Source organism: Haematobia irritans, chromosome 1 (genome assembly GCF_050003625.1).
Source record: "Haematobia irritans isolate KBUSLIRL chromosome 1, ASM5000362v1, whole genome shotgun sequence".
NCBI classification, from domain to species: domain Eukaryota; kingdom Metazoa; phylum Arthropoda; class Insecta; order Diptera; family Muscidae; genus Haematobia; species Haematobia irritans.
Window position 1 is genome coordinate 65,328,013 of NC_134397.1, and position 144,179 is coordinate 65,472,191.

Genomic DNA, 144,179 nt, shown 5'->3' on the forward strand with positions numbered 1-144,179 from the left:
GCTGCAACAATTAACTTCTTAGTAAATTTTTTCCTCTGAGTGTATTATAATCATGGTCTACCTTTAAACAACCGATTTGTTTCAAAAACATCTCTGTTCTAGTAATTTCTTTATAAATTCTATGAGTGTTTTTTTCTCTCGTAGTTTCTTAATATTGTTAATTGATTTAATTAATTATAGTTAATTATATTACATACATTTTGTTGATCTGTATGCAATATGTGTCTCAAGTGTATATAGGGGTTTGTCTACATGCTATCACCACTATTTTGTTTTATTTTATTTATATAGTATATGCTACTGGTTTTGTTTTGTTTTGTGTTTTTCTATTTTATTTAATGAAGACATTTCTTATTGTTTCTTATAGTAAAAATCTATAGTTAATTATAGTTATGGATCGGGAGATATATTGGTTTAGAATAATTTTTGTTGTTGTCTTTTTATGTAGATTGGGTTTTAATGAGGGCTAAAGAAACGAAAATGAAATCCAAATTATTAAAAAAAGAAATTAAAAAGTTCCAAGTCAGCACACCCAAAAAAAAAATGTGTTATTCATAAGAGCAAACTTGTTTGCTAAAACAGCAGTGTTTGTCCCCCTGAGAAAGGAAAATCAATCAATGTAGTATGTTAAGCATGTAAGCATCTGTTAGTTGAAATAGCAAACAATTTTTTTCTGCTGGAATAGCAAACATATACTGCTGATTTATCAGACATATTAAAACGTTCGATCTTGGAGTATTTATTGATAATACACTCATAGCAAAAATCATGCACGGCGTGCTAATTTCAAACCGATTCGTTCATGAAAGTGAATCAACAGACATGTGGTGTCAAACAGAGAACAGGCGGTGTCAATCTAACAACGATAAAATGACACCATGCGTTGTCAAATCAACAACCAGCGTTCATGATCTGAAAACGTTATGGTTACGAATTTATAAACAAAATTAAAAAAAGATTTCCGCTACCGAGACTCGAACCTGTGTTTTCTGCACATTGCACCACCGAGGAGTTGTCATAATAACGACTAACGATTATTTTAAGACTTTTCATGGCCAAAGAAAAACGAATACCGTTCATGAAATCGTGAACGCCCGTGTACGAAATTGTGAACATTCCATTTTGATTTTTTGTGAACGTTTCCGTCTCATTTTGTCAACGTTCGTTCACGACTGTGGAACGTAGTTTTTTCTATTAGTGTATCAGTCAAAGTCCAAAGATCTATATTTAAACAAGGAGTTTCCCAAGTCCGGTTAATATCTCTCTTAACTTCTATTTATTCAACTTTCGCCGTACGCTGGAGGTGTGAAGAATGCAGCCTCAGCTCCTATTATCTGGAATTGATATTGACATGGTGGATGAGTTTCACATCTGTAATCAACGATCAAATTGCGTTTCGCTTATACTGTCATATATATTTTTAACCCTTCACCACTACTGTGGTACAGGGTATAATAAGTGTGTACATCTGTATGTAACGCTAAGAAGGACCGGTCTTAGACCCATCTTTTAGTATACCGATCGTCTTCTTCTGAGTCGATTTAGCGATGTCCGTCTATCTGTTCATGCATTTTTGTGTGCAAAGTACTGATCGCAACTTATGTCCGGTCGTCCTCAAATTTTTCTTCTTTCGGTTCAAAGACGATCCCTATTGATTTTGGAAAAAATCGGTTCAGATTTAGATATAGCTGCCATATATATTTATAACCGATATGGTAATAAATGACGTATTTATCAACCGATCTGCTTCTAATTTCGTATATTCGAATGTATTGAGAGCCTCGTAAATTTTGCAGAATATCAGTCAAATCGGTTCAGATTCAGATATAGCTCCCATATATAGCTTTCGCCCGATATACACTCCTACACACAAAAAATATTAATTAATTTGATTGTCAATACAATTAAAATTATGTTTAAATTTGAGCTAACAACGTAATTTGTAAATACAATAACGATTTTAGTCACTTTAGCAACCAATTTTGTTATATCAACAAACATTTTGTTATATCAATAAAAATTTTGTTGAACTTAAAAATTTTCTGTAACAACAATTGTTGTTGGCTCAAAAATTATAATATTATTTTCTGTGTATGGCCACAGAGGCCAATGTTTTGTTCCGATTTAATTTTGCACAGGGAGTATAATTAAGATTATAAATATGCATACCGAATTTGGTTGAAATCGGTTCAGATTGAGGTATAGCTCCCATATATATGTTAGCTTTCGCCCGATATACACTCCTATGTCCCCAGAGTCCAAAGGTTTACTCCGAGTTGTGTGCAATTTTGCACAGGAAGTATTAATAACATTATAAATATTCATACTGAATTTGAAATCGCTTCAGATTTAGATATAGCTTCCATATATAGTTTTAGATATAGCTCCCGTATATATCTGTCGTCCGATTTATAGTCACATGACCACCGTAGGTCAAAATTTCACTCCGATTTACTTAAAATTGTGCAGAAATAATGGAATTAAAATTTTTACTATGCATGCCAAATTTAGTCGAAATCGGTTCAGATATAGATATAGCTGTCATATATATATTTCGTCCGATATGCACTTACGAGTATATGGCCCCAGAAGTCAAAATTTCACTCCGATTTACTTGAAGTTTTGCACGGAGTGTTGAACTAACTTTCTTGATAGGTATGCCCAATTTGGTCAAAATCGGTTCATATTAAATATAACTCCCACATGTATATCTTCCGCCCGATTTACATTACTATGATCATGGAGACCAAAGTTTCATTTCGAAAATTTTGAAATTTTGCACTGAGAGTGCAATTTAAATTTTAGCAAATGTATTCCAAATTTTATCAATATCGACTCAGAATTAGACAAGGCCCCCATATCTATGTTCTTCTGATTTTAGCAAATATAACCATGATTCCAACATTTTCCTTTTAAAATCGTCACTGCTAAGTCGAAAACTCGGAAAAATAATTAAAATTTACCTATACTCTAATTCGTATGTATCAAAACGATAAATCGTAAATGCAGGCTTGAGAAATTTTATGCAATTTAAATATTTACAATATTTTTTTGTTTTTACTAATAATATGATCCGTCCCGGTCATCAACATTAAAAATTTTTCATGATATGAATTTTTATTTAAATATTTGTATATGGGTATATAAACCTTTATATAGGTCCCAACAAATTTGAAAGTATTAAGATGGTATCAAAAATTTTGGTATACATAGTGGTGAAGGGTATAATATAGTCGGCCCCGCCCGACTTTATACTTTCCTTACTTATTTTACTATTTAATCTATCTTGCCGCAAAAGTTCTTCCTTCTCTTAGATAGAATCTTCTTATCCAAGGTCTGCAACTCCCTAAAGGAAGTATTTAACATCCAATCCAAAGAGCAATTTAGGCTTCGTCGTTGCCGTTCCGGTAATATCGATATATTGGTTTGACAGTTTATTCCGAAAAACTTGCAGCAGTCTGATCAATCAAAGCATTGTCCATTGCTAGCCACTACTTGTTCCCACCTCTCTGGCATCATACGGATACCGCGACGAAAATAAACTCAATTGACTCAATTCACGAATCGACCCAATTTTTGACTTCCTCATAAGCATGAAAATGCTGCTCTGTCAGGTCTTACGATATCGATCGGAACAAGAGGTAATCAGAAAGAGCAATGTCTGTGCTAAGTGGCGGCTGAGGGTGGTCGAGCGTTTTCGTTCTGAAAAATCGTCTTGTCGTGTCTTTCCAAATAGTATGGCCGTTAATCACAGAATGCTCGGCTCAAACAAGTTCGATACGAAGGTTAGGTTAGGTGGCAGCCCGATGTATCAGGCTCACTTAGACTATTCAGTCCATTGTGATACCACATTGGTGAACTTCTCTCTTATCACTGAGTGCTGCCCGATTCCATGTTAAGCTCAATGACAAGGGACCTCCTTTTTATAGCCGAGTCCGAACGGCGTTCCACATTGCAGTGAAACCACTTAGAGATGCTTTGAAACGCTCAGAAATGTCACCAGCATTAATCCACCGCTGAAAAACTTTTTGGTGTTCGGTCGAAGCAGGAATCGAACCCACGACCTTGTGTATGCAAGGCGGGCATGCTAACTATTGCACTACGGTGCTCATAGTACACCACACCCAGCTGGTTCCACCAAATACTCAGTCTAATCTTATTTCATTGGATAGTCGGCTTTGACATCGATGTTGACGTATGATCGGGGTAACCATATGATTTTTGGGATTGCCGTAGGCTTTTGATGTTATGCAAAAAACCCTTTCCTTTGTTGCCTTTAGAGCAGCTATTCTCAAACTTCCTCTTGTTTAGACTCCGAGCAAATGACACATACTGAAAATTAAAGTCATGGCATGCGATTATGACATGGATACAGTTGCAGTATTGTCTGATGCGTACATCCCGAACTACGCCGCATTACGCACCCAATGTTTGTCCTGAAAGAAACAACAAAAAAAAACTGCGCATGTCTACGGTTTTGTTTCCGAAAATAGAATTTAATTATGTGCTGGATTGTTGGTCGGGAAGGTTTTGAAGTGTTGTGAAATTGACTGAGAAACTTTTAACTCGCAACTGCTCTGTCAATAATTCGACCTTCTGAAAGAAGGAATCGATAAGAAACGTCCTGATTTGCTACATCAGGACCACATCATTGCACACACATCGCTATTGACTCGCCAGAAGTTCTGGAAGTTCTGGAATCGATAAGAAACGTCCTGATTTGCTACATCAGGACCACGCCATTGCACACACATCGCTATTGACTCGCTAGAAGTTCTGGAAGTTTGGTTGGGTGTTTTTATTTGTCCACCTTATAGTACAGACCTGCGATCAAGCGATTGCTTTGAGTCCCTGCCGAACAGTTTTTCTGGTGAAAAAGAGGCTTGTGATAATCGATTCTCTCGATTTTCTGCCAATATAAACGTCGGATAGAAGCAGAAGACGCTTAACGACAAATTATCGAACAAAACGGTTTACCTACATTGGACGATTCTAACTATAGTAATTCGAGCCTTCAATTTCATGCCTCTAAAGCTTTTCATTTGTGTTGCAAGTTCCGAAGGTTGATAATCTTATGCGCTTTACAGAGTACCAGTTATTCCGGACGACAGTGCTCGTGTCGAACATATCCCATATATTGTGCATATTATAAGTTAATTCCGATAATCGATACTGCTGCATGTTTATGGGATCGATAACACATTTACCGATTATTTAGTCATCGCCGACAAGTCGTATCATTCCGACACACTGTAAGATTCTTTACGAACACCGACATTCCGTCCGGAATAACTGATAGTCTGTAAAGCGCATTACTGAGGGAGCATGGCTCCAGTAAACAATTCATGAGGTACTTCCAGATGGCTAATCATGCAAACAGAAAGTTACTACGAGCCTTCTATGCCCTCAGATCGGTCAGCTCTCTAAGGCATCAGTTGGATGTCCTAAATGCAATAAAGGCTGGAATGGCCAAATGGCCCAGGTAATGCGTTTAATGTGGAAGCTAAAACAAAACGGAGAGAATGATGCTAGATTCATTGCCGACATCTTCAATATTTGCCTCAGGACCGTTGAAATTCTGGACATATGGGACAACTGGGGGGACTTGTATCAGAGAATTACTCGTTTGTTCCCTGTGACGATGATGTTTGACTCTATTTTACTGCCTCATTTTACGTAGGATCTGTACTAAGGTCTTCTTTACCGTTGTCCCCAATACAATCAAAATTTGTGGTCAGTCCAAGGTTCCGAGAATTAGTTGCCTATTTTGTTTTGTGTAGGAATGCATTCGCTGGTAGAGTCGTTAGGAGCACTGTACATTTTTAATACACCAGCACCTGATCAAAGACAGTAAAATAAACCACCCACATCATGCTAGAGGGTACTGAAAGAACATGACCCCATCAGGTTTGATATCAGAAGAGATCGAAAATCAATCGATCGACTCCAAAAGCTGGGCGCACGGAACATCGAAGGACCCATAAGCCTATCATTCTTCTTGTTTGACTCTATTTTACTGTCTCATTTTACGTAGGATCTGTACTAAGGTCTTCTTTACCGTTGTCGCCAAGACAATCAAAATTTGTGGTTAGTCCAACGTTCCGAGAATTAGTTGCCTATTTTTGCTGGGAAGATAGCGCACGGAACAGCGAAGGACCCATAAGCCTATCATTCTTCTTGTTAAATCCTGTCGAGAGGATATTAGATGACCATATAAGAAATCAACTGAGGATGAAACTATCGACAGACTGATGCTTACTTAAAGGGGAAATCTGTGGAGTCTGTTCTGCACTCAGTAGTACATCTCTTAGAGAAATCTACAGCATAACGGTGTCTTTATACGAGATTGATGGCTTAGTACTGGCATTAGAGGAGAATGGTGTGGAAGATTTTATTATACAGTGGATTGAGGTAATGTAAGGTTGAACTTGTAAACTCCATAATGAAGGTTAAGATCCCAATGAGATTGCCACGAAGCGGTGTAATATCACCTTTGGTATTGCTATTGATAGTAAACGAGGATTTATTTTGACTGAGCAACAAAGACATAAAGATAGTAGCGTACACGGATGACATCGTAATATTGGTATCGGAAAAAATCGGCTTTATTTGGACTGAGCAACAAATACATAAAGCTAGTAGCGTACGCGGATGACATCGTAATATTGGTATCGGAAAAAATCCTGGATACGATCTCAGATGTGTTGAGTACGGCTGTACAGTATCATTCAAACTGGACCAGAGGATGTGAATTGGGTGTGAACCCTTGAAAAACAGAGCTAGAAAAAATTGACAAGAAAAAGAAATGTCATTGGATACAAGCTCTTGAATTTCAGTGGACAAAGTTCAGTCTCTCGAAATTAGCATGATACTTGGCAGTACTCTCGGACTCTAAACTGGACTGGATGCAAAATTAAATGAAAATCACTGTTTGCAGATATACATAACTTCTGGCTGAGCGTTATAGAGACTAGGGTTGCCAGATGATGGTTGCCGAAATCCGGGACATTGCGCCGTACATGCAGGGATTTGTCAGGACAAGCCAAAACAGTCAAAATTTTCGAAAATAGTTGCCCATATTTTATCACTTGGTAAATTTGCATATACGCAGCCGGTGATGGTCAAGCCTAGCAATGTGTGACATAGGATTTGTCCCACTCGGATTCAGACGTATTTATCATCGTTATATTTTATATTTTCTGCAAAGAGAATCTTACACCATAGCCTTTATGAATTATATTTCCCAATTGACTGTCTAAATAAACCAGGGACCGTAACGGTTATAAGTGCTATCAAAAAAAGTTATTTTTTAAACGTTATTTTGTGAAACTCTTTTTTGGAGTTTTATTTTTTCTTCGGAAAATAAAACTCATTTTTGAAAGTAGGCCTTGCTATGTTCGCCTTCTGCTTGAAAAATGTCGATGCCACGCTTAATCTAAGTCAGTCAGAATGGGAAAATGTGGAAGACATATTAGCCCTCTTGGAGCATGTATACGTCACCACACAAATGATTCAAGAGTAATTATCTTATAGCGATTTCTTTAAAATATGGCCTCAAATTAAGCTTGACATTCAGTCGAAGCCCGCCAGCTCAGAATTTCTGACATTAGAACGGCGTGAAAAAGTGCTGCTAAAAAAATCAAACAGTCCTTGCTGCCTTATATTTGGATCCGCGTCTTCAGAGCATCATAACGAAGGAGCCATAACAATTAATGTGTGCACACAAAAACAAAACTGATTCAATTTATTGATCCAATTAATTTTTTAATTGAAATGTCTTCAATCACAGAAATGATAGTATCAATTAAAAAATTAATTGACAGTCAATTAAATAATTAATTGATCCAATTAAAAAATTAATTGATACTACTAATTTGTGTGATTGATTTTTATTTCAATTAAAAAATTTGTTGAATCAATTACATTTTTAATTGAATATTTTTTAAAACTCAATTAAGATTTTAATTGGAGAAATTTTCGTGAATTTTTTTTTTGTGTGCTAGAACATATCTTACAGAAGTGATGATTTTGCAGTTTGAGAATCAAGTAAGCTGTAAACATATTCAATAATTCATTTTCTAAAAATGCTATTTATTTATTTTTTTTTGCAGATAAATAATAGCCAATGCGATGATCGACCGGATGTTTGCGATACATCGCAATCGAATACATCGCTTTTTGGTCAATTTTTGAACACCCTAAATGTTGACAGGGAACAAGAAAGCGAAGAAACTGATAATGAGGAAGAAAAAAAGCTTTCTATGCAATCGATAACTTTTCGCCAAGATCCTTGTCGATTGATAAACCTCTTTTTGAGTTCTGGAAAGCAAAACAAAGGAAATTATCCGTATTTGTATATATTGGCAAAAACTGCGTGGAAAGAGCAGTCTCTGCTCTTAAATTGGTACTGAGCCGCCCTGCGTTCAAATCTTTCCGTTGAAAATTTGGAAAAAATTATGTTCGTTAAATTAAACAAATAAATTAATACATACTTTATGTGAGATAGACTCAATAAAACAAGAAACTGTAACCCGCCTTTAGGCGGTCTTCATTTAATAAGGAAGCTTTTAGTAAAACACACCTTAAGACAACAAAAATGGATAAAATAAAAAGAAAACTTTGTTAAAACTGTTCAAGAGGCTTTGCAGCATATACTGAATTTTACCGTATATACATTTTTATACCCTCCACCATAGGATGGGGGTAATATACCCCCATATACTTTGTCATTCCGTTTGTAACACATCGAAATATTGCTCTAAGACCCCATAAAGTATTTATATACTGGGTCGTGGTGAAATTCTGAGTCGATCTGAGCATGTCCGTCCGTCTGTTGAAATCACGCTAATTTCCGAACGAAACAAGCTATCGACTTGAAACTTGGCACAAGTAGTTGTTATTGATGTAGGTCGGATGATATTGCAAATGGGCCATATCTGTCCACTTTTACGTATAGCCCCCATATAAACGGACCCCAAATTTGTCTTGCAGACCCTGTAACGTAAGCAAATTTCATCCAATCCGGCTGAAATGTGGTATATGGTGTTAGTATATGGTCTCTAACAACCATGCAAAAATTGGTCCACATCGGTCCATATTTATATATAGCCCCATACAAACCAATCCCCAGATATGGCTTGCGGAGCCTCTATGAGAAGAAAATTTCATCCCATCCGGCTGAAATTTGGTACATGGTGTTAATTTATGGTCTCTAACAACTATGTAAAAGTTGGTCCACATCGGTCAATAATTATATAGCCCCCATATAAACCGATCCCCAGATTTGGCTTGCGGAGCCTCTAAGAGAAGAAAATTTCATCCGATCCGGCTGAAATTTGGCACATGGTGTTAGTATATGGTCTCTAATGACCATGCAAAAATTGGTCCACATCGGTGCATAATTATATATATACGCAGCCGGTGATGGTCAAGCCTAGCAATGTGTGACATAGGATTTGTCCCATTCGGATTCAGACGTATTTATCATCGTTATATTTTATATTTTCTGCAAAGAGAATCTTACACCATAGCCTTTATGAATTCTATTTCCCAATTGACTGTCAAAATAAACCAGGGACCGTAACGGTTATAAGTGGTATCAAAAAAAGTTATTTTTTAAACGTTATTTTGTGAAACTCCTTTTTGGAGTTTTATTTTTTCTTCGGAAAATAAAACTCAAAAAAAGGAAGTAGGCCTTGCTATGTTGGCCTTCTGCTTGCAAAATGTCGATGCCGCGCTTAATCTAAGTCAGTCAGAATGGGAAAGTGTGTATATGTCGCCACACAAATGCTTCAAGAGTAATTATTTTATAGCGATTTCTTTAAAATATGGCCTCAAATGAAGCTTGACATTTAGTCGAAGCCCGTGCATATTTATATATAGCCCCCATATAAACCGATCGCCAGATTTGACCTCCGGAGCCTCTTGGAAGACCAAAATTCATCTGATTCAGTTGATATTTGGTACGTGGTGTTAATATATGGCCTCAAACACCCATGCAAAAATTGGTCGAAATCGGTCCATAATTATATATAGCCCCCATATAAACCGATCAACAGATTTGAACTCCGGAGCCCCTTGGAAGAGCAAAATTCATCCGATTCGGTTGAAATTTGGTACGTGATATTAGTATATGGTATCCAACAACCATGCAGGAATTGGTTCATATCAGTCCATAATTATATATAACCCCCATATAAACCGATTCCCAGTTTTGACCTCCGGTGCCTTTTGGAGAAGCAAAATTCATCCGATCTGGTTGAAATTTGGTACGTGGTGGTAGTATATGATATTTACCAACCATGCCAAAAGTGGTCCATAATCATAAATAGCCCCCATATATAAACCGATCCCGAGATTTGGTTTTGAAGCCTCTTGGAGGGGCAAATTTCATCCGAGTCAGTTGAAATTTGGTACATTGTGCTAGCATATGCCCGTTAACAACCATGCCTAACTAGGTCCATATCGGTCTATACTTATATATATAACCCTCACATAAATCGATCCCAAATCACAAAAATTGGTCCATATAAAGTTCATAATTGTATATAGCCCCCATATAAACGACCCCCATATTTCAATTCTGGCTCCCTACGTACCGTGCAATGGTCCATTCGATTCGTATTTGTAGACTTACCTACACATACCTTTTTTGTCTAATATATACCATGTATGGACTAACTCACAATTTAGAAAACGATTTAAGATACCACAACCCAAGTAATTCGATTGTGGATGACAGTCTTACGTAGAAGTTTCTACGCTATCCATGGTGGAGGGTACATACGATTCGGCCTGGCCGAACTTGCGGCCTATATACTTGTTCTTGTTTAGTTTTCTTGCTTTCGTGTCGTTAACATTGAAAATTTAATCAGATGGCAAACAAATTGGGGCATTAGAGGGTTAAGACGGAAAAATTAAAACTCCTGAAAAAGTTTTTTTCCAAAGAAAAAAATAAAACTCCAAAAAAGAATATTATTTTCTGAAGGAAAAAATAAAACTCATAAAATGAGTTTTATTTATAACCTTTTATTTTTACGTTGAAAAATAATCGTTAACTTTAGAGTTGGGAGCGTTTTTTAATACCACCATAGATTCTAAAGAGATATGAATCTATTGGTATATGACAGTATAGGTCTCCGTTGACTCTAGCATGAAGAGTTTTTGAGTTTAAATTTTCTGGACAACAGTTATTTACGGTCCCTGAAATAAACTGATTTTGACTAGGGTTCATATTTTAATTTATGAACATCAGGAAGGTACCAAATGTGCGGGGGGTACCTCAAATAGCATCGAAAAAGTACAAAAGTGTTAACTTTATCAAACATGTCGTGTATTAATTTCACAAAAAATTCGGTAAATATCGTATTAAGAACATCACGATAGTAGAGTTGATCCACGAAGTGGTGGATATGGGAACATTGGCGATAAATCGATTTTCGACTCAAAAATAGATTTTTTTGAAATTTGAAAATTTTAATTTCTAAAAAATTATGAAGTAAAGTTTTAAAAAGAGTCAATTAGGGAGTATTTGGTGTTAAGAACATCAAGATTGTAGAATTTATTCCCATTCCCCTGGTAGTGGATATGCGAACATTGGAAATAAGTCGATTTTCGGCTCAAAAATGGATTTTTTTAAATTTGAAATTTTTGATTTCTACAAAAGTTTAAAGTAAAGTTTTAAAAAGAGTCCAGAGAGAATAAAAATACAAGAGAACGAAAAGCGCTCTTCTACAAAAACAACAAATGTCAATCGTACAGATGTCGCACAATGTCTGTAGCTTTGGTATTACCGACGTTGGGGTCGAAGCGCTGTTTTGATAAAATAAAGGCATCGGCAGTTATAATTTCAAATTGTCTGCCAAAAAATTTAATAGAATGAAAAGATTTATATAAAAGAACATTTGTTATTACAAAGTTGGTTCTGAATCCTATTTTCCTTACGTTCCGTAAAGCCGGCAGAGAACTAAACTGCGTGACGCCGACGCAAACTGTATGATATTTAAGATAAGCGCCGATAAAAACTGCATGATAGAGAAATGTTCCTCATGACTGCCACCTACTGAAGCAGTTTCGCTTCACAGTTTCGTCCTCTTGTCTTTTTATTCTCTCTGAAGAGTCAATTTGGGAGTATGTCAGATGTCGGTATTTTATAATAAAAGACAAAAATATTTCCGAAATTTTGAAAATATGAATATTAAGCAAAATTAATTTGTTTTATATAAGAAAATATTGATATTTGTTGTTATAATAATTTTTTTAATTTTATTTATTAAAAATTAGTCTCAAATTGTAATAATACAAAACTAAAGTAGAAACTAAACATAAAAAATAAAATAAAAGAATAATTGTCATTAATTTGAAAAGGAAAAAAACTCTTATAAGTAGACAGCATTTAAAATGCCGACAATTTGTTTATGATTAAAAAATATTAAGCAAAAATATATGGATGTTTCCATGTTTTTTGTTGTTTTGTTTTTGTCGATGATGTTAAATAAAATCTTAGGAAATACTAAACGAAATTGCAAAAAATCAAAACAATAATAATTAATTAAACTTTTTGTTTGCGTTAATGTGGAAAATGCAATGCACAAATAGATAATAGAGGCGAGATAAAAAAAACATAAAGTGAGACAATAGACAATTGCGGAAATCAACATATAAGAAAAATTACAGTTTTTTTGTTAACTTTTTTTGCTTGTTTTCTTTTAAAGAGAGGTAGTGAGGAGAAGAACCAAGGAATTGGTTTTAAACTAAACTCAAAAATAGAAAAGAGAAATAGAGAGTAAATTAAATTAGGTTAGAAGATTAGAGTACAATTATTATTTTAAGATTTAAGAATTCTTTAAATACAATGGTGTTTGACGCCTTTTTGCTTTGTTGTTTTTGGGGTTTGTTTGTTCTTGTTATTAATTAATAATATAATAATAATATAAGTATGTATATATAATATATATAACTATAAATATAATTTAAAGTAATTATTATTATTTTTTTTTGTTTTATTACTTTCTCGATTTGATTTCTTTTTCTCGTTTTAATGTTAATAATAATTATTATTAATTATAAATGATTTAGTAGGGTTGGTTTTGTTTCTCATTTTGTTTTCGTATATATATAAAGTACTTTTTCATTCGCTTTCGGTTACAATTTCTAATGTGTATATAATATTGTTTTCTTTCGTTTCTATATTTTCATTTCATAATAGGTTTCTTTCAATAATATCTATAATGTATATATATAAATATTTATATAACTTATTTTGTTTGTCTATTTCTTTGCTGTTATGGGAGTTCCTTTAGTTGTGTTTTTTGTTTTTGTTTTCGTTTTACTTAAAGTAATCAATAATATGAATGAATATATTTATACTGAAATAATAAAAACAAAGAATTTTTCATGTTGTTTTTCTCTTCTTCTCTTTGTTTTAAGAAATCATTTTTAACAGAAATCAGTGGTGCTGCTTTAATCAGTTACCCTTAGTGGCTTCCTTGGCAGCCATAATGAGTGGAGTCAAACTGGCCAAGGGGCGGGCCAATTTTAAGAATGGATGCTGTAAATAAACAATAAAATTGGTGAATAATATGGTAATATATTATGAAAAAATTGATTACAATCTCTCTTTAAAATGTATCATAGGTCATAGGAACAAATTGGCGATTAACTAACTTAGTCACATTATTTTATTCAGTCTATGGGCGGCAGATATATATATTTTGTTCCAAAAAAAATTTACAAATTTTTAGAACCATTTACACGCAAACCATATATTTCAAATCAAAAAATTTATTGCAAAGTATTACCCTGTGTTAAATTTCAATAAAATAGGTAAATACATGAAGGTATTGTTAAAAGTTTGTTCTAAAGGCATTATGCTGACATAAGGTCTAAGGCAGTCAGCCGTTGTCGTAGAGAACTCAAGGTTCTCACTGAACAGCAGGGTGCTGAGTACTGGGGCACTGTGGGATAATAGGAAATGAGGAAGCGGATGTGCTGGCTAAGGAGAGCGCTCGTGCACACAAACAAAAAATTTCTGATTCAATCACGAAATTAATTGATTCAATTAATTTTTTTAATTGAAATGTCTTCAATCATGAAAATAATAGTATCAATCACAGTTTTAATTGGTCATAGAAAAAATTCTTGATTAAAAAATTAATAGATTTCATTAGCAAATTTCAATTAATTTTTTAATTGATTCAAATTTAATTGTTGTTGTTTGCAAAACTCAATTAATTTTTTAATTAAAAATGGTAACTATTTTCAATTACTTCCTGAATTGCTTAGACTTTTTATTATGATTAACAATTGATTGTTTGAAATACATTTTTAATAAAAAATTAAAAAAAAAATCATCACTTTTTTAACTGACTTAGTCTTCCGAATTTGGTTAAAAAGTTAATTGTATCAATTAATTTTTTAATTAAAAGTTTTAAAATTTTCAATCATTGACTTAATTAACTGAATGTTTCAAACTTGATTAAAAAGTTAATTGAATTAATTAATTGAAAAAAATTTCAACTTCAATTAGCATTTTCAATTGGAAATATTTTGGTGATATTTTTTCTGTGTGGAAATTAATTGATTCAATTAATTTTTTTAATTGAAATGCCTTCAATCATGAAAATAATAGTATCAATCACAGTTTTATTTGGCCATAGAAAAAATTCTTGATTAAAAATTTAATTGGTTTCTTTAGCAAATTTCAATTAATTTTTAATTGATCAATTAAAAATTTAATTGATGTTGTTTGCAAAACTCAATTAATTTTTTAATTAAAAATGGTAACTATTTTCAATTACTTCCTGAATTTCCTTAGAGTTTTTATTATGATTAACAATTGATTGTTTGAAATACATTTTTAATTAAAAATTTAAAAAAAAATTCATCACTTTTTAACTGACTTAGTCTTCCGAATTTGATTAAAAAGTTAATTGTATCAATTAATTTTTTAATTAAAAGTTTTGAAATTTTCAAACATTGACTTAATGTTAATGTTTCTATCTTGATTAAAAAATTAATTGTATCAATAAATTTATTAATTGAAAAAATTGTCAACTTCAATTAGCATTTTCAAAAGGAAATATTTTGGTGATATTTTTTCTGTGTGGAAATTAATCGATCCAATTAAGTTTTAATTGAAATGTGTTCAATCATGAAAATGATAGTATCAATCACAGTTTTAGTTGGGCATAGGAAAAATTCTTGATTAAAAAATTAATAGATTTCATTAGCAAATTTCAATTAATTTTTTAATTGATTCAATTAAAAATTTAAGTGATGTTTGCAAAACTCAATTAATTTTTTAATTAAAAATGGTAACTATTTTCAATTACTTTCTGAATTGCTAAGAGTTTTTATTATGATTAACAATTGATTGTTTGAAATACATTTTTAATTAAAAATTTAAAAAAAAATTCATCACTTTTTAACTGACTTAGTCTTCCGAATTTGATTAAAAAGTTAATTGTATCAATTAATTTTTTAATTAAAAGCTTTAAAATTTTCAATCATTGACTTAATTAATTTAATGTTTCTATCTTGATTAAAAAGTTAATTGTATCAATAAATTTATTAATTGAAAAAATTTTCAACTTCAATTAACTTTTTAATTGCAAATATTTGGTGATATTTTTTTTGTGTGGAAATTAATTGAAACAATTAATTTTTTAATTGATATGTCTTCAATCATGAAAATGATAGTATCAATCACAGTTTTAATTGGGCATAGAAAAAATTCTTGATTAAAAAATTAATAGATTTCATTAGCAAATTTCAATTAATTTTTTAATTGATTCAACTAAAAATTTAATTGATGTTGTTTGCAAAACTCAATTAATTTTTTTAATTAAAAAAGGTAACTATTTTCCATTACATACAATTTTTTTCTGATTCAATCACGAAATTGATTAATCCAATTAATTTTTTAATTGAAATGTCTTCAATCACAGAAATGATAGTATCAATTAAAAAATTAATTGATCCAATTAAAAAAGTAATTGATACTATTAATTTTTGTGATTGACTTTTGTTTCAATAAAAAAAAATTTTGATTCAATTAAATTTTCAATTGAATATTTTTCAAAACTCAATTAAAATTTTAATTGGAAATTTTTTCGTGACATTTTTTTCTGTATACTTTCTGAATTGGCTTAGAGTTTTTATTAGGATTAACCAGGGCTGTGGAGCCGGAGTCGGAGTCGGAGTCTGAAGATTTTGTTGGAGTCGGAGTCGGAGTCGTAAAAATTTTGCTCTACTCCGACTCCGGCTAAACCAAATTTTTTAAAACACTTCACATTTTTGTAACTAAGCAAGTTTTTGCGCATATTAGTTTCCATTGCGTTATTCATTCGATCAATGTACAGCATGATTGTAAATGAAAATCAACTTCCAATTACGGCTATCTTTTTATATTTCTTAGAATGTTAGACTAGCAGATGGGCTGGATCGATCCATTTTAATGCCCATATCAATTTATTTGAAATATTTCGAACAATCGATATTATTTTTATTTTAAGGCCATGAATGTGGAATATTGACAGAAAATTTTGTCAAAATGTTGTTTCTATAAAAAAGTTTGGTCAAAATGTTATTTCTATAGCAAATTTTATCAAAATTTTATTTCTATAAAAAATTTATTCAAAATTTTATTACTATAGAAATATTTCTTTACTATAGAAAATTTAGTCAAAATTTTATTCCTATAGAAAATTTCGCAAAATTTTGTTTGTTACACAAAAATGTTTTCAAAATTTTATTTCTATAAAAATTTAGGTCAAAATGTTATTTCTATAGAAAATTTTGCCAAAATTTTATGGTAATAGATTTTTTATTAGAAAATTTGGTCAAAATTTTATTTCTATAGAAAATTTTGTCAAAATTTTATTTCTATAGAAAATTTAGTCAAAATTTTGTTTCTGTAGAATATTTTGCAGAATTTTATTTACTACACAAAAATTTTTCTAAAATTGTATTTTTATTGATAATTTTTTAAAAAATTTTATTTCTATAAGAAAAAATTGTCAAATCTTATTTCTATAGCAAATTTTCTCAATTTTTTTTTCTTACTGATGCTCACTGATACTCACTCCTATAAAAAATGTATTCAAAATTTTATTACTATAGAAATATTTCTTTTTATATAAAATTTAATCAAAATTTTGTTTCTATAGAATTTTTTGCAAAATTTTATTATATATAGAAATATATATAGAAAATTTTGCAAAATGTTGTTTGCTACTCAATCTTTTTTAATTTTGCCAAATTTTATTTTTATAAAAATTTTATTCAAAATTTTATTTCTATATATTTGGTCAAAATTTTATTTCTATAGAAAATTTAGTCAAAATTTTGTTGCTGTAGAAAATTTTGCAAAATTTTATTTCTATATAAAATTTTGCAAAATTTTATTTCTATATAAAATTTTGCAAAATTTTATTTCTATATAAAATTTTGCAAAATATTATTTACTAGACAAAATTTTTTCCAAAATTGTATTCAGTGAGCATACAATTTTGGAACAATTGCTGCTAAAGGTGAGTATTAAGTTCGAGTTTAGCCGCTAAAATCGCTAAAGTGAAAACTAAATCAGTAAGAAAAATACATGAAATTATACGTATTTGTTGCAAATTTTATTAGAACTTGATGGGGAATAGCCCAGAGCAAATTTTCACAAAGTTTGTATTCCTTAAAATGGATTATTAAAGAAAAGTAATCGTGAAAAAATGACGTTTTTAGCGGCTAAACTCGAACTTAATACCCACCTTAAGTCGAAAACTTGTAGAAATGACTAAAATTTTCAATTTTTTCAATGAATGAATCATAAATGCATTTTTGCGAAATTGTCAAAACAATTATAAATATTTCCCAAATATTGCCCGAGTTTTGTAGAAGTCTGATTTGAGATTGTATCAAAATGTAGATCTAAATACAAGGTTGTGCAGAGTATATTATAATCGGCCCGCCCGACTTTAGACTTTCCTTGCATTTTTATTTTTCGTTAAATTTGTGTTATGGGAGGTAACACAATTTTAACGTTAGATTTAAATTTTAAGTACATAGATTTTGTAGAAGTATATACAATTTTGTCTAAATCGATTCAGATTCAAATTCATGCATATGGAAATATAAAGCTTTATATAGCTCGCAACAAATTTAAAGGATTTGAGATAGTATCAATAATTTTTGTCCACAAATACATATACTGTTGGTATCTTCTCATATTATGATGGGTATTTATATCATTATTTTATTTATTCAACATTGGCCTAAATTTGAAATATAGAGTTCAATTGGCATCTAATGTGAAATTAAGACCTTTTTTTGCACACATAAATAAATTCGATACTTTATATCGATCCACTTACGGTACCCCAACAATAGAACTACAAATTAGTGGTATTAAAATGAGATTTAGTTATATTACCCGGAGTCGACTCCGGAATCGGAGTCGAGCTGATGAAACATGCTGGAGTCGGAGTCGGAGTCGAGCAAAATTGGCTCGACTCCACAGCCCTGGGATTAACAATTGATTGTTTGAAATACATTTTTAATTAAAATTTAAAAAAAAAGTCATCACCTTTTTTAACTGACTTAGTCTTCCGAATTTGATTAAAAAGTTAATTGTATCAATTAATTTTTTAATTAAAAGTTTTACAATTTTCAATCATTGACTTAATTAACTGAATGTTTCAAACTTGATTAAAAAGTTAATTGTATTAATTAATTGAAAAAAATTTCAACTTCAATTAACTTTTTAATTGGAAATATTTTGGTGATATTTTTTCTGGGTGGAAATTATTTGATCCAATTAATTTTTTAATTAAAAGTTTTAAAATTTTCAATCATTGACTTAATTAACTGAATGTTTCAAACTTGATTAAAAAGTTAATTGTATTAATTAATTGAAAAAATTTTCAATTAGCATTTTCAATTGGAAATATTTTGGTGATATTTTTTCTGTGTGGAAATTAATTGATTCAATTAATTTTTTTAATTGAAATGTCTTCAATCATGAAAATAATAGTGTCAATCACAGTTTTAATTGGTCATAGAAAAAATTCTTGATTAAAAATTTAATTGGTTTCTTTAGCAAATTTCAATTAATTTTTTAATTGATTCAATTAAAAATTTAATTGATGTTGTTTGCAAAACTCAATTAATTTTTTAATTAAAAATGGTAACTATTTTCCAATACTTTCTGAATTGGCTTAGAGTTTTTATTAGGATTAACAATTGATTGTTTGAAATACAGTTTTAATTAAAAATTAAAAAAGTCATCACCTTTTTTAACTGGCTTAGTCTTCCGAATTTGATTAAAAAGTTAATTGTATCAATTAATTTTTTAATTAAAAGTTTTAAAATTTTCAATCATTGACTTAATTAACTGAATGTTTCAAACTTGATTAAAAAGTTAATTGTATTAATTAATTGAAAAAAATTTCAACTTCAATTAACTTTTTAATTGGAAATATTTTGGTGATATTTTTTCTGTGTGAAACGAATAATATCCCCACAGACGTTTTTCCTCCACTATCTTCTTATCATTGCAGACTCGTACCACTTCCAGTGGCAGTGTCCAGCATAATCCTCAGGTGGTGATTCTGAGTAGATTGACATATATTTTATGGTTTCTAAAATCAATATTTGTCGTAGGCCCATTTTTTGCAGATCAAATGTATTATACCAATATGCGATTTAGGATGTACAAAATATTTACACGACTAGATTTGTTATAGAATAATGTGAAACTTACCTTCAGCAACTCCATTGCACTTGCTCGCCGATCAACTTCTACTTCTAGGCATTGATCGAGAAAGTCTTGAAATACTGTTGAGAGTTTTTCTTTTTCTTTAATTTCAGGTTTGCCATTAGTAGCAATGAGGTACAAGGCTTTCAACGGATTTTCATTAAGATAAGGTGGTTCACCCTCAACCATTTCAATGGCCATAATACCTAGAGACCATAAATCCACCTAGAATATTGGAAGAGAAGGTAATCGCATTAGAAAATTGTAATTTTGGATATTTCAAAATATGGCAACAATAGGAGACAAATAAACAGGGGGTATTAAGAAAACAAGAGAACGAAACTGTCAAGCGAAACTGCGTCAGGAGGTGGCGTCATGAGGAAAATTCCTCTAATATCATGCAGTTTTTGTCGACGCTTCTCTCAAATATCATACAGTTTGCGTCGGCGTCACCCAGTTCAGTTCTCTGCCGGCTTTATGAAACGTAAGGAAAATATGATTTAGAACCTACTTTGTAATAATAAATGTCCTTTTATATAAATCTTTTCATTCTATTAAATTTTTTGGCAGACAATTTGAAATTATAACTGCCGATGCCTTTATAAACAAATTATCATAACAGAGCTTCGACCGCAACGTCGGTAATACCAAATCTGTAGGCATTGTGCGACATCTATACGGTTGACAATTGTTGTTTTTGTAGAAGAGAAGTTTTTGTCCTCTTGCTTTTCTTAATACTCTCTGAAATAAAATCACACTCTACTCACCTTGGGTCCATATTGTTTCCTCGTCACAACTTCGGGGGCCATCCAATATGGTGTACCCACCATTGTAGTACGTTTCGATTGTTCCGGTGATATTTGCGCACAAAAGCCGAAATCAGTCAATTTAACAGAACCATCCAAACCCAATAGAATATTATCACTTTTAATGTCACGATGTATAACCTGATTCGAGTGTAAAAACTCCAGAGCTTGCAACACTTCACGGCATACGGCAGCAATTTGTCCCTCATCCATACAAGTTTCGGTCACAACATCGGTTAGTGATCCACCTGGTAGGTATTCCATAACAACCCACAACTCTTCCGAGACCAAATAACTGTCTAGATAATTTACCACATTGGGATGTTTATTTTCTCGCATCACAAGTATCTCATTTATGATCAGTTCTTTTTTGGGCTGTTGCGATAGATTCATTTGTTTGATGGCCACTTCCATGCCGGTGGAAGATTCAATGGCTGTGTATACAGTACCCGATGCTCCTTGGCCGATCTTTTCCATTTTCGTGTATTTACGATTAGGATCACCCACCGAGACAATGGTACGTAGTTTTTCCAATATTTCCTCATCGGACATTTTCTTCTTTTTCGCAGCTCCAGATCGTTGTTGTGTAGTTGTTGTTGTTGTAGTAGTGGGAGCCGCTGTTGCTGTGGAAATTGGCGATGCCACTGCTGCCGATCCAGCTGTTAGATTATTTGTATCATTTGCATACAAATCTGTTTTGGGAATTGGCGTTGAAGCCGGAGCAATAATGGTATCATGATACAAGGCATCCGGTGTAGCCGGTGTTATGGTTGTTATTGTCGATACCGGTACAGCGGCAGCAGCAGCAGCAACCGCCGCAACACCATCATTAACATCCATTACCATTATTGGATGTTGTTGTTGGTGCAGTGATGTGGCCGCCGTAGGTGTGGGTAGAGGCGGTGATGGTATTGTCACCGAATCAATATACGACGACGATGAGGAAGGACAATATATGGGTGGTAATGTGGACATATCATCATGATACGATGGGAACGATGAAAAGGAGGAAGCAGAAGAATCATGATTAGTTGTTGTCGTTGTGGCATTGCAATCGATAAATTGTATTTGATTACTACTAGTACTAGGTGTAGCACCCACAGTCGTCGTAGTTGTGATAGTAGTACAAGTCATTAGTAGAAGATTAGTAGTAGTAGTGGTAGCAGTCGAGGGGTCAGTTTCTAAAGCTGTGTTTAGATCAGCCTCAAATCCTGCTGCTTCTTATAACAATATTAATGAAATGTGTAGAAGTAGTAGTAGCAGTAAAGTTAGCATTGGCAGGATATTTTGTTTAGTTTTTTTTTTTTTTTTAGTTTTGATTGAGTTTGGTTTATTTGTTTGCATTGGTTAGCATTAATTAATTAAAAAAATTAGTAATAAATAATAACAAAAAAAATATTTATTTATGTTAGAAAAGTAAGTATTAGCTTTATATATGAAAGTTAATTATTGTTTGTAGTTTTAAGTGTTCGAATAAAATGAAATTTATGTATATGTGGTAGACCAACACACAAAAGATGCAATTTATTGTATCCCATTTTATATGATGGACTCAGGGAAAGCATTTCCACGAGTCTATGAGGTTCCTTTTACAGTGCCATTATGGGTATATTTTTCAGTATTTTAAACACATTAACGATTAGCGTTTATACCATACTTGGCCCATTTGAGGTTAAAAATCATTTGAATCATTTATTGTCCATATATTTTATATACCCACCACCATAGAATGGGGATGGGGGTATAATAAGTTTGTCATTCCGTTTGTAACACATTGAAATAGCGGTTTCCCTCGATATCTCTCTTGATCAGGGAGAAATTCTAAGACAATATAACCATGTCCGTTGTAACAGTTTTTAACACGTTCGCTGCCGCAGTATGTTAAAAAAAATTACCAGTGTGCCAAATGTGTTTTTTTGTTTAAAAGTGTATGTGACCCCGAGAACCTTGGGGTAGTTTGTGGTCGGAATTATTTCGCCGTCGACTCTGACATTCAACTGTCTGCGTACTTCCGCCGTCCATGTAGTGAATAGTGTTGCTGAGGATTTCGTGGGAGATATCCTCAAATTTCTTGCAGTGAAATAACTGGTAAGGTCAATGGGCCGGATGCCATATTGTACAATCGTCCGCATATGATACAATCTCGACGCCGTCAGGAGGGGAACAGTGCCGGATATATCACCCCACCCTGGGGAACTCCCTGTTAAACTCTACGGGGGTTTGACTTCCTGTCCCTAAATTCCACATACGACTGGCGTCCGCACAGATAATTCAGAACCCAACGCTTGGTTCCTGCCGGTAGGGACGTATTCTCGATGTCCTCGAATAGTGTGGCCATGTCCGTCTTTCTGTCTGTCGGTTGTAATCACGCTACAGCTTTCAATAATGGCGCTATTGTCCTGTAATTTGGCACAGATACGATTTTGTTTGAAGACAGGTCAAGTTCGAAGATAGCCTATATCGGTCCAGGTTTTGATATAGTCCCCATATAAACCGACTTGGGGGCTTGGGCTTCTAGAAACCGTATTTTCTATCCGATTTGTCTGACAGATCTCCCAATTTTACTTCTTGGGCTTCTAGAAACCGTATTTTCAATCCTGAAATTTGAAATCTAGAGGTATTTTATGACCACAAATAGGGGTGCCAAAAATTGGTATATCCGTGCATGTTTTGTTATAGCAGCCCCCACATAGACCGGTCTCCCGATCTTACTTCTTGGGCTTCGAGAAACTATACTTTCTATCCGCTTTACCTGAAATTTGAAATCTCGAGGTATTTTATGACCACAAATAGGGGTGCCGAAAATGTGTGTATCGGTCCATGTTTTGTTATAGCCCCCACATAGACCAATCTCCCGATTTTACTTCTTGGGCTTCGAGAAACCATAGTTTCTATCCCCTTTCCCTGAAATTGGAAATCTAGAGGTATTTTATGACCACAAATAGGGGTGCAGAATATGGTGTGTATCGATATATGGTTTGTTATATCACGAATATAGACCGATCTCCCGATATTACTTCGTAGTTTTTATCCAATTTGCCTAAAATTTGAAATCTACAGATTTGGTAGGACCATAAATAGGTTTTTAGAAATTGGGGTGTATCTGTCCATGTTTTGGTATATCCCCCACATATACCGATCTCCCGAGTTTACTTGTTGGGCTTCTAGAAACCCTAGTTTTTATCCAATTTCAATGAAATTTGAAATCTAGAGGTTCCTTAGGACCATAAATAGGTGTTCCGAATATATTGTGCATCTGTGTACAGATTTTAATATATCCCCCTTATAAAACCGCCATCCAATTTGGGGTCTATATTATGTAAGTTTTTCAGAACCACAATTAGGTGTGTTTAATTTGGTGTGTATCGACCTCCATATAGACCGAATTCACTTCTTGATGGTATAGGAGGCGCACTGATCATAAAAATTGCTTGAAACTGAGAGTAAAATTTCCAGATTTTACTTCATCCAATCAGTTGAATAATGGTTGTAAAAATCTACAGATTTTAGATTTCAAATAAAGACGTTACTTAATCATTTTCTTGCACACTTACACGAGATGTTATGATTCCTTTAAAACTCAAACAAAAATGCTTGTTATAAATCCAGAATCTGATCTAGTCTTCATCTGTAGAATCTTTAAATTTATCTTCGGGAAGCGTACTGGTTGAACTGAACCCTCTGAAATTCTATATATTATCAAGTAACCCGCTACTACGAAGAGTTTTCAAAGGAAACTATTACATTTGATTCATGGTGGTGGGTATTTAATATTCGGCCCGGCCGAACACTGCTGTTTATTCTTTTTTTTTTAATTTGCATCTAATGTGTGTCTCACTTCTCCCATACCCAGATAGTATAACACAAAAGAAAGACCAAACAAAATTATCTACTAATATCCAATATAGAATATCCATTGACTTACTCGCATTATTTTTATTTTTATCCAGTGTTGAGCCTGCCGCTACCGCATGTGTTGGTGTCTTGAATTGAGGTTGAGCCACATTATTGTGTTGCGGCGTGGTTGGTGTGGTCGCAGGAGCCGCCGTGGGCGGTGGTAAAATGGGCGTAACTGCAGGTTGTGGAACATCTTCAATGGGTCGTGTATAAATCGATTTCGTACGTTCTGGCCGTGAGGCAATAGGTGGCGGTGGTGGTTGTGGTGTACCCAGTATATCATCTTCATTTGCCGATGAATGTTGAGAGGATGATGAGGCGGTATTACCACCAAAATTATATGAATGCGATTGACTAATTGTAGCATGTTGTTGAGGTGATTGATGATGTAGGCCCGCCGTATGAACAGATTGTTGTTGTTGATGATGGTGTGACTGTTGTTGCGCCTGTTGCTGATGCTGATGATGATGATGGTGAACAGGTGTATGATGATTACCAATTAAACCGCTCGAAGAAACTAGACCACCAGAACTATTTAAACCACCGGCACTACTGGAATTCGAACCACCGCTGCCACCTCCTCCTCCACCAATATTCAGACTTCCGATATTGACACCAATTAAATTGCCACCGCTATTGGAGCCATGAAGTTCACTATCAGTTGGTGTACTGCTGGGACTACTGCTGCTTACTCGACTCAAAGAAGACCCTGTGGCAAAAAACAAAAGCAATATTTATTATATGCTATATATCCTGAGTTAGAAATCACTTACCCGAATGTGTTGTTATGGCATTTGTCATGTATTTAGAACTAGGCCTCTGTTTGGTGGTATTATCGAACCACTTGAGCACATCCAATACAGCTTGAGGATTTTTTTTCTGTTCTTGTTTGCTTATATTTGAGTTCATAAGCAAACGTGCCCAGGCTTCCGGCATACCCTAAAATTAAATGAATCACAAACAGTAGCAATGAGTATTGGTTAATGTTCGTTTATCGAGGCGAGCAGGTCTTTTTGCATTCATTTGTTTTGGTTAACGAACGAAAAAAAAAAACAAAACTCTATAAACAATGGTAAGAAATGATCGTTGTAAGAGAGCGTCGTAGTTGGTGACAACGTCGCCGTTTAACGACTCTCGGAAAAAGCATAAAAATCACTACATATTGCCCTAAAATGTGTATATGAAAACGCATATTTCGGTCTTATGTCTAATTGGCTACTTTCTATTGCCATATATGGATTTGAGGGGAAATGAATAAATATTACAATGCACAGTGGTTAAATTATGAGATGATAACTAATACTCAACAAATGTATAAAATCTTCAAATGCTAGAATCATTTTTAAACATGGAATGGAACATCATAGAATTTATCTGCTGTTAATATAAATCCTTAGGGTTTCACATATAATTCTAATTCAGATCACAGAAAAGGATTCTAGAAAATTTAAATTTTAAAAGTTTTTCACTGTACATGAAAAAAAGTTCGACGTAATTAATGCATCTAATTTATTTATAATTAATATTACTTCAATCACGGAACTAATAATATCAATAACTGACATCAATTAAAAACATAATTGACCAAAATAAAAAATATTATTAACTCAATATATGTAGATTATATTAATTGTACCAATTAATTTTTTATTTAAAGATTTATTTTCAAATTCAATAAAGATATTATGGGAAAAATATTGGCGATATTTTGTCCGATGAAAATACAATAAATTTTAATGATCGGCTTCTTCTTCATCAATTTTTCTAAGAAAATTCGTCTATCGCCAAATTTTTATAAGAAAAATCGCCTATCAGCAAATTTTCTAAGAAAATTCGACTATCAACAAATTTTCTAAGAAAATTCGACTATCACTAAATTTTTCTACAAATTTTCTAAGAAACTTCGCCTATCAAGAAAATTGGCCTATTAGAAAATTCTGATAGGTGATCACCAATTTTCCAAGAAAATTCGCCTATCACCAAATTTTCTAAGAAAATTCGTCTATCACCAATTTTTTTAAAGAAAATTCGCCTATCACCAATTTTTCTAAGAAAATTCGTCTATCAACAAATTTTTATAAGAAAATTCGCCTATCAACAAATTTTCTAAGAAAATTCGACTATCAACAAATTTTCTAAGAAAATTCGACTATCACTAAATTTTTCTACAAATTTTCTAAGAAACTTCGCCTATCAAGAAAATTCGTCTATCACCAAATTTTCCAAGAAAATTCACCTATCATCTAAGAAAATTCGTCTATCACCAATTTTTCTAAGAAAATTCGCCTATCACTAAAGTTTCTAAGAAAATTCGCCTATCATTAAAGTTTCTAAGAAAATTCGCCTATCAACAAATTTTCTAAGAAAATTCGCCTATCAACAAATTTTCTAAGAAAATTCGCCTATCAACAAATTTTCTAATAAAAATTCGCCTATCACCAAATTTTCTAAGAAAATTCGCCTATCAACAAATTTTCTAAGAAAATTCGCCTATCAACAAATTTTATAAGAAAATTCGCCTATTACCAAATTTTATAAGAAAATTCGCCTATCAACAAATTTTTATAAGAAAATTCGGCTATCACCAAATTTTCTAAGAAAATTCGCCTATCACCAAATTTGCTAAGAAAATTCGCCTATTAACAAATTTTCTAAGAAAATTCGCCTATCACCAAATTTTCTAAGAAAATTCACCTATCAATAAATTTTCTAAGAAAATTCACCTATCAACAAATTTTTATAAGAAAATTTGCCTATCAACAAATTTTCTAAGAAAATTCGCCTATCAACAAATTTTTTAAGAAAATTCACCTATCACCAAATTTTCTAATAAAAATTCGCCTATCAACAAATTTTCTAATAAAAATTCGCCTATCAACAAATTTTCTAATAAAAATTCGCCTATCACCAAATTTTCTAAGAAAATTAGCTTATCAACAAATTTTCTAAGAAAATTCGTCTATCACCAAATTTTCTAAGAAAATTCGTCTATTACCAAATTTTCTAAAAAAATTGGCCTATCTTCAAATTTTCTAAGCAAAATCGCCTATCTCCAAATTTTCTAAGAAAATTCGCCTATTACCAAATTTTCTAAGAAAATTCGCCTATCACCAAATTTTCTAAGAAAATTCACCTATCACCACTTTTTCCAAGAAAATTCGCCTATGACCAATTTTTCTAAGAAAATTCGCCTATTATCAAATTTTCTAAGAAAATTCGCCTATCAACAATTTTTCTAAGAAAATTCGCCTATCACCAAATTTTCTAAGAAAATTTGCCTACCACGAAATTTTGTAAGAAATGCGCCATGAAGTTTTACCCCCGACATAAATATAAGCAACTCTTGTCTTTATCAACTTGTCGTTTATTTCAGAAAAATACAGGGTAATTTCATGACTGAGATACAAATTTAGTAACATTTAAAAAGGCAACCTTCGATTTCAGAAAAGTCGATTAATCGACTTTTAAAAAATTTTGAGTTGAGGGTAAATCGGATTTCTGTACGAGCTGATACTGATAACTTTTAAAATAAATTATATACCCCATGTTTGTATATTCGGAATCGCAAATCGCAAGAATTTATTTTTCTTATAAATATTTATTTTTTTTATAAACACTGCTAAGTCGAAAACTCGTAAAACTGATTATAATTTACCTATACTCTAATTCCTATGTATCGACCGATACATCATAAATGCAGATTCGCAAAATTTTATGTAATGGTTTTTCGATATTTTTTACTAACATTATGCTCCGTCCCGGCCTAAAAGTCTAAAAATATTGTCCAAATCGGTTCACATTTAAATATTTGTTGTTCCCGCCCAGCTTTACTTACATGTTTAAATTAAAAACTATATCTAGTTGTTCATCATTATACCCTGCGCCACACTGTGGAACAGGGTATTATAAGTTAGTGCATATGTTTGTAACACCCAGAAGGAGACGAGATAGACACATGGTGTTTTTGGCAATAATGCTCAGGGTGGGTCCCTGAGTCGATATAACCATGTCCGTCTGTCCGTCCGTCCGTCTGTCTGTGAACACATTTTTGTGATCAAAGTCTAGGTCGCAATTTAAGTCCAATCGCCTTCAAATTTGGCACATGTTCCTAATTTGGGTCAGAATAGAACCCTATTGATTTTGGAAGAAATCGGTTCAGATTTAGATATAGCTCCCATATATATCTTTCGCCCGATATACACTAATATGGACCTAGCAGCCAGAGTTTTATACCGATTTGCTTGAAATTTTGTAGAAACATAACACTTAGTCGTATAGTCAAGTGTGCAAAATTTGATTGAAATCGGTTCAGATTTAGATATAGCTCCCATATATATCTTTCGCCCGATATGGACTTAAATGGCCCCAGAAGCCAGATTTTTTGCCGAATTTGGTTGAAATTTTGCACTAGGAGTACAATTTGTAGTATAGTCAAGTGTGCAAAAATTGATTGAAATCGGTTCAGATTTAGATATAGCTCCTATATATATCTTTCGCCCGATATGAACTAATATGGTCCTAAAAGCCAGAGTTTTGGCCCAATTTGGTTGAAATTTTGCACAGGGAGTAGATTTAGCATTGTAGCTATGCGTGCCAAATTTGGTTGAAATCGATGCAGATTTAGATATAGCTCCCATATATATCTTTCGCCCGATATGGACTAATATGGTCCTAAAAGCCAGAGTTTTGGCCCAATTTGGTTGAAATTTTGCACTAGGAGTACAATTAGTAGTGCAGTTAAGTGTGCAAAATTTGATTGAAATCGGGTCATATTTAGATATAGCTCCCATATATATCTTTCGCCCGATATGGACTAATATGGTTCTAATAGCCAGAGTTTTGGCCCAATTTGGTTGAAATTTTGCACAGGAAGTAGATGTAGCATTGTAGCTATGTGTGCCAAATTTGATTGAAATCGGTTCAGATTTATATATAGCTAATATATATAACTTTCGCCCGATTTACACTCATATGACCACAGAGGCCAATTTTTTACTCCGATTTAGTTGAAATTTTGCACAGGGAGTAGAACTAGCATTGTAGCTATGCGTGCCCAATTTGGTTGAAATCGGTTCAGATTTAGATATAGCTCCCATATATATGTTTTTCTGATTTCGACAAAAATGGTCAAAATACCAACATTTTTCTTGTAAAATCACCACTGCTTAGTCGAAAAGTTGTAAAAATGACTCTAATTTTCCTTAACTTCTAATACTATATATCGAGCGATATATCATAAATAAACTTTTGCGAAGTTTCCTTAAAATTGCTTCAGATTTAAATGTTTCCCATATTTTTTTACTAACATTGTGTTCCACCCTAGTGCATTAGCCGACTTAAATTTTGAGTCTATAGATTTTGTAGAAGTCTATCAAATTCTGTCCAGATCGAGTGATATTTAAATGTAAGTATTTGGGACAAACCTTTATATATAGCACCCAACACATTTGACGGATGTGATATCGACAATTTAGTTCTACAAAATGTTGCAGGGTATAATATAGTCGGCCCCGCCCGACTTTAGACTTTACTTACTTGTTTTATTTTAATATTATGCAATATTTTCCGTATTTTTGCCTACAGTTTGATGTTTTCCTTTTTATTTCCACTATATCAATTGACTTCGCCAAAACCGTTTTCAAGATTTTAATAGAATTCAAGGACAGTCACACTCATTTTAACATCTATCCTTATATTTATATGTATAATCACAAAGAGTATTAAAGGAATAAATCGAATCGAATTTGAAATCTATTTACACTATGAATATCATAAATATTGGGAAACACATACGAATATTTGTTTTTACAAATGGGACACAAAACACAAAACTTTAATATATAAAGTAGGCTAGGTGAAAAATGATTAATTAATAATACATAATTGTTGAGTCGATGATCTCCCAGAGGAATACAGATATTTCGTTTTTTTGCGGTTTTTATCTATAGAAAATTTTCATTGTTGTTGTTTTTTTTATTTCAGCTTAAAACCATACATTGACTAATCTACAAGTGTAGCTTAACCAACAGAGGAAAAGAAAAATTTTATTTCTATAGAATATTTTTATTTCTATAGAAAATTTTATTTCTATAGCAAATTTTGTCAAAAATACAAAATTTTGTCAACATTTTACTTCTATAGAAAATTTTGTCAAAATTTTATTTCTATAGCAAATTTTGTGAAAATTTTATTTCTATAGAAAATTTTGTCAAAATTTTATTTCTACAGAACATTTTTTCAACATTTTGTTTCTACAGAAAATTTTGTGAACATTTTATTTCTATAAAAAATGTTGGCAGAATTTTATTTCTGTAGAAAATTTTGTCAAAATTTTATTTCTATAAAAAATTTTATCAGAATTTTATTTCTATAAAAAATTGTGTCAAAATTTGATTTCTATAGAATATTTTGTCAACATTTTATTTCTATAAAAAATTTTGTCAAAATTGTATTTCTATAGAAAATTTTGTCAAAATTGTATTTCTATAATTTTGTCTAAATTTTATTTTTATAAAAAATTGTGTCAAAATTTTATTTCTACAGAAAATTTTGTCAAAATTTTATTTCTATAGAAAATTTTTGTCAAAATTTTATTTCTATAGAAAATTTTGTCAACATTTTATTACTATAAAAAATGTTGTCAAAATTTTATTTCTACAGAAAATTTTGTCAAAATTTTATTTCTATAGAAATTTTTTGTCAAAATTTTATTTCTATAGAAAATTTTGTCAACATTTTATTACTATAAAAAATGTTGTTAAAATTGTATTTCTATAAAAATTTTTGTCAAAATTTTATTTCTATAGAAAATTTTATAAAAATTTTATTTCTATAGAAAATTTTGTCTAAATTTTATTTCTATAGAAAATTTTGTCTAAATTTTATTTTTATAAAAAAATTTGTCAAAATTTTATTTCTATAAAAAATTTTGTCAAAATTTTATTTCTATAGAAAATTTTGTCTAAATTTTATTTCTATAGAAAATTTTGTCTAAATTTTATTTTTTAAAAATATTTTTGAGTGTTGTTGACCTATTTTATGTTTATTCTGATTATTAATTTTCTTCGGCTTGAGGTCATAGAAACAATCGATTATTGATTTGTTTTAATATTTATTTCCAATATTTCGGTTAGTGCCACTAACCATCTTCTGGGATTTTGTATGTGAGTTCGTGTGATGCTGTTCGTTCTGCAAGCCACCGTACACTATTTTTATTTTTATAAAAAATTTTGTCAAAATTTTATTTCTATAGAAAATTTTGTCAAAATTTTATTTCTATAGAAAATTTTGTCAAAATTTTATTTCTATAGAAAATTTTGTCAAAATTTTATTGCTATAGAAAATTTTGTCAAAATTTTATTTCTGTTCAAAATTTGTGAACTACCTCTTGTTTGGAGAGGAATAATTTGAAAAATCTACCTAAATATCAAGAATTCTACCTTCCAAACAGAAAAAATTTTACCATTTTACCAACTGTGGCAACGTGAACTGAGTCTGTAAATTTGATAAGATTGGTTGTACAACTAATCTCATTACCATTCGAATAACTTCAAATTAGTTTTATAATGGATGATAACCCGCCGCCGAGTACATAAAGCCGCCAGAGTCAAAAATTTAGTGTCAGCCGCCGGCGGCTTCATTGTCTGATTGCATAATAAAGGCTTTAGATTTCAATATTTCCACTAATTGTTTATTAACATTTTGTTCCTCCCCAGGTCATTAGCCGATTTAAATTTGATGTCTAGAGATTTTCTAAGAAGTCTAAAAAAATTTTTGCAAATCGGCTTAGATTTAAATAAAATATGGGAACATGGATTTTTTATAACTCTCAACAAATTTGAAGGATTTGAGATGATATCGATCGATATATATCTACAATGTGTTGTAGGCAATGCCCGACTTTAGACTTTCCTTAATTGTTATGGACCTATATAAACCAATATGACTGATTAAGTATTTGCAACTGAAAAAAAAACTGAGGAAACTCCTGCCTCAGAGTAATATGTCATTTTCTACTTTACGTAGCTTTTTGGCATGGCTGTCGTTGATTTGTGAAAAACGTTCAATTGGCAGTAGTAGCAGACGTGTCGATAAGTTACGTTCTTTTACATGGTTGTTAGAGATCGTATGGAATTTGTTCTTCCAAGAAAAGCTCGTTAATATTTTGCCTTAATTTGAGAATAATTTTGATTTTTGAGAAATATATTGTTTTCATTGTGTCCTAGATAATTTTTTTATTTGTTTCAGCGAAAGTAAAAAAGATGCAATCGAGTTTAGAAAAATTCAGATTTTTTTCGGAAAAAAATGTACAGCTTTCCCTTTTTCAGAAGACGTTTTGTTGTTTTAGTATTTAATTTTTTTGCTGTGTCTACTGAAAATTTTCTTTGAGTGTTCGAATCGGTAACACTTCGTGTCAGCTACATTGTATATCATTTATTTTCTAAATGTAAATTTTTTGTAGATATAAAGAAGTATTATAGGTCGACTACGAATTTAAAATATAAAATATATGGTAGATATCAACACATGTTAGGTGGGTGGCAAGGTAAATATCCTATTTTCATATATAAGGACAGAATGAATTGTAATCTAGGATTAGAGTTCTAAACATTTATTATAATTTAAATCTAAAACATTAAATACATTAAATGTATGTGGTGGTCACATTTAAATGCTTTCAAAAGCATGAATACTAAATAAAGCACATCTAAAAGCCAACTATATATTTATCGCATATGAAATGTTTCTATTTTAGTGTAGTGAAACAGTGTTTATGGGAGTGTAAAAAAAAATTATATTTCCATTATGAAACCTTACATCATAAATGAGAAATCGAAACTAAACTAAAACATTGAATTAAAACTGAAACTTCTACGCTAACCAAGGAAACATTTTTTGTTTGTGACGGTAAGAGAAGATGGTGTAGACAGTGTGTAAGGTATTACAAGTACCAAATACTTACTTTCATTGGCAGCTTGAATTTGAATTTGTTCGAAAGATAAAAGTAGTAGAGAAAAGTTGTTTGAAAAAAAGAAAAAAAAAACACAAAAATAATATACAAATAACAAGAAAGAAATATCCTTTGATCTTGTTTTGGAATGTTTATAATTTGGTTTGAATGATTTGATTGGTTTGGTGTGAACAGCAATCTTTTTAACAAAAACTTAACAAAACTTACAATGGAGAGAATATTGCAAAAGAGGCTGTGTTTTCCCTTTAAGGGCATTCAAAATTTGTGAAAGTTTTCTTTCGTTTGTAGACAAATTTAAAAGCGAAAAATATTCACAGTGGCAAAAAACGGATTTCTTTTTTTGCAAACAAAAAAAATATTTTTGCACAAAATAATTATAGTAAAAAGCCACAACAGTCATACCGTAAAAAACAGAACTTAATTTAGTCAATGCAAAATATTTATGAGTTTCTGCATTACACTTATAAAAAGTGGAATTTTATGAAAAATTAATATTATACACAGAAAAAAATGTTTCTAAAATAATCACAATTTTTCAATTGAAATTGCTTCAATCATGAAAATGTTAATATCAGTCACAGAAATAATTAGAAATAAAAAAAAAACAAATATTATTTATTTATTTACAATTATTTTACATTTAAATGAAATTATTTTCTTGTAATTTTGTAAGAGTTTATAAAATTTAAAGAGTGATTTTTTAGCTATTGTATTTTGTGACAACACTGATTTAAACAGCTGGCGCAGGTTACGTGTTTTGTTTCTTTGTTTTTTGATTAAAAAAACTGTTTGTAACTTTAAATTCTTTTTAATAATTGTAATTCTGTGTAACTAAAAATTATTCTGTGTGTATATAAAAAAAAAAATATAACGATTCCTCTTGCATCTATTGTCACTATACATTTTCCTCGGCAATACGATTGGTGTAGTTTTATGGATTTGTAATTATGGATAAAATTTTGAAAATTTTGGTAGTCTTTCTACAATTGCAAAATTTGGAAAAGACGACTTAAAACTATTTCCATAACCGCGAACCCAATTTAAATTTGGGAATCACAATTTATTTTATTGATTAATAAGAGAGATGTATTTAACATATATCTACGACATTTTTACTACATGCCAAAAACGTCGAAATTCATGTATATAAAAAAAAAACAGACCAAGAAAATGGTTACATAGGAATATCCAGACTTCCCAAGCTTTTTGATATTGTTAAGTTTGAGATATAACCATAAAGACAAGAGAAATTGTTTTTGTTAAAAAGTTTCAATTATATGTTTTGAGAACTAGTTGGATTCAAACATTTATCTGTTTCTATTCGAAATTTTCCAATTTACTATTTACTTCCTTTCTTAAATATGTATGAAAGCGCCTTCGAAAAAATAAAAACAAAAATAATTCGAAATAAAAAAGTAAGGGTTTCTGGCATTTCCTATGTTTAATACAGTCATATGAAATTTCTGGTTCATAGCATAGGTCAGGTATATTTAAGAACTTTGATATTGTCGTTAATAGTAAGCTACCGTAGCGGATCCTATTAAAGTTTATAAACTCCACTCTATTCTAGATTATTTTTTTAAATTTTATTGTTCAAAAACAAAAGATTTATTCGAATTGGCTACCTTTGGCACGAATGATGGTCTTCAAGCGGCCGACAAAGCCAAAACCGGCTACATGAATGTGGCTCTGGCCCATTCCCGGAGAAGCGCCGTCTTGACATGATCGACATTTTTTGTTTATCTGCTTAGGGCTTAAATATTGGCTTTAGAACATTTTCCCGATAATATTCGGTATTTCTTTTGACCCCAATACACGGTTGCCACAGTTGGTAGAATTCTACCACAAATGGTAGATTTTTTACTGTTTCGTAGAATGCTTCTCCAACAAAGAGGTTCTTCACAAATTTTCTATAGAAATACAATTTTGACAAAATTTTCAATAGAAATAAAATTTTGACAAAATTTTCTATAGAAATAAAATTTGGACAAAATTTTCTATAGAAATAAAATTTTGACAACATTTTCTATAGAAATACAATTTTGACAACATTTTCTATAGAAATAAAATTTTGATAAAATTTTTTATAGAAATAAAATTTTGATAAAATTTTTTATAGAAATAAAATGTTGACATTTTCTATAGAAATAAAATTTTGACAAAATTTTCTATAGAAATAAAATTTTGACAACATTTTCTATAGAAATAAAATTTTGACAACATTTTCTATAGAAATAAAATTTTGATAAAATTTTTTATAGAAATAAAATGTTGACATTTTCTATAGAAATAAAATTTTGACAAAATTTTCTATAGGAATAAAATTTTGACAAAATTTTCTATAGAAATAAAATTTTGACAAAATTTTTCTATAGAAATAAAATTTTGACAAAATTTTCTATAGAAATAAAATGTTGATAGAATTTTCTATAGAAATAAAATTTTGACAAATTTTTCTATAGAAATTAAATTTTGACAAAATTTTCTATAGAAAGAAAGTTTTAACACAATTTTCTATAGCAATAAAATTTTGACAAGATTTTCTATAGAAAAAAAAATTGACAAAAAGTTTCTATAGAAATAAAATTTTGACAAATTTTCTATAGAAATAAAATTTTGACAAAATTTTCTATAGATATAAAATGTTGACAAAATTTTCTATAGAAATAAAATTTTGACAAAATTTTCTATATAAATAAAATTTTGACAGAATTTTCTATATAAATAAAATTTTGACAAAATTTTCTATAGAAATAAAATTTTGACAACATTTTCTATAGAAATAAAATTTTGATAAAATTTTTTATAGAAATAAAATGTTGACATTTTCTATAGAAATAAAATTTTGACAAAATTTTCTATAGGAATAAAATTTTGACAAAATTTTCTAAGAAATAAAATTTTGACAAAATTTTTCTATAGAAATAAAATTTTGACAAAATTTTCTATAGAAATAAAATGTTGATAGAATTTTCTATAGAAATAAAATTTTGACAAATTTTTCTATAGAAATTAAATTTTGACAAAATTTTCTATAGAAAGAAAGTTTTAACACAATTTTCTATAGCAATAAAATTTTGACAAGATTTTCTATAGAAAAAAAAATTGACAAAAAGTTTCTATAGAAATAAAATTTTGACAAATTTTCTATAGAAATAAAATTTTGACAAAATTTTCTATAGATATAAAATGTTGACAAAATTTTCTATAGAAATAAAATTTTGACAAAATTTTCTACATAAATAAAATTTTGACAGAATTTTCTATATAAATAAAATTTTGACAAAATTTTCTATAGAAATAAAATTTTGACAAATTTTTCTATAGAAATAAAATTTTGACAAAATTTTCTATAGAAAGTTTTAACACAATTTTCTATAGCAATAAAATTTTGACAAGATTTTCTATAGAAAAAAAAATTGACAAAAAGTTTCTATAGAAATAAAATTTTGACAAATTTTCTATAGAAATAAAATTTTGACATTTTCTATAGATATAAAATGTTGACAAAATTTTCTATAGAAATAAAATTTTTATAAAATTTTTCTATAGAAATAAAATTTTGACAGAATTTTCTATATAAATAAAATTTTGACACAATTTTCTATAGAAATAAAATTTTTACAAAATTGTTCTATAGAAATAAAATTTTTACAAAATTTTTCTATAGAAATAAAATTTTGACAAAATTTTCTATAGAAATAAAATGTTGATAGAATTTTCTATAGAAATAAAATTTTGACAAGATTTTCTATAGAAATAACATTTTGACAAAAAGTTTCTGTAGAAATAAAATTTTGACAAATTTTGTATAGAAATAAAATTTTGACAACATTTTCTAAAGAAAAAAATTTTGACAAAATTTTCTATAGATATAAAATTTTGACAGAATTTTCTATATATAAAATTTTGACAAAATTTTCATAAAAAAAAAATTTTGACAAAATTTTCTATAGAAATAAAATTTTGACAAAATTTTCTATAGAAATAAAATTTTGACAAAATTTTCTATATAAATAAAATTTTGATACAATTTTCTATAGAAATAAAATTTTGACAAAATTTTCTATAGAAATAAAATTTAGACAAATTTTTCTATAGAAGTTTTAACACAATTTTCTATAGCAATAAAATTTTGACAAGATTTTCTATAGAAATAACATTTTGACAAAAAGTTTCTATAAAAATAAAATTTTGACAAATTTTCTATAGAAATAAAATTTTCTATAGAAACAAAATTTTCTATAGATATAAAATGTTGAGAAAATTTTCTATAGAAATAAAATTTTGACAAAATTTTCTGTAGAAATAAAAAAAAAATACAAAATTAAAATTATTTCTATATAAAATTTTGACAAAATTTTCTGTATAAATAAAATTTTTACAAAATTTTCTATATAAATAAAATTTTGACAAAATTTTCTATAGAAATAAAATTTTGATAAAATTTTTTATAGAAATAAAATTTTGATAACATTTTCTATAGAAATAAAACTTTGATAAAATTTTCTATAGAAATAAAATCTTGACAAAATTTTCTATAGAAATAAAATTTTGACAAAATTTTCTATAGAAATAAAATATTGAAAAAATTTCTATAGTAATTAAATTTTGGCCAAACAAGATTTTTTTGGTAAAATCTTCTCCAAATATTAGTACATTATTTTTGGCTTGAGTGGCAACCGTGCTCCCGAAGTCTTATCGGCACGTGTTGTAAGATAATGTACAGTATATAGTTAATCCAATTCCCTAACCTGTAGCAAAGATGTAAGAATTCAATGTGACCCTTACAATGTGTCATAGATAAAAAATCAGAAAAGATAATGATAGCAATAATTGCTATAGCCAATTACTTCATGACGAATTTGTGAAACAAGGTTGGCATCTCACAGCAATATGATATTTTTCAATGTATAACATATACAGTGAAACGTCTCAAAATGGGCGTACCACCTCTCAAAAGTGGACAATTGTCGTGAGACATAGCAAATTATCATATTAAAACTTCTCATAAGTAGACATCTTCCAAATGTGTATAAAATTTAGGCGACTATGGATGTCCACTTTATAGAGGTTTCACTGTAATTTGCCTTTTAAAAACGGTAAACAACATTCATGTGTGTGAAGATAAATTTTAAAATTTAACTTTAACAGAGCAATTTTAACAGGTTAACAGAGCTATGTTAACGGTTAACAGAGCTCTTTTATGTAAAAAATTGGAAATTTGAATTTAATTTTAGATTAAAACTTAAAAAATGGCGTTGTATGTGCATTAAAATTAAAAAAACAACTCAATAATAATAGAAAACACAATGAGTAATAACTAACTTAAAGGAATATTAGGAGTATATATCTCAGAACTGTTAAAGAATGGCTGGTTGCAAAAATAAGTGGTAATAAATTGATTTGTTTAAAGTATGAAATTGGAGATAGATAGGTTGATAAAACTGGTACCACATATAGCTCTCGTCGAGTGCTATCAGAAAGTACAAGAGTTATATTCCAAATTCATTTCAGATGCGAGAAATTTTGAAATTTTAGAAATCTGGAATGGCCCACTGTGCTGGAATGGAAAAAGATAGGTTAATGAAACTGGTACCACATATAGCCCTCGTCGAGAGCTATCAGAATATATACGTGTTGTATTCCGAATCCATTTCAGATTCGAGCAATTTTGAATGTAAAGTTAAATGATAAAAATCTAAAGTGGCCCACTGTGCTGGATTACAAATAGATAGGTAAATGAAACTGGTACCACATATAGGCCTTTTTGGGCGCTATTAGAATCTACAAGAGTTATATTCCGAATCCATTTCAGATTCGAGAAATTTTGACTCTAAAATTAAATTTTAAAAATCTAAAATGGCCCACTGTACTGGAATGGAAAAAGATAGGTCAATGAAACTGGTACCACATATAGCCCTCGTCGAGAGCTATCAGAGTATATAAGCATTATAATTCAAGTCCATTTCAGATTCGAGAAATTTTGATTCAAAAGAAAAATTTTATAAATATGAAATGGCCCACTGTGCTGGAATGGAGAATGATAGGCCACTGAAACTGGTTTCACATATAGCCCTCGTCGAGAGCTATTAGAATGTATAATCATTACATTCCAAATTCATTTCAAATTCAAGAAATTTTGAAATTAAAGTTAAATTTAAATTTGAAAAATATAAACTGGCCCACTGTGCTGGACACGAAAAAGATAGGTCAACCAAACTTCTACCACAAATAGCCCTTGTCGAGTGCTATAAGAATCTATAGGCATTATATTCCGAATCCATTTCAGATTCGAGAAATTTTGAAATTAAAGTTAAATTTTAAAAGTCTGAAATGGCCCACTGTGCTGTGGAATGGGGGAAAGATTGGTCAATGAAACTGGTACCACATATAGCCTTCGTCGAGAGGTATCAGAATATATAATTGCTATATTCTAAATTTATTTCGAAATATTGTCAAAATTAGAAATAAATTACGACATATTTTCCTTTTGAAATTTACCTCTGTACCTGTGTAGCAAAATGTGTTAAACCTCGCTGTTATTAATATAACATAACATACTTTACTCTGAGAGTCGCTCTCTTGATTCGACTCTCAACAGATGTTGTGAAAATAACATAGCAGTGTCTCACCATTACCTCATGTATTTTTGAAGTTAAATTTTAAAATAGAAAAATTCAATTTTTTCAAAATCGTTAAAAGATAGGCGAATGAAATTAACGTCAATAATAGCTCTTATCTGAATCTATGAGAATATGTAAACATTATATTCGGAATCCATTTCAGATTTGAGAAATTTTGCCTCTAAAATTAAATTTTAAAAATCTAAAGTGGCCCACTGTGCTGGAATGGGAAAAGATAGGTTACTGAAACTGGTAGTACATATAGCCCTCGTCGAGAGCTATCAGAATTTATAAGAATTATATTCCAAATCCATTTGAGATTCGAAAAATTTTGAAATTAAAGTTAAATTTTAAAAATATGGTATGGCCCATTGTGCTGAAATGGAGAAAGATAGGACAATAAAACTGCTTCCACATATAGCCCTCATCGAGAGCTATCAGAATATATAAGCGTTATATTCCGAATCCATTTCAGATTCGAGAAATTGTGACTCTAAAATTAAATTTTAAAAATAAAAAATGGCCCACTGTGCTGGAATGGGAAAAGATAGGTTAATGAAACTGGTAGTACATATAGCCCTCGCCGAGAGCTATCAGAATTTATAAGCGCTATATTCCAAATCAATTTCAGATTCGAGAAATTTTGAAATTAAAGTTAAATTTTAAAAATCAAAAATGGCCCACTGTGCCGGAATGGGGAAAGATAGGTCAATGAAACTGGTACCACATATAGTCCTCATCGAGAGCTATTAGAGTATATAAGCGTTATATTCCAAATCCATTTCAGATTCGAGAAATTTTGAAATTAAAGTTCAATTTTAAAAATATGAAATGGCCCACTGTGCTGGAATGGAGAAAGATAGGTCAATGAAACTGGTACCACATATAGCCCTCGTTGAGAGCTATCAGAATATATATTTGCTATATTCTAAATTTATTTCGAAATATTGTCAAAATTAGAAATAAATTACGACATATTTTCCTTTTGAAATTTACCTCTGCAACTGTGTAGCAAAATGTGTTAAACCTCGCTGTTATTAATATAACATAACATACTTTACTCTGAGAGTCGCTCTCTTGATTCGACTCTCAACAGATGTTGTGAAAATAACATAGCAGTGTCTCACCATTACCTCATGTATTTTTGAAGTTAAATTTTAAAATAGAAAAATTCAATTTTTTCAAAATCTTTAAAAGATAGGCAAATGAAATTAACGTCAATAATAGCTCTTATCAAGATCTATCAGAATATGTAAACATTATATTCCGAATCCATTTCAGATTTGAGAAATTTTGACTCTAAAATTAAATTTAAAAAATCTAAAATGGCCCACTGTGGTGGACACGAAAAAAATAGGTTAATGGAACTGGTACCACATATAGCCCTCGTCGAGAGCTATTAGAGTATATAAGCGTTATATTCCAAATCCATTTCAGATTCGAGAAAATTTAAAATTAAAGTTAAATTTTAAAAGTCTCAAAGGGCCCACTGTGCTGGAATGGGGAAAGATAGGTTAATGAAACTGGTACCACATATAGCACTCGTCGAGAGCTATCAGAATATATAAGCATTATAATTCAAGTCCATTTCAGATTCGAGAAATTTTGATTCAAAAGAAAAATTTTATAAATATGAAATGGCCCACTGTGCTGGAATGGAGAATGATAGGCCACTGAAACTGGTTTCACATATAGCCCGAGAGCTATTAGCATGTATAATCATTACATTCCAAATTCATTTCAAATTCAAGAAATTTTGAAATTAAAGTTTAATTTAAATTTGAAAAATATAAACTGGCCCACTGTGCTGGACACGAAAAAGATAGGTCAACCAAACTTCTACCACAAATAGCCCTTGTCGAGTGCTATAAGAATCTATAGGCATTATATTCCGAATCCATTTCAGATTCGAGAAATTTTGAAATCAAAGTTAAATTTTAAAAGTCTGAAATGGCCCACTGTGCTGTGGAATGGGGGAAAGATAGGTCAATGAAACTGGTACCACATATAGCCTTCGTCGAGAGGTATCAGAATATATAATTGCTATATTCTAAATTTATTTCGAAATATTGTCAAAATTAGAAATAAAATAGACATATTTTCCTTTTGAAATTTACCTCTGTGACTGCGTAGCAAAATGTGTTAAACCTCGCTGTTATTAATATAACATAACATACTTTACTCTGAGAGTCGCTCTCTTGATTCGACTCTCAACAGATATTGTGAAAATAACATAGCAGTGTCTCACTATTAACTCAAGTATTTTTGAAATTAAATTTTAAAATAGAAAAATTAAATTTTTTCAAAATCGTAAAAAGATAGGCGAATGAAATTAACGTCAATAATAGCTCTTATCTAGACCTATCAGAATATATAAGCATCATATTACGAATCCATTTCAGATTCGAGAAATTTTGAATGTAAAGTAAAATTGTAAAAATCTCAAATGACCCACTGTGGTGGACACGAAAAAGATAGGTTAATGAAACTAGTACCATATATAACCCTCGTCGAGAGCTATTAGAATATATAAGCGTTATATTCCAAATCCATTTCAGATTCGAGAAATTTTGACTCTAAAATTAAATTTTAAAAATCCAAAATGGCCCACTGTGCTGGAATGGGGAAAGATAGGTTAATGAAACTTTTAGAACATATAGCCCTCGTCGAGAGCTATCAGAATTTATAAGCATTATATTCCAAATCAATTTCAGATGCGAGAAATTTTGAAACTAAAGTTAAATTTTAAAAATAGGATATGGCCCATTGTGCTGAAATGGAGAAAGATAGGTCAACAAGACTGGTCCCACATATAGCCCTCGTCGAGAGCTATCAGAATATATAAGCATTATATTCCGAATAAATTTCAGATTGGAGAAAGCGTGAAATTAAAGTTAAATTTTAAAAATTTAAATGGCCCACTGTGCTGGACACGAAAAAGATAGGTTCATAAAACAGGTACCACTTATAGCCCTCGTCGGGAGCTATCATAATATGTAAGCATTATATTCCGAATCCATTTCAGATTTGAGAAATTTTGAATGTAAAATTATATGATAAAAATTTAAAGTGGCCCACTGGCCGGACTGCAAATAGATAGGTAACTGAAACTGGTAGCACATATAGTCCTCGTTGAGTACTATCAAAATATATAATTGTAATATTCTAAATTTATTTCGAAATATTGCGAAAATTAATAAAAAAAAATAGACACATTTTCCTTTTAAAATATACCTCTGTGACTGTTTAGCAAAATATGTTAACCGTCTCTATAATTAAAATAACATAACATACTTTACTATGGGACTCGCTCTCTTGTTTTGTTTACAGATTCGACTCTTAACAGATGTTGTGAAAATAACATAGCAGTGTCTCCCCATTACCTCATGTATTTTTGAAGTTAAATTTTAAAATAGAAAAATTCAATTTTTTCAAAATCGTAAAAAGATAGGCGAATGAAATTAACGTCAATAATAGTTCTTATCTAGATCTATCAGAATATGTAAGCAGTATATTCCGAATCCATTTCAGATTGGAGAAATTTTGAATATAAAGTTAAATTTTAAAAATCTCAAATGACCCACTGTGGTGGACACGAAAAAGATAGGTTCATAAAACTGGTACCATATATAGCCCTCGTCGAGAGCTATCAGAATACATACGCGTTGTATTCCAAATCCATTTCAGATTCGAGAAATTTTGAAATTAAAGTTAAATTTTAATAATCTCAAATTGCCCACTGTGCTAGACACAAAAAATATAGGCGAATGTTATTAACGCCTATAATAGCTCTTGAATAGGCCTACCAGAATATATAAGCATCATTTTGGAATTAAAGTAAAATTTTAAAAATCTCATGAAGACCATATTAAATATTAAATAAATGTGTACCTGTCGATGGTAGTGATATATGCGTTTAATGTAAAACGAGGCTATATTCTATATTCGAAAAATCCATTATTTAGTTTTGAATTCTTAAATATCCTAAATCTCCATTAATTTTTTTATATGATATTTTTTTACATTAAAAAACTTATTGCCAATGATATTGTCTATATATAACATAAAAAATTGAACACTCAATAAACAATACTATGCAATGCCGATTTTTATATATAAGTCATTTTAATTAAAATAGTATAAATATAAAGTAAGTACTTAAAGTATTCTCCATCCCAGCACAGTGGGCCATTTCATATTTACATTCAAAATTTCTCGAATCTGAAATGGATTTGGAATATAATGTTCACATATTTAGATAGCTCTCGACGAGAGCTATATGTGCTACCAGTTTCATTAACCTATCTTTCCCCATTCCAGCACAGTGGGCCATTTGAGATTTTTAAAATTTAACTTTAATTTCAAAATTTCTCGAATCTGAAATGGATTTGGAATATAATGCTTATAAATTCTGATAGCTCTCGATGAGGGTTATTTGTACTACCAGTTTCATTAACCTATCTTTTCCCATTCCAGCACAGGGGGCCATTTTAGATTTTTAAAATTTAATTTTAGAGTCAAAATTTCTCAAATCTGAAATGGATTCGGAATATAATGTTTACATATTCTGATACATCTTGATAAGAGCTATTATTGACGTTAATTTCATTTGCCTATCTTTTAACGATTTTGAAAAAATTGAATTTTTCTATTTTAAAATTTAACTTAAAAAATACATGGGGTAATGGTGAGACGCTGCTATGTTATTTTCACAACATCTGTTGAGTGTCGAAACAAGAGAGCGACTCTCAGAGTAAAGTATGTTATGTTATATTAATAACTGCGAGGTTTAACACATTTTGCTACACAGTTACAGAGTTAAATTTCAAAAGGAAAATATTTCGTAATTTATTTCTAATTTTGACAGTATTTCGAAATAAATTTAGAATATAGCAATTATATATTCTGATAGCTCTCGACGAGGGCTATATGTGGTACCAGTTTCATTGACCTATCTTTCTCCATTCCAGCACAGTGGGCCATTTCTTATTTTTAAAATTTAACTTTAATTTCAAATTTTCTCGAATCTGAAATGGATTTGGAATATAATGCCTATATACTCTAATAGCTCTCGACGAGGGCTATATGTGGTACCAGTTTCATTAACCTATCTTTCCCCATTCCAGCACAGTGGGCCCTTTGAGACTTTTAAAATTTAACTTTAATTTTAAATTTTCTCGAATCTGAAATGGATTTGGAATATAACGCTTATATACTCTAATAGCTCTCGACGAGGGCTATATGTGGTACCAGTTCCATTAACCTATCTTTTTCGTGTCCACCACAGTGGGCCATTTTAGATTTTTAAAATTTAATTTTAGAGTCAAAATTTCTCAAATCTGAAATGGATTCGGAATATAATGTTTACATATTCTGATAGATCTTGATAAGAGCTATTATTGACGTTAATTTCATTTGCCTATCTTTTAACGATTTTGAAAAAATTGAATTTTTCTATTTTAAAATTTAACTTCAAAAATACATGAGGTAATGGTGAGACACTGCTATGTTATTTTCACAACATCTGTTGAGAGTCGAATCAAGAGAGCGACTCTCAGAGTAAAGTATGTTATGTTATATTAATAACAGCGAGGTTTAACACATTTTGCTACACAGTTGCAGAGGTAAATTTCAAAAGGAAAATATGTCGTAATTTATTTCTAATTTTGACAATATTTCGAAATAAATTTAGAATATAGCAAATATATATTCTGATAGCTCTCAACGAGGGCTATATGTGGTACCAGTTTCATTGACCTATCTTTCTCCATTCCAGCACAGTGGGCCATTTCATATTTTTAAAATTGAACTTTAATTTCAAAATTTCTCGAATCTGAAATGGATTTGGAATATAACGCTTATATACTCTAATAGCTCTCGATGAGGACTATATGTGGTACCAGTTTCATTGACCTATCTTTCCCCATTCCAGCACAGTGGGCCATTTTTGATTTTTAAAATTTAACTTTAATTTCAAAATTTCTCGAATCTGAAATTGATTTGGAATATAGCGCTTATAAATTCTGATAGCTCTCGGCGAGGGCTATATGTACTACCAGTTTCATTAACCTATCTTTTCCCATTCCAGCACAGTGGGCCATTTTTTATTTTTAAAATTTAATTTTAGAGTCACAATTTCTCGAATCTGAAATGGATTCGGAATGTAACGCTTATATATTCTGATAGCTCTCGATGAGGGCTATATGTGGAAGCAGTTTTATTGTCCTATCTTTCTCCATTTCAGCACAATGGGCCATACCATATTTTTAAAATTTAACTTTAATTTCAAAATTTTTCGAATCTCAAATGGATTTGGAATATAATTCTTATAAATTCTGATAGCTCTCGACGAGGGCTATATGTACTACCAGTTTCAGTAACCTATCTTTTCCCATTCCAGCACAGTGGGCCACTTTAGATTTTTAAAATTTAATTTTAGAGGCAAAATTTCTCAAATCTGAAATGGATTCCGAATATAATGTTTACATATTCTCATAGATTCAGATAAGAGCTATTATTGACGTTAATTTCATTCGCCTATCTTTTAACGATTTTGAAAAAATTGAATTTTTCTATTTTAAAATTTAACTTCAAAAATACATGAGGTAATGGTGAGACACTGCTATGTTATTTTCACAACATCTGTTGAGAGTCGAATCAAGAGAGCGACTCTCAGAGTAAAGTATGTTATGTTATATTAATAACAGCGAGGTTTAACACATTTTGCTACACAGGTACAGAGGTAAATTTCAAAAGGAAAATATGTCGTAATTTATTTCTAATTTTGACAATATTTCGAAATAAATTTAGAATATAGCAATTATATATTCTGATACCTCTCGACGAAGGCTATATGTGGTACCAGTTTCATTGACCAATCTTTCCCCCATTCCACAGCACAGTGGGCCATTTCAGACTTTTAAAATTTAACTTTAATTTCAAAATTTCTCGAATCTGAAATGGATTCGGAATATAATGCCTATAGATTCTTATAGCACTCGACAAGGGCTATTTGTGGTAGAAGTTTGGTTGACCTATCTTTTTCGTGTCCAGCACAGTGGGCCAGTTTATATTTTTCAAATTTAAATTTAACTTTAATTTCAAAATTTCTTGAATTTGAAATGAATTTGGAATGTAATGATTATACATTCTAATAGCTCTCGACGAGGGCTATATGTGAAACCAGTTTCAGTGGCCTATCATTCTCCATTCCAGCACAGTGGGCCATTTCATATTTATAAAATTTTTCTTTTGAATCAAAATTTCTCGAATCTGAAATGGACTTGAATTATAATGCTTATATACTCTGATAGCTCTCGACGAGGGCTATATGTGGTACCAGTTTCATTGACCTATCTTTTTCCATTCCAGTACAGTGGGCCATTTTAGATTTTTAAAATTTAATTTTAGAGTCAAAATTTCTCGAATCTGAAATGGATTCGGAATATAACTCTTGTAGATTCTAATAGCGCCCAAAAAGGCCTATATGTGGTACCAGTTTCATTTACCTATCTATTTGTAATCCAGCACAGTGGGCCACTTTAGATTTTTATCATTTAACTTTACATTCAACATTGCTCGAATCTGAAATGGATTCGGAATACAACACGTATATATTCTGATAGCTCTCGACGAGGGCTATATGTGGTACCAGTTTCATTAACCTATCTTTTTCCATTCCAGCACAGTGGGTCATTCCAAATTTCTAAAATTTCAAAATTTCTCGCATCTGAAATGAATTTGGAATATAACTCTTGTACTTTCTGATAGCACTCGACGAGAGCTATATGTGGTACCAGTTTTATCAACCTATCTATCTCCAATTTCATACTTTAAACAAATCAATTTATTACCACTTATTTTTGCAACCAGCCATTCTTTAACAGTTCTGAGATATATACTCCTAATATTCCTTTAAGTTAGTTATTACTCATTGTGTTTTCTATTATTATTGAGTTGTTTTTTTAATTTTAATGCACATAAAAGGCCATTTTTTAAGTTTTAATCTAAAATTAAATTAAAATTTCCAATTTTTTTACATAAAAGAGCTCTGTTAACCGTTAACATAGCTCTGTTAACCTGTTAAAATTGCTCTGTTAAAGTTAAATTTTAAAATTTATCTTCACACACATACAACATTCTGTGTTTAATTAAACAAAAAAAAAAACATTTTTTCAATTAATATCTACATAAAGTATTGGCATGATATGGAAATGTACAATGAATAAAATTGTTTTTTTTTTGTTTTTCAAAAAAAGGTCATAGCAAATTGCAATGCATTAATTTCTGTTTAAAAGTCGAATATTTGTTTTAAGTTTAATATAACAAAATGCAAAACTTATCAACTTTAACGAGGATAGTCAATAAATAAAAATTAATAGGAAACTAGGTCTGTATTTAAAAAGAAAACTTACCGTAAATTCTCCTGTTACAGCATCGAAACCCACATGGACTGTATGTTCGAAATTCGTTGGGTATGATATATTCGGTTTAGAATCTTGATGAGATGGCTTAGAGCCTTTAATTTTATTTTTTAAAGTCTTTTTCTTGCGGTCCGGGTCATCGGGTTCTTAAAATGGGAAATAGGAAAAAAGTTAGTCTTTCCAAAATTTAAATAAAATAAAAAGAACACAAATTTTACTTTGTTCTGAATCAAGTATGAATTTTAAGGACCATACTTTTCCAAATCCAAATACTTTTGGATCATTTTCCCTTCGGAACAAAGTATATTTTTTCCTCATATATTTTCTACCACATACCTTTTGGCAATGGTCTCATATCCACTGGGGGACCATCTCCACTCCCTGTGACCGTACCACCCCCAATACGATCACCACCCCTATTACTGGTCAAACGTACTGGCGGAGCCGGTGGTTTATCTTCTTCGCTAGACATTTTGGAAGCGGCAACGAATCAGCAACAATAAAATTTAATTTGTTACCGCTTCAAAGGGATTTTCGTATCGTATTCCGTTTTAATAAATCTCCTATGGACTGAAATTAAACATAAAAAAACAAAAATAATTAGTCGTCTTCTCTAGGTAGTTTTTTTTACTTATTATGGTGAGTAAAGATATTTCTCACAGAAATTAATAAAAAAAAAATATGAAAACAAAAATGCAAGACAACTGACTTCTAATAAATGTCTCCTTTATCTTTGTTTTTATTCTTGGACGATTTATTTAATGTTTTGTGTCATCAATGCTTTTTATTATTATTATGACGGCTCTGCTGAAGGCGATGAAGGAGACAGAGAAGGGGGCGGCAAAGAAAATAAAAAAATATAATTTCTTTTCTTGCTTATTGTTTTATTGGTGGGATATAGAATGTTCCGTGTGTGTTCTCGTGTTTATATCAATATTTTATTTTCTACTTTATCAGTTGGAAAGGCTGTCGCTGCTGCTGTCACACTGCAACGACCATGTTCATTAGATTGGCTGATTTTTCATGCTTCATATCACTTTCGAAGAGCGGGGGAGGGATGTAAAAGTAATGATTAGACTGAGCAATGCAAAAGAAATTATTATTTAAACAATGTGTCAGACAAAAATGATTGGTAAAAAAGCTTATCATTTTAGGTAGTACGCCAAAGATAAACAAAATAGGATTGTCGCTCGGAAAGAGTGTAGGTAATAACGGGAAATTAGATTTTGTGTGCAGTATTTGCCTAAAGGAATAACAGAAATTACAAAAAGTGGTTTGCTTTTCATCGTTAATATATATATTGAGAATATTGCAACTATAGGATTTTGTTTTTGCACAAGGAAACTACACAGAAAATATCTACCATAATAATAATATTATTGTTTAGCTTCCACTTAAAAAATAATCTAATCTTTATGGAGTGGTATTTTTAAATTCTTATTGGGTAAATGAATGGGCTGTTATAAAATATTGATATTTCCCGAAAGGGGTTTCGTATGTCCGTGAAGTTAAAGTTAACTTTATCTTAGCGGAGACAAAAACCGAACTATGTTCACTTTGTACAAAAGTTCAGCTAAATAATGAACATAGCTCAATTACGTAGGAAGAAAAAATGAATATTAAATAAAATTATTAATTTTTAATGCGAAACATCCTGTAGGTAAACGAAGCTAAAGCAATTTAATAGAAATATGTATTAAGTGCTGGAAAAAATACAAAGATTTATTGAAAATCCCACATAGTCAGCGAAAATTGGACTATAAAACTGAAAGCTAAAATTTAGAATTTAGGTCACTGTGCCAAAAATCGGCATGGGGGGATATACCAAGTAGTGGTGGAGACAGCTCTCCCCGAGTAGAATACGAATCTGAAATCAGATTATTCAATTGGTTAACAGTTTTTGAGAAATTTCGGTCTTAAGTTGAAATTCAGATTTTGGGCCGATTTTAGTATTTGGGCCACTGTGCCAAAAATCGGCATGGGGGGGATATACCAAGTAGTGGTGGAGACAGCTCTCCCCGAGTAGAATACGAATCTGAAATCAGATTATTCAATTGGTTAACAGTTTTTGAGAAATTTCGGTCTTAAGTTGAAATTCAGATTTTGGGCCGATTTTAGTATTTGGGCCACTGTGCCAAAAATCGGCATGGGGGGGATATACCAAGTAGTGGTGGAGACAGCTCTCCCCGAGTAGAATACGAATCTGAAATCAGATTATTCAATTGGTTAACAGTTTTTGAGAAATTTCGGTCTTAAGTTGAAATTCAGATTTTGGGCCGATTTTAGTATTTGGGCCACTGTGCCAAAAATCGGCATGGGGGGGATATACCAAGTAGTGGTGGAGACAGCTCTCCCCGAGTAGAATACGAATCTGAAATCAGATTATTCAATTGGTTAACAGTTTTTGAGAAATTTCGGTCTTAAGTTGAAATTCAGATTTTGGGCCGATTTTAGTATTTGGGCCACTGTGCCAAAAATCGGCATGGGGGGGATATACCAAGTAGTGGTGGAGACAGCTCTCCCCGAGTAGAATACGAATCTGAAATCAGATTATTCAATTGGTTAACAGTTTTTGAGAAATTTCGGTCTTAAGTTGAAATTCAGATTTTGGGCCGATTTTAGTATTTGGGCCACTGTGCCAAAAATCGGCATGGGGGGGATATACCAAGTAGTGGTGGAGACAGCTCTCCCCGAGTAGAATACGAATCTGAAATCAGATTATTCAATTGGTTAACAGTTTTTGAGAAATTTCGGTCTTAAGTTGAAATTCAGATTTTGGGCCGATTTTAGTATTTGGGCCACTGTGCCAAAAATCGGCATGGGGGGGATATACCAAGTAGTGGTGGAGACAGCTCTCCCCGAGTAGAATACGAATCTGAAATCAGATTATTCAATTGGTTAACAGTTTTTGAGAAATTTCGGTCTTAAGTTGAAATTCAGATTTTGGGCCGATTTTAGTATTTGGGCCACTGTGCCAAAAATCGGCATGGGGGGGATATACCAAGTAGTGGTGGAGACAGCTCTCCCCGAGTAGAATACGAATCTGAAATCAGATTATTCAATTGGTTAACAGTTTTTGAGAAATTTCGGTCTTAAGTTGAAATTCAGATTTTGGGCCGATTTTAGTATTTGGGCCACTGTGCCAAAAATCGGCATGGGGGGGATATACCAAGTAGTGGTGGAGACAGCTCTCCCCGAGTAGAATACGAATCTGAAATCAGATTATTCAATTGGTTAACAGTTTTTGAGAAATTTCGGTCTTAAGTTGAAATTCAGATTTTGGGCCGATTTTAGTATTTGGGCCACTGTGCCAAAAATCGGCATGGGGGGGATATACCAAGTAGTGGTGGAGACAGCTCTCCCCGAGTAGAATACGAATCTGAAATCAGATTATTCAATTGGTTAACAGTTTTTGAGAAATTTCGGTCTTAAGTTGAAATTCAGATTTTGGGCCGATTTTAGTATTTGGGCCACTGTGCCAAAAATCGGCATGGGGGGGATATACCAAGTAGTGGTGGAGACAGCTCTCCCCGAGTAGAATACGAATCTGAAATCAAATTATTCAATTGGTTAACAGTTTTTGAGAAATTTCGGTCTTAAGTTGAAATTCAGATTTTGGGCCGATTTTAGTATTTGGGCCACTGTGCCAAAAATCGGCATGGGGGGGATATACCAAGTAGTGGTGGAGACAGCTCTCCCCGAGTAGAATACGAATCTGAAATCAGATTATTCAATTGGTTAACAGTTTTTGAGAAATTTCGGTCTTAAGTTGAAATTCAGATTTTGGGCCGATTTTAGTATTTGGACCACTGTGCCAAAAATCGGCATGGGGGGGATATACCAAGTAGTGGTGGAGACAGCTCTCCCCGAGTAGAATACGAATCTGAAATCAGATTATTCAATTGGTTAACAGTTTTTGAGAAATTTCGGTCTTAAGTTGAAATTCAGATTTTGGGCCGATTTTAGTATTTGGGCCACTGTGGCCAAAAATCGGCATGGGGGGGATATACCAAGTAGTGGTGGAGACAGCTCTCCCCGAGTAGAATACGAATCTGAAATCAGATTATTCAATTGGTTAACAGTTTTTGAGAAATTTCGGTCTTAAGTTGAAATTCAGATTTTGGGCCGATTTTAGTATTTGGGCCACTGTGCCAAAAATCGGCATGGGGGGGATATACCAAGTAGTGGTGGAGACAGCTCTCCCCGAGTAGAATACGAATCTGAAATCAGATTATTCAATTGGTTAACAGTTTTTGAGAAATTTCGGTCTTAAGTTGAAATTCAGATTTTGGGCCGATTTTAGTATTTGGGCCACTGTGCCAAAAATCGGCATGGGGGGATATACCAAGTAGTGGTGGAGACAGCTCTCCCCGAGTAGAATACGAATCTGAAATCAGATTATTCAATTGGTTAACAGTTTTTGAGAAATTTCGGTCTTAAGTTGAAATTCAGATTTTGGGCCGATTTTAGTATTTGGGCCACTGTGCCAAAAATCGGCATGGGGGGGGATATACCAAGTAGTGGTGGAGACAGCTCTCCCCGAGTAGAATACGAATCTGAAATCAGATTATTCAATTGGTTAACAGTTTTTGAGAAATTTCGGTCTTAAGTTGAAATTCAGATTTTGGGCCGATTTTAGTATTTGGGCCACTGTGCCAAAAATCGGCATGGGGGGGATATACCAAGTAGTGGTGGAGACAGCTCTCCCCGAGTAGAATACGAATCTGAAATCAGATTATTCAATTGGTTAACAGTTTTTGAGAAATTTCGGTCTTAAGTTGAAATTCAGATTTTGGGCCGATTTTAGTATTTGGGCCACTGTGCCAAAAATCGGCATGGGGGGGATATACCAAGTAGTGGTGGAGACAGCTCTCCCCGAGTAGAATACGAATCTGAAATCAGATTATTCAATTGGTTAACAGTTTTTGAGAAATTTCGGTCTTAAGTTGAAATTCAGATTTTGGGCCGATTTTAGTATTTGGGCCACTGTGCCAAAAATCGGCATGGGGGGATATACCAAGTAGTGGTGGAGACAGCTCTCCCCGAGTAGAATACGAATCTGAAATCAGATTATTCAATTGGTTAACAGTTTTTGAGAAATTTCGGTCTTAAGTTGAAATTCAGATTTTGGGCCGATTTTAGTATTTGGGCCACTGTGCCAAAAATCGGCATGGGGGGGGATATACCAAGTAGTGGTGGAGACAGCTCTCCCCGAGTAGAATACGAATCTGAAATCAGATTATTCAATTGGTTAACAGTTTTTGAGAAATTTCGGTCTTAAGTTGAAATTCAGATTTTGGGCCGATTTTAGTATTTGGGCCACTGTGCCAAAAATCGGCATGGGGGGGATATACCAAGTAGTGGTGGAGACAGCTCTCCCCGAGTAGAATACGAATCTGAAATCAGATTATTCAATTGGTTAACAGTTTTTGAGAAATTTCGGTCTTAAGTTGAAATTCAGATTTTGGGCCGATTTTAGTATTTGGGCCACTGTGCCAAAAATCGGCATGGGGGGGATATACCAAGTAGTGGTGGAGACAGCTCTCCCCGAGTAGAATACGAATCTGAAATCAGATTATTCAATTGGTTAACAGTTTTTGAGAAATTTCGGTCTTAAGTTGAAATTCAGATTTTGGGCCGATTTTAGTATTTGGGCCACTGTGCCAAAAATCGGCATGGGGGGGATATACCAAGTAGTGGTGGAGACAGCTCTCCCCGAGTAGAATACGAATCTGAAATCAGATTATTCAATTGGTTAACAGTTTTTGAGAAATTTCGGTCTTAAGTTGAAATTCAGATTTTGGGCCGATTTTAGTATTTGGGCCACTGTGCCAAAAATCGGCATGGGGGGGATATACCAAGTAGTGGTGGAGACAGCTCTCCCCGAGTAGAATACGAATCTGAAATCAGATTATTCAATTGGTTAACAGTTTTTGAGAAATTTCGGTCTTAAGTTGAAATTCAGATTTTGGCCCAAAATCTGAATTTCAACTTAAGAGCGAAATTTCTCAAAAACTGTTAACCAATTGAATAATCTGATTTCAGATTCGTATTCTACTCGGGGAGAGCTGTCTCCACCACTACTTGGTATATCCCCCCCATGCCGATTTTTGGCACAGTGGCCCAAATACTAAAATCGGCCCAAAATCTGAATTTCAACTTAAGACCGAAATTTCTCAAAAACTGTTAACCAATTGAATAATCTGATTTCAGATTCGTATTCTACTCGGGGAGAGCTGTCTCCACCACTACTTGGTATATCCCCCCCATGCCGATTTTTGGCACAGTGGCCCAAATACTAAAATCGGCCCAAAATCTGAATTTCAACTTAAGACCGAAATTTCTCAAAAACTGTTAACCAATTGAATAATCTGATTTCAGATTCGTATTCTACTCGGGGAGAGCTGTCTCCACCACTACTTGGTATATCCCCCCCATGCCGATTTTTGGCACAGTGGCCCAAATACTAAAATCGGCCCAAAATCTGAATTTCAACTTAAGACCGAAATTTCTCAAAAACTGTTAACCAATTGAATAATCTGATTTCAGATTCGTATTCTACTCGGGGAGAGCTGTCTCCACCACTACTTGGTATATCCCCCCCATGCCGATTTTTGGCACAGTGGCCCAAATACTAAAATCGGCCCAAAATCTGAATTTCAACTTAAGACCGAAATTTCTCAAAAACTGTTAACCAATTGAATAATCTGATTTCAGATTCGTATTCTACTCGGGGAGAGCTGTCTCCACCACTACTTGGTATATCCCCCCCATGCCGATTTTTGGCACAGTGGCCCAAATACTAAAATCGGCCCAAAATCTGAATTTCAACTTAAGACCGAAATTTCTCAAAAACTGTTAACCAATTGAATAATCTGATTTCAGATTCGTATTCTACTCGGGGAGAGCTGTCTCCACCACTACTTGGTATATCCCCCCCATGCCGATTTTTGGCACAGTGGCCCAAATACTAAAATCGGCCCAAAATCTGAATTTCAACTTAAGACCGAAATTTCTCAAAAACTGTTAACCAATTGAATAATCTGATTTCAGATTCGTATTCTACTCGGGGAGAGCTGTCTCCACCACTACTTGGTATATCCCCCCCATGCCGATTTTTGGCACAGTGGCCCAAATACTAAAATCGGCCCAAAATCTGAATTTCAACTTAAGACCGAAATTTCTCAAAAACTGTTAACCAATTGAATAATCTGATTTCAGATTCGTATTCTACTCGGGGAGAGCTGTCTCCACCACTACTTGGTATATCCCCCCCATGCCGATTTTTGGCACAGTGGCCCAAATACTAAAATCGGCCCAAAATCTGAATTTCAACTTAAGACCGAAATTTCTCAAAAACTGTTAACCAATTGAATAATCTGATTTCAGATTCGTATTCTACTCGGGGAGAGCTGTCTCCACCACTACTTGGTATATCCCCCCCATGCCGATTTTTGGCACAGTGGCCCAAATACTAAAATCGGCCCAAAATCTGAATTTCAACTTAAGACCGAAATTTCTCAAAAACTGTTAACCAATTGAATAATCTGATTTCAGATTCGTATTCTACTCGGGGAGAGCTGTCTCCACCACTACTTGGTATATCCCCCCCATGCCGATTTTTGGCACAGTGGCCCAAATACTAAAATCGGCCCAAAATCTGAATTTCAACTTAAGACCGAAATTTCTCAAAAACTGTTAACCAATTGAATAATCTGATTTCAGATTCGTATTCTACTCGGGGAGAGCTGTCTCCACCACTACTTGGTATATCCCCCCCATGCCGATTTTTGGCACAGTGGCCCAAATACTAAAATCGGGCCCAAAATCTGAATTTCAACTTAAGACCGAAATTTCTCAAAAACTGTTAACCAATTGAATAATCTGATTTCAGATTCGTATTCTACTCGGGGAGAGCTGTCTCCACCACTACTTGGTATATCCCCCCCATGCCGATTTTTGGCAAAGTGGCCCAAATACTAAATCGGCCCAAAATCTGAATTTCAACTTAAGACCGAAATTTCTCAAAAACTGTTAACCAATTGAATAATCTGATTTCAGATTCGTATTCTACTCGGGGAGAGCTGTCTCCACCACTACTTGGTATATCCCCCCCATGCCGATTTTTGGCACAGTGGCCCAAATACTAAAATCGGCCCAAAATCTGAATTTCAACTTAAGACCGAAATTTCTCAAAAACTGTTAACCAATTGAATAATCTGATTTCAGATTCGTATTCTACTCGGGGAGAGCTGTCTCCACCACTACTTGGTATATCCCCCCCATGCCGATTTTTGGCACAGTGGCCCAAATACTAAAATCGGCCCAAAATCTGAATTTCAACTTAAGACCGAAATTTCTCAAAAACTGTTAACCAATTGAATAATCTGATTTCAGATTCGTATTCTACTCGGGGAGAGCTGTCTCCACCACTACTTGGTATATCCCCCCCATGCCGATTTTTGGCACAGTGGCCCAAATACTAAAATCGGCCCAAAATCTGAATTTCAACTTAAGACCGAAATTTCTCAAAAACTGTTAACCAATTGAATAATCTGATTTCAGATTCGTATTCTACTCGGGGAGAGCTGTCTCCACCACTACTTGGTATATCCCCCCCATGCCGATTTTTGGCACAGTGGCCCAAATACTAAAATCGGCCCAAAATCTGAATTTCAACTTAAGACCGAAATTTCTCAAAAACTGTTAACCAATTGAATAATCTGATTTCAGATTCGTATTCTACTCGGGGAGAGCTGTCTCCACCACTACTTGGTATATCCCCCCCATGCCGATTTTTGGCACAGTGGCCCAAATACTAAAATCGGCCCAAAATCTGAATTTCAACTTAAGACCGAAATTTCTCAAAAACTGTTAACCAATTGAATAATCTGATTTCAGATTCGTATTCTACTCGGGGAGAGCTGTCTCCACCACTACTTGGTATATCCCCCCCATGCCGATTTTTGGCACAGTGGCCCAAATACTAAAATCGGCCCAAAATCTGAATTTCAACTTAAGACCGAAATTTCTCAAAAACTGTTAACCAATTGAATAATCTGATTTCAGATTCGTATTCTACTCGGGGAGAGCTGTCTCCACCACTACTTGGTATATCCCCCCCATGCCGATTTTTGGCACAGTGGCCCAAATACTAAAATCGGCCCAAAATCTGAATTTCAACTTAAGACCGAAATTTCTCAAAAACTGTTAACCAATTGAATAATCTGATTTCAGATTCGTATTCTACTCGGGGAGAGCTGTCTCCACCACTACTTGGTATATCCCCCCCATGCCGATTTTTGGCACAGTGGCCCAAATACTAAAATCGGCCCAAAATCTGAATTTCAACTTAAGACCGAAATTTCTCAAAAACTGTTAACCAATTGAATAATCTGATTTCAGATTCGTATTCTACTCGGGGAGAGCTGTCTCCACCACTACTTGGTATATCCCCCCCATGCCGATTTTTGGCACAGTGGCCCAAATACTAAAATCGGCCCAAAATCTGAATTTCAACTTAAGACCGAAATTTCTCAAAAACTGTTAACCAATTGAATAATCTGATTTCAGATTCGTATTCTACTCGGGGAGAGCTGTCTCCACCACTACTTGGTATATCCCCCCCATGCCGATTTTTGGCACAGTGGCCCAAATACTAAAATCGGCCCAAAATCTGAATTTCAACTTAAGACCGAAATTTCTCAAAAACTGTTAACCAATTGAATAATCTGATTTCAGATTCGTATTCTACTCGGGGAGAGCTGTCTCCACCACTACTTGGTATATCCCCCCCATGCCGATTTTTGGCACAGTGGCCCAAATACTAAAATCGGCCCAAAATCTGAATTTCAACTTAAGACCGAAATTTCTCAAAAACTGTTAACCAATTGAATAATCTGATTTCAGATTCGTATTCTACTCGGGGAGAGCTGTCTCCACCACTACTTGGTATATCCCCCCCATGCCGATTTTTGGCACAGTGGCCCAAATACTAAAATCGGCCCAAAATCTGAATTTCAACTTAAGACCGAAATTTCTCAAAAACTGTTAACCAATTGAATAATCTGATTTCAGATTCGTATTCTACTCGGGGAGAGCTGTCTCCACCACTACTTGGTATATCCCCCCCATGCCGATTTTTGGCACAGTGGCCCAAATACTAAAATCGGCCCAAAATCTGAATTTCAACTTAAGACCGAAATTTCTCAAAAACTGTTAACCAATTGAATAATCTGATTTCAGATTCGTATTCTACTCGGGGAGAGCTGTCTCCACCACTACTTGGTATATCCCCCCCATGCCGATTTTTGGCACAGTGGCCCAAATACTAAAATCGGCCCAAAATCTGAATTTCAACTTAAGACCGAAATTTCTCAAAAACTGTTAACCAATTGAATAATCTGATTTCAGATTCGTATTCTACTCGGGGAGAGCTGTCTCCACCACTACTTGGTATATCCCCCCCATGCCGATTTTTGGCACAGTGGCCCAAATACTAAAATCGGCCCAAAATCTGAATTTCAACTTAAGACCGAAATTTCTCAAAAACTGTTAACCAATTGAATAATCTGATTTCAGATTCGTATTCTACTCGGGGAGAGCTGTCTCCACCACTACTTGGTATATCCCCCCCATGCCGATTTTTGGCACAGTGGCCCAAATACTAAAATCGGCCCAAAATCTGAATTTCAACTTAAGACCGAAATTTCTCAAAAACTGTTAACCAATTGAATAATCTGATTTCAGATTCGTATTCTACTCGGGGAGAGCTGTCTCCACCACTACTTGGTATATCCCCCCCATGCCGATTTTTGGCACAGTGGCCCAAATACTAAAATCGGCCCAAAATCTGAATTTCAACTTAAGACCGAAATTTCTCAAAAACTGTTAACCAATTGAATAATCTGATTTCAGATTCGTATTCTACTCGGGGAGAGCTGTCTCCACCACTACTTGGTATATCCCCCCCATGCCGATTTTTGGCACAGTGGCCCAAATACTAAAATCGGCCCAAAATCTGAATTTCAACTTAAGACCGAAATTTCTCAAAAACTGTTAACCAATTGAATAATCTGATTTCAGATTCGTATTCTACTCGGGGAGAGCTGTCTCCACCACTACTTGGTATATCCCCCCCATGCCGATTTTTGGCACAGTGGCCCAAATACTAAAATCGGCCCAAAATCTGAATTTCAACTTAAGACCGAAATTTCTCAAAAACTGTTAACCAATTGAATAATCTGATTTCAGATTCGTATTCTACTCGGGGAGAGCTGTCTCCACCACTACTTGGTATATCCCCCCCATGCCGATTTTTGGCACAGTGGCCCAAATACTAAAATCGGCCCAAAATCTGAATTTCAACTTAAGACCGAAATTTCTCAAAAACTGTTAACCAATTGAATAATCTGATTTCAGATTCGTATTCTACTCGGGGAGAGCTGTCTCCACCACTACTTGGTATATCCCCCCCATGCCGATTTTTGGCACAGTGGCCCAAATACTAAAATCGGCCCAAAATCTGAATTTCAACTTAAGACCGAAATTTCTCAAAAACTGTTAACCAATTGAATAATCTGATTTCAGATTCGTATTCTACTCGGGGAGAGCTGTCTCCACCACTACTTGGTATATCCCCCCCATGCCGATTTTTGGCACAGTGGCCCAAATACTAAAATCGGCCCAAAATCTGAATTTCAACTTAAGACCGAAATTTCTCAAAAACTGTTAACCAATTGAATAATCTGATTTCAGATTCGTATTCTACTCGGGGAGAGCTGTCTCCACCACTACTTGGTATATCCCCCCCATGCCGATTTTTGGCACAGTGGCCCAAATACTAAAATCGGCCCAAAATCTGAATTTCAACTTAAGACCGAAATTTCTCAAAAACTGTTAACCAATTGAATAATCTGATTTCAGATTCGTATTCTACTCGGGGAGAGCTGTCTCCACCACTACTTGGTATATCCCCCCCATGCCGATTTTTGGCACAGTGGCCCAAATACTAAAATCGGCCCAAAATCTGAATTTCCACTTAAGACCGAAATTTCTCAAAAACTGTTAACCAATTGAATAATCTGATTTCAGATTCGTATTCTACTCGGGGAGAGCTGTCTCCACCACTACTTGGTATATCCCCCCCATGCCGATTTTTGGCACAGTGGCCCAAATACTAAAATCGGCCCAAAATCTGAATTTCAACTTAAGACCGAAATTTCTCAAAAACTGTTAACCAATTGAATAATCTGATTTCAGATTCGTATTCTACTCGGGGAGAGCTGTCTCCACCACTACTTGGTATATCCCCCCCATGCCGATTTTTGGCACAGTGGCCCAAATACTAAAATCGGCCCAAAATCTGAATTTCAACTTAAGACCGAAATTTCTCAAAAACTGTTAACCAATTGAATAATCTGATTTCAGATTCGTATTCTACTCGGGGAGAGCTGTCTCCACCACTACTTGGTATATCCCCCCCATGCCGATTTTTGGCACAGTGGCCCAAATACTAAAATCGGCCCAAAATCTGAATTTCAACTTAAGACCGAAATTTCTCAAAAACTGTTAACCAATTGAATAATCTGATTTCAGATTCGTATTCTACTCGGGGAGAGCTGTCTCCACCACTACTTGGTATATCCCCCCCATGCCGATTTTTGGCACAGTGGCCCAAATACTAAAATCGGCCCAAAATCTGAATTTCAACTTAAGACCGAAATTTCTCAAAAACTGTTAACCAATTGAATAATCTGATTTCAGATTCGTATTCTACTCGGGGAGAGCTGTCTCCACCACTACTTGGTATATCCCCCCCATGCCGATTTTTGGCACAGTGGTCCAAATACTAAAATCGGCCCAAAATCTGAATTTCAACTTAAGACCGAAATTTCTCAAAAACTGTTAACCAATTGAATAATCTGATTTCAGATTCGTATTCTACTCGGGGAGAGCTGTCTCCACCACTACTTGGTATATCCCCCCCATGACGATTTTTGGCACAGTGGCCCAAATACTAAAATCGGCCCAAAATCTGAATTTCAACTTAAGACCGAAATTTCTCAAAAACTGTTAACCAATTGAATAATTTGATTTCAGATTCGTATTCTACTCGGGGAGAGCTGTCTCCACCACTACTTGGTATATCCCCCCCATGCCGATTTTTGGCACAGTGGCCCAAATACCAAAATCGGCCCAAAATCTGAATTTCAACTTAAGACCGAAATTTCTCAAAAACTGTTAACCAATTGAATAATCTGATTTCAGATTCGTATTCTACTCGGGGAGAGCTGTCTCCACCACTACTTGGTATATCCCCCCCATGCCGATTTTTGGCACAGTGGCCCAAATACTAAAATCGGCCCAAAATCTGAATTTCAACTTAAGACCGAAATTTCTCAAAAACTGTTAACCAATTGAATAATCTGATTTCAGATTCGTATTCTACTCGGGGAGAGCTGTCTCCACCACTACTTGGTATATCCCCCCCATGCCGATTTTTGGCACAGTGGCCCAAATACTAAAATCGGCCCAAAATCTGAATTTCAACTTAAGACCGAAATTTCTCAAAAACTGTTAACCAATTGAATAATCTGATTTCAGATTCGTATTCTACTCGGGGAGAGCTGTCTCCACCACTACTTGGTATATCCCCCCCATGCCGATTTTTGGCACAGTGGCCCAAATACTAAAATCGGCCCAAAATCTGAATTTCAACTTAAGACCGAAATTTCTCAAAAACTGTTAACCAATTGAATAATCTGATTTCAGATTCGTATTCTACTCGGGGAGAGCTGTCTCCACCACTACTTGGTATATCCCCCCCATGCCGATTTTTGGCACAGTGGCCCAAATACTAAAATCGGCCCAAAATCTGAATTTCAACTTAAGACCGAAATTTCTCAAAAACTGTTAACCAATTGAATAATCTGATTTCAGATTCGTATTCTACTCGGGGAGAGCTGTCTCCACCACTACTTGGTATATCCCCCCCATGCCGATTTTTGGCACAGTGGCCCAAATACTAAAATCGGCCCAAAATCTGAATTTCAACTTAAGACCGAAATTTCTCAAAAACTGTTAACCAATTGAATAATCTGATTTCAGATTCGTATTCTACTCGGGGAGAGCTGTCTCCACCACTACTTGGTATATCCCCCCCATGCCGATTTTTGGCACAGTGGCCCAAATACTAAAATCGGCCCAAAATCTGAATTTCAACTTAAGACCGAAATTTCTCAAAAACTGTTAACCAATTGAATAATCTGATTTCAGATTCGTATTCTACTCGGGGAGAGCTGTCTCCACCACTACTTGGTATATCCCCCCCATGCCGATTTTTGGCACAGTGGCCCAAATACTAAAATCGGCCCAAAATCTGAATTTCAACTTAAGACCGAAATTTCTCAAAAACTGTTAACCAATTGAATAATCTGATTTCAGATTCGTATTCTACTCGGGGAGAGCTGTCTCCACCACTACTTGGTATATCCCCCCCATGCCGATTTTTGGCACAGTGGCCCAAATACTAAAATCGGCCCAAAATCTGAATTTCAACTTAAGACCGAAATTTCTCAAAAACTGTTAACCAATTGAATAATCTGATTTCAGATTCGTATTCTACTCGGGGAGAGCTGTCTCCACCACTACTTGGTATATCCCCCCCATGCCGATTTTTGGCACAGTGGCCCAAATACTAAAATCGGCCCAAAATCTGAATTTCAACTTAAGACCGAAATTTCTCAAAAACTGTTAACCAATTGAATAATCTGATTTCAGATTCGTATTCTACTCGGGGAGAGCTGTCTCCACCACTACTTGGTATATCCCCCCCATGCCGATTTTTGGCACAGTGGCCCAAATACTAAAATCGGCCCAAAATCTGAATTTCAACTTAAGACCGAAATTTCTCAAAAACTGTTAACCAATTGAATAATCTGATTTCAGATTCGTATTCTACTCGGGGAGAGCTGTCTCCACCACTACTTGGTATATCCCCCCCATGCCGATTTTTGGCACAGTGGCCCAAATACTAAAATCGGCCCAAAATCTGAATTTCAACTTAAGACCGAAATTTCTCAAAAACTGTTAACCAATTGAATAATCTGATTTCAGATTCGTATTCTACTCGGGGAGAGCTGTCTCCACCACTACTTGGTATATCCCCCCCATGCCGATTTTTGGCACAGTGGCCCAAATACTAAAATCGGCCCAAAATCTGAATTTCAACTTAAGACCGAAATTTCTCAAAAACTGTTAACCAATTGAATAATCTGATTTCAGATTCGTATTCTACTCGGGGAGAGCTGTCTCCACCACTACTTGGTATATCCCCCCCATGCCGATTTTTGGCACAGTGGCCCAAATACTAAAATCGGCCCAAAATCTGAATTTCAACTTAAGACTGAAATTTCTCAAAAACTGTTAACCAATTGAATAATCTGATTTAAGATTCGTATTCTACTCGGGGAGAGCTGTCTCCACCACTACTTGTTATATCCCCCCCATGCCGATTTTTGGCACAGTGGCCCAAATACTAAAATCGGCCCAAAATCTGAATTTCAACTTAAGACCGAAATTTCTCAAAACTGTTAACCAATTGAATAATCTGATTTCAGATTCGTATTCTACTCGGGGAGAGCTGTCTCCACCACTACTTGTTATATCCCCCCATGCCGATTTTTGGCACAGTGGCCCAAATACTAAAATCGGCCCAAAATCTGAATTTCAACTTAAGACCGAAATTTCTCAAAAACTGTTAACCAATTGAATAATCTGATTTCAGATTCGTATTCTACTCGGGGAGAGCTGTCTCCACCACTACTTGTTATATCCCCCCCATGCCGATTTTTGGCACAGTGGCCCAAATACTAAAATCGGCCCAAAATCTGAATTTCAACTTAAGACCGAAATTTCTCAAAAACTGTTAACCAATTGAATAATCTGATTTCAGATTCGTATTCTACTCGGGGAGAGCTGTCTCCACCACTACTTGGTATATCCCCCCCATGCCGATTTTTGGCACAGTGACCTAAATTCTAAATTTTAGCTTTCAGTTTTATAGTCCAATTTTCGCTGACTATGTGGGATTTTCAATAAATCTTTGTATTTTTTCCAGCACTTTATACATATTTCTATTAAATTGCTTTAGCTTCGTTTACCTACAGGATGTTTCGCATTAAAAATTAATAATTTTATTTAATATTCATTTTTCCTTCCTACGTAATTGAGCTATGTTCATTATTTAGCTGAACTTTTGTACAAATTGAACATAGCTCGGTTTTTGTCTCCGCTAAGATAAAGTTAACTTTAACTTCACGGACATGGGTTTCGTATGATTCGACCTGTTCAAAACATTTGCAGCTACCTAGCACCCTGAAATATTTTCTTCTTTAAGGGCATTATATTTTGTAAAATTAATTTTGGAAGAGTAGATTGTCCACAAATCAACTGCGTCTCGATGATGCACCAAAACCGTGGAAGACTACGCCAAAGGAAGATCATATAATCAAAAGAACTATGTAAAAATTCACTCAAATATCATTCAAAGAAGTCAAAAATTAAATTAAACTGGATACATCAACCTATCCATGTAGAGCTAAAGCTCTACATCTGATCGCTATTAACTTTGTCATTCCGTTTGTAAGACATCGAAATATTGCTCTAAGACCCCATAAAGTATATATATTCTGGGTCGTGGTGAAATTCTGAGTCGATCTGAGCATGTCCGTCCGTCTGTTGAAATCACGCTAACTTCCGAACGAAACAAGCTATCGACTTGAAACTTGGCACAAGTAGTTGTTATTGATGTAGGTCGGATAGTATTGCAAATGTCCATATCGGTCCACTTTTACGTATAGCCCCCATATAAACGGGTCCCCAAATTTGGCTTGCGATTGCTCTAAGAGAAGCAAATTTCATCCGATCCGGCTGAAATTTGGTACATGGTGTTAGTATATGGTCTCTAACAACCATGCAAAAATTGGTCCACACCGGTCCATAATTACATATAGCCCCCATATAAACCGATCCCCCGATTTGGCTTGCGGAGCCTCTAAGAGAAGCAAATTTCATCCGATCCGGCTGAAATTTGGTACATGGTGTTAGTATATGGTCTCTAACAACCATGCAAAAATTGGTCCACATCGGTCCATAATTATATATAGCCCTCATATAAAACGATCCCCTGATTTGCCTTGCGGAGCCTCTAAGAGAAGCAAATTTCATCCGACCCGGCTGAAATCTGGTATATGGCGTTAGTATATGGTCTCTAATGGCCATGCAAAAATTGTTCCACGTCGGTCCATAATTATATATAGCCCCCATATAAACCGATCCCGAGATTTGGTTTTAGAGCCTCTTGGAGGAGCAAAATTCATCCGATCTGGTTGAAATTTGGTACGTGATGGTAGTATATGATATTTAACAACCATGCCAAAAGTGGTCCATATCAGTCCATAATCATATGTAACCGATACCGAGATTTGGTTTTGGAGCCTCTTGGAGGAGCAAAATTCATCCGATCCGGTTGAAATTTGGTACATTGTGCTAGTATATGGCCGTTAACAACCATGCCTAACTAGGTCCATATCGGTCTATAGTTATATATAGCCCTCAGATAAATCGATCCCCAATCACACAAAAATTGGTCCATATTAAGTTCATAATTGTATATAGCACCCATATAAGCGACCCCCCATATTTCAATTTCCATGTCGATTCGTAATTATTTGTAGACTTACTTATACATAACTTTTTTGTCTCATATAAAACGATGTTAAGAAGTTTTAAGATACCACAACCCAAGTAATTCGATTGTGGATGACAGTCTTTCGTAGTAGTTTCTACGCAATCCATGGTGGAGAGTACATAAGATTCGGCCTGGCCGAACTTACGGCAGTATATACTTGTTTTTAATTAAAAATTTGAAAACATTCAATCATTGACTTAATTAACTTAATGTTTCTAGCTTGATTAAAAAGTTAATTGTATCAAATAATTTATTAATTGGAAATATTTTGGTGATATTTTTTATATGAGTCGAGTGGCTCGGAATTAATACCAAAATCCATAAGAGAAGGTTGAAACCTTTGAATTTAAGTAAATTTTTTGTGACTGTAAAAAGGCCCTTTGTAAAGGCTGTTACGAATTATTTCCACCCCTTTGGAAAGTCATTGAAGAATATTCTTACCCCCTATCTTAAGGAACATTTTGCACATGTTCTCAATTTGTAAAGTGGCGATAAGAAGTTACTCTCGTCTTATAAGTAGGAGGAGGAGATATGTTTGAAGTACTTTTGAGCAGAGTTCATCATCTGGCATACTCGACGTGGTTTTTGGTGTTTTCATTTCAATTCAATTCGTGTTATCTCATGCTGTTGCACGTATTCCAGAGATTCATTCAATGGAACAGACAATCACACAACCAAATAATATTGTCCGCCCCACAAAAATGCGCCCATCGAAGTCGTCATCGTGAAACAACGTGCAACGAGAGTCTCAATCTCAATCGCATATAGTGTGTTGACGAATGTGACGAACTGGAAGATGATGAATCATCGCTGCTAAAATCGTTGGTAATGTGGAGAGGGATAAGAGAAGACGTTCGCACAAAACGTATAAATATAAAAAATATCGAATAAAACCTTCCTACTGTGATATCGTAGTGAAAAAATATTAAAAACAAAAATATTCTATGAAGAGAACATTCATTTCACTACAAATAATAAATGAATGTGCTCTTTATTTAAAGTGACCAAGTTTTGTAAATAAGCTTCAATTGGTAATGAGTAATAAGAGTGGTGAATAGAAATAGACTTTATTATAGCCTGGTGTTGGTATTTCCGGAAATTGATTATTTTTAAAATGAGTTGGGCCAAAAGGAAATATAGCTCATAAATTCATCTTACACTAAAAAAAAGCATATCCTGTTCCAAAGATTTTGTCTTTACACCAGAGCCAGAGAAACGAAGAATTGAAGTAAGGAAACATTTAAGACACAAATCTCTTTTAAATTTGAGTTTTGCCTGCTTGAATTTAGGAAATAAATTTTAATATATTCGCTTTCTTCATGTGCTATCAGAGTCCTTTAAAAAACATGTTAACGACAATTTAAATTTCCAAACTCAGACTCGACTTCAATTAGAAGTTGACCTTAGTCAAACAAAATGTTCATTCATTTAATGATATCCATTCTGTTTTTAAGTCGAATCAACTAACTTTAAGGAAAAAATGATTTTATTGGAAAGTTGATCGGCTTTTGGACAAGAAAAAAAACTTTATTTCTGAGAAATGCGTCTTCTATGCTAAGCAAAATTCACTTTCGTATTGTAAGGACATGAAATCTTTGGCCCACAATAATATTTGTTAAAATGTGGGCACTCTGAAAAGCGAAAACCTTTCAAACAGATACAAAAATGTCATCAAAATATTTCCAATTAAAAAGTTAATTGAAGCTTAAAACTTTTTTAATTAAAAAATTGATACAATGAACTGTTTTAATCAAACTAGAAACAATAAGTCAATTACATCAATGATTGAAATTTTTGAATTAAATAATTAATTGATACAACTTAACTTTTTAATCAAACTGGGAAGACTAATGGCGTTTTCTTTTCTTATGAAAAATGCGCACTTTTTTTGCATTTTGGCCGGAAAATGTACTTTTTAGGTTCTTTTCTAAAAAAACAGGCAAAAGTGCGAAAAGGCTTCGAATTCTGTTGTGAAAATAGTGCCACGCATAGAGGCAAATTACGGGCATTTTCAGCACTGCCAACAAACGAGAGTGCTGCGATTGCCCTGTTTCCTTCTTTGAATTCTTTTCTGCCCGCTGAAATGATAGCATTTTTTTAGGTTGCTGGTAACATTTTAAAAATGCGCATTCTGTACAGACAAAATGACGGCAAAGCACTTTTTTTCAGAAAAGAAAACACCATAAGTCAGTCAAAAACAAGTATATACGGCCGTAATTTCGGCCAGGACGAATCTTATGTACCAAACACAATGGATTGCGTAGAAACTTCTATGAAAGACGGTCATCCACAATTAAATTACTTGGGTTGCGGCCGACGGCAAGGCATCTTAACATCATCTTCTAAATGGAAAGTTAGTCCATGCGGGCTATATAGTAGACAAAAGTAAGGTCGATTTACGTACATACATACGTACATTACATACGTATATATTAAGTTCTTGACCGGTATATATAGGGAAGAAATACTATCGATCCGATATGAACTTTTGTCCGGTAATTTTGGAGTCAGAATTGAAATATGCAGGTCGCTTTATATAGGGGCTATATACAATTATGAACACGAGTCTACCAAAAATGGCAGATTTTTTACTGTTTGGTAGATTTGTAGAATTCTTGATGTTATGGAAGATTTTGCAAAATATTCCTCTCCAACTATGAAACGCTTCATAAATTTTCTATAGAAATAACATTTTGACAACATTTTCTATAGAAATAAAATTTTGAGAAAATTTTCTATAGGAATAAATTTTTGACAAAATTTTGTATAGAAATAATATTTTGACAAAATTTCCTAAAGACATAAAATGTTTACAAAATTTTCTTTAAAAAAAATATTCTTTAGAAATATAAAATTTTGACAAAATTTTCTATGGCAAAAAAATTTTGGTAGATTATTTTTGGCTCGAGTGGCAATCGAAGTTTTTTTTGTGATTGTGGATCGGTTTATTTGGGGGCTATATATAATAAAGATCGATACGGACCAATTTTGGCATGGTTGTTATAGGCCATACACTATCGAAATGTACCAAATTTCAACCGGATCGGATGCATTTTGCTCCTTCAAGAGGCTTCGGAGGTCAAATCTGGGGATCGGTTTATATGGGGGCTATATATAATTATGGACCGATGTGGACCAATTCGCATGATTGTTTGAGACCATATACCAACACCAGTACCAAATTGAATACAGGTCGGATGAAATATGCTTCTCTTAGAGGCTCCGCAAGCCAAATCTGGGGGTCCGTTTATAAACGGGGACCCCATTAATTATATAGCCCCCATATATATAATTATGTACCGATGTGGACCCATTTTGCATGGTTGTTAGAGACCATATACCAAAACTATGTACCAAATTTCAGCCGGATCGGATGAAATTTGCTTCTCTTTGAGACTCCGCAAGCCAAATCTGGCTTGCGGACCGATATAGATCAATTTTTGCATGGTTGTTAGAAACCATATACTAACATCACGTACCAAATTTCAACTGAATCGGATGTAATTTGCTTCTCTAAGAGGCTCCGCAAGCCAAATCTGGGGATAGTCATTTTTTTATCAAAATAATAACACAAAGTTACTTAAGAAAATGAGTGAAGATTTTCGCATTATTTAATTATTTTTAATTCCAATTAACAATATAATTTTAAAAAAATATTGTTTAACTTATTTAATTAAAAAGTTAATTGGAAATTGAATAGAAGTTTAACTATATAATTAATTGAACCAATTAAAAAACTGATTGATTGAATCAACTGAAAAATTAATTAATTTTTTGCAATCAAATTAATTGAAGTTTTAAAATCAAATCAATTAATTTTTAAATCAAACTATGATTGATACTATCATTTTCGTGATTGAAGACATTTCAATTAAACAATTAATTGTATCAATTAATTTCGTGATTGAATCATAAAACTTTTTTTTTATATGAATGTGGTAAATTTTCGTGAGGCGTTTGCTATCACATAAAAAGTAACATCTACCCTCCCAAATGTGGACCGTTAATGTTCACTTCAGAGGGGATTCACCTTTTTTTTAATTATAAACTAAGACCCAGGAAAACTGGTAATTCATGCTGCATAAGAAAATCTTTAAGATTTTCTGTGAATGTTTCATTTGTGTCCGATTGGAAGGATATTATTTGTAGAGTCTTGTGCTATTTGCCGGTTTCCATGGAATCGTAAATGCTTAAAATTTTGGGGATTGATTTGATATGGGGTTTCCATTATACTTAAACATTTGGGTAAACGCATTCTCATGTCAATACCAAAGCATTAATTTATTGCCCACGTATCACAATGTTAATCGCCCGCCAATCTAGATAATCTATGTTTTATGGTTGCGTTCCGCTACTAACCATCAAAGTGTTTTCTTTTCTGTTTATAGGGCAAATGTTAAAATGGATCAGACCTAGAGCATCACTATAGAGTGCATTAATAAACTAAATGACGGCAAGACAAGTATATATGGTACCTACTTCAAATGAATGTGAAATGAATGCAATAAAAGAAAACTTCATATATTAAAAAAAGAATCCATAAAAAAAACGAAATAAGAAACCACACCATCTAGGCGCAAAGAGAGATTCTATTCCTTCATATTGGTGGCCCTTGTTTCAATACAAAAGATGGCAAAATATACGAGATGAGCAAATACAAGAACAACAAAAATAAAAAGACCATAGACGACGGGGCATTCCTAAAACAACTAAAGACGATGGATAATACCTGTGTAGGTTTGATAGCTGTGTGCAGTGTTGCCAGCATTGGGGATTTTTCCCCAAATCGGGGATAATTTTTTGTTAATGGGGACGAAATTTCTGAGTTGGGGACTTTGGGGTCTAGTGGGGAATTTCCATACATTTTGGGGATTTTTTCAATAAATCGGTTTAATTTATTTTTAATTATTATGTCTATAGAAAATTTTGTCAAAATTTTATTTCTATAGAAAATTTTGTCAAAATTTTGTATCTATAGAAAATTTTGTCAAAATTTTATTTCTATAGAAAATTTTTTCAAAATTTTATTTCTATGGAAAATTTTGTCAAAACTTTATTTCTACAGAAAATTTTCTCAAAATTTTATTTCTATAGAAAATTTTGTCAAAATTTTATTTCTAAAAAATTTGTCAAAATTTTATTTCTAAAAAATTTGTCAAAATTTTATTTCTATAGAACATTTTGTTTCTTTAGAAAATGTTGTCAACATTTTTTTCTATAGAAAATTTTGTCAAAATTTTATTTCTATAGAAAATTTTGTCAAAATTTTATTTCTAAAAAAATTGTCAAAATTTTATTTCTATAGAACATTTTGTTTCTTTAGAAAATGTTGTCAACATTTTTTTCTATAAAAAATTTTGTCAAAATTTTTTATCTATAGAAAATTTTGTCAAAATTTTATTTCTATAGAAAATTTTATTTCTATCAAAAATTTTGTTAAAATTTTATTTCTATAGAAAATTTTGTCAAAATTTTATTTCTATTGAAAATTTTGTCAATATTTTATTTCTATAGAAATTTTTGTCAAAATTTTATTTCTATAGAAAATTTTGTCAAAATTTTATTTCTATAGAAAATTTTTTCAAAATTTTGTATCTATAGAAAAATTTGTCAACATTTTATTTCTATAGAAAATTTTGTCAAAATTTTTTTTCTATTAAAAATTTTGTAAAAATTTTATTTCTATAGAAAATTTTGTCAAAATTTTATATCTAAAGAAAATTTTGTCAAAATTTTATTTCTATTGAAAATTTTGTCAAAATTTTATTTCTATAGAAAAATTTTTATTCTATAGAAAATTATGTCAAAATTTTATTTCTATAAGAAAAATTTGTCAAAATTTCTATAGATTTCTATAGAAAATTATTTCACAATTTTATTTCTATAGAAAATGTTGTCAAATTTGTATTTCTATAAGAAAAATTTGTCAAAATTTTATTTCTATAAGAAAAATTTGTCAAAATTTTATTTCTATATGAAATTTTGTCAAAATTCTATTTCTGTATAGAAAAAATTATCAAAATTTTATTTCTATAGAAAATTTTGTCAAAATTTTATTTCTATAGAAATTTTTTTCACAATTTTATTTCTATAGAAAATGTTGTCAAATTTGTATTTCTATAAGAAAAATTTGTCAAAATTTTATTTCTATAAGAAAAATTTGTCAACATTTTATTTCTATATAGAAAATTTTGACAAAATGTTATTTCTATATGAAATTTTGTCAAAATTCTATTTCTTTATAGAAAAAATTATCAAAATTTTATTTCTATTGAAAATTTTGTCAAATTTTTATTTCCATAGAAAATTTTGTCAAAATATTATTTCTATAGAAAATTTTGTAAAAATTTTATTTCTATAGAAAATTTTGTCAACATTTTATTTCTATAGAACATTTTGTCAAAATTTTATTTCTATAGAAAATTTTGTCAAAATTTTATTTCTATAAGAAAAAATTTGCCAAAATTTTATTTCTATAGAAAATTTTGTTTCTTTAGAAAATTTTGTCAACATTTTTTTACTATAGAAATTTTGTCAAAATGTTATTTCTATATAGAAAATTTTGTTAAAATTTTATTTATATATAGAAAATTTTGTCAACATTTTATTTCTATGTAGAAAATTTTGTCAATATTTTATTTCTATAGAAAATTTTGTCAAAATTTTATTTCTATAGAAAATTTTGTCAAAATTTTATTTCTATAGAAAATTTTGTCAAAATTTTATTTCTATAGAAAATTTTGTCAAAATTTTATTTCTATAGAAAATTTTGTCAAAATTTTATTTCTATAGAAAATTTTGTCAAAATTTTATTTCTATAGAAAATTTTGTCAAAATTTTATTTCTATAGAAAATTTTGTCAAAATTTTATTTCTATAGAAAATTTTGTCAAAATTTTATTTCTATAGAAAATTTTGTCAAAATTTTATTTCTATAGAAAATTTTGTCAAAATTTTATTTCTATAGAAAATTTTGTCAAAATTTTGTATCTATAGAAAACTTTGTCAAAATTTTATTTCCATAGAAACTGTTGTCAAAATTTTATTTCTATTGAAAATTTTGTCAAAATTTTATTTCTATAGAAATTCACAATTTTATTTCTATAGAAATTTTTGTCAAAATTTTATTTCTACAGAAAAATTTGTCAAAATTTTATTTCTATAGAAAATTTTGTTTCTTTAGAAAATTTTGTCAACATTTTATTACTATAGAAAATTTTGTCAACATTTTATTACTATAGAAATTTTGTCAAATTGTTATTTCTATATAGAAAATTTTGTCAAAATTTTTTTTCTATAGAAAATTTTTTCAAAATTTTATTTCTATATAGAAATTGTTGTCAAAATTTTATTTCTATATAGAAAATTTTCTCAACATTCTATAGAAAATTTTGAAGTACCTCTGCAAAATCTACCAAAAGATCAAAAATCCTACCAATCCCAAACAATAAAAAATCTACCATTTCTGGTAGAATTCTATCAACTCAAAGCAACGTATCTACACTGCAAAAAATATTGTCGTGAGGTCAAAGATTTCATGTCTTTAAAATACGAATGCAAATTTTGCTTAGCATAGAAGACGCATTTCTCTAATATAAAGTTTTTTTCCTTGTCCAAACGTCGATAAACTTTTGAATGAAGTCGTATTGTCCTTATAATTAAGTGATTTGACTTAAAAATGGGTATCATAACATGAAAGAAAAAATTTTTGAGCTAAGGTCAACTTGACTTTAATAATTCAGAAAAATTCTTTAAAATTAATGAAATTGTCTTTAAATTTGTTTTCTTTTTGCATCTTGACTACAAAGCAAAAACTCGTTCAAATATAGGACATGTTTTTCCACACTTTATTTTAAAGACGTTTTTCACTTGAAACATATCATAATTTCTACTGGAAGTTGCATCTGAATTTGGAAAATAAAGTCGTCGTTAACCCGTTTTTAAAGGACTTTGATGGCATATGAAGAAAAGAAGCTGAAAAAACGAAAAATTAAAATTTGCTTCCTAGAGTCAAGTACACAAAACCTAAATTTAAAAGAGAATTGTGTCTTAAAAGTATCCTTATTTTTATTCTCCGCTTCTTTGGCTCGGAATCAATACCAAAATTGTTAAAGTAAAGACAAAATCTTTGGAACCGAGCATGCTTTTTTTTTCAGTGTACCACCCAAATTTACTACTTGAATATTTAGAAGCAAATTTTCGTTCATAAATACAAGGTGACCGAATTCATATGACCAGCATTTGGAAGACGATTACCAGTCTCTTGATGTTGTGGTTCGAAATCTTGATTTTATTGCAGCTTGCTGGATTTGACAAAATCTTAATTTTTAAGTTATTACTGATTTTCTACAGCAGAGCCTTTTACTTTATTTTTTTTTTTCAAAAAAACTTTTCAAAAATTTATTGGGGATTTTTGTGAGGAATTTATATTGAAATTGGGGACGAAAACACCATATTTTGGGGACAAGAAAAAAACAACACTGGCTGTGTGCGCAGTATTCAGGAGTTGTATGAAGAAAAAACCTACTAAAATTGACGTTGAATAAAAATAAAATGACTGAAAAGCCACTCGAAAAACACAAGTAGAGGCCTCAGGAGAAAATGTTTATAATAGGAAAACATAAACAAATTAAGAAATTCAAACCATGACAAAATCAAAGAATATAATGCCACTTCATTAGAACATATGTCCATTGTGGTTAAAAGGTGATGGGAAAAAAGGAAATAATCGAGACAGAAAGAAATGTTATCTTTAGGTATGGTGGTATTCCAATTCGATACCAATGGATGATGGCCTCTCTAACACGAAATTTTATTTCTGATTCAAATTATTAATTAATCCAATAAATTGGTTGAAAAGTACACAATGTGCACAATGATTGATTTTTGTTTTAATTAAAAAAATTGTTCAATCAATCAAAATTTTTAATTGAATGATTTTTTAAAATTCAATTAAAAGTTTAACTGGAAATATTTTCGTGAACATTTTTTCTATGTAATTGAATCAAATAAAAAATATTTTTAAACAATTTCTCATTTAATTATAAATACAGTAGATAACGGATATAAGTCGGAAAAACACACATTTTTTCCTATATGCGTTTTTCTCTTATAGATAACTAGTGTTAAAAAAAAAACAATTATTTAAGCTTACATATAGATATAAGAAATTTCTTTCTTATAGAAATATATTTCGTAAAAATTCGAGTTTGAAAAAAATGGAATTTTCGTTTTATATTTTTATAGAAAAAAATATTGTTGTTTTTGATTTTAGCTTAAAACCACGCATTGACTAAACTACAAGTGTAGCTTAACCAACAGAGGAAAAGTATGCTTGTCAAATTTATTTCGGCAGAGCCCTATAAACTGCAAGATGGTTGGATGGACAGCTGTTTCGGAATTACCACATTCCTCATCAGCATCCTCTACTTGCAACAAAACTATCAACCAATTATCAAAATAAATTCGGGTAATTCACTAAATTTAGGCAATAGTCGATTATCAAAAATCGTATGTTGTAAAAACTGTTTACACACAGAAAAATATGACCAAAATATTTCAAATTAAAAAATGATTGAAGTTGAAATTTTTAATTGATACAATTAATTGGTACAATAAACTTTTTAATCAAACTCGGAAGACTATACAAGTGATGGAAAAATTTTTAATTTTGAACTTAATACTGACGTTAAAAATTAACGTCTAACTTTTCACGTTTGCTTCACTTTAATAATTAATTTCGCAGAAAATTAATATTTTTATTTGTTGCATTTTAGCATTCCCAATCAAGATAATAGAATTTGCAATAAAATTATCTAATTTTATTCTGCTTTTGCAGATTTATTTTTGGTTTTATCGGCTAAACTCGAACTTAATACCAAATTTTAATTAAAAATTTATTTGAAACAATCAATTTTTTTATCAAACTAAAAACATTAACGGCCACTTTCATGTACCTCTGTTAGGCATTAACTCCCAGTTACCAGGAAGTAAATTGAAAATAGCTTCTCTCCGGTCAACTTTAACTGAAACAAGTATTTACGGCCGTAAGTTCGGCCAGGCCGAATATTATGTACCCTCCACCATGGATTGCGTAGAAACTTCTACTAAAGATTGCCATCCACAATCGAATTACTTGTGTTGCGGTAACACTTGCCGATGGCAAGGTATCTTAAAACTTCTTAATACCGTCTTCTAAATTGTAAGTTAGTCCATACGGGGTATATATTAAACAAAAAAGGCCGATTAAATAGAAATAAAATTTTTAAAATTTTTTCTATAGAAATACAATTTGACAAAATTTTCTATAGAAATAAAATGTTGACAAAATTTTCTATAGAAATAAAATTTTGACAAAATTGTCTATAGAAATAAAATTTTGAAAAAATGTTCTATAGAAATAAAATGTTGACAAAATTTTCTATAGAAATAAAATTTTGACAAAATTGTCTATAGAAATAAAATTTTTAAAAAATTTTCTAAAGAAATAAAATTTTGACAAAATTTTCTATAGAAATACATTTTTTACAAAATTTTCTATAGAAATAACATTTTGACAATATTTTCTATAGAAATAACATATTGACAAAACTTTCTATATTAATAAAATTTTGACAAAATTTTCTATAGGAATAAAATTTTGGTAGATTATTTTTCGCGATATGGATCAACTTTTGTGTGATTCGCCATCGGCTATATATAACTATAGACCGATATGGACCAATTTTTAGCGGCCATATACTAGCGCAATGTACCAAATTTCAACCGAATCGGATGAATTTTGCACCTCCAAGAGGTTCCGGAGGTCAAATCTGGGGATCGGTTTATATGGGGGCTATATATAATTATGGACCGATATGGTTGTTAGAGACCATATACTAACACCACGTACCAAATTTTAAACGGATCGGATGAAATTTTTCTTGCAAGAGGCTCCGGAGTTCAAATCTGGGGATCAGTTTATATGGGGGCTATATATAATTACGGACCAATTTTTGCTTGGTTGTTAGAGACCATATACTAACACCACGTACCAAATTTCAACTGGATTGGATGCCAAATCTGGGGGTCGGTTTATATGGGGGCTATACGTAAAAGTGGTCCGATACGGCCCATTTGCAATACCATCCGACCTGTTTCAAGTCGATAGCTGGTTTCGTTCGGAAGTTAGCGTGATTTCAACCGACGGTCGGACGGACATGCTTAGATCGATTCAAAATTTCACCACCCCCAGAATATATATACTTTATGGGGTCTTAGAGCAATGCGTACCAAACGGAATGACAAAGTTAATATACCCCCCATCCTATGGTGGAGGGTATAAAAATAATTGGATCAATTAATTTCGTGATTGAATCAGAAAACATTTTTTTTTTGTGTGCAACGATGTTCACCGTCCAAAAATAAAATTTTGCTCTTGAATCATATTCCTTCTCTGGGTGTAAGTAAACTTTTTTAGTGTTCCTACTAAGAGCCAGGTCATATTATGCAAATGTGATTGGATTCTGAAAATTATATTAATTTCTCATATTGCACACATACACACACAAAACCATGGCCGTTTTAATTGGCTAACCAGTAGAAAAAACTTCAAATGAAACTACCTAAATTTTTGATGTTAGCCTCGTACATCATCACTCCGAGTGGGCGAAGGGCTTCCTTAAGATGTAACCAACAGAAGGGAAGAAAGGTGCCCAACTTCAAGAGGCACAGCAGATAACTTACACATACTTGGTTTGTGTGGCATCATGAAAAGTAGGCAATCAAGCAAAAATATAACACGGTGCGGTACTTATCCATTGAGCGTATGGTTCAAGAATGTTGTTGGTTTTTGTTGTTGTAAATGAGTAGGATATGTCATGGAGGGGAGACGACATCGAAGTTGCATGAATGAAGGAACCTTACGAAATACATAAATATGTATGTAAAAAAAATGCGGGAAATGAAGGGCAAATTGCGTGATGGGAAAACGTGAATGAGTAGTACATTACAGTGTGCCATCCAATTTTCATGTAGAAAAAGGCGACTTTAAGTTACAGAAAATTTTTGTTACATTAATTTCGATATGAGTTTCCGAGTTGAAATGCATTAGGATCAAATTAAGAGATTAAGAAATATTCTGATAGGCCTAGATAAGTTATTGATGCTAATGTTATTCGCCCATCTTTTATCCTCAGGACAAATCTGAGGATCGGTTTATATGGGGGCTATATATAATTATGGACCGATTTCGACCAATTTTTGCAGGGGTGTTTAAGACCATATATTAACACCACGTACCTAATTTCAACTGAATCAGATGAATTTTGCTCTTCCAAGAGGCTTCGGAGGTCAAATCTGGGGATCGGTTTATATGGGGGCTACATATAATCATGGGCCGATATGGACCAATTCCTGCATGGTTGTTAGAGACCATATACTTACACCATGTACCAAATTTCAGCCGGATCGCATGAAATTTGCTTCTCTTTGAGGCTCCGCAAGCCAAATCTGGGGTTCGGTTTATATGGGGGCTACATATAATTATGGACCGATGGACGATCAATTTTTGCATAAAGGGTGATACGGTCAAAATTTGGTCAATATAAACTTGACGTATTTCTTTCAATTTTGCATTTAAAAATCCTGAACACCCCTCATTTTGAAGGTGTGTGTGTGTAGAATATGGCTCCTATTTTGATTTTGGAATTCACTCTTCAGTTGTCAAAATGCCGTCCAAGCAAGAAGAGCAGCGTATCAAAATTTTGCTCGCGCATCGCGAAAATCCGAGCTACTCGCACGCAAAGCTGGCAAAACCGCTAAAAGTTGCCAAATCAACCGTTACAAATATAATTAAAGTGTTTGGGGAACGTTTATCGACAGCCAGGAAGTCTGGATTCGGGGGGAAATCGAAAACCGGAAGCCGCTGAGACGACAAAGAGAGTTGCCGGTAGTTTCAAGCGAAACCCTAACCTCTCTATCCGAGATGCCGCAAATAAGCTGGGTGTATCGTCTACAACCGTGCATCGAGCCAAAAAACGAGCCGGACTTACGACTTACAAGAAGGTAGTGACTCCAAATCGCGATGATAAACAAAATACGACGGCCAAAGCGCGATCCCGGAGGCTGTACACGACGATGCTGACGAAGTTTGACTGCGTGGTAATGGACGACGAAACCTACGTCAAAGCCGACTACAAGCAGCTTCCGGGACAGGAGTTTTATACGGCAAAAGGAAGGGGAAAGGTAGCAGATATTTTCAAGCACATAAAACTGTCAAAGTTCGCAAAGAAATATCTGGTTTGGCAAGCCATCTTTACCTGTGGCTTGAAAAGCAGCATTTTCATAGCTTCCGGGACTGTCAACCAAGAAATTTACGTGAAAGAGTGTTTGAATAAACGTCTGCTGCCTTTCCTGAAGAAACACGGTTGTTCCGTACTGTTTTGACCGGATTTGACATCTTGCCATTACGGTAAAAAGGCCATGGAGTGGTACGCCGCCAACAACGTGCAGGTGGTTCCCAAGGACAAGAACCCTCCCAACACGCCAGAGCTCCGTCCAATGGAGAAATACTGGGCTATTGTCAAGCGGAACCTAAAGAAGACCAAAAAAACTGCTAAGGATGAGCAGCAGTTCAAGGCAAACTGGCTTTCTGCGGCGAAGAAGGTGGACAAGGTGGCTGTACAAAATCTGATGGCAGGTGTCAAGCGTGAGGCCCGGCAATTCGTATTTGGAAAAGCGAAAGCCTAACTGAATATTTTTCCTGAATTTTATACTAATTGAACTTGAAAAAGAAATTTAATTTGATTTTTTAAATAAACGATTTCACCGATTTACACGCGTTTTCCCTTGACCAAATTTTGACCGTATCACCCTTTAGTTGTTAGCGACCATATACTAACACCATGTACCAAATATCAGTAGGATCGGATGAAATTTGCTTCTCTTAGAGGATCCGCAAGCCAAATCTGGGGGTCCGTTCATATGGGGGCTATACGTAAAAGTGGACTGATATAGGCCATTTGCAATACCATCCGACATCCATAACAACTACTTGTGCCAAGTTTCAAGTCGAAGTTAGCGTGATTTTAACAGACGGACGGATTCAGAATTTTACCACGACCCAGGATATATATACTTTATGGGGTCTAGAAGCAATATTTCGATGTGTTACAAACAAAGTTAATATACCCTCCCCCCCCCCCCCATCTTATGGTGGAGGGTATAAAAATAACAAAATTACTTTTACCCCCACTGTTCAATCTATGTAAGATTCCTCGTTTGTATTGCTGAGGGAGTAGAAAACTCGTGAGTGGAAATCCTCTGAAAACCTAACTACTGCAGCAATAGATCCAGTAACAACAATGATAACTTGAAACGAAGGAGCGAGTCAGCAGATGTAGTCGCGCAATACCATGGAAAATGCAAGGCAAGTGCAATAAACGTACCAAGTTGGCGTTGTTGTTGTTGTTGTCTATTTTAGAGATGAGAAACAACAACACCAGTAATACCAAATGCGAATATGAATAAAGAGTAGCTGACGGTGGTGTCGTTGCTATTACTTGCCGCAAGTGCTTCTGCTGCAACTCTTATCCTATAGTTCTGTGTGTGTGCTGTTGTTGTAAATGAGGAGCCCTATAGACAACAGTGAGATTCCGTTTGCTAGGCTTAATGCTGCTGTTGCTGTTGTTTTTGTTGTTGCACGAATAGTACGTGTTTTGTATTAAGAAACTTTTCTAGAAAAACGAGAACAACAATAACAAATGGGAAATATGGACAACAACCAAACGAAGAAGAGTAAAAAAAGCAAACAATTAAAATAAATTTAAAAATAGCAAGTAAAAAAAAAACAAAAAAGAAATACAACAAAAAAACATAAAAAATACGAACAACGACATACAAAGCATACAAAAACAACACAAAATTATGGTTGCAACTTATCCATTGCAATTGTAGCAACATAGTAGTTTTGTATATGGCCAAGAGGACGGAAAGACACTCTGTCAAGACACTGGCGAAACGCGCACACACAGCATAACCCACAGATAAAAAGAAAAAACAAAAGACACTTAAGACTATAGATCAGTGGGTGGCTGAAGGTGGATTTGCCCGTGGAGATATAAGGTGATAGTTTTTTTTCCATAGGCGTAGCAACGACCGTAAATGTGACATAAATAGGCATAAAATGTTTGACAAAGAAACTCAAAATTATTGAACAGAAGCAGAAAACTCTAGTCAATCACAAATTGGAATGGACATAATATGTTAATCATCGGACCTATGCATATAAAACAGAGAATGTATGCGGTGTACCGCAATCGAGAAGTGTATCTAGTAAATACAAAAATTTTCAGTGTACAAATACTAATTGGTAAAATGAATTCCAACCACACGCACAGAAAAAACATGTTTGGACAAGGTTGCCGCAACCATTTAATGCTTATATAGAGCATGTAATTGTCGCGAAAACCATATACTTTGTCTTTGTAAAAATAAAATATAAAAATATATGTTGGCCATAAGCATTTAAATGGTTCTCAAATTCCGCAAACATGTTCTATTATTTAAATGATAGAATTTGAGACCATTATATGGTCGGGAAAATCATGTACCTGACCACTCATTGTTTTCCTCTGTTGGTTAAGCTACACTTGTAGTTTAGTCAATGCATGGTTTTAAGCTGAAATCAAAAACAACAACGATGAAATAAAATTTTGATACAATTTTCTATAGAAATAAAATTTTGACAAAATTTTCTATAGAAATTAAATTTTGACAAAATTTTCTATAGAAATTAAATTTTGACAAAATTTTCTATAGAAATTAAATTTTGACAAAATTTTCTATAGAAATTAAATTTTGACAAAATTTTCTATAGAAATAAAATTTTGACAAAATTTTCTATAGAAATAAAATTTTAGTACAATTTTCTATAGAAATCAAATTTTAATACAATTTTCTATAGAAATAAAATTTGGACAAAATTGTCTGTAAAAATAAAATTTGGACAAAATTTTCTGTAAAAATAAAAGTTGGACAAAATTTTCTATAGAAATAAAATTTTGACAAAATTTTCTATAGAAAAAAAATTTTGACAAAATTTTCTATAGAAATAAAATTTTGACAAAATTTTCTATAGGAATAAAATTTTAATACAATTTTCTACAGAAATAAAATTTTGACAAAATTTTCTATAGATATAAATGTTTGACATAATTTTCTATAGAAATAAAATTTTGACAAAATTTTCTATAGATCAATCAATCAAAATTTTTAATTGAATGATTTTTTAAAATTCAATTAAAAGTTTAACCGGAAATATTTTGGTGAACATTTTTTCTGTGTAATTGAATCAAATAAAAAAATATTTTTAAACAATTTCTCATTTAATTATAAATACAGTAGATAACGGATATAAGTCGGAAAAACACACATTTTTTCCTATATGCGTTTTTCTCTTATAGATAACTAGTGTTAAAAAAAAACAATTATTTAAGCTTACATATAGATATAAGAAATTTCTTTCTTATAGAAATATATTTCGTAAAAATTCGAGTTTGAAAAAAATGGAATTTTCGTTTTATATTTTTATAGAAAAAAATATTGTTGTTTTTGATTTTAGCTTAAAACCACGCATTGACTAAACTACAAGAGTAGCTTAACCAACAGAGGAAAAGTATGCTTGTCAAATTTATGTCGGCCTATAAACTGCAAGATGGTTGGATGGACAGCTGTTTCGGAATTACCACATTCCTCATCAGCATCCTCTACTTGCAACAAAACTATCAACCAATTATAAAAATAAATTCGGGTAATTCACTAAATTTAGGCAATAGTCGATTATCAAAAATCGTATGTTGTAAAAACTGTTTACACACAGAAAAATATGACCAAAATATTTCAAATTAAAAAATGATTGAAGTTGAAATTTTTAATTGATACAATTAATTGGTACAATAAACTTTTTAATCAAACTCGGAAGACTATACAAGTGATGGAAAAATTTTTAATTTTGAACTTAATACTGACGTTAAAAATTAACGTCTAACTTTTCACGTTTGCTTCACTTTAATAATTAATTTCGCAGAAAATTAATATTTTTATTTGTTGCATTTTAGCATTCCCAATCAAGATAATAGAATTTGCAATAAAATTATCTAATTTTATTCTGCTTTTGCAGATTTATTTTTGGTTTTATCGGCTAAACTCGAACTTAATACCAAATTTTAATTAAAAATTTATTTGAAACAATCAATTTTTTTATCAAACTAAAAACATTAACGGCCACTTTCATGTACCTCTGTTAGGCATTAACTCCCAGTTACCAGGAAGTAAATTGAAAATAGCTTCTCTCCGGTCAACTTTAACTGAAACAAGTATTTACGGCCGTAAGTTCGGCCAGGCCGAATATTATGTACCCTCCACCATGGATTGCGTAGAAACTTCTACTAAAGATTGCCATCCACAATCGAATTACTTGTGTTGCGGTAACACTTGCCGATGGCAAGGTATCTTAAAACTTCTTAATACCGTCTTCTAAATTGTAAGTTAGTCCATACGGGGTATATATTAAACAAAAAAGGCCGATTAAATAGAAATAAAATTTTTAAAATTTTTTCTATAGAAATACAATTTGACAAAATTTTCTATAGAAATAAAATGTTGACAAAATTTTCTATAGAAATAAAATTTTGACAAAATTGTCTATAGAAATAAAATTTTGAAAAAATGTTCTATAGAAATAAAATGTTGACAAAATTTTCTATAGAAATAAAATTTTGACAAAATTGTCTATAGAAATAAAATTTTTAAAAAATTTTCTAAAGAAATAAAATTTTGACAAAATTTTCTATAGAAATACATTTTTTACAAAATTTTCTATAGAAATAACATTTTGACAATATTTTCTATAGAAATAACATATTGACAAAACTTTCTATATTAATAAAATTTTGACAAAATTTTCTATAGGAATAAAATTTTGGTAGATTATTTTTCGCGATATGGATCAACTTTTGTGTGATTCGCCATCGGCTATATATAACTATAGACCGATATGGACCAATTTTTAGCGGCCATATACTAGCGCAATGTACCAAATTTCAACCGAATCGGATGAATTTTGCACCTCCAAGAGGTTCCGGAGGTCAAATCTGGGGATCGGTTTATATGGGGGCTATATATAATTATGGACCGATATGGTTGTTAGAGACCATATACTAACACCACGTACCAAATTTTAAACGGATCGGATGAAATTTTTCTTGCAAGAGGCTCCGGAGTTCAAATCTGGGGATCAGTTTATATGGGGGCTATATATAATTACGGACCAATTTTTGCTTGGTTGTTAGAGACCATATACTAACACCACGTACCAAATTTCAACTGGATTGGATGCCAAATCTGGGGGTCGGTTTATATGGGGGCTATACGTAAAAGTGGTCCGATACGGCCCATTTGCAATACCATCCGACCTGTTTCAAGTCGATAGCTGGTTTCGTTCGGAAGTTAGCGTGATTTCAACCGACGGTCGGACGGACATGCTTAGATCGATTCAAAATTTCACCACCCCCAGAATATATATACTTTATGGGGTCTTAGAGCAATGCGTACCAAACGGAATGACAAAGTTAATATACCCCCCATCCTATGGTGGAGGGTATAAAAATAATTGGATCAATTAATTTCGTGATTGAATCAGAAAACATTTTTTTTTTGTGTGCAACGATGTTCACCGTCCAAAAATAAAATTTTGCTCTTGAATCATATTCCTTCTCTGGGTGTAAGTAAACTTTTTTAGTGTTCCTACTAAGAGCCAGGTCATATTATGCAAATGTGATTGGATTCTGAAAATTATATTAATTTCTCATATTGCACACATACACACACAAAACCATGGCCGTTTTAATTGGCTAACCAGTAGAAAAAACTTCAAATGAAACTACCTAAATTTTTGATGTTAGCCTCGTACATCATCACTCCGAGTGGGCGAAGGGCTTCCTTAAGATGTAACCAACAGAAGGGAAGAAAGGTGCCCAACTTCAAGAGGCACAGCAGATAACTTACACATACTTGGTTTGTGTGGCATCATGAAAAGTAGGCAATCAAGCAAAAATATAACACGGTGCGGTACTTATCCATTGAGCGTATGGTTCAAGAATGTTGTTGGTTTTTGTTGTTGTAAATGAGTAGGATATGTCATGGAGGGGAGACGACATCGAAGTTGCATGAATGAAGGAACCTTACGAAATACATAAATATGTATGTAAAAAAAATGCGGGAAATGAAGGGCAAATTGCGTGATGGGAAAACGTGAATGAGTAGTACATTACAGTGTGCCATCCAATTTTCATGTAGAAAAAGGCGACTTTAAGTTACAGAAAATTTTTGTTACATTAATTTCGATATGAGTTTCCGAGTTGAAATGCATTAGGATCAAATTAAGAGATTAAGAAATATTCTGATAGGCCTAGATAAGTTATTGATGCTAATGTTATTCGCCCATCTTTTATCCTCAGGACAAATCTGAGGATCGGTTTATATGGGGGCTATATATAATTATGGACCGATTTCGACCAATTTTTGCAGGGGTGTTTAAGACCATATATTAACACCACGTACCTAATTTCAACTGAATCAGATGAATTTTGCTCTTCCAAGAGGCTTCGGAGGTCAAATCTGGGGATCGGTTTATATGGGGGCTACATATAATCATGGGCCGATATGGACCAATTCCTGCATGGTTGTTAGAGACCATATACTTACACCATGTACCAAATTTCAGCCGGATCGCATGAAATTTGCTTCTCTTTGAGGCTCCGCAAGCCAAATCTGGGGTTCGGTTTATATGGGGGCTACATATAATTATGGACCGATGGACGATCAATTTTTGCATAAAGGGTGATACGGTCAAAATTTGGTCAATATAAACTTGACGTATTTCTTTCAATTTTGCATTTAAAAATCCTGAACACCCCTCATTTTGAAGGTGTGTGTGTGTAGAATATGGCTCCTATTTTGATTTTGGAATTCACTCTTCAGTTGTCAAAATGCCGTCCAAGCAAGAAGAGCAGCGTATCAAAATTTTGCTCGCGCATCGCGAAAATCCGAGCTACTCGCACGCAAAGCTGGCAAAACCGCTAAAAGTTGCCAAATCAACCGTTACAAATATAATTAAAGTGTTTGGGGAACGTTTATCGACAGCCAGGAAGTCTGGATTCGGGGGGAAATCGAAAACCGGAAGCCGCTGAGACGACAAAGAGAGTTGCCGGTAGTTTCAAGCGAAACCCTAACCTCTCTATCCGAGATGCCGCAAATAAGCTGGGTGTATCGTCTACAACCGTGCATCGAGCCAAAAAACGAGCCGGACTTACGACTTACAAGAAGGTAGTGACTCCAAATCGCGATGATAAACAAAATACGACGGCCAAAGCGCGATCCCGGAGGCTGTACACGACGATGCTGACGAAGTTTGACTGCGTGGTAATGGACGACGAAACCTACGTCAAAGCCGACTACAAGCAGCTTCCGGGACAGGAGTTTTATACGGCAAAAGGAAGGGGAAAGGTAGCAGATATTTTCAAGCACATAAAACTGTCAAAGTTCGCAAAGAAATATCTGGTTTGGCAAGCCATCTTTACCTGTGGCTTGAAAAGCAGCATTTTCATAGCTTCCGGGACTGTCAACCAAGAAATTTACGTGAAAGAGTGTTTGAATAAACGTCTGCTGCCTTTCCTGAAGAAACACGGTTGTTCCGTACTGTTTTGACCGGATTTGACATCTTGCCATTACGGTAAAAAGGCCATGGAGTGGTACGCCGCCAACAACGTGCAGGTGGTTCCCAAGGACAAGAACCCTCCCAACACGCCAGAGCTCCGTCCAATGGAGAAATACTGGGCTATTGTCAAGCGGAACCTAAAGAAGACCAAAAAAACTGCTAAGGATGAGCAGCAGTTCAAGGCAAACTGGCTTTCTGCGGCGAAGAAGGTGGACAAGGTGGCTGTACAAAATCTGATGGCAGGTGTCAAGCGTGAGGCCCGGCAATTCGTATTTGGAAAAGCGAAAGCCTAACTGAATATTTTTCCTGAATTTTATACTAATTGAACTTGAAAAAGAAATTTAATTTGATTTTTTAAATAAACGATTTCACCGATTTACACGCGTTTTCCCTTGACCAAATTTTGACCGTATCACCCTTTAGTTGTTAGCGACCATATACTAACACCATGTACCAAATATCAGTAGGATCGGATGAAATTTGCTTCTCTTAGAGGATCCGCAAGCCAAATCTGGGGGTCCGTTCATATGGGGGCTATACGTAAAAGTGGACTGATATAGGCCATTTGCAATACCATCCGACATCCATAACAACTACTTGTGCCAAGTTTCAAGTCGAAGTTAGCGTGATTTTAACAGACGGACGGATTCAGAATTTTACCACGACCCAGGATATATATACTTTATGGGGTCTAGAAGCAATATTTCGATGTGTTACAAACAAAGTTAATATACCCTCCCCCCCCCCCCATCTTATGGTGGAGGGTATAAAAATAACAAAATTACTTTTACCCCCACTGTTCAATCTATGTAAGATTCCTCGTTTGTATTGCTGAGGGAGTAGAAAACTCGTGAGTGGAAATCCTCTGAAAACCTAACTACTGCAGCAATAGATCCAGTAACAACAATGATAACTTGAAACGAAGGAGCGAGTCAGCAGATGTAGTCGCGCAATACCATGGAAAATGCAAGGCAAGTGCAATAAACGTACCAAGTTGGCGTTGTTGTTGTTGTTGTCTATTTTAGAGATGAGAAACAACAACACCAGTAATACCAAATGCGAATATGAATAAAGAGTAGCTGACGGTGGTGTCGTTGCTATTACTTGCCGCAAGTGCTTCTGCTGCAACTCTTATCCTATAGTTCTGTGTGTGTGCTGTTGTTGTAAATGAGGAGCCCTATAGACAACAGTGAGATTCCGTTTGCTAGGCTTAATGCTGCTGTTGCTGTTGTTTTTGTTGTTGCACGAATAGTACGTGTTTTGTATTAAGAAACTTTTCTAGAAAAACGAGAACAACAATAACAAATGGGAAATATGGACAACAACCAAACGAAGAAGAGTAAAAAAAGCAAACAATTAAAATAAATTTAAAAATAGCAAGTAAAAAAAAAAACAAAAAAGAAATACAACAAAAAAACATAAAAAATACGAACAACGACATACAAAGCATACAAAAACAACACAAAATTATGGTTGCAACTTATCCATTGCAATTGTAGCAACATAGTAGTTTTGTATATGGCCAAGAGGACGGAAAGACACTCTGTCAAGACACTGGCGAAACGCGCACACACAGCATAACCCACAGATAAAAAGAAAAAACAAAAGACACTTAAGACTATAGATCAGTGGGTGGCTGAAGGTGGATTTGCCCGTGGAGATATAAGGTGATAGTTTTTTTTCCATAGGCGTAGCAACGACCGTAAATGTGACATAAATAGGCATAAAATGTTTGACAAAGAAACTCAAAATTATTGAACAGAAGCAGAAAACTCTAGTCAATCACAAATTGGAATGGACATAATATGTTAATCATCGGACCTATGCATATAAAACAGAGAATGTATGCGGTGTACCGCAATCGAGAAGTGTATCTAGTAAATACAAAAATTTTCAGTGTACAAATACTAATTGGTAAAATGAATTCCAACCACACGCACAGAAAAAACATGTTTGGACAAGGTTGCCGCAACCATTTAATGCTTATATAGAGCATGTAATTGTCGCGAAAACCATATACTTTGTCTTTGTAAAAATAAAATATAAAAATATATGTTGGCCATAAGCATTTAAATGGTTCTCAAATTCCGCAAACATGTTCTATTATTTAAATGATAGAATTTGAGACCATTATATGGTCGGGAAAATCATGTACCTGACCACTCATTGTTTTCCTCTGTTGGTTAAGCTACACTTGTAGTTTAGTCAATGCATGGTTTTAAGCTGAAATCAAAAACAACAACGATGAAATAAAATTTTGATACAATTTTCTATAGAAATAAAATTTTGACAAAATTTTCTATAGAAATTAAATTTTGACAAAATTTTCTATAGAAATTAAATTTTGACAAAATTTTCTATAGAAATTAAATTTTGACAAAATTTTCTATAGAAATTAAATTTTGACAAAATTTTCTATAGAAATAAAATTTTGACAAAATTTTCTATAGAAATAAAATTTTAGTACAATTTTCTATAGAAATCAAATTTTAATACAATTTTCTATAGAAATAAAATTTGGACAAAATTGTCTGTAAAAATAAAATTTGGACAAAATTTTCTGTAAAAATAAAAGTTGGACAAAATTTTCTATAGAAATAAAATTTTGACAAAATTTTCTATAGAAAAAAAATTTTGACAAAATTTTCTATAGAAATAAAATTTTGACAAAATTTTCTATAGGAATAAAATTTTAATACAATTTTCTACAGAAATAAAATTTTGACAAAATTTTCTATAGATATAAATGTTTGACATAATTTTCTATAGAAATAAAATTTTGACAAAATTTTCTATAGATATAAGTGTTTGACATAATTTTCTATAGAAATAAAATTTTGACAAAATTTTCTATAGAAATAAAATTTTGACAAAATTTTCTATAGAAATAAAATTTTGACAAAATTTTCTATAGAAATAAAAATTATACAAAATTTTCTATAGCAATAAATTTTTGACAAAATTTTCTATAGATATAAAATTGTGACAAAATTTTCTTTAGAAAAAAAAATTGACAAAATTGTCTGTGGAAATAAAAATTTTGATAGAATTTTCTAAAGAAATACAATTTTGACACAATTTTCTATAGAAATACAATTTTGACAAAATTTTCTATAGAAATAAAATTTTACCAAATTTTCTATAGAAATACAATTTTGACACAATTTTCTATAGAAATGAAATTTTGACAAAATTTTCGATAGAAATAATTTTTTTTCTATAGAAATAAAATTTTGACAAAATTTTTTATAAAAATAAAATTTTGACAAAATTTTTTATAGATATAAAATTTTGACAAAATTTTCTATAGATATAAAATTTTGACAAAATTTTCTATAGATATAAAACTTTGACAAAATTTTCTATAGATATAAAATTTTGACAAAAGGCTGATTAGCCGATGATCAAGTTTTTTTTTTTTTGATAATGGATTTCGGTATCGAATTTGTCAAAACACCCAGTACAAATAAAACAAAAAGCTTAAAGTCCTACATATGGAAATAAACCCTACTCCATGTTCAGTATAATTGAGGAGATTGAAAAAAAAAAAACAATATTAGAGAATGAAATGGATTCATATATTACGGAGTCTACTAATCTACGCAATGTTAACACGTTTGAATATTGGAAGAATTCTCCTTTTCTACATTTAAGAGCAATGACAATAAAATATGTAGCATCGAACAATTGCTTAGTGCAGATTGATCCAATTAATTTATAGGAAAGTTTTTTTTTTTATAAAAAATTCAATGTTTCAGTTCATTTTTAATTGAATATATAAGAAAATTCAATTAAAATGCTAATATTGCTTATAAAATTTGCCATGTGTGGAGGGTATATATATTCCCTTAGGAGCATAGGGCCATTGACCCTAAGCTCCTATTATTTACACAAATTCATTTAAACAATATCGATTAAAGAAGAACGATATTTAAAATAGATTCATTCTGACTAAAATCTATAGAAAAAATTTTATCAAGTGCTATAATACATTTACATATCACCCTCAAACATCCCACGTGGAACAATGTGAGCTTCTGTAATTACAATATCGAAATTTGGCGACTGTTTTAGTTATACCACTCAAACGGGTGTTACGCCCATTCATCATCATACCCTATACCTATGACAATGACCGCATTGTATTTGAACATACAAGCCCAAGCGATAAATAGTTTGCGGCTTGCAAAAATCATTGTCGTTTTCGCAGAACAACAACAACGAATTCCCATCGAAAGAACAACATCAACAACACGTATTGTGGCAATACAACTATAATGTACTATTCTGGTGGTGTTGGTGGATGTGTCGTTATTATATTTTTGCCGTCTATGTTTTGGCGTGAAATGATGTTACCGGAACTTAATACACCTTCAAGAGATGGACGGAAATAATACCATACAAACACAGATAGACAGACAGGGCAAAATAACAGACGTTTTCCTCATTACTGCGTTGACGAAACTTTTCTTAGGTTCTTATTTATTAAAAAACAAAAAAAAAAGAAAGGGATAGGATGTTTAAAAGCCCTAAAAACGATGACTTGGAATTTAGTATCTTTTTTATTTATTTATTAAAAAACGGATAGGATGTTTAAAAGCCCTAAAAACGGTAACTTGGAATTTAGTATAGGGGAAATGTTTCTAATAAGAATAGGCTTACACCTGTGACTCGTGCATTATTGATTATGAAAAATCGGGGCCTTAAAGCTCCTAACTATATAAACTAGGAGACAAAGCAAAGGGGACTTAGAGAATGCAAAGCCCACAAAGGAGGCAATATTGGACCACTACCCAAACAAAGAAGGATGATTTTTGTTTTGATTAAAAAATAATTGATTCAATTAAATTTTAGTTCAATTGGGAAATTCATCATAGGTACAAACAAAAAAATCTGATTAAATCACAAAATTAATTGATCCAACTAATTTTTTAATTGAAAAATTTTCAAACACGAAAATGATAGTATCAATCCCAGGCATAAAAAATATAAGCCTTGATCATCCATCATTTTGATTTCGTGTAGATTTCTATATATAATGGTAAAATTTTTTATTGAAAATTTTCTCTATTTGTTGGCATTTACAGTGCACTCGCGGTAACTTGAACTAATTAAAACCAAGCGAGTTCACGTTAGCGAACTTCAGCGAAATTCAGAACAAAACATAGCCATATTCGGGAGGTTTACACGTCCTAGCGTGATAGTCTTTTATTTTTGTTATCAGTAATATTAAAAACTTAATATAATTTCATGAAAAAATTAAAAAAAAGAGATCGGAAAAATATCAGTGGGTATGAAATTATAAAGCAATTTAAATTAATAATTAAACTTCACGAATAAAAAGCCAAACTAGATCATTAAAAAATTCCGTATGTGTATTTGAAATTGTACTTGGCATTGTGAATCGGCTTTTAACGTAAAATTTCAGGTTTTTCAGAGTTATGGAGTAGATATTGTGTGAAAAAGCGTGTTCACGTTATGCGGTGTTTGCGTTAAGCGGTGTTGACGTTACCGCGAATGCACTGTATATGTTTTGAGAATTCAGGTGTTGGAATTCTTTTGACTTGCAAACGAACATGTAATAGATATTAACCCTTCCAAGATCGGTTTCTCAATATCTCGTTATTTTTTTATGGTGCCGATAAAACAGCTGACGGCATAGAAAAATTTTACTAACCCATAATCCGTTTAAGTACTAATGAGAAAATAAGAAAATGCCCGTTTTCAGATTATTAAATATTTTTATACCCATCACCACTACTGTGGTACAGGGTATAAGTTTGTGCATTTCAGTGTTGCCAGGTGATTTTTGATTCTTCCCCCCAAATCTTAAGAAAAAAACCCCTAAATTGGTCTAGACCTTTTTCAAAAACCCCCAAAAAATTTAAGAATGTTAATTAGTCAAAAAGGTGTCCCAATTTCGTTAAAAAATCCTGCAGTGATACACTTTACAAATTAAATTTAACACAATATATATACAGAAAGATTTTTTTTCTGAAGAACAAAATTTCTTTTGAAGTAAAAAAAAAGTCAGTAGATAACATCATTATACCACTTTTCATAAATTCGGGTTTATTTGACTAAAATTTCGTTCCTGAGGAAAGTAATTTTTCTATGGGTATAATAATAAAATGTATATCAATATAAAGAGCAGACAAAACAATATAATTCAATATATAAATCTTTAAAATCAATTTAATTAAAACAACGGCTTATAAAATATAAATAATAGAAATAAAAAATAAACAAAAATTAAAGTTCAGTAAATGTATACATTATTCGCCAAAATTGTAGGCGTGAAATTATGAGAATATTAATTTAATGTTACAATACCATTTCTTAATTTGTTTTTAATTGTATCAAATATTAAAAATGCTCCTTCAACAGATGCGTTTAAAACAGAATGCCATTGCTTAAAATTCTTGCTTGTATTTAAGAACATGGGTTGGCTTTCAAAATTCATGCCAGAAAATTCATGTTCTAAATTTTGTTGAGAATTGCTCCGCTTTATAGGGTCTAAAATAATTTTTTACCCCCAAATAAATGCTACCCCTAAAAATCCCCCTAAACGTGTAAAAACCCCTAAATTTGGGGGGAAACCCCCAACCTGGCAACACTGGTGCATTTGTATGTAACGCCAAGAAGGAAAAGTCTGAGACCCATCGTTTAGTATACCGATCGTCTTAGAACTAAATTCTGAACAAAGGCAATGGCTATTGATTTTGGAAAAATTCGGTTCAAATTTAGATATAGCTGTCATATATATTTATCCCCGATCTGGTCATAATTGGCGTGTTTATCAACCGATGTTCTGCAAATTCCGTACATCTGAATATTTTATGGTTTTCGAAGAACTTGCAAAATATCAGCCAAATCGGTTAAGATTTAGCTATAGCTCCCATATATATCTTTCGTCCAATTTAGACTCATATGGCAACAGAGGCCAAAGTTTACTACCGATTTTCGAGAAATTTTGCACAGAGTATAGAATTGCCATTCTACCAATGCTTGGTAAATTTGATTGAAATCGGTTCAGATTTAGATATAGCTCCCATATATCTTTCGTCCGATTTGCACTTATATGGCCCCAAAAGCCAGAGTTTTGCCCTGGCTTGAGTCAAATTTTGCACGAGAGATACGTTTAACGGTGTCGTTATGTGTGCCAAATTTGGTTAAAATCGGTTCAGATTTAGATATAGCTCCCATGTATATTTTTCGTCCGATTTGGACTTATATGGCCTCAAAAGTCAGAGTTTTGCCCGATTTACACTCATATGACCACGGGGGCCAAAGTTATACTCCCATTTACGTGAAATTTTGCAGAGATTGCAGAATTATTATTCTAACTATGCATGTCAAATTTAGTCAAAATCGGTTCAGATTATATATAGCTCCCATATATACGTACACCAGAGTTGGGGAAATATGGTAGACTGTTTCGTATTTTAGACCCATTTTCAATGGGATTTTCCCCCAATTGACTGGATAGTTTCCACAGAGAATATATTTAATATGATATTCCATATATTCGTTTTTCCGGTTTATAATAAATATGGCCAAAACTTCCACATTTTACACAAAATTCTGTGATGATTTCCCCATATCTTAGTCATATCCTACACACTGTAATGCCAGAATTTCCACAAAACGGTTGAGTTTTAAATAAGGCTCCAAGTCGTCTGACTTGACCAAATAATATATCACAACCAACACTTCTTGACCACATATCTTGGCGGTATCTAACCAATATCCTTGTAAAATCGCCACTGATGAGTAGCAAAAATTATAAATATTACTAAAATTGTCCTATATCTCGAATACATATGTATCGCCTGATAAATCATATATACTCTTTTGTACAATTGCATTAAAATTTCTCTCGCTTCATATTTCCCATATTTTTTTACTAACATTGTGTTTCATCCCAGGGCGTTAGCCGATTTAAATTTTAATTCTAGAGCTTTTGTAAGAGTACAAAAAATTGTCTCCATTAAAAGTATTTGCATTTGAAAATGCAAACCTTTATATAGCTCCCAGCAAATTTGAATTAGTTGAGATGGTAACACAAATATTTGTCTAAATAGTGGTGAAGGGCATAATATGGTCGGCTCCGCCCGACTTTAGACTTTACTTACTTGTTTCGTATTATAGATCTATGTACGGCCTAATAATTACTCCACAAAAAGGCCTCACTTCTATGTGTAAACAAACAAATTCACCACTTGTTAATGTCTACGAAGACCACAAGCGATCAACGACCAAATACGCAAAACTGTGACAAAACGTGCGTCTGCCAACAACATGTAGCTTCCAAAATGGGCAGACATTTGAACATTTAAAGGAATACAAAAACCGCAGCAGCATATGTGTTTGTGTGTGGGCGTTAAAAATAATGGGGTCGGACGTGATAAGGGAATACTTCGAGGAATAACAACCATGCAACACTCTATGTCCAATAAACAATAGGGAAAAATTTGGACATTTTCGTAGACATGTCCATAATGTTTTATGGACTGTTAAATGTATATGACGATGATTAATACCTACATGGAAATAAGCAAAAAAAAAAAAAACACACACACACAGAAAACAAACGAAATTATTCTCGTTGAGAGTGTTAAAAAAGAAAAATCAATTTGAAAGGGGTTGACAACACTATCCCGTATGAAAACTCATATCATTCGTTGTCGGTTAAACATAAGAGCACCACAAATGAACCGTATGCAGTGACATGGTCAAGAATTTTTACAAGGGGACCTAAGCTAATTGTTTATGCTAGGTATTTTGTAAAACAACCCAGTGGTGTCTTTAGTACATACTCAATACGAAGGTATTATCCATGTGCGTAAAGAGAAATTCCGAATTTAGTTAGCACAGACACAACCATGTTTTGGGCAGAGCTCTGTTAATTAGTTAACAGAGCTTCATAAAGGAGATAACAGAGCACTGCAACGAGTTAACAGAGGTATTTTCAGCCCTAACCAATGATAGATTTATTTTTTGATCACCAGGAAAAATATTAAATGGTATTCCTGACCAATTTACTTTATCTAAAATTAAACCACCCACTTGTGGCATCACTCAAAGCTACATTCACACATATGTCTCAAAATTTTGGAGAAAATTGAGTTTTTCGGCACAATTTTTTGATGAAAGGGCTTGAAGAGCTCTATCGATAGAGATATTCCGAATTTAGTTTGCACAGACACAAACCATTTTTTTGGCAGAGCTCTGTTAATTAGTTAACAGAGCTTCATAAAGGAGATAACAGAGCACTGTAACGAGTTAACAGAGGTATTTTCAGCTCTAACCAATGATAGATTTATTTTTTGATCACCAGGAAAAATATTAAATATTACAAATACACCATATGAAACAGCTTGAAGAGCTCTATCGATATTTGAAAGTATTTTCTAGACTTGCCGGTCAGTTTTTAAGAAGAATAAAATTCTTTATAAAATTCTAGAGAGGATGCCCCCAGTGGCAAAATGGACAGTTGTCCCACAATGACCCATACATCATCCTTTCCACCGTGACCTATATACCACATGAGATTTATGAGTCTATGTTTTAGTTTTTAAAAATATTTAATTACTCAGTAATTTTTTAAATTATATAATAGATATGCATTCAATACAAAGTATAGTTAAAATTAAAAAAAAAAAACAGTTAATTAATTTTTCAGTTTAAGGTAATTTTACATTACAAGTTAGGATTAAAATTAAAAAAAAAGCAGCTCATTAATATTTCAGTTTAAGTTAGTTTTATAATAGTAGATATTTTTATTTTTATATATTTTATTTTTCTCCAAAACTGACCGGCGGATCTAAAAAATTCTATACGATATCGATAGAGCTTTCAAAGCCCTTTCATATGATGTATGAGTCATAGCGGGACAGTTGTCCATTTTAGCGCAATGGTCACTGGAGGGTCCTATCCAGAATTTTATAAAGAATTTTATTTTTCTCCAAAACTGACCGGCGGATCTAAAAAAATTATATCCAATATCGATAGAGCATTTCAAGCCCTTTCATATGGTGTATGGGCCATTGTGGGACAATTGTCCATGTGGCCACAATGGTCACGTGAGTCCCATCCTCTCAAAAAATTGTGCCGACTTTCAATTTTCTGCAAAATTTTGAGACATATGTGTGAAGGTTGCTGTGAGTGATAATGCCACAAGTGGTGGTTTAATTTTAGATAAAGTAAATTGGTCAGGAAGACCATTTAATATTTTTCTTGGTGATCAAAAAATAAATCTATCATTGGTTAGGGCAGAAAATTCCTCTGTTAACTCGTTACAGTGCCCTGTTATCTCCTTTATGAAGCTCTGTTAGCTAATTAACAGAGCTCTGCAAAAAAAATGGTTTGTGTCTGTGCCAACTAAATTCGGAATTTATCTTCACGCACATAGGCCGGCCACCTTCCACTATGGGTTCGCGTTAGCCCACTCTGGACTCTGTACATAGGAGAAAGTCTCAAACACCGGCCAAAGGCCGGCTACTTATCCTTTTTGGGTTCGCGTTAGCCCACTTTGAACCCTGTCTATATGAAAAAATATCAAACCCCGACCGAAGGCCGGCCACCTATAGCCAATTTTTAAGGGTCGGTATCTCGAAAACTACGATCTTCCAACAAAATGTTTACTTAATATTTTCTACTTATGTTAAAAAGTACTATTTTTATCAAATACGCAAAACAACGGAATTTTATTCATTTCATGAGAAATTACTGTCGAAAATATAAAGGAAAATACCGATTTTCAGATGTCGATATCTCGAAAACTAGGCTTTTCCGCCAAATTTTTTACTTTACATTTTCTATTTAAAATCACTTCTCCTACACTAAGAATAGCGTTATGATGTTTGAATGAAGTAAACTTGATTTCATAGTTTTCGGTCAAAATGTCAAGACGTAAGATTTTTTTCTGGTTATATCTTAAAAGATACCGAGCGCATTTAAGGGTTAACGAAAAGTAACCGTGAAAAATGGTTATTTTAGCTCTGTAGTGCGAACTGAATACCGGCCTTTACAAGTAAAACTAATTTGGAAATCTATCATACTACGTCTTAAAGTACAACCATCAAGTCATAGAAAATCTAATTGGATTTTATAAAAGTCAATGATTAGCATGGTCAGACAAAATATCTGGACACTTTCTAAAATCAGTTAAACATCCAATAGAAAATAAAAAATGTCTAATCAGTTAAACATTTTATTTTAAAAACGTTAATTAATAATGTGAATCTATAAACGATGTACAATTTATCATTTGGGATCGGTTATAGGAAGAACATCATTGAGATACCAACTGGATTATAAATCTACCCGCATTCCACCAAAGTTTCGACAAATATTTTGCAAATAATGATTGGGCCCAAAAATTTTCACCATGTTATTTTATAGTTGGTTCGGAATTTTGGTCTACTGCATCTCTTGGTGGTCTATAGATATTTTAGGTGATATGTGATATTGTTTCTCATTTGTTCTGAACCGACAGGGCAATCAAGTGTTTACTCCTCCCAGATAAAAAAGTGATGACTACATCTCTGCACACTAACCATACATTTTCATTTCCAAACACAATGACAGCTGTTTCAGAAGCAGCAGCAGCCCAAAAAGAATGAGCCATGAAAACTCATAAGAATACGAGTACCGCAAAAAAGAGAATTGAACAAAAAAAAACTAATAAGAAAATAGAAGAGGTGGAGGTGAAAGAAAACTCATAATTTTGCCTTCTTCCTCCTTCCAGATTTGTGACACGCTTACCAAACAAAGACATTTTGCCAAAATCAATGAAAAATGCAAGAGTTTTCCAAATGGACTAGATTGCATTGCATTTTACCTTTTTCTTCAGCTGTTGGATCGTTGACTGCCTTGCGGTTACTCCAGTTCTTCAACACTCCAACTCGTTGCGATGTTTTTCCTTGATTGGCCAGATGGAATTTATGAAGCAATCTTTGCTAAATAGGATTTTGCATTACTTGGAATCACTTATTGTATGGATAATTTGTGAAACATTTTTTTTTTATTATTTTCCACTAAAGAATTTTCCTGGCTCCACCACACACACACACATTCGAATACTGGCATATGTACTTCACTCTCACACTTTATGCACTTTACGGTTTTTCTTTTTCTATCAATGGCGTTTTTCTCGTTGTTCCAATGACTGCTGGCGTTAAAAATACACATATATTCTCGAAATATTTACAATTATTTTACACCAATCGAGAATTAGCCTTCATTGAAACTAATAGCTTTGATTATTTTACTAATTTATTTCCTATTTCTGCATTTTTCCACAACTTTTTCACTTTTTCTGATTTCCGAGATTAGTGCTGTTCAGGATAATGAGTGTTGTACAGTGGTATATTCAATTTTATGTGTTGCAAAGTGCCAAATCAATTCACGCGAATGTCAATACAAAACGAAATGGTGACAGTTCGAATGTCAAAGCCACATTTGCTAAACTCTAAAGTGTACCATAGACGTACCAACAAGTTATGCCAACAATTTCGTCTAAAATGCATAAATTGAACCTTTGGAATGTGCTCAAGAAAATGCATTTGAAACAACAAGTAAGCTTTATAGAAACCATAGGCCTCACCATGCACGGAAAGATATAAGATGTCATAAAATTGCTGACGTTTTCTGCCAAGCAATGGATGCCTCAGACCATTATGTATCCAGTATATTGGAAAAAAAATTCCAGAAAATTTGTTTGGTGTTTCCGAAAGAAGTAGTTTTTGTTTTATTGGAATGTTCTAGAATTAATGAAAACATCGGATTCTGACAAATTTATCAAAGAAGAGTTAAATGTGGTAACTAATGGTGATTTCGATTGGTAAAAAATATGTTGCATATTTTACACCTTACCACCATAAATGGGAAATTTTTGTTCGATTGGAAAATTCAGTGCAGCCTACCCAAAATGTGCACGTTCCCATCGCAAGAGTGTAACCCATTTTACAACGTAACTGGTCTGCGGCGCAGAAGTTTACACTTTCAATCAGATGTTGAAGACGCTTTTAATCTTCGACCTAAATAGCGTGGTTGAAAATACAAAAGAAAGTGCGTGACGCGTCCCTGCCAGCATTTCAAAGTTCCATTTCATCCTCATCGCTACCACAGACTCGTAAATGTCACCACAACCATCGCGAACTGTGATGGGGGAAGCACATCAAAGAGTACAAAATGTACATGAAACTATTTTGCCATCACTACTGTTAGAAGAGCCATTTTATTTTTTGTGAAACGCCAAGCGCAACCAGCTTGTTATATTTTATTTAAATAAAAACGAAAATAAAGTTCTGAAAACATAGATATTACGCTTAAAATTGTGAAAGGTATATGGTGCACAATTTTCGACTTTCCAAATAGAATAAAGTGATCGTTTTTCAAATATTTTTCCAGGCACGCTGTCTCCATCGAAAATAGACGCTGCAATATGTAACTTGCTACTTAAAACTCAACATCATTCTTTTATTAATGCAAAAAATTATGTTAAATGTGATGAGATAAACCGAAAAATGTTATATTTATCAGAAATTATAAATGTTTAATCAAATCAATAAACATCTACATAATCGTGTTTTTCACTTTTTCTGATAGTTTGCAGGGGTTCTTATTGGTGTCCTTCGAAATTTATCTAAATAGGCACCTAATAATTGCACTGATGAGAAACTTTTTCGTAGTAACTTGGCGTGGTATAACTTCTCAATAGTGACGGTGCTTTTCCGACGAGTTTTTGATGTCGTATATGATTGTTTTCAACGTTGTGGGGATTCTCAGAAGCGCCCCCAAATTCAAAAAATGTTGGCAGGGATACTTACACCATGTACCAAATTTCATCCGATCCGGAGGCTGGATACATAATGGTCTGAGGCATCCATTGCTTGGCAGAAAACGTCAGCAATTTTATGACATCTTATATCTTTCCGTGCATGGTGAGGCCTATGGTTTCTATAAAGCTTACTTGTCAGTGCTGCCGCTAGTGAAAAATTGAGTGAAGTAGATTTTGGAAAAAAGTGGAGTAGATTGAATAAAATTGAAGTAGCGTACATTTTTGAAACCAAAACAGTAGAATTCATTTTATTATACCCTCCACCATAGGATGGGGGTATATTAACTTTGTCATTCTGTTTGTAGCACATCGAAATATTTCTCTAAGACCCCATAAAGTATATATATTCTGGGTCGTAATGAAATTCTGAGTCGATCTGAGCATGTCCGTCCGTCCGCCCGCCCGTCTGTTGAAAATCACGCTAACTTCCGGACGAAAGAAGCTATCGACTTGAAACTTGGCACAAGTAGTTGTTATTGATGTAGGTCGGATGGTATTGCAAATGGGCCATACCGGTACACTTTTACGTATAGCTGCCATATAAACAGCCCCCAAATTTGGCTTGCGGGGACTCTAAGAGAAGCAAATTTCATCCGATCCAGCTGAAATTTGATACATGGTTTCAGCATATGATCTCTAACAAGCTTGCAAAAATTGGTCCACATCGGTCCACTTTTACGTTTAGCCCCCATATAAACCGATACCCCGATTTGGCTTGCGGAGCCTCTAAGACAACCAAATTTCATCCGATCCGGCTGAAATTTGGTACATGGTGTTAGTGTATGGTCTCTAACAACCATGCAAAAATTGGTCCACATCGGTCCATAATTATATATAGCCCCCATATAAACTGATCCCCCGATTTTGCTTGCGGAGCCTCTAAGAGAAGCAAATTTCATCCGATCCGGCTGAAATTTGGTACATGGTGGTAGTATATGTTCTCTAATGACCATGCAAAAATTGGTCCATATCGGTCCATAATTACATATAGCCCCCATATAAACCGTTCCACCGATTTGGCTTGCGGAGCCTCTAAGAGAACCAAATTTCATCCGATCCGGCTGAAATTTGGTACATGGTGTTAGTATATGGTCTCTAACAACCATGAAAAAATTGGTCCACATCGGTCCATAATTATATATAGCCCCCATATAAACCGATCCCCCGATTTGGCTTGCGGAGCCTCTAAGAGAAGCATATTTCATCCGATCCGGGTGAAACTTGGTACATGGAATTGGTATATGTTCTCTAATGACCATGCAAAAATTGGTCCACATCGGTCCATAATTATGTATAGCCCCCATATAAACCGATACCCCGATTTGGCTTGCGGAGCCTCTAAGAAACGAAAATTTCATCCGATTCGGCTGAAATTTGGTACATGGTGTTGGTATATGTTCTCTAATGGCCAGGCAAAATTGGTCCATATCGGTCCTTAATTATTTATAGCCCCCATATAAATCAATTCCCAGATTTGTCCTCCGGAGCCTCTTGGAGGAGCAAGATTCATCCGATCTGGTTGAAATTTGGAACATGGTGTTAGAATGTGGTCTCTAACAAACACGCAAGAATTGGTCCATATCGGTCCATAATTATATATAGCCCCCATATAAACCCTTCCCCAGATTTGATCTCCGGAGCTTCTTGGAGGAGCAAAATTATTCCGATCCGGTTGAAATTTGCAACGTGGTGTTAGTATAATATCCGCTAATATCCATGCCAAAATTGGTCCATATCGGTCTATAGTTACATATAACCGATCCTCAATCACACAAAAATTGGTCCATATTGGTTCATATTCATGGTTGCCACTCTGCCAAAATTTTATTTTTATGAAAAACATTGTCAAAATGTTATTTCTATAGAAAATTTTGTCAAAATTTTATTTCTATAGAAAATTTTGTCAAAATTTTATTTCTATAGAAAATTTTTTCAAAATTTTATTTCTATAGAAAATTTTTTCCAAATTTTAATATTAAAATGTTGTCAAAATTTTATTTCTATAGAAACTTTAAACTTAATTATGTACGTATTTAATCGGCCTTTTTAGTTTAATATATACTACGTATGGACTACAAGGTAGTTAGGAAGTTTTAAGATACCTTGCCATCGGCAAGGGTTACCGCAACCCAAGTAATTCGATTGTGGATGACAGTGGTGGAGGGTACATAAGCTTCGGCCTGGCCGAACTTACGGCCGTATATACTTGTTTTCTTAATATTCTCTGGATACGGTTCTTAGCCTATACGGGGATGAGTACGCATTGCACGCCATCTGTGGAAAATCCATGTTGTTGTTTTTGAAATTATTTTACATGTAATTATTTTAGTATTTAGCATATTCACAAACCGCACGAACGACAACAAATCCCAATAAAGATAAAGCGTCAATGGTCTTGAATTCAAGTCGATTTCATGCCTATCTCAAATCTGTTGGCTAAATTTTAAATTATAAAGCATGAAAATAGGCATATCCAAACTTTAATTGATCTATTTGAATTTGTTAGGATATGATACCATTTTTAACCGTATCAATTTATACTAAATAGAAATATTTATTAAAAATAAAATAATTTAAAATGCACACACACCCCACACCCTTGCAACTGCTTTATTCAGTACATATGTATATACGGTTATTTCATTTTTAGTCCTTAACATACTCTCTAAAAAGGTTTAAATAGAGGAGTCCATGTATTGTGCTCCCACGACAAATTGATACACGATATAAATATAGGATAGTTGAAATCGTTATTTTTATCAGTAAAAAATTATTTTTTGTTTTTCAATTGATATAAAATGTTAAAACAAAAGATTTGGAAAAAGCAAATTTATAAAACCTTTGTTAAATTTTACATTCAATAAACCTTTACTTTATGGCTACACCCTCAAAAAAAATCGCTTCTTTAACATATGTTCCAAACATATTTTGCAGGAAGCACATATATTATTGGATACTGCCGAAACATTAATATATTTGTTTTATGTGAACATATTATATGTTTGGAAGCATTTTGAGCCCAAAAATATTATATGCTTGGAAGAATTTTTCCAAAAGATGATTGTGCTCATTTCCTAACATACTCGCAATTTTCACTTCCACGAAATTTTTTAGTTCTTGGCACCTTTTTCTGTAATACAAATAATGTTGAAGAAATTATTCACTTTTATTAATTTTTTAAATTTTACCTTTCGCTGCATGGAGAATCGAACCGAGGACCATACAGTTTGTAAGCCAACACACTATCCACTGGGCTACGTAGCTGTTATAGTCACCAGTAGATAATTATCGTTATAAGATACATTTATATAGCATAGTTTGCAGCGCCCACGAGCCCATGCAAACATAACGTTATTTAACAGAAACATACATTTGTTTGCCACGTGGAGCAGTGTTTAGCATGGGGTCGTGGGTTCAATCCCTGCTCCGACCGAACACTTTTTTGTTTTTTTTTTTTTTTTAATTTAACTTTAAAACTTTAAAATTTTGAAGGCATTCAAAAACTCTAACAAAAGAAGAACGTGGAGTCGAGTATAAACATACATACATAATTTTATAATATAAACATAAATTTATTTAGGCGTGAACAGTTTTTTACAAGCATTTAACACCATCGCTCTAAAATGCCTTTTATTTTTCTTTAATAATTCATTTTAAAGAAAATAAACTTTTTAAATTGTTTTAGCTGCAAAACTCGAACTTAATGCCCGCTTTTATATTTGAAGGTGTCCGTCAACTCCTCGTGGACTACTTATTAATAAAAATGAACTAAACTTTGTTTTTATTCATTTTACTGTGTAATTTTTCACCATTTCCTCCTTATTTCATTTTACTGTCCCAACTCTAAAAAGAGTATAGTGACCTTTCGTTATTTTTATGAAGACCCCTGATTTCTTTTAACGATCCAAGAAACAAATTGTGCCCATAATGCTAAAATGATAAACAAAACACATGTCCACAACTACATAAAATGCTGCTCTCAATGCGAAATTCTCTTGGTTCTGAATGTCTATTCTCTTGGTTCCGATTGTCTATTCTCTTTATTCAAATTAAATAATATTTAGACTTAAGCATATCAAATTTTTGGCCTTATCATAAAACAGTTCTCCGAAACAAGATACAAGCGGTTTCACAGAAATTGTTCTCTTTGATTCTTTTGCTGTGTTATGTTGATATCTTTCGTCAACTTTCCCGGTTTCCATCTCTATTTCTTTCTCTATACTCTCTCTGTCGCTTTGAATAAAATATCACAACATATGTATGTTTAGTCGAAATTTGTAAATTTATATATGTTTGCATTCACACATATGATTTCTATGAAACATTCATGCCCAAACATAATATATTCTAACATATTAATATAGATGTCCCAAACATTTAGTGTTAGTTTAAGAACATTACATGTTTGCACTTAAATATATTGTGTTTTAAAATTGCGCCCGAAACACATTTTGTTTATATCGGAACATATGAAAAACATATTTTTCTAACAGTGTACGTATCGCTTCATTGCACCAACTTTTGTAGTCTATTTAATGTAGGCATTTTTTCAAAAAGGTCACGCAATTCTAGAGCATTTAATTGCCGCTTTTTCTGGGGTAATCGAATATGTGTACGTGTGTTGTTGTTTTTTTTCTTTCATTTCTTCTCTTTAATTGTACTTGTTTAGGTCTTTTTTACCAATTGTATTTATTTTTATAGATAAATTGTCAACTTTATTTGATCTACATCACGCCTAGATTTTGTAATTATTTTCTTGAAAAAAAAAGCTTAAATTGAAAGACCTTACAATGATTTCCATTGAAAGTTTTTGATGATTTTAATGCGTATATATTAAGTCTTCATGATTTGCTTTGAGAAAGTCGTGGTTTGGTGTTGGAAAAGAAAAGAAATAATACTAATGAAAAGTAAATAAATAAAATAAAGTAAAACTAATATAAAATAATGTAATAAATTGCATTAAATATCCAATAACTTATGACATATTTCATAATGAAACAGATGTATGGAAACCTACTACACTGAGGAAAATAAAATGATTCTTTTCACTATTATACGAATCCTAGTTTTGCCTAGATTTGAAGACTTAATCTAAAGTCTAAAAAGTTTCCATTGAATGCGTCTGTCCTTAAGATACGTATTAAGTTCGAGTTTAGCCGCTAAAATCAAAAATAAATATGTACACTGAAAAAACAGTGAACTAACCAGGAAGAAAATTTTCTCAAAATTTTATTTCTATAGAAAATTTTGTCAAAATTTTGTTTCTATAGAAAATTTTGTCAACATTTTATTTCTATAGAAAATTTTGTCAAAATTTTATTTCTATAGAAAATTTTCTCAACTTTTTATTTCTATAGAAATATTTATCAACATTTTTTTTCTATAGAAAATTTTGTCAAAATTTTGTTTCTATAGAAAATTTTATCAAAATTTTATTTCTATAGAAAATTTTGTCAAAATTTTATTTCTTTAGAAAATTTCTCAAAATGTTATTTCTAAAGAAAATTTTGCCAAAATTTTATTTCTTTAAAAAATTTTTGCAAAATTTTATTTCTTTAGAAAATTTTTGCAAAATTTTATTTTGCAAAACTTTATTTCTATAGAAAAATTTTGTCTACATTTTTTTTTTCAGAGAAATATTTTGCAATTTTTTTTTCTATAGAAAGTTGAAGTACTTAGTTGGAAAGGAATATTTTGCAAAATCTACTAAAACAACAATAATTCTACCAAACAGTAACAAGTATATACGGCCGTAAGTTCGGCCAGGCCGAATCTTATGTACCCTCCACCAAGGATTGCGTAGAAACTTCTACGAAAGACTGTCATCCACAATTGAATTACTTGGATTGTGGTATTTTAAAACTTCTTAACATCGTTTTCTAAATTGTGAGTTAGTCCATACGTGGTATATTTTAGACAAAAAAGGTATGTATAGGTAAGTCTACAAATAATTACGAATCGATATGGCCTTTTGTACGGTACGTAGAGAGGCAGAATTGAAATATGGGGGTCGCTTATATGGGGGCTATATACAATTATGAACTTGATATGGACCAATTTTTGTGGGATTGGGGATCGATTTATCTGAGGGCAATATATAACTATAGACTGATATGAACCTAGTTAGGCATGGTTGTTAACGGCCATATACTAGCACAATGTACCAAATTTCAACTGACTCGGATGAAATTTGCTCCTCCAAGAGGCTCCAAAACCAAATCTCGGGATCGGTTTATATTGGGGCTATATATATGATTATGGACTGATATGGACCACTTTTGGCATGGTTGTTAAATATCATACTACCACCACGTACACCCAAAAAAAAAGTGAACCCCGTGGAAGAAAATGTAGGTTTATTTTAGAAAATTTTAACTAAAATAATTTTCTAAATGCAACATGTTACAAATAAGTTAATACTTATTGTCAAATTGAAGAAAAATTATTTTAAATAATTAATTTTTTTCTGTAATTTAAACAAATTTCATATGTTGAAAGAAAAAATTGGATTTAAAAATTGTTAAAATGTCTTTAGCGCTGTACGAAGTTCAAGACAGGTACAATTTTAGTAAAATCTATTCATTCATATGAACTAATTTATTTTTTGGTAAAATTGTGCACAATATTTGTATACAACTTTTTTTTCTTATTTTTAGTTCACGTCATTAAAGTTAGAAAAAATTATTCAAATAAGGAACATTTACTCATATTGTGCAAAATTTAACTAAAATCAACTAATCTTCATGAATTAAAATAAAGTTCAGTTGGCATTAGAGCCCCTTTTTTCTGGGTGTACCAAATTTCAACCAGTTCGGATGAATTTGTCTTCTCCAAAAGGTACCGGAGGTCAAATTTGGGGATCGGTTTATATGGGGGCTATAAATAATTATGGACTGATATGAACCAATTCCTGCATGGTTGTTGGATACCATATACTAACATCACGTACCAAGTTTCAACTGAATCAGATGAATTTTGGTCTTCCAAGAGGCTCCGGAGTTCAAATCTGGTGATGAGTTTATATGGGGGCTATATATAATTATGGACCGATGTAGACCAATTTTTGCATGTTTGTTAGAGATCATAGGCGGACACATGTACCAAATTTCAGCCTGATCGGATGACATTTGCTTCTCTTAGAGGCTCCGCAAGCCAAATCTGGGGATGGGTTTATATGGGGGCTATATATAATCATGGATCGATGTAGACCAATTTTTGCAGGGTTGTTAGAGATCATAGGCTGACACCCTGTATCAAATTTCAGGCGGATCGGATGAAATTTGCTTCTCTTATAGGCTCCGCAAGCCAAATCGGGGGATGGGTTTATATGGGAGCTATATATAATTATTGACCGATATGGACCAATTTTTGCACAGTTGTTAAAGACCATATACTTACACCATGTACCAAATTTCAGCCAGATCGGATGAAATTGGCTTCTCTAAGAGGCTCCGCAAGCCAAATCGGGGGATCGGTTTATATGGGGGCTATATATAATTATGGACCGATGTGGACAAATTTTTGCATGGTTGTTATTGATCATAGGCTGACACCCTGTACCAAATTTCAGGCGGATCGGATGAAATTTGCTTCTCTTAGAGGCTTCGCAAGCCAAAGCGGGGGATCGGTTTATATGGGGGCTATATATAATTATGGACCGATGTAGACCAATTTTGGCATGGTTGTTAGAGATCATAGGCTGACACCCTGTATCAAATTTCAGGCGGATCGGATGAAATTTGCTTCTCTTAGAGGCTCCGCAAGCCAAATCTGGGGATGGGTTTATATGGGGGCTATATATAATCATGGATCGATGTAGACCAATTTTTGCACAGTTGTTACAGACCATATACTTACACCATGTACCAAATTTCAACCAGATCGGATGAAATTGGCTTCTCTAAGAGGCTCCGCAAGCCAAATCGGGGGATCGGTTTATATGGGGGCTATATATAATTATGGACCGATGTGGAAAAATTTTTGCATGGTTGTTATTAATCATAGGCTGACACCCTGTACCAAATTTCAGGCGGATCGGATGAAATTTGCTTTTCTTAGAGGCTTCGCAAGCCAAAGCGGGGGATCGGTTTATAATAATTATTATTTAATTATTGACCGATGTGGACCAATTTTTGCACGTTTGTTAGAGACCGTATACTAACACCACGTACCAAATTTCAGTCGAATCGCATGAAATTTGCTTCTCTTAGAGGATCCGCAAGCCAAATTTGGGGGTCCGTTTATATGGGGACTATACGTAAAAATGAACCGATATGACCCATTTGCAATACCATCCGACCTACATCAATAACAACTACTTGTGCCAAGTTTCAAGTCGATTGCTTGTTTCGTTCGGAAGTTAGCGTGATTTCAACAGACGGACGGACGGACGGACATGCTCAGATCGACTCAGAATTTCACCACGACCCAGAATATGGGGTCTTAGAGCAATATTTCGATGTGTTACAAACGGAATGATTAATATACCACCATCGGAATTAATACCAACGGAATTAATATACCACCATCCTATGGTGGAGGGTATAGAAAATCTACCATTCTACTAATTGTGGCAACCGTGTTTATGCCTTTAACTGAGGGAAGCCAATTACAAAGGTTCGTGTCCTAAATTTAAAGAAAAATAATATAAAATAAATAAAATAAATTTAAAGCAAATATTATGAACTTTATTTCAATTATAAATTTTATCAATAGAAAATTTTCTCAAAATTTTGTTTCTTTAGAAAATTTTATCAAAATTTTATTTCTATAGAAAATTTTGTCAACATTTTATTTCTTTAGAAAATGTTATCAAAATTTTATTTCTATAGAAAAAAATTTTTTTTAGGGTAATATTTTGCAAAATTTTATTTCTATAGAAAGTTGAAGTACTTAATTGGAGAGGATTATTTTGCAAAATCTACTAAAATATCAAGAATATTACCAATCTACCAAACAGTAAAAAAATCTACTATTTTTTGTAGAATTCTACTAACTGTGACAACCGTGCTTATGACATTAACTGAGGGAAGCCAATTACAAAGATTCGTGTCCTAAATTTAAAGAAAAACATTTTTAAAGCAAATATTATTAACTTTATTTCAATTAAAATTTCTTTATTAAAAAAATTTCCCTTATATTGTGTTCCGTGTCCTAAAAATTAGGTTGTGCCCATTTTTGCCCATTAATAACATTGTTCTACAGACACAAACAACTGTTGCAATGGAAATAAGTTAAATTTGGAATTAGTTTCATTGCAAACTTCTGTGTACATTAAGGGTTTTTTTTCCATTGACATCAAGGTTTTTTTATATCTATGAAAATTATGTGTTCAATAAGGATAAAAGAAACGTATCTTTGCACAAGCAATAAAACATTAAGCTCAACGAAAAAAAAAAACAATAAGCACAAATATTTAATAGAAATTGCATAAAAGTAGCATTTCTCTGAAAGGAGGGTTTTAACTTGAGCAAATGTATATTTTTTTATTTCTGAAAGAAGAGTTTTCTTTTGTGAGGAACGAAATTTTAGACAAGCAAAGTTTTCGTTGTAAGCTAAAAAAGTTTCTTTCAAAGTAAAATAACAATTTTAGAGACAATCGTTGAATCGCTTATTGTAAATTCGAATTAATTTGCACTAAACGAAAATACTGTATAAAAAAGGGGAATTTCGTTTGTCTAAAATATCGTTCCGAAGGAAAGTATTTTTTCTTTGGGTGTATAAGCTCCTATTCAAGGGTAAAACGTACGTGTTCTAAGGAAATTCATCAATAAATTAGTATATCAGAATACAAATGAAGACATTTGAGGATAAATAAACAGCGGAACTTGTAGCAGAATACGGAAAGTTCCCCCAAGTTGTATCCCATCGAATATCGGTTGCCTTCATATAATATATCTATATATTCTCTCACATTTTCCTATAGAAAAAATCTTACAAAGAAACACTTGCTCACGCATGAAAATGCTGCCATGTATGCTCTTGTCAGTTCTCATTTGACAAGTCGGCTGACTGGGAAGCTAACTGGGGCTGGAACAGGTTGTCGTGTATTGTGCGTAAGCATAAATCACGATGACACCAATTTTTTCTTAAGTTAAGCTGGTCTGTCTTTTGTCGTTTGTATGTCAAGCTTTGTGCTGCTAGCTCGCAGCCAAAATAAAACATGTTAACATTTCTAAAAGTTTGACTAGCAGAGGAGTCTACCTTGTCTGGGGCATGCATCGGCACTTACAAGAGAACCAACTAAATTGGTTAAGTTCTGATTTTTGGGGGTTTCGTATGGGTTTTTTTCTGTCAGTTTTTGGTTTATTTCTAAAAGAAATGCATACAAAAACAATAACAACCACAATATTGTAATAAGTTTCGTTTCGTTACGAATGACACAAAAAGGAACAGGTTATTTAGTAGAACTGTTATTGGCCATCAACGAAAAATAGGCCTTTTTGATGGCCATAATACAAAAAGAAAAAGAGAAAAAAAAACTCCCCAAAAATACCATATTTTAGTAGTGTCTTGTGATACCTTCTGAATAAAATATAATTTTGTCGTCTGTCACATGTTGCATAGTAAGTAGCCGAGACCTCATTTTTTTCTGTTGGAATAAGCTCATTTGCTGCTGACTCTGCCACTGGCATAGTCGTTGTTGTATGAAGTCAAGTATTTGTTGTGATTTTTATGGTTGTTTTGTATATATATATATATATATTTTTTGTTATATTCGGTTTTAATAGTCAACGCAAAGCAGAACACAAGTCAGAAGAATTTCACTTTTTACCGAAACCACGAAAACAAAAATGCGAAAATAAAAACAAACTTCATAGTCGCTGCTGCTGCGGCAGTTCCTACCTTTCTTCTTTGCTGATATTGAAACGCAACAACCAAATTATATTCTCGTTGTCATGAATTTGCAGAAAATAATATGTTTATAATCGAGTGATACGTGTGTCAGTTGGATTGTTTTGTAACTGTATGGGAATTCTTGAAGTTCGTTTCTTAAGTCTTTCATGGGTTAAATCAATACACGAGTTTGTGTCTTAAGTCTTTTGTGTTTGTAATATTTTATTGTTGATATTAAAAGGCCCTATGTAATTTTGTTAGTTTTAATTAATAAAAATTTGTATAAACATTAACATTTGGCATTTAAGCCACAATATTAAATTTAAAATTTCTGATATCGTAAATGCTTGTAACACATATATTTGGGTAATGGACATGGACATGATTGCCACAGTTGGTAGAATTCTATTAACAATGGTAGATTTTTTACTGTTTGGTACATTGGTAGAATTCGCGATGTTCTAGTAGATTTTGCAAAACATTCCTCTTCAATAAAGATACGTTAGAATGCATTAAAAACCATAAAAATTTATAAAAATTATTTATTTGGCAACATATCACAAAAGTTTTTAATTCACACCCAAAACGCAGAATTCGGATTACACCTTAAGAAGTGATGTCAATTCAGCGAAAAGGCTGTTGAAATCGTGGACATCCGTCCTATGACATTGCTTCTGCGCCAATTTTGCACCACTTCGGGGTTAAAAAAAAAAAAAAAACATTTTCAATACTTTAATTTCTCACTTCTTTATATCGGGATCAATAAAAAAAATAACTAAAGACAATATTTTTGGAGCGGGGTACAATAAAAAACAAGTAAGGAAAGTCTAAAGTGGGGCGGGGCCGACTATATTATACCCTTCACCACTATGTATATTAATATTTTTGATACTATCTTAACACCTTCAAATTTGTTAGGAACTATATAAAGGTTTATATTCCCATATACAAATATTTATGAACCGATTTGGACAAAATTTTTTAAACTTTCACAAAATGTCTGGACTTAAAATTTAAATTGGTTGATGACCGGCAACAAAATTTGGCATGTGTTGCAAGAATGTTAGTCCTACTCTTTGTACAAAAACTTCAAGTAAATCGGCGTGAAATTTTGACCTCTGGGGCCATATAAGTTCGTATCGGACGATATCAAAATCTGAACCAATTTCAACTAAATTTGGCATGTATAGTAAAAATGTTATTTCCATTTCCTGTGCACAATTTTGAGTAAATCGGAGAAAAATTGTGATCTACGTTGGTCATATCGGACGACAGATATATATGGGAGCTATATCTAAATCCGAACCAATTTTAACTAAATTCGGTACGCATATTTATAATGTTAATTCTATTCCCTGTGCAAAATTTTACGTAACTTGGAGTAAACATTTGGCCTCTGGCGTCATAGGAGTGTAAATCGGGCGAAAGTTATATATGGAAGCTATATCTGAATCTGAACCGATGTGAATGATATTTTGCATTTACGAGACTCACAAAATATTCGATTATACGAAATTTTAAGAAGATCGATTGATAAATACGTAATTTCTGACCAGATCGGTTATAAATATATATGACAGCTATATCTAAATCTGAGCCGATATATATGGGAGCTATGTCTAAATCTGAACCGATTTCAATCAAATTTGGCACACATAACGACAACGGTAAACGTACCTCTCGTGCAAAATTTGAAGCAAGTCAGGGCAAAACACTATATAAGTGCAAATTGGCCTCTGTTGCCATATGAGTCTAAATCGGACGAAAGATATATATGGGAACTATATCTAAATCGGAACCGATTTGGCTGATATTTTGAAAGTTTTTCGAGACTCATAAAATATTCGGATGTACTGAATTTGAAGAACATCGGTTGATAAACACGCCAATTATGACCAGATCGGGGATAAATATATATGACAGCTATATCTAAATCTGAACCGATTTTTCCAAAATCAATAGCAATTGTCTTTGTTCCAAAAAACGACTGAAGACAATTTTAAAATTTCTAATTAATTTTTTTCAAAATAGGTAATAAATTTTCTGGGGCAATTGAAAGAAATTAATTATAATTTTTTTTTAATTTGTCCAAAAATATTGACTTATTTTGCCATATCGGCGTTTGTGACATAGTAATACAAAATATAATACAGCAATCCCTCGATTTATGTCGCCTCTGTTTACGTTGTTTCGATTTACGTCGTCAAATTTTTTGTTCAATCCAACTTCGATTTACGTCGCCATTCGATTTTTTTGCCAACTTTATCATTCCCATTTTAACCACGCAGCAGTTCATTTTTACTATTTTTGAGAAGTCTACGAAAAACTTCTTCTGTTTTAGTTAGAATTGAATTTATTTGTATGCCATTGACATTTTACTGCCATTTAGTTCATAAAATTTTCGAAACATACTTGGAATAAAGAAAAAATCGTTAGTCATAGTCATATTAGTGCGTTACATTCTTGTTATTATTCGGATAACTTTGGTAAAATACTTTCAATAGTTTTATGTGTACCAAGTGATTTAAAATCTATAATTCTTCGCATATAATATCTCGATAAAATTGTTTAGTTTATTTTAATAAAAAATATAAAATTGTGCTACCAAGTAATGGAGATTTTTACAGAATTTCATACTTAATCTGCCCAATGTCCCCACATGGGGACACCCTTTTCTCTAAAAAGTGTCAGTTTTTTATTTAAATTATTTTTATTTAGTCGTTACTGCACTGAAAAAATAGTGAACCCACCAGGAGGAAACATTTTGGTTAATTTTAGAAAATTTTGATTATTTGTAGAAAATTTTAACTAAACAGTATTATAAACGCTGACATCACGCCGTTATCATAAAAATAAGTAAATCTTTTTCGACAAATGCAAGAAAATTTATTACATATAATTATTTTTATTTTTTCACTTGTTAAAGAAAATTTTGTAGTTTGAAGAAAATAATTGGAGTTCAAAATTGCAAGAATGTCTTTAGTGTCATACGAAGTTCAAGATGGGCGCATTTGTAGTAAAATTTACAAATAAAACAAGTAAGTAAAGTAGAAAGTCGGGCGGGGCCGACTATATCATACCCTAAACCACCATTACAGAATTAGTAATCATAAGCATTTATGGGGTAACATATAGGTCTGGGAGATAAACCTCTGTTGCATATTTAAGAAAATTAAGGGGTACATGTCTATGGGTGCTTTGTGTCAATCTGACTATAGCTCATAGTCAATGTTGCCAGGGAAAATGTTCGGTTTACCCTACAAGGACAAAAAAGTTCCCTACTTTCCTATACAGTCCCAAACAATTGTCCCTACTATATTTTTCGTTAAATTTAAAAATTTTACTAAACAAAAATGGTTCTAAGTACTTTATTATCTTAAAACATGAATATGCAACGTATATAACTTAGAATATAAATTTGTATTACGACCGCGGTTGCCACAGTTGGTAGAATTCTACCCAAATTAGTAATCTTTTTTGTTAAATCTTTATAAAAATAAAATTTTGGAAAAAGTTTCTATAAACAAATTTTTGTGAGAAATTTTTCTATAGAAATAAAATTTTGAGACAAAATTCCACAGAAATAAAATTTTGAGAAAATTTTTTTATAGAAATACTATTTTGAAAAAAATTTCTATAGAAATACAATTTTGACAAAATGTTCTATAGAAATAAAATGTTGACAAGAATTTTCTACAGGAATAAAGTTTATCACACATTGTTAAAGATCAAGCCTTGCCGGCTTCTAATTTCCTCCTCTAGAGCCACCAAAATGTAAAAATTATTATAAATTGTGTTGAGTGAAAATGACCTACATTGTGGCCCTACGTCCCTACAAGACGCTTAATATTAGAAAAACCCTACATATAGGGAATTTCCCCTACTTCTAGCAACACTGGCTGTGTTGATATTGTACCTACGGAGTTAGTATCCCACTAATATTGAGCCCATTATTAAAAAAGAGAAAATCGTTAAATTAGTGTGGGTAGTAAATCCCAATTTGTAAAAATCAAGCAATATTCTTATGTAAGAGCTACAAGTACGTATAAGAACGATCGGCTAGTACATCAAAATTTTAAATTTGAGTAACATTGGTTAATAAATAAGAGTACCATGGCCAAATTTGGGAAACTCGAGCGATGCATATATATGGAAGCTATATCTAAATTTGAACCAATTTGCATAATATTTTGCTGGTTTGATTAATACCACAAAAGGTTACCTTGTGCAAGATTTGAGTAAGATCAGTTAAGAAATGAGGCCTGTATGGTCAAACATAAGGTTATTAGGGGCGAATTTTTCAAAATCGGGTGATACATATATGGGAGCTATATCTACATCAGAACCGATTTCGATGAAATTTTGCACATATAGTTAGTACTATAGAGGACTGGATCTAGCCAACTTTTAGTAAGATCGGTTAATAAATAAGGGTTCTATGGCCAAATTTGGGAAAATCGGGCTATACATATATATGGGAGCTATATCTAAATCTGAACCGATTTCGACGATTTTTTGCACATATAGTTAATGCTATAGAAGACTACATTTAGCCACATTTGAGTAAGATCGGTTGATAAATAAGGGTTTTATGGCCAAATTTAGAAAAATCGGGCGGTACATATATATATGGGAGCTATAGCTAAATCTGAACCGATTTCGATGATTTTTTGCACATATAGTTAGTGCTATAGAAGATTATATTTAGCCAAATTTGAGTAAGATCGGTTGATAAATAAAGGTTTTGTGGCCAAATTTGGGAAAATCGGGCGATACATATATATGAGAGCTATATCTAAATCTGAACCGATTTGGATGAAATTTTGCATACTTGAAGGGCGATGGGAAAGATTACCTTTTGCCAAATTTGGTGACGATCCGTTCGTCCTTGTGCCCAAAAAACCCCCTGTACCAAATTTCATCAAAATCGGTTAATAATTGCGACCGGAATCCTGTGAACAACAAATACATGGACAGACGGACGGACGGACGGACACCAAGCGCTAGATCGACTCAGGAGGTGATTCTGAGTCGATCGGTATATATTTTATGGGGTCTAAAATCAATATTTCTGGTAGACACATTTTTTGGCCGATCAAACTTATTATACCCTGACCACTATGTGGTTTAGGGTATAAAAAAATAATGAACTATTTTGTGAGAAGTACGAATTTTGTATGCTTCATTTGTGTATAATTTTTTTCCGTTTTTTTAGTTCATTTAACTAAGGTACGCCAAAAATTATTAGAGAAAGGGAAACTTTCTCCAAACATAATAATTCCATAAATTAAAATAAAGTTAAATTGGCTTTAGTGAAATAGAAGGCTCACTTGTTTTTTTTTTTTGAGTGAAAGAATAACTTTTGCGATTTTTTCTTTTCCGTGTATATACAGTGGCGTGCAGAAATGAGTACATAATTGATTTTTTTCATTTCTAAACGAATAAAATAGACAGTAATAAAGAAACTCAAAATAATTTTATTTTTCCTTTATTCCTTCTTCAATTCTAAATAAAACAACAAAAACGCGAAACAAAAAGTAAAGAATTCAGAGAGATAAATAAACATAACAAAAAAGAAAAAAACTCGCATGTACTCAATTTTGCACTTTTCTATACCGGTGTCAGTTGGAACATACCTGGTCCATAACCCTTTATTTTTTTAATACCATATTTATAGGATTTGGCATACTTTCAACCAATTCCTTTATAATTTCATTAGGTAACTATATTCTCCCACTCAAGCTGTACTCGTTCCCACAGGTCTTCTAATTTTGATGGAGCTGATTTGTGCAATCCCAGCCGTCTTCCCACGATTGACCATAAATTCTACATCGGGTTGAGGTCGGGGCTTTGCGTTGGCTAATTCATCACTTGAAATTTTCGCTCACTAAACCATTTTTCACTATTTTTGCACTAGGCTTCGGATGACCATTCTGTTGAAATACGACTTCATCTTCAGGATAGGCACTCTTGTCAAAAAACTCGGGAAGATGAGTCTGCAAAATGGCGAGGTAGTCTTCCTTCTTCATTGTACCATCAATTTTCTGCAATGGCCCAATGTGCCACCAAGTGAAGCAGCCCCAAACCATGATGCTTCCACCACCATGCTGCACAGTTTGCTTAACATGGTGGCGTTGAATGGTATCACCAGGACGACGCCAGCAATATTGTTGACCGTCCGATTGGAAAAGGTTAAATTTTGATTCATCTGACCATATAACACGCTTCCAGTCATCTGTCGTCCAATTTTTATGCTCCTTTTGATTCTTTTTTTACAGCTGAAACATAACCAATGTTGTGGAGCGCTCGTCTTGCTGTCCATTCACTAACTTGCTTATTTTTGGCAACAGTAGTATTTTTCGGCGTTACGGACTTGTTCTGCCTCATTTCTGCCATCTTTGGGAGTAGAATTTTGTCTTTTCTGACTTATATTTAGTTCCTTGGCTATTTTCCGTGAAAGGAAAACTATATAAGTTTGATCTGCCAAAAAATGTGCCTGCCAGAAATATTGATTTTAGACCCCATAAAATATATCACCTCCTGAGTCGATCTAGCGCTTGGTGTCCGTTCGTCCGTCTGTCCATGTATTTGTTGTTCACAGGATTCCGGTCGCAATTATTAACCGATTTTGATGAAATTTGGTACAGGGAGTTTTTTGGGCACAAGGACGAACGCTATTGAATTTGGAAGAAATCGGATCAAATTTAGATATAGCTCCCATATATATGTGTCGCCCGATTTCGACAAATGGGGTCACGTTGCGCTTTTTTTCAAACGGATCGTCACCAAATTTGGCAAATATTTTTTTCATCGCAAAATTTCATCCAAATCGGTTCAGATTTAGATATAGCTCTCATATATATGTATCGCCCGATTTTCCCAAATTTGGCCACAAAACCTTTATTTATCAACCGATCGTACTCAAAGTTGGCTAAATGTAATCTTCTGTAGAACTAACTATATGTGCAAAAAATCATGGAAATCGGTTCAGATTTAGCTATAGCTCCCATATATATGTACCACCCGATTTGGCCATAAAACACTTATTTATTAACCGATCTTACTCAAATTTCGCTAAATGTAGTCCTCTATAGCACTAACTCTATGTGCAAAAAATCATCGAAATCGGTTCAGATTTAGATATAGCTCCCATATATATGTATAGCCCGATTTTGACATAAAACACTTATCTATAAACCGATCTTACTCAAATTTCGCTAAATGTAGTCCTCTATAGCACTAAATATATGTGCAAAAAATCATCGAAATCGGTTCAGATTTAGATATAGCTCCCATATATATGTATAGCCCGATTTGGCCATAAAACACTTATTTATCAACCGATCTTACTCAAATTTCGCTAAATGTAGTCCTCTATAGTACTAACTATATATGCAAAATTTCATCGGTTCTGATGCAGATATAGCTCCCATATATGTATCGCCCGATTTTGAAAAATTCGCCCCTAATAACCTTATGTTTGACCATACAGGCCCCATTTCTTAACTGATCTTACTCAAATCTTGTACAAGGTAACCTTTTGTGGTATTAATCAAACCTGCAAAATATTATGCAAATTGGTTCAGATTTAGATATAGCATCCATATAGTTATATGCATCGCTCGATTTTCCCACATTTGGCCATAGTACTCTTATTTATTAACCAATGTTACTCAAAATTCAAATTTTGACGTATTGGCCGATCGTATTTATACGTACTTGTAGCTCTTACAAAAGAATATTGCTCGATTTTTACAAATTCGGATTTACTACCCAGATTAATTGAACGATTTTCTCTTTTTTAATAATGGGCTCAATATTAGTGGCATACTAACCCCGTAGGTGCAATATCAACTACAGCCAGTGTTGCTAGAATTAGGGAAAATTCCCTATATATAGGGGTTTTCTAATATTTAGCGTCTTGTAGGCACGTTGGACCACAATGTAGAGACATTTTCACTCAACACAATTTGTAATAATTTTTACATATTGGTGGCTCTAGAGGAGGAAATTAGAAGCCGACAAGGCTTGGTCTTTAACAACATTTACCACTCGTGCCAAAAAAAATCTAACAAAATTTAAAGATTACCACAAATTAACACAAATCTACCAAACAAATATTTCTATAGACATTTTTGTCAAAACTTTATTCCTATAGAAAATTTTGTCAACATTTTATTTCTATAGAAAATTTTGTCAAAATTGTATTTCTATAGCAATTTTTTTCAAAATATTATTTCTATAAAAATTTTTCTCAAAATTTTATTTCTATGGATATTTTCCTCAAAATTTTATTTCTATAGAATTTATTGTCAAAATTTTATTTCTATAGAAAAATTTATTACAAAAATTTGTTTATAGAAACTTTTTCCAAAATTTTATTTTTATAGAGATTTAACAAAAAAACAAAAAAAAAATACTATTTTGGGTATAATTGTACCAACTGTGGCAACCGTGGTGGTAATACAAATTTATATTCTATAAGTTATATACGTTGCATATTCATGTTTTAAGATAATAAAGTATTTACAACCATTTTTGTTTTGTAAAATTTGTTTAAATTTAACGAAAATATTGTAGGGAAAATTGTTTGGGAATGTATGGGAAAGTAAGGAACTTTTTTTGTCCTTGTAGGGTAAACCGAACATTTTCCCTGGCAACACTGGGTATAATTGTACCAACTGTGGCAACCGTGGTGGTAATACAAATTTATATTCTATAAGTTATATACGTTGCATATTCATGTTTTAAGATAATAAAGTATATACAACCATTTTTGTTTTGTAAAATTTGTTTAAATTTAACGAAAATATTGTAGGGAAAATTGTTTGGGAATGTATGGGAAAGTAAGGAACTTTTTTTGTCCTTGTAGGGTAAACCGAACATTTTCCCTGGCAACACTGACTATGAGCCATAATCAGATTGAGACAAAGCACCCATAAACATGTACCCCTTAATTTTCTTATATCAATGTTACCCCACAAATGCTTATGATTACTAATTCAGTAAGGGTGGTTTAGGGTATGATATCGTCGGCCCCGCTCGACATTCTACTTTACTTACTTGTTCATTTTAATTTTTACTTGATATTATTGCAGTACACTTCGAATAAAGCTTTAACCCTTACTAGCAAACATGGTTTTAAACACAAAGTTGTATTACTGATCATAAAGAAAGACAAAAAATACAAAACTAACGGTATATTGTGGTTTTATAATGAGTACACCAAAAAGTGCAAAATTGAGTACATTCGAGTTTTTTTAGTTATGTTTATTTATCTCTTTGAATTCTTTTCTTTTTGTTTTGAGTTTTTTTGTTGTTTTATTTAGAATTGAAGAAGGAATACACATTTTTTGTCAAAATTCTTTTTTATTATTCAACATAGTTCCCTTCAAGAGCGATACAACAATTATAACGACCTTCCAATTTTTTGATACCATTTGGGTAGTACTTCTTCGGTTTTGCCTCAAAATAGGCCTCAGTTTCGACGATCACCTCTTCATTGCAGCCAAATTTTTTCCCTGTGAGCATCCTTTTGAGGTCTGAGAACAAGAAAAATTCGCGGGGAAGCTCAATTCATGAATTTTTGCCATCGTTCTCAATGACTTGTGGCACGGTGCGTTGTCTTGGTGGAACAATACTTTTTTCTTCTTCATATGGGGCCGTTTTGCCGCGATATCGACCTTCAAACGCTCCAATAACGCCATATACAGTCGACTCCGCTTTACTGAAACGTTAAAAATGCAGCCATTTAATTTCAGTTATCCGAAGTTTTTGCTAAAGCGGACTACGGATAACTGAAAAAAACTTCCAGTAATGCGAACTTCGGATAACTGAAAAAGTTTCAGTAAAGCGGACTCCGTATAACTGGAAAAAAATCCACTCAATTTCAGTTAACCGAACTTATGACCAATGCTATGTACATAAAATAATAAAAACAAGGTGTTTGATTCCGTGTGTGTGCCATCTACAATTTTACCTTTCAGTTGATTTTATTTACAGAGTGATTTAAACTGTTTTGAAAGTGCCATCTTCACTTGAAATAAAGCGTTCTCAATACGGAGAAGAAAATGTACTCTCTCTCAATAGCGAGAATGTGGCATTTTCAGTAAAGCGAAGTCATACTAATGTGACGAAACTCATTTGAACACAAAAAACTTTTCAGTAATCCGATTTTTTCAGTTAAGCGGAGTTTCACTAAAGCGGAGTAATTTAAATGAAATGGACAGAAAAAACAACTGGGGAATGCGATCGATTTCAGTTATCCGAGGTTTTTCAGTAAAGCGCATTGCGCTAAAGCGGAGTCGACTGTAATAGTCACCGTTGATGGTTTTTCCTTTCTCAAGATAATCGATAAAAATTATTCCATGCGCATCCCAAAAAAACAGAGGCCATTACTTTGCCAGCGGACTTTTGAGTCTTTCCACGCTTCGGAGACGGTTCACCGGTAGCTTGTCACATATCGACGGAAAAACTCGGGAATATTACGAGTTAACAGCTGCAAACACCGCTCAGAATCATCAACACGTTGTTGTTTTTGGTCAAATGTGAGCTGGCGCGACACCCATTTTGCACAGAGCTTTCTCATATCCAAATATTGATGAATGATATGACCAACAGGTTCCTTTGATATCTTTAAGGCCTCTGCTATCTCGATCAACTTCATTTTACTGTCATTCAAAATCATTTTGTGGATTTTTTTGATGTTTTCGTCGGTAACCACACATTTCTCTAATATAAAGTTTTTTTACTTGTCCAAAAGTCGATAAACTTTTCAATGAAGTCGTATTGTCCTTATAATTAAGTGATTTCATTTAAAAATTGGTATCATAACATGAAAGAAAAAATGTTTGGGCTAAAGTCAACTTGACTTTAATAATTCAGAAACATATTTTAAATTTATTGAAATTGTCTTTAAATTTGTTGTCTTTTTGCATCTTGACTACAAAGCAAAAAATCGTTCACAAATAGGACATGTTTTTCAACACTTTATATTAAAGACGTTTTTTTACTTGAAACATAGCATAATTTCTACTGGAAGTCGAGTCTTAATTTGGAAAATAAAGTTGTCGTTAACTCGTTTTTAAAGGACTTTGATAACATTTGAAGAAAAAATGCTGAAAAAGCGAAAAATTAAAATTTGCTTCCTAGAAGTAAGTACGCAAAACCCAAATTTAAAAGAGAATGTGTCTTAAAAGTATCCTTACTTGTATTCTCCGCTTCTTTGGCTCGGAATCAATACCAAATTTTTTAAAGTAAAGACAAAATCTTTGGAACCGGGCATGCTTTTTTTTCAGTGCACCTCTTTCGGGCGTCTACTGCGTTCACCGTCCTCCATCCTCATATCACCACGCTTGAATTTTGCATACCAATCAATTATTATTGATTTCCCTGGGGCAGAGTCCGGAAACTCATTATCAAGCCAAGGTTTTGCTTCCACCGTATTTTTTCCCTTCAGAAAACAGTATTTTATCAAAACACGAAATTCCTTTCTTTCCATTTTTTTTACAATAACAAAAGTTGCTTCACAAAAGACGCTCTATCTCACAAACTAATCGACTTACAGACGTCAAATTTTGACACGAATCATTTGAAGGTTGGTACTATGTAAAAATAATATGCATTTAATACTAGCGACGCCATCTATGTGTCAGACCGGGGATTTATCAGCCAACCTGTTAGTTCATAGTTTTCTGAATAAAATGATCTAAGTTCCAGGTTCTTTCATACTAGGTCAATATTTGTTTAACTGCAAGCGGCTTTAAATTTCAAAAAATTCTTGAATATGTGTAAGGTCTTAAATGGAGTATATCGGAAACTGACTGGATAATGTTGTATTATTAGTATGAGGGCTATGATATTTTATTAAATTAATTACATTTAAATTAATTTTTATTATGAAATAACGGATATTTTAATTATCTTTATTGTCTTTACCTTTTTGACTCTTTAATAAAATGTTTATATACAAAAACAAGAAAACAACAACACAACCCATTATTAAAAAAAATTAAAAAAACTGGCGGCCAATGTGTCGCAACATCTGGCATAACACTGCTCATAACCCAGAACTTCAAAGCCAATGATTGTTTGATGTAATACTTAAAATACCAAAATGCTAAATTTTCACACTTGACTAATTAGCTAAGTAAATACTCTACCACCAGGGAGAAGAGTTATTTGAAGAACCAAAAAAAAGAAAAAAACTTGGCCAAAATAGAATGTAATGAACGTTCAGAAACATAAATTCATAGTTCTTTGTCTGCTTATGGGGTCTCCTTCATGGTGTGCAAAAAAAAGACCATCCGTTCATTAGAACAAAACATATTTTCCATTTATTGCAAAATCTTGGTAAATTAAACACTCAAAAAAGTTATTAATATTTATTAATAATACAAAAAAACGCTATTGTACAATAGCAATGTTTTTTTTTTTAATGACAAAGCAGTTTCTTTTAATGCTTAAGATTAGATTACGTACACATAACAAGTTAATTGAAAATTCCAAGGCCTCACCCTCAAAAAAAAAAAATGCTTCTGTAACATATACCCCAAGCACATTTTGCTTCAAACATATATATTTTCAGGATATTTTGTATTTTTCAAACATATTATGTTTCACACTGGTAGAAAAAAATTAATATGTTTGCATCTAAACATACCAAATTTCAACCTGATCGGATGAATTTTGCTTCTCCAAAAGGCACCGGAGGTCAAATCTGGGGATCGGTTTATATGGGAGCTATATATTATTATGGACTGATAGGAACCAATTCCTGCATAGTTGTTGGATACCCTATACTAACATCACGTATCAAATTTCAACCGAATGGGAAGAATTTTGCTCTTCCAAAGTGCTCCGGAGGTCAAATCTGGGGATCGGTTTATATGGGGCATATATATAATTATGGACCGATATCGACCAATTTTTGCATGGGTGTTTGAGGTCATATATTAACATCACGTACCAAATTTCAACTGCATCAGATAAATTTTGGCCTTCAAAGAGACTCCGAAGGTCTAATCTGTTGATCGGTTTATATGGGGGCTTTATATAATTATGGACCGATATGGACCAATTTTTGCATGGTTGTTAGAGACCATATACTAACACCATGTACCAAATTTCAGCCAGATCGGATGAAATTTGCTTCTCTTAGAGGCTCCGAAAGCCAAATCGGGGGATCGGTTTATATATAATTATATATATAATTATATATATAATTATGGACCGATGTGAACCAATTTTTGCATGGTTGTTAGAGACCATATACTAACACCATCTACCAAATTTCAGCCGGATCGGATGAAATTTGGTTCTCTTTGAGGCTCCGCAAGCCAAAATCGGGGGATCGGTTTATATGGGGGCTATATATAATTATAAACCAATGTGGACCAATTTTTGCATGGTTGTTAGAGACCATATACTAACACCATCTACCAAATTTCAGCCGGATCGGATGAAATTTGCTTCTCTTTGAGGCTCCGCAAGCCAAATCGGGGGATCGGTTTATATGGGGGCTGTATATAATTATGGACCGATATGGACCAATTTTTGCATGGTTGTTAGAGACCATATACTTACACCATGTACCAAATTTCAGCCGGATCGGATGAAAATTGCTTCTCTTAGAGGCTCCGAAAGCCAAATCGGGGGATCGGTTTATATGGGGGCTATATATAATTATAAACCGATGTGGATCAATTTTTGCATGGTTGTTAGAGACCATATACTAACACCATGTACCAAATTTCAGCCGGATCGGATGAAAATTGTTTCTCTTAAAGGCTCTGCAAGTCAAATCGGGGGATCGGTTTATATGGGGGATATATGTAAAAGTGGACCGATATGTCCCATTTGCAGTACCATCTGACCTACATCAATAACAACTACTTGTGCCAAGTTTCAAGTCGATAGCTTGTTTCGTTCGGAAGTTAACGTGATTACAACAGACGGACGGACGGACATGCTCAGATCGACTCAGAATTTCACCACGACTCAGAATATATATACTTTATGGGGCCTTAGAGTAATATTTCGATGTGTTACAAACGGAATGACAAAGTTAATATACCCCCATCCTATGGTGGGGGGGGGGGGTATAAAAATCAAAATGCGATCCACGGAATGATGGAGTGTAAATTGCTTTCCTTTTAGTGAACCGTTCATTGGAACTAGTTCGTTCCGGAACGACATAAGACTACGGTTTATCGATTACTCGGTAGAACTGGTCTCAAAATCCGATGCGATTTCAGATTTTGTAATTTCAACGTAAAATTGTCAACTTACCACTAGAACAAAGTTTATTTGAATTCAAAGATTTTGACTAGGGTGTCAAAAATTCCATTTTTATACCCTAAACCACATAATGGTCAGAGTATAATAACTTTGATCAGCCAAAAACTGTGCCTACCAAAAATATTGATTTTAGACCTCATAAAATATATACGGCTCTAGCGCTTCGTGTCCGTCTGTCTGTCCATGTATTTGTTGTTCGCAGGATTCCGGTCGCAATTAAATACCGATTTTGATGAAATTTGGTAGCCGGTGTTTTTTGGGCACAAAGACGCTATTGAATTTGAATTTCAATAGCCGATCACGCTATTGAATTTGGAAGAAATCGGATTAAATTTAGATATAGTTCCCATACATATATGTATCGCCCGATTTCGACAAATGGGGTCACGTTGCGCTTTTTATACACACCACCATAGAATAATGATGGGGGTATAATAAGTTTGCCATTCCGTTTGTAACATATCGAAATATCGATTTCCGACTATATAGAGTATATATTTTCTTGATCGAAGAGAAATTGTAAGACGATATAAGCATGTCCGTCTGTCTGTCAGTTGTAATCACGCTACAGACTTCAATAATGGCGATGTCGTCCTCAAATTTGGCACAGATTCGTTGTTTGTCTGCACTCAAACCAAGTTCGAAACCGATGGCCAGATTTGGGTTCTTTGGCTTTTATAAACCGTATTTTCTATCCAATTTGACTGAATATGACCTGAAATTGGAAATCTAGAGATATTTTAGGACCACAAATAGGTGTGTCGAAAGTCAGGTGTATTGTTCCATCTTTTGGTATAACAGCCATATAGACCGATCTCCCGATTTTATTTCTTGGGCTTCTAGGTGTATTGTTCCATCTTTTGGTATAACAGCCATATAGACCGATCTCCCGATTTTATTTCTTGGGCTTCTAGAATCCATAGTTTTTGTCCAATTTGCCTGAAATTAGAAATCTGGATCTGAGTATCGGTCCATGTTTTACTATAGCCCTCATATAGACCGATCTCCCGAGTTTAGTTTTTGGGATTCTAGAAACCGTAGTTTTTATCCAATTTGCATGAAATTGGAAATCTAGAGGTTTTTTAGGACTATAAATAGGTGTGCCGAATATATTGTGTATTCCTACAGTTTTTGATATAGTCCCCTTATAAGCCGGCGCTCCGATTTGGGGTCTAGATTCTAGAACTACAATTAGATGTGCTGAATATTGTGTGTATCCATCCATGTTTTTGGCATAGCCCCCATAAGGCCGATCTCCCGATTTAACTCATTGGGTTTCTAGAAATCATAGTTTTTATCCGATTTGCCTGAAATTTTAAATATAACGGTATTTTAGACCCTCAAAAACGTGTATCGAATTTAGTTTTTATCGGTCCATTTGGGAAGGCCTTCGATTTCACATCTTGAGGGTATAGAAGGCGCACTGATCATGAAAATTGCTTGTTATATTTCCAGATAATAATGGGGGAAAATCTACAGATTGTAGATTTCAAATCAAGTCTTTATTTCATAATTTTCTTGCACACTTACACGAGATGTTTATGATTCCTCTAAAACTCAAACAAAAATGGTTCTTACAAATCCAGAATCTGATCTAGTCTTCATAGGTAAAATCTTTAAATTTATCTTCGAGAAGCGTACTGGTTGAACCGATCTGCTTGGGAGAATATCTATCATCAAAATCCCCTGAAATTTTCAATGGAAACCATAATATTTGATTCGTGGTGGTGGGTATTTAAGATTCGGCCCAGCCGAATTTACTGCTGTATATACTTGCTAATTTTATTTTCACCGTCTTTTTTACCTTTTTAATTGATTTTGCTATTCCTTTTTTGAGATATTTATTTGTCTAAAAGAACATCATCGGAAGTGACAAAAAATAATAACTAGAGGATGCCGAAATTCCTTAGAAAGACATTTTTATGTAACAAATATTTAAAAAGATGAAAAACAAATCTAATAATACAATATTTTTTATCATTATTAATTGTTTATAAAAAACCCAAACAAAAAAAAAAAACATCAAATGATTAAGTAAATTTCAATTAACTTCAAAAATAATTAGAGCTCATCGACAATCGTTATGAAATCTCGACGCGAATCTTTGTTGCGTTTTCTTTGTGTTGTATTAAAAATGTTCAAGTTCTTGTTCATTCTACTCTACACAAAATCAAATAAAATTAATTTATAGCCATTGTAATCGTTATTGTTGTAACAATAAAAAACCAATTTAATTAACTTTGACCTTGTTTCTGTTCCAATAAAATTAAGAGTTATTTTTATTTAATCACTTTGAGGTTAAGAACTATGTTAATGATGTGATTTCTATATTGTAAGTGATACTAAGGGGCATAATTTTTTTTTTAATTAATATTGTGTATAACTTTACTTTACTTTTAGAAGACTGAAGGACTGAATCGTCACATGGTGTCAACAAATTTATTCCTATAGAAAATGTTGTTAAAATTTTATTTCTATAGAAAGTTTTGTCAAAATTTTATTTCTACAGAAAATGTTGTCAAAATTTTATTTCTTTAGAAAACTTTGTCAACATTTTATTTCTATAGAAAATTTTGTCAACATTTTGTTTCTATAAAAAATTTTTGTTAAATTTTTTTTCTATATAAAATTTTGTTAAAACTTTATTTCTATAACAAATTTTGTCAAAATGTTATTTCTATAGAAATTTTTGTCAAAATGTTATTTCTATAGAAAATTTTGTCAAAATTTTATTTCTATAAACATTTTTGTTAAAATTTTTTTTCTTTATAAAATTTTGTTGAAACTTTATTTCTATAGAAAATTTTGTCAACATTTTATTTCTGTAGAAAATTTTGTCAACATTTTATTTCTATAAAAAATTTTGTCAAAATGTTATTTCTATAGAAGTTTTTGTCAAAATGTTATTTCTATAGAAAAGTTTGTCAAAATTTTATTTCTATAAACATTTTTGTTAAAATTTTTTTCTTTATAAAATTTTGTTGAAACTTTATTTCTATAGAAAATATCGTAAAAATTTTATTTCTATTAGAAATTGTATTTCTATAGACAATTTTGTCAAAATTTTATTTCTATAGAAAATTTTGTCAACAGTCAAAAGTATATATAAAAAAAAATATCTTCACCTAACACATTCACCATATCATTATGAATTTCTTGTCCCGATAAACCTTTTTTATGTAAATATTTAATGACACTACGCATTTCCAATTTTTCCATTGCAAAAAAATGCGGATGTGTCTTTTTTGAACACCTGTTTCTATATGAAGGAGTTGCCAGATCGAAACAAAGTTTAACATGTGTTCATAACAGAGATGGAAGTTTCCAAAACACTTAACTTTTTATTTATACCGCGCTATTTGTGCTAGGCTAAGAAGTTTCCGAACTGCCCTCGAATACTAAAATTTTTTTCTGCCTGGATAAACTCCTCTCAGCAAAGCTGGTGACATTTTTGAGTATTTCAAAGCTTCTCTAAGTGGCTTCACCGCAATGTGGAACGCCTTTCGGACTCGTCTATGAAAAGGAGGTTCCTGCAGGTAGACTAAGTGAGCATATATTCCCGCATAGCCAATGAAGTGTCTGTACAAAAAATACCATCAATATTTATACCCTTCACCACTACTGTGGTACAGGGTATGTAACGCCAAGAAGGAAAAGTCTGAGACCCCTCGTTTAGTATACCGATCGTTTTAGAATGAAATTCTGAGTCGATTTAGCGATGTCCGTCTGTCTGTCTGTTCATGTATTTTTGTGCGCAAAGTACAGATCGCAGTTTAAGTCCGATCGTCCTCAAATTTAGCATAGGGTCATTTTTGGGAACAAAGACAATCGCTATTGATTTTGGAAAAAATCGGTTCAGATTTAGATATAGCTGTCATATATATTTATCCCCGATCTGGTCATAATTGGCGTGTTTATCAACCGATGTTCTTAAAATTTCGTACATCCGAATATTTTATGAGACTCGAAGAACTTACAAAATATCAGCGAAATCGGTTCTGATTTAGATATAGTTCCCATATATATCTTTCGTTCGATTTAGACTCATATGGCAACAGAGGCCAAAGTTTACTACCGATTTTCGTGAAATTTTGCACAGAGAGTGGAATTGACATTCTACCAATGCTTGGTAAAGTTGATTGAAATCGGTTCAGATTTAGATATAGCTGTCATATATATTTATCCCCGATCTGGTCATGATTGGCGTGTTTATCAACCGATGTTCTTAAAATTTCGTACATCCGAATATTTTATGAGTCTCGAAGAACTTACAAAATATCAGCGAAATCGGTTCTGATTTAGATATATCTCCCATATATATCTTTCTTCCGATTTGAACTTATATGGCCTCAAAAGCCAGAGTTTTGTCCTGACTTGCTTCAAATTGTGCACGAGAGGTACGTTTAATGGTGTCGTTATGTATGCCAAATTTGGTTAAAATCGATTCGGAATTAGATATAGCTCCCATATATATCTTTCGTCCGATTTGGACTTATATGGCCTCAGTTTTGCCCTGACTCGCTTCAAATTTTGCACAAGGAGTGTGCCAAATTTGGTGTAAATCGGTTCAGATTTAGATATAGCTCCCATATATATCTTTCGCCCGATTTACAATCATATGAACACGGGGGCCAAAGTTATACTCCCATTTACGTAAAATTTTGCAGAGATTGCAGAATTATTATTCTAACTATGCATGCCAAATTTAGTCAAAATCGGTTCAGATTATATATAGCTCCTATATATACGTACACCAGGGTTAGGGAAATATGGTTGACTGTTTCAGATATACATTTTTAATGGGATTTTCCTCCAATTGACTGGATAGTTTCCACAGAGAATATATTTAATATGATATTTAAGTGTGTCAAGTTTGATCTAATTTGGTTCAGATTTAAATCCTCCATATATTCGTTTTTCCGATTTATACAAATATGGCCAAAACTCCCACATTTTACTCTTTTGTACAATTGCATTAAAATTTCTCTAGCTTCATATTTCCCATATTTATACCCTTCACCATTACTCTAGTACAGAGTATAATAAGTTTGTGCATTTGTATGTAACGCCAAGAAGGAAAAGTCTGAAACCCATCGTTTAGTATATCGATCGTCTTAGAATTAAATTCTGAGTCGATTTAGCGATGTCCGTCTGTCTGTCCGTCCGTCTGTCTGTGTATGTAATTTTGTGTGCAAATTACAGCTGGCAGTTTAAGTCCGATCGTCCTCAAATTTGGCACAGAGTTTTACATGGGCTCAGACAATCGCTATTGATTTTGAAAAAAATCGGTTCAGATTTAGATATAGCTGCCATGTATATTTATAACCGATCTGTTTTTTTTTCACCAATATTGCGTTTCATCCCAGGGTGTTAGCCGATTTAATTTTTAATTCTAGCGATTTGGTAGAAGTACAAAAAATTTCTCCAAATAGTTTCAGATATAAATAATATATGCACACAGAAAAAAAGTGTCTTCTAAATTTAAGGACCATTTTGACTTCCACATAGTTCAACAAATTTACTGTAATATAGTTCATTTTTCGTAACCACAACGAAAATTAACTTAGCTAAAGGAAAACTTATAAAAATTCAGTAAATGTTTTTTAGTTCACTAACTACGAAATGGGAAGGATTTTTCCTTAAATAAATTTCCAACACAGTAGTTAATGCATCGTTGATTCTATTATAAAAATACATGGGCAATATAAAAATCGTACTACGAAATGTGGACAATTTACTAAGAAAAAATTTTGTATGGAAAAAAATGTTTGTAGTAAAAATTAACTTAACGACATTACCGATTCGTACGATGACTACCTACAGATTATTTCCCTTTTTATTATATGTTGGAGTGTTTTTACTCACATTGAACATTTTAGTTAAAATAGAATAAAAATTAGTTAATATAATCCTTGACAGGTGCATATAATTTTTATAGATTCCTCATAGATTTGGTATATATTTTACCTTAACTTATAGATAGAATTCCAACTAATCAATAAACGTGCTACTGGAAAATGTGAGTGCATCATGCGAGGGAGTTTTTAGAGACATTTTGTGTATATCTCGTATGATTGTTTGTATTTGTTATTGCGTCATTTATGCTGTTGTTGGTTGTTTTGATTCTAGAGACAATGAAATGTTCCTTGTGCGTTGTTGGTATCTTTTGTGGTGAGAGTTGTTTTTTTGCAATAGCAAGATCAGAAAGGGATCGTGTGTGTGTGTGTGTGGAGTTGTTTTTCTTTACGGCAGGTATGTATCCCTTATGACTATTTGTGTCTTTGAGTTTTATTGTTGCATTCAGTTATGTTGATGCATTTATGAGGTGCACACGTGGATTTAATTTTGCAAAATTGTACGTGCGGTATTGGTGTTTATTAATGAAAATACATTTATTTCGAAACATTTTAGAAACTGAGAAGTGAATGATGTGATGTTAGAGGAATCAAAAACGCTTTTTATTTATAAAAAACAAATAACAGATTAAGGAACTGTATATTTCTGTTAATATGTTAGTTTAAAATTAGTGCGGATTTTAAATTGATTTACATAAAAAATATACAACATGAGTGGTAATAGGATGATTTATATTTACTCTACATCTGGATCACAGGTTGAGAAGCAACCATTTTTTTGAATCTATATTTTTTATGTTACAGCAATTCCTACAGGTGAGTACTAAGTTCGAGTTTAGCCGCTAAAATTAAAAATAAATCACTAAGCAAAGTATAAAATTATACGTCTTCGATACAAATTTAAATATAACTTGATGGAGAATAGCCCAAATCAAGTTTTTTATAAAGATTATTTTTTATAATGGATTATTAAAGAAAACTTATCATGGAAATTGGAATTTTAGCCGCTAAACTCGAACTTAATATCCATCTTAAATACTAAATGCTATACTGACAAGTGGAAATTATGTCTAATTTTATAATATTTTTTATTTCAAATATATTCTGAGAATAATTTCAATAACGTCCCATTTGTCCATGGATATGATTCCAATAATGTACCTACTGGATGGATTTTTCAATGTGGTAAGTTTTTCTATAAACGGTATTTTGTCCGTTTTTAATAAAACCAAAATTTCAATTTATTAAAAATTATTTTTTTCACTTGCAGGTAGACAGGTCTCGTAATGGTAATTTTTTGAATTTAATACTAATTAAGCTGATATCCTTATTGGCTCTAGGAAATACTCTTGAAAACCGTAAGTTAAAGATCAATATGAACGATAGAATTAATTAATTAATAATATTTTTCTTATATTTTGTATAACTTTGCAATTTCAGATGCTTATAAGCCAAATCCGCCCAACAAAAGTTTGCCAAAATCGATGAAATTGGACAATTCAATTGAATATAGCAACTTATGCCACATATATCTTTCATATGGATAGAAAACATGGAAATTTAAATTAATTAGTTTAGTCCTAATAACATAGAATATTACTCTTTTGAAGAAGCAATTACTAACTACCGACAAGTAAATGCGTCCAACGTACTAATAAAAATATTTCCTTTATTGTATATCATAAGCCATAGTTTTGTGTAATATAATAATAATTTTTTGAAATAAAATACTGGTGGTTATAGAAAATTGACTTGTTTTGTACGAAAAATTTCTTAGTTGTATACAGGCTTGTTGTACCTTTGATTCCTCAATTTCTCTACTTTTTTGAAAATTATACCGATAAACAGTTTATTTCAAACCAATTTCTTAATACAGGTTTCCCAAAAAATTGTTAATTTTTCCGGATAGCAGGAATATTTTGAATGAGTTTAACTACATTCTTCCCACAGCATAGTAACAATGAACTAAAATACGATGTAATACATGAACTAATTTATAAGAAAATCATGAATTTATCTAGATGAAAAAAATCTTTGGCGCCAAATCATGGTCATTCTTACTATGGGTTAGTTCATTTTTCATAACAAATAGTAAACTTTTTTTTCGGTGTGGGAATATAAACCTTGATAATAACTTCCAACAAATTTGAAGGAGTTGAGATGGTAACACAAATGTTGGTCTAATGGTGAAGGATATAATATAGTCGGCCCCGCCCGACTTTAGACTTTACTTACTTGTTTTATTTTCAATACTTTTGCCACGACAATAATTTCTTTACCGTCGACCAACTAAAATGTTTGAATTCTTATTGTATTCATACATTTATCATACACTTTTCAAATGTTTCTTTTTAGAGTACACTGTTTCTCCATAATCTTTTCATTCTCATGTACCATTATTTAGGATCAAAAAGTTAAAGTCGGTTTTCATGGGAGCTGTACAAAAAAAAAACGTGGACCGACCTTGGAATTAGGTCCAAAGTTGAGGATTTTGGTCCAATTTTTGGAAATAATTTTTGATTCAAAATAAAATTTCGTTATGGAAATGTAGGTCACTCAGGCTGTATTGAATGAATGACCACTGGAGACACATAGAGGGACGGTTCAGTTCTATGTTCGGACGGGAGAACTTGGACTTCTACTCTCATTGAAAACTAATTCATATATTTCTCATGAAGTATAGAGTCCAGTAATAATGAATTTCTCAAACATTTCATTGGCCCAGTGGAAACATGGGAGATTTATTTGCCATGTTCCAATCTATGCGATGGCCAACATTTTCAAATGCCATCACATGCATCGCAAATTTGTATTGGCAACAAAATCTTAGATGTATATTTAGTTTAACACGCTCTGTCTGTCTGTCTGTTTGCCCATTCATCTCTTTGGCTTGCATTGTGTTGTGTTGAATCTACACTGAAAGAAGAATTTTCTTTTGTGAGGAAAAAAAATTTTAGACAAGCAAAGTTTCCTTTGGGCGCTAACAAAATTTTCTTTCAAAGTAAATTAAAATGTTTAAGGACAGTCGTTGAATCGCTTATCATAAATTCGTTTTAATTTGCTCTAAACGAATATACTTTATACGAAAGGTGAATTTCGTTTGTCTACATTTTCTTTCCGGAGGAAAGTAGTTTTTTGTTTTTTTTTTTTGTGTACCCTCTAATGCCAATATCAATACGATTTTCAACGCCAACAAATCTGTTGCAGCCAAGTGGCAATAACAAAATGTTCCAACACAATAGCCATAATCGTCACTCTATGGTCATAGGGAAGAGTTTGCTTGCCATTTGACGACGTCATCAAAATTTTTGCGGCTCATTATGAATGAACACAAATAGGCGAAATGGTCGAAGAACTTTGTCTGTACGTGATTGTTGACGGTTTGTTTTTGTTGGTGATGGTGATGGACACATTGTTGCATGGTCATGGTTATTGAGCTTTCTAGTTACAGTAGGTATTGGAGACATAAGATGCTAGATTATTTAGATACATTCGGTTAATCGTTTTGTACGAGTATATTGCCAAACATAGAATTGGATTGTTATGAAGGTAGTATTGATCCTTTTTTATACCCTAAACCACATAGTGGAAAGCAGTATTTATAAATATTTCAATCATAGTACAGACCTCTGTCTCAAACGTGACTCAATGGAATCCTTAGTCAAAATTAAGACCGGAGTCTCAACAAAAGCCAGATTCTGTATACTCAATAGAGTCCTCAGTCTCAATGGAGACTTAGTCCCAGTAGAACCCCATTAGGGGCTTAATACAGATCGGAGTCTCAATATAGATCTTAGGATCAATACAGACTAGATTGTCAATAGAGACTTCAGACATAATAGAGTCTTTAGTTGCCATCGAGACAGGAGTCTCAATAAAGTCCTTAGTGACAATCGGGACCTGGGCACTGTGGGATAATAGGAAATGAGGAAGCGGATGTGCTGGCTAAGGAGAGTGCTCGTGGAACCAATAATGTCCTAGTGGAGATTTTTCCTCCACTATCTTCTTATCATTACAGAATAGAGGTCAAATATGATGAACTATGGCGAAGACGATGGGTCTCTTCGGATAATTGATATGGGATGAAAATAACCGAAGGAACTGCGAAATTTTAATGTCGATGAACATAGAGGAATTGCGGCCTTTGAGACAGGACATAACGCACTTTGGAAACCATGACAAGAATAGGCCTTAAAGATGATGATATCTGTAGATGGTGTCTGGATTCGGAACTTACGGAAGACTCGTATCACTTCCTGTGCCCAGCATTATCCTTTAGAAGAAACAAGATACTGGGCTCCTTTTTCTTTCAGTCTTTCTCGGATCTGCGGGAGTGCAGCTTAAGGAACATACTTACCTTCATCACGGCCTCTGGTTGGTTGTTCTAAGAGTTCTTTTTAAAGAAAACGGACAGGTGGAAGTTCTGGGACTATTCCAAAGGGGACCGCATCGGAAGGAAGAAAATGGAAAGATTACATCGAGGAATCCCAATGAACCTATATTGGTCTAAGTGGACATCAATTCAAAAGAAAATGGATGTCATCCTCTACAAAATAACCTAACCTAACAATCGGGACTGTAATTATCAATCGTGACTTTAGTCTCATTAGAAATCTTATTCTTAGTCGAGACTTTTGTCTCAATCAAGACTTTATCTCAATAGAGATCTTAGTCTAAATAGAGACCGTAGTCTTAACAGAAAACGGAGTCAATAGTGTCCTCAACATCAATGGAGACTTTAGTCTCAGTAGATTTGTTATTTCAATAGAATCCTCAGTCGGAGTCTCAATGAAGACCTCAGGCTCGGTAGAGACCGGAGTCTCAATAGAGACCGGAGACCCAGAAGAGATATCGGGCTTGATAGAAACCGGAGTCTCTATAAAGACATCAGTCTCAATTGAGAACACAATCTCAATTAAGAGCACAGTCTCAATATAGACCGGGGTATCAATAATAATCTCATTCTCAATAGGGACCGGAGTTTCAATTGAGAACACAGTCTCAATATAGACCGAAGTATCAATAATAATCTCAGTCTCAATAGAGACTGAAGTGTTAAGACTGAGCTCTCTCAGTCTCAATCGAAACTTTAGTCTCAATAGTGATTCACAGTATGGTAACACTTGGCAAATATTAGAGAGAAATCCAAAAAGAATTCTTCGCTACAGACAAATCAGCCAACGATTTTAGTTTGGTTTTACACCACCACAATGGGAATATTGTCCGGAAAAAAGTTGCCACTCATTTTGGTCAAATATTTATCTAGTGTGACCATGCCCTTTTTCTCATTCGAGACTTTCGTCCTGTGGAGTGGAGTCTCAGTAGATATCTCAATAGAATCCTCAGTCGGAGTCTCAACGAAGACCTCAGGCTCGGTAGAGACCGGAGTCTCAATAGAGACCGGAGACCCAGAAGATATATCAGGCTTGATAGAAACCGGAGTCTCTATAAAGACATCGGTCTCAATTGAGAACACAGACTCAATAACAGGTTGGCTGAAAAGTCCCCGGTCTAACAAAGAAAAACACATTTTTTTTTGATAAATTCGTTTTTATTATTCAATATAGTTCCCTTCAAGAGCGATACAACGATTATAACGACCTTCCGATTTTTTGATACCATTTTGGTAGTACTCCTTCGGTTTTGACTCAAAATAGGCCTCAGTTTCGGCGATCACCTCTACATTGCAGCCAAATTTTTTCCCTACGAGCATCCTTTTGAGGTCTGAGAACAAGAAAAAGTCGCTGGGGGCCAGATCTGGAGAATACGGTAGGTGTGGAAGCAATTCGAAGCCCAATTCATGAATTTTTGCCATCGTTCTCAATGACTTGTGGTACGGTGCGTTGTCTTGGTGGAACAACACTTTTTTCTCCTTCATATGGGGCCGTTTTATTCCATGTGCATCCAAAAAAAAACAGGGGCCATTACTTTGCCTGCGGACTTTTGAGTCTTTCCACGCTTCGGAGACAGTTCACCGGTCGCTGTCCACTCAGCCGACTGTCGATTGGACTCAGGAGTGTAGTGATGGAGCCATGTTTCATCCATTGTCACATATCGACGGAAAAACTCGGGGTGTATTACGAGTTAACAGCTGCAAACACCACTCAGAATCATCAACACGTTGTTGGTTTTTGTCAAATGTGAGCTCGCGCGGCACCTATTTTGCACAGAGCTTCCGCATATCCAAATATTGATGAATGATATGACCAACACGTTCCTTTGATATCTCTAAGGCCTCTGCTATCTCGATCAACTTCATTTTACGGTCATTCAAAATCATTTTGTGGATTTTTTTGATGTTTTCGTCGGTAACCACCTCTTTAGGGCGTCCACCGTCCTCCGTGCTCATTTCACCACGCTTGAATTTTGCATAACAATCAATTATTGTTGATTTCCCTGGGACAGAGTCCGCAAACTCATTATCAAGCCAAGTTTTTGCTTCCACCGTATTTTTTCCCTTCAGAAAACAGTTCAAGGGTGGTGAAATGAGCACGGAGGACGGTGAACGCAGTGGACGCCCGAAAGAGGGGGTTACCGACGAAAACATCAAAAAAATCAACAAAATGATTTTGAATGACCGTAAAATTAAGTTGATCGAGATAGCAGAGGCCTTAAAGATATCAAAGGAACATGTTGGTCATATCATTCATCAATATTTGGATATGCGGAAGCTCGGTGCAAAATGGGTGCCGCGCGAGCTCACATTTGACCAAAAACAACAACGTGTTGATGAGCGGTGTTTGCAGCTGTTAACACACCTGTTAATACACCTGAGTTTTTCCGCAGAGGAGGAATATGATCACCTCAAACATGTTTCAAGAGCAAAATGTTATTTTTGTATGGTGACCATGTAACATGTTTGTCACTAAAATGTTATTTTGTCGTCAAATATAACCTGCTTGCCGAAATCAGATACATGATATCCGAGAAAATAACATGGTTGCGAAAACCATGTTACATGGTCACCACCCAAGAATAACATTTTGCTCTTAAAACATGTTTGAGGTGATCACATTCCTTCTCTATGTGTATATTTCGCTAAAAAATGTCTTTATTCTAAAAGAAGCCGCGTCTTTGGGTCGGAATCAATACCAAAATCCTTAAAGGAAGGTCAAAATCTTTGGGTCCTAGCAAACTTTTTTTTGAGTGTTGTTGAAAAAAAAAAAAACGATTACCCGCGAAACCAAAACACTATCACCTCTTCGTCTCTTATATCTATACGTGAAATATAGTATGAAGTACCCACTGTTCTTGCAAATAGCCCATCGTCCTCTGATAAACCCTTTCTCGTTGCATGGGCATGTAGATATTTTGTTCAACATTGTTAGCTGGTGGTTAGGTTAGTGGGGAATTATGTGCGATATCTATATAATGCTCATATTGCCAATATTTTTCTATAGCTGCTAGTTTTTTCTAGAGTTTTTTTTTATTTTATGTTTTTTATGAGTTTAAGAGCTCTGTTGTTGTTTGTTTCTGCCGAAGTCGTTGTTTTGTCGTGCTAGCCAGCCAATTCGGTTCGACTAATGCTAAAAAGCAAGACAACAACAACAACGAAACAAACAACACGGAGGAGCGCAGCAGTTAAAGACACAATGACCTTGGGTGAAAGTTGTTCTCCATTTTTATTTAGTTGTGATTTTTGTTGTTGTTGTTTAAAGTTGGCATGTTTTTTTCGGTTGTTGTTGTTGTTTTATTTATTTTTTCGTATTTTATTCACATTTCTGTGTCTGTTTGCTAAGTGTCGCCATTACCGACATTGTGCTGATGATGATGATGATGTTGTGTACTGGTATTCTGACTTTGCCTTTTGGTTTCAGTGGCCACCATTATTATCCCCATTTAATAATGTTGCTGTTGTTTCTGTTGTTGTTGTGTCTTTATTATTGTTATTATCATTTCGTTTTCTGTTCCAAAGAAAAATACATTTTGTTTTCCTATCATTTCTATAACAAAAAAATAGTCATCATCTCTCTAATCATGGATGGCTGTGGAACGTGTATAGGTTTCGCAGCATATCACGGTCTTATTGTTTGTCTAACAGTTAGTCGTGCATTTAATAAAAAAATATTTGTACATGTTGGAATATTTGTACTTATATGAATATAAGACTCCAAGAAAAATGAAGAAAATGGAAAGTAGAATGCCTATGCTGAATTGAGCCTTCGAATTTCGCCACTACCAAATATTTCTCGTCAGTTGAAGGCGCCAAGGATAGTAGGGCTGTTCCCTCAGAATCTTGAATCAGAAAAATGTCAACAACAATTTCTATAACTCTATTGTGAAAATTATTTTTGTTTTTGGGAAAATATTGAGCTTTGTACAATAATAAAGACATCAAATTATATGTCAATCATGTTATTTTTAAAAACACTATGTTCACTGGGTAAACATGTTTGCGGTGAAAAAAGATCTAATGTACAGAAATAAAATATTGACAAAATATTCTACAGAAATAAAATTTTGACAAAATTTTCTATAGAAATTATATTTTGACAAAATTTCCTAAAGAAATAAAATTTTGACAAAATTTTCTATGGAAATATAAAATTTTGACAAAATGTTATATGGCAATAAAATTTTGGTAAATTATTTTTGGCTCGAGAGGCAATCGTGATTTTTGTGTGATTGGGGATCGGTTTATCTGGGGGCTATATTTAACTATACATCGATGCGGACCAGTTTTGGCATGGTTGTTATCGGCCATATACTAGCGCAATGTACCAATGTACCAGGATCGGATGAATTTTGCTCTTTCAAGAAGCTCTGGAGGTCAAATCTGGGGATCGGTTTATATGGTTAGGTTAGGTTAAAGTGGCAGCCCGATTAAATTTCAGGCTCACTTAGACTATTCAGTCCATTGTGATACCACATTTAACTAAAAGTACCTATTACATATGGGCACTTCTAGTCCTAACCACTGAACCTTCTCTATTATTTACTTTTGTGGAACCAACCAGATTGCTCCAAAAACATTAACAAACTGCTTAAGTTAACGTTTTCCAGGTCAGCCAGTAATCTAAAGCTATATGCCCCTAAAATTCGCTTATGCCTTACACAAAAAGCAGGACACTCACACAAGAGGTGTTTAATTGATTCCTTTTCCTCCACATCATGACAGCTTACACAATAGTCATTATACTTCGCACCTATAGTTTTTGCAAATTCGCCTATCAGGCAGCGACCCGTTATAGCAGATATCAGGAGTGCTATCTGACGCCTTGAGAACACTAGCATATCTAGTGTGCGGTTTAAGTTTAAATGGGGCCATATTTGCTTGGTGTCGTTACAACCCTTGCAATTTTCCCATCGAATATTGGCCATCATAACAGCCTTCTCACGCAGTAAGAGCTTGCAGGTGGCCAGAGGCATACCAACAGATTCTAGTTCCCCTGGAATATGTAAGGTAGTTCCTAGCCTTGCTAACACATCTGCTTCGCAGTTCCCCGGTATGTTCCTATGGCCAGGCACCCATATTAGGTGAATATTGTACTGCTCAGCCATCTCGTTGAGAGATTTGCGGCAGTCTATGGCCGTTCGGTTTATATGGGGGCTATATATAAATATTAACTGATATGGACCAATTTTTGCATGGTTGTTAGAGACCATATACTAACACCACGTACTAAGTTTCAACAGGATCGGATAAATTTTGCTCCTCCGAGAGGCCCGGATGTCAAATCTGGGGATCAGTTTATATGGGGGCTATATATAATTATGGACCGATATGGACCAATTTTTGCATGGTTCTTGGAGACCATACACTAACACCATGTACAAAATTTCAGCCGGATCGGATGAAATTTGCTTTTCTTTGAGGCTCCGCAAGACAAATCTAGGGATCGGTTTATGTGGAAGCTATATATAATAATGGACCGATGTGGACCAATTTTTGCATGGTTGTTAGATACCATATACCAACACTATGTACCAAATTTCAGCCAGATAGGATGCAATATGCTGCTCTTAGAGGCTCCGCAAGCCAAATCTGGGGGTCCGTTAATATGGGGGCAATACGTAAAAGTGGTCCGATATGGCCCATTTGCAATACCATATGACCTACCTCAATAACAAATACTTATGCCAAATTTCAAGTCGATAGCTTGTTTCGTTCGGAAGTTAGCGTGATTTCAAAATTTTGTTAACATTTTATTTCTATAGAAAATTTTGTCAAAATTTTATTTCTACAGAAAATTTTGTCAAAATTTTATTTCTATAGATAATTTTCTTAAAATTTTCTTTCTAAAAGAAATTTTCTCAAAATTTTATTTCTATAGAAAATTTCGTCTAAATTTTATTTCTATAGAAATTTTATCAAAATTATTTGTATAGCAAATTTTGTCAAATTTTATTTCTATAGAAAATTTTGTCAAAACTTTATTTCTTTAGAAAATTTTGTCAAAATTTTATTTCTATAGAAAATTTTGTCAAAATTTTATTCCATTCGTTTTGTTTTTACTGGTTTTATTCTTTAAGCATTGTTGTTGGTTTTTGATTTCAGCTTAAAACCATGCATTGACTAAACTACAATTCTGATAATTGGTTGATAGGTTTGCTGCAAGTAGAGGATGCTGATGAGGAATGTGGTAATCCCGAAACGTGCGTCCATCCAACCATCTGGCAGTCTATAGGCCTTTGCCCAAATAAATTTGACAAACATTCTTTTCTTCTGTTGGTTAAGCTACACTTGTAGTTTAGTCAATGCATGGTTTTAGGCTGAAATCAAAAAACAACAACAAATTTTATTCCTATAGAAAGTTTTCTCAAAATATTCTTTCTAAAAGAAATTTTCTCAAAATTTTATTTCTATAGAAAATTTTCTCAAAAGTTTATTTCTATAGAAAATTTTCTCAAAAGTTTATTTGTATAGCAAATTTTGTCAAAATTTTATTTCTATAGACAATTTTGTCAAAATTTTATTCCTACAGAAAATTTTCTCAAAATTTTCTTTCTAAAAGAAATTTTGTCAAAATTATATTTCTATAGACAATTTTGTCAAAATTTTATTTCTATAGAAAATTTTGTCAAAAATTTATTTCTATAGAAATGTTCGCAAAATATTCTTTCTAAAAGAAATTTCCTCAAAATTTTATTTCTATAGGAAATTTTCTCAAAAGTTTATTTCTATAGAAAATTTTGTGAAATTTTTTTTCTATAGAACTTTTATCAACATTTTATTTATACGAGGGCAGTTCGGAAACTTCTTAGCCTAGCACAAAAAGCGCGGTATAAACAGAAAAAAGTTAAGTGTTTTGGAAACTTCCATCTCTGTTATGAACACATGTTAAATTTTGTTTCGATCTGGCAATTCCATCATTTAGAAACAGGTGTTCAAAAAAGACGCATCCGCTATTTTTTTACAATGGAAAAACTAGAAATGGGTGATGTCATTAAATATTTACATAAAAAGGTTTATCGGGACAAGAAATTCATATGGATATGGTGAATGTGTTAGGTGAAAGTGCTCCTTCATATAAAGGGTGATTTGTTAAGAGCTTGATAACTTTTTAAAAAAAAAAAAACGCCTAAAATTTGCAAAATCTCATCGGTTCTTTATTTGAAACGTTAGATTGGTCCATGACATTTACTTTTTGAAGATAATTTCATTTAAATGTTGACCGCGGCTGCGTCTTAGGTGGTCCATTCGGAAAGTCCAATTTTGGGCAACTTTTTCGAGCATTTCGGCCGGAATAGCCCGAATTTCTTCGGAAATGTTGTCTTCCAAAGCTGGAATAGTTGCTGGCTTATTTCTGTAGACTTTAGACTTGACGTAGCCCCACAAAAAATAGTCTAAAGGCGTCAAATCGCATGATCTTGGTGGCCAACTTACCGGTCCATTTCTTGAGATGAATTGTTCTCCGAAGTTTTCCCTCAAAATGGCCATAGAATCGCGAGCTGTGTGGCATGTAGCGCCATCTTGTTGAAACCACATGTCAACCAAGTTCAGTTCTTCCATTTTTGGCAACAAAAAGTTTGTTAGCATCGAACGATAGCGATCGCCATTCACCGTAACGTTGCGTCCAACAGCATCTTTGAAAAAATACGGTCCAATGATTCCACCAGCGTACAAATCACACCAAACAGTACATTTTTCGGGATGCATGGGCAGTTCTTGAACGGCTTCTGGTTGCTCTTCACTCCAAATGCGGCAATTTTGCTTATTTACGTAGCCATTCAACCAGAAATGAGCCTCATCGCTGAACAAAATTTGTCGATAAAAAAGCGGATTTTCTGCCAACTTTTCTAGGGCCCATTCACTGAAAATTCGACGTTGTGGCAGATCGTTCGGCTTCAGTTCTTGCACGAGCTGTATTTTATACGGTTTTACACCAAGATCTTTGCGTAAAATCTTCCATGTGGTCGAATAACACAAA

The 144,179-nt window shown here is 33.0% G+C and overlaps 1 protein-coding gene across 2 annotated transcripts; it reads right to left on the minus strand.

The window, feature by feature from the left end:
• Positions 1-12,237: 12,237 nt before the first annotated feature.
• Pak (serine/threonine-protein kinase PAK 3-like protein) lies at positions 12,238-99,338 on the minus strand. Of its 2 annotated transcripts, none has more exons than XM_075290622.1 (8): positions 98,819-99,338; positions 48,804-49,037; positions 48,459-48,613; positions 25,221-25,386; positions 24,476-25,156; positions 20,512-21,242; positions 19,751-19,969; positions 12,238-13,549 (listed from the first exon to the last, which is right to left on the minus strand). In XM_075290622.1, the coding sequence occupies exons 2-8, from the start codon at positions 48,937-48,939 to the stop codon at positions 13,466-13,468; spliced, it is 2,172 nt and encodes a 723-aa protein (XP_075146737.1). In that variant the 5' UTR covers positions 48,940-49,037; positions 98,819-99,338; the 3' UTR covers positions 12,238-13,465. The 2 variants fall into 2 exon arrangements, with proteins under 2 accessions (XP_075146737.1, XP_075146738.1); XM_075290623.1 differs by lacking the exon at positions 98,819-99,338 and adding an exon at positions 49,177-49,311.
• Positions 99,339-144,179: the final 44,841 nt, after the last annotated feature.

Bases quoted from the DNA above. Each gene is read 5' to 3' on its own strand.
- Pak (XM_075290622.1), bottom strand. From the start codon at position 48,939: ATGTCTAGCGAAGAAGATAAACCACCGGCTCCGCCAGTACGTTTGACC. The intron at 48,614-48,803 runs GTATGTGGTAGA...TCCCATTTTAAG, and splicing joins TATGAGACCATTGCCAAAAG to AACCCGATGACCCGGACCGC. The intron at 13,550-19,750 runs GTAAGTTTCACA...GTTTATTTACAG, and splicing joins GTGCAATGGAGTTGCTGAAG to CATCCATTCTTAAAATTGGC.